This window comes from Panthera onca, chromosome B1 (assembly GCF_046562875.1).
Source record: "Panthera onca isolate mPanOnc1 chromosome B1, mPanOnc1 haplotype 2, whole genome shotgun sequence".
Classification (NCBI taxonomy): domain Eukaryota; kingdom Metazoa; phylum Chordata; class Mammalia; order Carnivora; family Felidae; genus Panthera; species Panthera onca.
Window position 1 is genome coordinate 11371728 of NC_138342.1, and position 134352 is coordinate 11506079.

General features: G+C 43.5%; 1 protein-coding gene and 2 long non-coding RNA genes across 7 annotated transcripts; 1 reads left to right on the plus strand and 2 right to left on the minus strand.

The window, feature by feature from the left end:
• Positions 1-6838: 6838 nt before the first annotated feature.
• On the minus strand, positions 6839-8294 carry LOC132693355 (uncharacterized). Its single transcript, XR_009616754.3, has 3 exons — positions 8097-8294; positions 7248-7477; positions 6839-7056 (listed from the first exon to the last, which is right to left on the minus strand). It is a non-coding gene; the product is annotated as an uncharacterized LOC132693355 (long non-coding RNA).
• A 1467-nt stretch (positions 8295-9761) lies between these two features.
• Positions 9762-120726, plus strand: C1QTNF7 (C1q and TNF related 7). Of its 5 annotated transcripts, none has more exons than XM_060655409.3 (3): positions 9762-9928; positions 110627-110872; positions 116849-120726. In XM_060655409.3, the coding sequence occupies exons 2-3, from the start codon at positions 110635-110637 to the stop codon at positions 117478-117480; spliced, it is 870 nt and encodes a 289-aa protein (XP_060511392.3). In that variant the 5' UTR covers positions 9762-9928; positions 110627-110634; the 3' UTR covers positions 117481-120726. The 5 variants fall into 5 exon arrangements, with proteins under 5 accessions (XP_060511392.3, XP_060511388.3, XP_060511389.3 ...); XM_060655405.3 differs by lacking the exon at positions 9762-9928 and adding an exon at positions 9971-10254; XM_060655406.3 differs by lacking the exon at positions 9762-9928 and adding an exon at positions 43392-43671.
• LOC132692694 (uncharacterized) lies at positions 14681-19139 on the minus strand. The gene is made up of 2 exons (XR_009616524.3): positions 18900-19139; positions 14681-16111 (listed from the first exon to the last, which is right to left on the minus strand). It is a non-coding gene; the product is annotated as an uncharacterized LOC132692694 (long non-coding RNA).
• Positions 120727-134352: the final 13626 nt, after the last annotated feature.

The window sequence follows — 134352 nt, forward strand, 5'->3', positions numbered from 1 at the left end:
AAAATAAAAGTTGAGCCAGACATTCTGTCCATCCCTAAAACCAAAGCCAAGCAAAAGTGTTTTCTTGACTCTGTTCCCATTTTCCTCTTTCATTCTGGCAATAAACCACCATCAGAATGTAACGATTTCAGTTTTACATAGTCTGTCTCTTTCCTGTTCATAATATGATTCACAACATGATAACGTCCAGTCCCAAGCATTATATCTGGTAGCACTTCATGACAGGTTAGAAATAGATGGAAGCATGCATTCATACCTTAAATTTGTTCCATAACTCTGACCACATTTTCACCATGTAACCTTTCATATAGTTTTACCCTTATGTAGTTTCATTTGGCAAATTTTTAGCATGGATATAAATACAAGGTATCGCAAAAGGCACCATGGATAATGGAAAGTTACAAAGAAGTTTAAGACATAGTCCCAGCCTTCAAGAAACTTATACTTTAGTATGAAGAGGGGGTGGGGCACTTACATAAAGAACTATAAGATAAAACAGAAAGTGGTAAGTACTCTGTGCATGAGACAAATGGTTGTAGCTTGGAAGCATTGAGTGTCCTTGTAGGCAGGGCTTTGCTGTTCCCAGAGAACTATGTATGCAAGAATTACTAGCCAAGTGGGGAAGAAAGTGATGCTTAATAGCTTTGCGAGTGCCCCTTTGTACCACTCCCTGGTCAGGGAGAAGAAAAGCTGAACTTTTCTGATGTTTAGTGCTGAAGCACAAGGTTTATAATTTCAATTCAAACTGAGATTTGCTGCTCCACATCTCCCACCCCTATATTCACAAAGCCAACACTGAACCCACTTACTTAATCATGGAAGCAGTGGTGGACCCACCTGGTGGGGCACTGACTTGCCCACTACCACACAGAAACAAGAAATTGAAAACACACACCTCACTTAAGCACAGGAAATGAAAGGTAGACAAGAGAACTGGCTCTGCTCAGCCCTGAGAACATCAGTTATTCCCCAGTCTACCACAGAATCAGAAAAAAGCTCAGCTAGAAAAGCGTCAAGCTGTCATGGCTGTGTCTCCATCCACTAATGAACTGTGGCCAGCCTTGGACCCAGCAGATTATAACTCTGTCTTCATTAGAGGGAGGTTACACCAGGAAAGGAAGATTGCAGAAAGGGAAGATGGTAGTATTATCTTTGTGTCTCCTGTGGGCTGAAGACGAGAGATGTAAGCAGGGAGATAAACATATCCTCCCTTTCCCCACAAGTTCATTACTTTAGAACAGCCTCTTTCTGAATGTGCTTTGCCCAATATTTGTATCATAATGTCCACTACCAATAACATTCTTTGAATCAAGTGTTTCTTTGAAAAATATGGAATATTTTAGCTGTTAGTCGAAGATTGATTGCACTCATGATGCAGCTTTTTCACATCTTGTGTCCATGACTTTGGTAGACTCTCTCACACTGACTCTGGGCTTGAGCCCAGACTTGCTCTGGCCAATAGGTTCATAGCAAACTTGATGCACACACAAATTTGAAAAAATAGTTGCCTATTTGCACTTCTTCTTTTGGACTCTTACAACTTCCTTACAACTACATAGCCACACTATCCTTTTGGAGAAAAAGACCCACAAAGCAGAGTCAGTTGCCCAGCCAAGGCCATCTTGGATCAGCCAACAGCCAGAAGACCAAAAGACATATGGGTCAGTGCCCACCAAAACCAGAAGAAATGCCTACTAGCAAAGCACAGCCAAGATCAGTGGAACTGCCCAGTCAACCTACAGATTCATGAAGAATAATAAATTGTTGCTGTTTTAAGCATTTAAAAAAATTGGAATAGCTAAATGATATGCCCTAAATGAGATTGCTCTGGAATGAATTGTGTCACTCCAGAATTCATCTGCTGAAGCCCTAACCTACACTGTGATGGTATTTGGGGGTGGGGCCTTTGGGAAATAAATTGGTTTAGATGAGGTCATGAGGGTGAGGCCCCTATGACAGGATTAGTGCCCTTATAAGAAGAAGAAGAAGAGACACCAGAGTTCTCTCTTCCCACTCCGTGTGAGGACACAGTGAGAAGGCAGCCATCTAAAACAGGAGGAAGAGAGCTCTCACCAGAACCTGACCACACTGGCACCCTGATCTCAGACCTCCAGGCTCCAGAACTCTGAGAAAATAAATGTGCTGTGTAAGCTACCAGTTTACAGTATTTTGTTATGGCAGCCCAAGCAGACTAGGACAGCTTTTGGTACCGAGAAGCAGGGTGCCACTGTACCAAACACTTGAACATCTGAAAGCAACTTTGGAATTGAGAAATATGAATTTGGAATATTGTCCAAATTGGAAATATAGACATTAATAGCAATTCTGGCAAGTCTCAGACAGATGAGGGACATGTTATTGGGAACTGAAGGAAAGGTAATCCTTGTTTAAAATCTTAAAATCAGCAGAGAACTTGGTTGAACTATATTCCTAGTGTTTTGAAGGAGGCAGAAGCTGTGAGCAACAAAACCGGATGTTTGGCTGAGATTTCTAAGCAAAATGCTGGAGAAGTGGCTTCCACGCTCCTGCTGCTTGGAGTGAAATGCCAAAAGAGATAAATTAATTGAAGAAAGAACTGTTACGCAAAAATGAACTATAAATTGAGGGTTTAGAAAATTCTCGGCTTATGCATATCGTAAAAGTAAGAAACTTGTTCTGAAAAGTACACGGAGGGGGTAGCTGAACAAGCATTTGATAGAGAGATCATGGGTGGAGCTCACTCACTTAGTCAGACATCTCAACAGAAGCCAAGAATAGAGATGGGATTTTATCAACAGAGACACTGCCTCTTTGACTACAGGAGAATAAAAAAGGTGGGAGAAAATAAAGGAAGGCTGTCATTTTTTTTTTTTTTGGATTTTACAGGATGGAACCATATCGTTCTTTGGCAGTAAACATGTACTATCTTTCCAGAAAAGGGAAGAAGGAACCCTCAAAGCAATTCAGAAATCATCAAGGCTACCACTGTCACTACAGACCCAGAATACACAGGCTCAGAGGCAAGATGGCCTCCACCACAGTTTCAAAGAGTGAGACCACCACCCAATACAGCCTCATGGGTGTGGGCACCCTGCTAAACTGTGGGGTGATACTACTACCCTCAGGCAGTCTGGAGGCAGGGCATCAAACCAAAGTGGCTTCTTCACAAAACTTAAGATCGAATGCAAATTGCCTTGCAATTGCCTTGCTAAGTTTTGGACTTGCCCGAGGCCTATTCTCCCTTTTTTCTTTCCTATCTCTCCTTTTATAATAATGTCTATCCTATGCCTGTTCAACTATTGCACTTTGGAAGCACATAACTTCTCTGGTTTCACATGTTCACAGCTGAAGAGGGATTTGCCTCAGGATGAATCCTGCCTAGAGTCTCACCCACATCTGACTGAGATGATATTTATATGAGAATTTGGACTTTAGAGTTGATACTAGAACAAGTTAAGACTTTGGGATGGAATTAATGTATTCTGAATACAAGTACAACATGAATTTTGGAGTACCCGGGGCAGAATGTTATGTATTGAATTGCGTTCCCTCCAAATTCATATGTTGAAATCCTAACACTCAAGTGATGGCACTTGGAGATGCGTCTTTGGGACATAGTTAGGTTTAGATGTCACAAGGGTCGGGCCCTCGTGATGAGATTTGTACCCTATGGAAAGAAGGAAAAGACACCAGAACTCTATCTCCCTGCCATGGGAGGACACAGTAAGAAGGTGCCCTCAAGAAGACAGAAAGAGAGCTCTCACCAGAACCGAACCCTGACGGCACTCTGATGTCAGATCTCCAGCCTCCAGAACCATGAGAAAATAAATTTTGATTGTTTGGAGCGCCCAGTTTATGGCATTTTGTTATGGCAGCCTGAGCAGACTAAGAGATTCCTATATGTAACTAGTATCATCCAAACTTATTTTACTGTCATGTTTCTTCCCATGGAACATTCCAGAATATGAATCTACAGACAACACTCCAGGGAAACACTGGGATAAATAAATTGTAATAATATAAGTGCATCAGGATGCCAGATTTCAGACATAATAAAGAAACAATCAGTATTTTATGATGGAATTTTGGGGGAAAGTAGCAGAGAGAGTCAAAGCAGTATTTAAAATCCTGACAACCTGACAGGATTGTGGTTTTAATGACAGAATTAGGTAACTCAGGAAGAGTGAGTTTGAGGGAAAATAGTTTTCTTTTGAGATATTAAACCTGAAGAGAATGTGCTATCTCCAAGAAGTAAGATCCAGCAGGCATGAGAAAAACAAGAATGGTGTCAGGGGAGAGGTCCTATTAGTTCTATAGATTCCAAAGAGAGGGTGACCAATGCATGAAAGAAAGATCCCACAGAGGAAAGAGAGTCAAAGGCTCAGTGTTGTGCCTCAAAGCGCTGGGACACAGGTGGGGCATACATACAGAGGCCAAGAGTAGGAAAATGACTTTTCAAGGCCAGCTCAGAGTTCAGGCTATAACTCTAACTGTTGAATTCTTGGTAAGCTTACCACAGGGCTCACGAGTCGTTTAGCAATGAATTGGACATTGGTTCCCTGAAGGGCAACCAATCAAGATGGCACCCTAATTGAAGTCATGTTACGTGAAGAACAGTTAGAAAGAGCCAGAATCATCGAACTTGGGATGAGGAAAATGGGCCTGTGGGAGATGAGAATGGCTGAAAGTAGCCTTTGGAGATTGTAACAGCTTTTACGTGTGGAAAACTGAGCAGGAATATTTGCTGTTGCTCAGAGAATAACCTGGGGAAGTTGTGGCCCCTTTCCCTGGGAACAGACAAGCAGAAATGGAGTGGCCTCTGCCGCGGCTGTGAAGGAGGCTCGTGAACAGAGAGAGAGAGTTAGATTGTCCCCAGTCGGCTATCCTCTGATCTACAGATAGTCTCCTTTTCTCATTTTGATGAGTGGCAATAAGCTGATCTTCTACTTTATATCACCAAGAAGGTAAAAAGGGACTTTCAGATTTGCTCACCATGACTGGAATCCATGAGAGGTGAGTTCTCGAGAAACTCACAGAAGCGGCTCTATCCCGTCTCCGTCTCTCACAGCTAATAGTGACAAGCACACAGTAGGCATCTGTGTATCCTCTAACCCTCTGGAGCAGGGCAAGGGCCCCCCGAATGGCTTCACCTCGAAGTTATGACTAGATGATTCCCTACCACTCTCGATAAAGAACATTTCACTTAACTCTCCCATCTCTAAACTTCAGCAACATCTTCCAAGAGGAAGATGAAAATTTCCAACGAGATTCATTTCTCCTTTGGCCTCTTTCTCGATGTCTTCACGTATTTGATAGAAGTCAGCAAAGGCTTTATTATAAGATCCAGATGAAGCCACCTGGGTTTTAGGATATAATTGGAAACTTGGCTGCTGCGTGCATGCAAAGGAGAAGAAATAAAATCAACCATAAGAGCACAGACCCTAATATATGAAAAATGTTCAAACTTCATAATTACATTCAGATAGAGGACTGCAGGTTTTCCAAGAATAACAACTGGTGCCTCTAAGAGTTTAGAGTGTCTTTCACAAGTAATCTGTATTCATCTCGAATGTAATGGACGCGAAGGAAAATATATGGTGCATGAATCTTCTCTGCATTTGGTGTGGAGATTGTGTTTGAACCAGCATTTAACAGCTCAGGTACTGGAAGAACCAGACAACCTACATTCAAATCCCAGCTTGGCTACTTACTGACTGTGTGACCTTGTGCTAGTCACTTAACCTCTCTGTGCTCATGTGTAAATTGAGGATAATGTTAGTATCTATTTTATAGGATTGTTGAAAGGATTAAATGAGCTCATACACTTAGAGAGCACATGAACCAGTGTCTCGTGCATAGTTAATGCTCGACAAATGTTTGCAATTTTGCCACTATTGTTTAAAACGGTAGAAAAGAAAAGGGTCTGACCCTTTTACAAGCGTGCGTGGAATGAAAAAAGCCACATTTCTAGTGGGAAGGGCTCAAAATACTTGAGTTAGAAACAAAATGTATGGGGGTGCCTGGGTGGCTCAGTCGGTTAAGCGGCCAACTTCGGCCCGGGTCATGAATTTGCTTTCGTGAGTTCGAGCCCCGCACCGGGCTCTGTGCTGACAGCTCAGAGCCTGCAGCCTGCTTCGGATTCTGTGTCTCCCTCTCTCTCTGCTCCTCCCCTGCTCATGCTCTGTCTGTCTGTCTCTCTCTCTCAAAAATAAATAAAGATTAAAAAAAGTTTAAAAAAAAAAACAACAAAATGTATGAACTAGGACTTTCTGTACCTACATTTAGAGCAGTTCAAAGCCAACAACACATGGCCTGAGTAGAGGGCAGCTTTTAGGGATATTAGCTTTCAACTAGCTTTAATAAGCTGTTTAGCCCATTTTGACTGAGGGGCAGCCTGGAACAATGTCAGGATGAAGGCCTTGTTCTGTACACACAGTAAAATAAATGTTTGGGTAAGTGGAGTTTACACTAGTTAAATGCTAAAAAGAGTATTTAACTTGTAACTTGGAGTTTATAACTTCCTTTATCCCTTGCTTTGAAGGTTGCTCGTGAAATCTGACAGTGACTTAGTGGACAATTTTCTTAATAAATGCAAGCATTTTTAAAGATGGGGAATAAATGTTGTTTTCAGCATCTATTTCTGTCACTAATCTTTCTACGGTTTCCAATTTACTTAGCCCGATGGCACACAATTTTCAAACCTTCACTTTACCGTGTTCCCAACTGACATTTAGCTAGATTAGTTTTGCAAGAGAGAGGAAGCGGGGATTTACGTTTAATATAAAAATACCCATCATTTGTCGAGCACTTTTTATAGTGTCAGGCCCTGCTCTGCATTTTTTGCATATATTGCCTCATTTAATCTTCTAAGAATCTTTCAAGGCAGCTATCTGTGTTAGAGTATTTGACATTAGCCGACTCTGACAAGCCCCCAAACTCAGTGGGGAGACGCAGCATAGGTTTATACATTTTCCCACAATGTCTGATGCCGTCATGTGGTTCCCCCAGGCAGCATCTTCTAAGGGATGCCTCAGGGTTTGGGTGCCCTCTACTCTGCAGCTCCAGCACTTTCGCTTCCTGCCAAATGGAGAGAGAAGAGGGAAAAATGTGCCCTAGGCACACCACCGCTAACTACCTGAGCCCCAAATGAACCCTCCCTTAGCCATGCTCACGTCCCATTGGCCAGAAATCAGTCACATGGTCCACCCAACCTCAGAGGCGGCTAGGAAGCGGGAGGAATACTTGACATCACTAAATTTTAAACCTACCTGCCATAATTTACCCTTCTGGTCACTAAATACCTATTTTCTCCCCTCTTTCCTTATATATGAGGAAGAGAACGCAAACACAGAATCCGTGACTCTTCGGATTCCATCTGGTCATTGCATCCAGCTCAAAGTGCAGACTTCCGAGTTATGTGAGGTGCTTGTCAAAAGTCCGGATCTGCCATTTCTCGATCCAGTGGTCTATAAATTCAAAGGAAAGGGATCTCTATCACCTAAAAAGACAAATTAAAAGGAAAGTGATCTCTATCACCCAAAAAGACAGGTTTCCTCCATCAGGCTCGCCCTCTCTCTCTCTCTCTCTCTGTCTCTCTCTCTCTCTCTCTCTCTCTCACACACACACACACACACACGTGCACACACGCACACACACTCTACAAATGGAGTAACAGTGATGATAGAACTACAACAAAAAATGTCCCTTCAGAGAGATACCCAACAACCATTGATGCCACATCTCGCCAGGCAGACATAGGAAGAGGTTCAGGCTATGGGCCTAGCTCCCTTTTCTGGGGAGAGCTCCCTTGTCCGTTTTTCTCTGTGGCCATCAGTTCCCCCTTCTGGGAGTCTCCCCTTGCTACCCGCGAGCTGTGTATTGGGGAGCCAGCCCTCCGTACAGCCAATAGTTCACCTGCTGGAGGGAGCGGTTGTTTTTTTCAGTCTTGAAAGATACTCTGAGTACCAGCTTATAGTTATTTCAGCGACAGAAAGTCCTCAAAAAAAATTCGTAGGTTCCTAAAAACCATGAAGTTTAGGTACTGTGTCTCTATTCCCTTTTATTTCTGCGTAGAGTTTAGCCATTTCCTTCCGGGGCTCATCTCATTCTCAAAATACCTTGCAAAATGCAGTCAATAGCAGCCAACACACACGGCGGATGCTTTCCCCCCAGCCTCGCGTCCTAGAGCTGCGGGGTGACTCGCACAGATGGCTGTGCGCGTTATCACAGATGTCGGTTTCACCACACGTGTCTGTTGTGGCAAAACCTGGCACTTTACTTGTCCAGCCTCCGGTATCCATTTCCTTGCCACTCAGCTCCTGACGACCCGGCCAGTGACACCGAGGGTAGGTTTTTATTACGGCAGCACCCTAAGTCCATTACCAATTTTGGTATTGATCAGGGAGACAACACTAGCCGCTGTGGTCAATCGCAGTGACTCACAATAGGTCCTGCTGAGTGACCCATACGTAGTGAGGTGCTTAGTTAACGGTCGTTGAGTAAATGCAGCATTATGTGTCTCTATACAATTAGGTTATTTAGCATATTTGTATTTAATCTTTCACAATTAAGCAAACAAATTCCTAAGGAAATTAAGTGCATATTCAAGGTCACAAAACTGGAAAATCATAGATCAAGGTCCGGGGCACTACCTGTACTCGTGCCTATAGACGTCTCTTCAGTAGTAGCCAGAGCGAAAATAGACTCGACCTTTTTCTCTGCTTTCATAGGAAAGAAAATCTGAAACCTGACCGCTTCCCTGCAGTTGTAGATCCTTTCTGTCTTTGCGCTATTTCAGTCAGAGGTATTATCCTCTGTCTATGGCATAACAGTTCCTTTAGGTGAGTCAAAAAACACAGTGGAAAATAATCTATAGTTTTAAAATAACGAATGAGGTTTTTGTCCTGTAATTTGTTCATGTAAGTTTACATACTTAATAGCATACTTAATAGACTGCACCTGTGTCCGTATCTCTATTCTCCACCAAATGGTTTACTTATTTAACTAATGTTTTCTATATTCATCGAGGAGATTTTACTATACCATAACCATTCATTAAGTCTGGCAAGGGCACACATTGTCCTGTTTACTCTCTGCATAAGCTTTGACATATCCCTCCCCAGTGCAAACCCAAATTGTCAAAACTGTCGAATGATGTGAACCCAAATGATACTTTATTCATGCAGCATGTATTTATTGAGGACTTATTATCTCTCGGGAACTGAGCGAGACCTGCTTTAAGATATACTATAAATATTTTTTAAATCATCATTTTCAGCTGGCCACACTTTAAGTTGACTATAATTTGAAATCACAAATGCTCAGGGTGTGTGTGTGTGTGTGTGTGTGTGTGTGCGCGCGCGCACGGGCGCGTGGGTGTTTCATGGCAGGTGGGGAAGGGTGGTGGCACGAGTTAAATCGGTAACACTGTATGCCACAAGACTTATATCCCGCTGCATGGACACACTCTGCAAAGTAAATATCCCTCCTGGAGTTTATGATTCACATTCAGGATGCAGGTTAAAATAAGCCTGATGTGAATGACGTCATTTTAGGTATGTTCTCCCTTTTATGAAAACATCACATACACTAATTTTACATTTTCAAGCAGACAAATTAGGGAAGAATTGCGTGGAAATAATTGTGTTAGCAAACGTGACGTCTAAACCTAATTTCACCAGGAGTAACCGTTCTATAAGTTGAGACAGAAACTTCCTTATGTACTTTTATGCATCCAGTGAAGTGATGCCATTTGGTCTCAAGGCACCGCTTGAAAAGGCAAAGCAGCTTCAAGCACGACAGCGAGAAGAGCTACGGATAAAAGAGAGAAACAGAACTGCTCAGATACCTGAAACCTTTGCCTCTCGTTTGCCTCAGTCTGGAGCTTGGGGAAGAAATTCACCCACTCCCACTCCTGCCTAACGAGCGTATATATTAAGCTCTTTGAAATGTGAGTATTATGGGAAGGATCGCAGTTGCTTTAAATTATAGACGTTGGCAAGTGGCGGGGAGGAGCAGGAGGTTGTTTAAACTGAGAAAGACAGTTGCAAAACTTCATGCAACAGCATGAGCTCCAAGCTTCAAACACATTCTCGTGCTCAGAAGAGCACTTTATTTTTCACCGAGTTACTTTTTGTATTGTTTCGAAGCGGCTTCGAATAATATACACATATTCCTGCTTTCAATTTTTTAATGGTTTCTAAATTCATGGGACAACCAAAGCAAGAAAGCCTCATGTCTTGGGGGAAATGTTGATAGCGGCAACGCCTAGAAAAGGTAAGCTCCTATTTTCATTGCACTTTTTCTCTTTTTCCCTCCTGTTTGGCCTTTGTCAAAAATATATACTGGAAGAACTTAAGACAGCTACTTGTAAAGAAGGGGGGAACTTGTAGAAAGTACGTCAACAAATGATAAATCAGAGGTTGGAAAACCTCAGCGATCATGCCTTCTCCTGCCTTCTATTCCGCTTGACCCAAACCTCTGTGAAATAGCTTTGACTATTTGAAAAAATGTCATTTCTCTCAGAAAATGTGCGCAGGTCCTCCGAATTTCCAGCCTGATGCACCCCACATTCACTAGTGGGGTGATGGGCTCATTTATTGCCCGGGTCAGAGGATCCGTGTTTTCTTGTCCGGTTGTATGTAAGTCAACTTCCGGAGCTGTGATCTTTCTATTAACTCAGAAACCATTCCCAGGGAAGATTTTAATATCTTTCCAAAAATTCTCTTAAGTGTGGTTACTATGACTTCTTATAAACTTGTTTTGCAGAATATGGTTTTAAAAGTTAAATAAATCACTTGGCTTTTCCTTTGTAACGACGCGAGAGGATGTTACAGCTATTATGTCCTGGGAGAAAAAAAGTCCAGTTCCAAGTTTGTGCATTCCGGTTGTCGTTGACTGACAATGCTAGTGTTTGGGTAGGGTGGCTGTGCCTTCTCGACTGTGCCTCAGATACAGGTAGGGAGCAGAGAGACTCAGATATTCCTCGGTTTTCTATTGCATTGGTCCTACGGGAAGTATGCTGTGGTTTGAGGTAGAAAGGTGCAAAAATGTGTGGTGTGTTATTCCTATTTCCCTGGGAAAGTCTCTGTTATCAGATTTCCCATCTTTCTGAGGCAGAATTCCAGGTGCAAAGAACTAGCTATCCACAGAGATCTAACTCCAAATTCTTCCAGCAGGCTGTGATTTGAACAGAGCTGTGCGTTCGTTCCTCACACACACATATGTACTCACAGGCAGAGGTTACAGAGCCCCGTGGGTTGGACCGAGCTGGAGGGGTCTGGGGCCTCTAGGCAAGCTCGGTCTACGCAACCCACTGGTACAGAAGCAGGACGGACATCCCCTCAGGCCTGGGTGAGAAGGCGAGGCTCTGCCCCGGGAAGCGTGCTTGGGTTGGGAAGGGTTCTACCTGCTTTGCCGGACCAGCTGCTGCCCTGTTTCTGGGATATTTTTTTTTTTTTTACTTCTGTGTCAAATTCTGATTATGTAAAGTGGATTATGGTGGCCTCCCTTACCTTTCGTGGTCTCAGTGAAAAGAAAGAGGTTAAGATCAAAAGAAAGACATTGTGAGCAGAGAGACGGCAGCTAGATCATTGCAAGGTGGTCAAGGGAAACTGCCAGCTCCTTTCTCCATCCCAGCTGTCAGTGGAGGGAGGGATCCGTGCCTGCCACCCTGCTGTCCTTCTCCCCGTGTCTTCCCGGCTCTCTCTTCCTCCTTCCATTTCTGTCCACACCGGCCATGCAATCTCAAGAGAGGGAGCAGCGGGTTGGACAAACAAGATTATTACCATCTCCTCCTCTCCACCAGTCCCAGGCCAGTTGGGGAAGCCCCCACCCTATTTGGAGGGGGGGGTCTCCAGGACCCCACCCCATGACCTCATCACAGGCAGCCGGGGAGCTGGGATGGCCAGCAGTTGCATGGCGCCTGAGTGCACCCTGGGGAAGGGTGCGGCCCAGAAATGCACAGTGTGGCATGACGTGGCTGCTGGGGAGTGGGGCGCGGACTTCCTATCATGGGCTCTCGTGGAGGCTGGCGGCATTTCTGGAAGCCAGGCCCGCCAGGCCCCACCTCTGGGCCTGAGAAGGCCCAAAGAAGACAAAAACAAAAAGACAATTAGCGTTGCTAATGAAGCCCCAGGCCAGCTGACTCATCTGAGGCACAGCCACTGGGGGGCTTTGTAATGAAACCTGGACAACACCCTGGAAAGGACAGGTCAGGGTTGTCCCCAGAAGGACACTGATGAGAGGCCGAGGTGACCTAATCGTGCTCCTCACCTCGGAGACGCTGGGGAGAGGCAACATCTGCGAGGCACAGAGGGAGGACGGTGTTAACCAGTGAACTGCCAAGCAGCTCAGGAACCATGCTGTCCGAACCCGGGAAGGTTTGGAGCCAGACTCAGCCCAGGTTGGCAGCTACAATCACACCCCCAAGTCTGAAGAGCCCCAGGCTGAGGAATCAACCCCCCAGAGCAGCTGGGAAGATCATGATTCACTAAGCTCTGAGTGTCCACTCTGTGCCAGAAACTTTACCAAGGCGCTTTGAACATGGCCCTAGACAGACAGACCACACTTGGAGAACACAGAAGGGCTTTGCACATCAACCCGCTGACATCAAAGAAAGCTCCTCATAGAGTTGCATTGGAACTAGACCTTGGAGGAGGAGTAAAAGATCAGGAGACAAGGGGGGCAAGCATGCAGGCAGAGGTCAGTGAGCAAAGGTGCAGAAGTGCAAAGTTCGTGGCTCCTCCTGTGAACCAAGTAGCTTGGGAAGGCGAGGCTCTGTTTCCCAAAGTTCATCCCAAGGAACGACACTTTGATGGGACGTTCATAAGAGGATTTCGTGGTCAGGCAAATCCAAGGATGTGGAAAGCCGTGCACCACAGTGGACCAGAACTCGGGTGCTGGGGTGACAAAGGTCTGATTCAAATCCCAGCCCTAACTCTTAACTGCCGTGAGAACTCGGACCATTCGAGCATCAGTTTCTTCATCTGTTAAGTGAGGATCATAATTACATCCATTCTTAAAGGGGCTAAGGCATTTGGAAGATTAAGTTAAAGAATTCAAAGGAATTCTCCTCATATAGGAGCTCAGTGAATGTTAGCTACTCTTGTTAGCTGTTAAGAGCTGGTTTCTTTACTGCAGGACTTCACATACATTTCAGTTTCCTACTGCCCCCTCTGTCTTTCCCTGAGCGGGTCATTAGAATCTAATGTTTTCCATAAGAGACTCTTAAGGACTGAGAATAAACTGAGGGTTGATGGGGGGTGGGAGGGAGGGGAAGTGGCTGATGGGCATGGGGGAGGGCACCTGTTGGGATGAGCACTGGGTGTTGTATGGAAACCAATTTGACAATAAATTTCATATTAAAAAATAAATAAATAAATAAATCAAGTAAAAAAAAAAGAATCTAATGTTTTCATTGGAACTTAAAACCATGTCCCCCCACCCCCACCCCGCAAGGCTTATTGCACAAAACATGGAATACGGAATGCCTGCTGGAAAATGGCGAGGCTGAGTTGATCCAGTTGGTCGAGGCCACCGGGCCTTCAAGAGCATGCATTTCCCGAGATTACTCTACCGGCCTCTTCACACACTGTCTTCCATATTTGTGTGAAACAAAAGCCCCACAACTGGGATTCTCATATCTAAAGAAGTCAACTTTTTTTTTTTTAATATGGTCACCTTTTAGAGGGAAGAGAAAAGGGACAGCCAAGAAAATTGTTGTCATACCCAAATGTTACACCTAAAAGGTCAGCTTTTGCCTGTGGTTTGAGGGTGTACCTCACAGGGGGCAACGCACAGGACACAAGCTAACCAAAACATGATCCCACCTTCAAGGAGTTACCGATCCCATGGGGACAATAACACGTGGGTTCCAATATCGAAAATGCAAAAGTATGGGGCGCCTGGGTGGCTCAGTCAGTTAAGCAGCTGACTTTGGCTCCGGTCATGATCTCACAGTTCGTGAGTTTGAGTCCCTAGTCGGGCTCTCTACTGACAGCTCAAAGCCTGGAGCCAGCTTCGGATTCTGTGTGTGTCTCTCTCTCTGCCCCTCTCCCATTCACCTCTGTCTTTCTCTCTCTCTCGAAAATAAATAAACATAAAAAATTTTGTAAACGCAAAACTGGATTTACAAGAAGGACTATGGGAGCTCAAAGGGAGTGGGAGCTCACAGCAAAGGAGCCTTCAGCTCCCTGGAATAATCAAAGTAATGTGTAACATTCTTTGATGTTTACCATGTACAAGTGACTAGGCCTAGTACTGCACAGTATGACCGGCCCATGTGCCCTTCGTAAGGCTTCACGGTGGGTGTGGGCTTGTGCATCTCACAGATGAGAAAACGGAGCCGTAGAGAAATTCGGTAGCCTGCCTGAGATGTCCTAGGAAGTAAGGGGCAGAATACACTCTCAAACTCAGCCCCATCGAGGGCTCTGTATCCCTCACCCAGCGAAGACTCCTCAGAGGAGCTGCTATGTAATTTGGCCTTGAAGGATGCATAGGGATTGGTAGGAGGGGTATTCCAGGCAGCAAGAATATTAGTAAAAGCATGAAACAGGAAAGCATGGGGAGTAGCAGGAAAGCCACCTTAGCAGAATAAAGTGTATAAATAGAGAGCTGGGGGAGATGAGCTCAAAAAAAGAAAAGAAAAGAAGGGCAAGACTTTGTTGGAACGAGATCATAGAAAGCCTCGAACGCCAAACCACAAAGTTTAGATTTTTTTAATGGAATAATCATTAGAAGTTTGTAAACAAGAAAGTAACTCCCTGGCAGTTCATTCGGATGATGATTTAAGACGATTAATCAGGGTCCAGAAGGCGCAGAGACTAAATCTCCAGTTAGGAAGCGGAGATTTGTCCAGACAAGAGATAAGAGCAGCAGGGGGGTCACACGGCAGTTAAAGGGCGGAGATGCTCCTTGGGCCCAGTCCCCTTAAACTGTTTACACCACGGCCTTGACCATCCTAGTGGACTTTCTGAATAGCAGCCTCAAGGACTTCTTAAATCCGGATTCAAGCCTGTAAAATGTGAGGGAGTGGACGATGGACGGGACGAGAGGAGCTGATTGACCTCCGAGGGCCTTCTGATATCTCAAACTCGATGGAGGTAGCCTGCCAAGCACTTTTATGAAAACCACTAACTGTATAGTTCCCTATTCAATCACCTTTCCGGACTGCTCTTTCATATCAAGCCGGCACATTTCCAAGAGAACTTGAGGGTGTGCAAAAGTTCGGTGAGTTCACAGCCGTGGCAATTACATAGTAGTGGTGTTGGCACGCAGTGATTGGGGGAGGGTGTATTTCAACGTATCCCTGTGGGAGGAACATTTATCCATCATCCTGGCCGTGTGCCTTCTGCAACATTCAGCTGCCTACCTCCGGTGACCGCGGGGTCCTGCATTTCATACAACGTCAGGACCTCTCGGGGCTCCAAATGGTAGTTACTCCTATAGGTGTCGTGTGACCTCCTCCAGCTCCCAAAGAGGTGGTCAGCTTCCAGACAGTAGGAATTAATTCATCTTTGACTATCTGCTGCCTTACGGCCATGGCAGGTCTGACTCAGTTTACAAACGCAGGTCTCCAAAAAGTGTCACATTTCCTTATTTTCTGATTTTCTTATTTTCAACTTATTATTTCAACTTATTATTTCAACTTATTTTCAACTTACTTTCTTATTTTCAACTTGAACCTGATCCCGAGTCCATGCCAGCAGGAACTTCAGTTTCTAAAGTTATCTGGCTCCTGTCCCCACAACTTCTAATACCAGGGTGGGCTTCCTTCACAGCAGTCATGCCCACTCTTATAAATTGCCTGTCTCTTAGATGTCTGTGGATTCTGCTTTCCAACTGGGGATCACAATCCAGTCCAGGGACCTGGTGTCTGAGCAATCCTGGGCCACCCAGAGCGAGCGTTTCCACTTTTCACAAATGTACCCATCCACGGGCTACCAGTCTCCAGGTCAGGGTGAGGATCTCATCTCAAAGGTGCCCCAACTCCCCCTCTCCCAGCATATTCTCTTGGATTTGGACTTTCAGAAAATAAAGGAGCAGGCATTGTTGTCAAGAAATTTCCACCTCCTGCTCTGCACAATCTTGAAACAAGGACACACAAAGGACCAGGCCACATTCTTGGAGTAAGCTGGGGGTGGAGAACACAAATAAAGTTATTTTGTCACTCACCCTATAGGTGTTTAACAATCATCAGTGAAATGCACGCCCCAGTAACTGACGAAGTGGTTCCTTCAAAGTTTGTCACCAGAGGAGGTATTATTATGATCCGCTTAAGAGAGCCTTTTTGTGAAGCACCTACCATGTGCCAATGCTTTACATATACTGTGTCCATATCTCCATTTTTCAGATGAGGAGAAGTGAGCAGCTTACCTAAGATCCCACAAGCACATGGAGGTAGAGCAGGTATTTAAACTCAATTTGTGCCCGTCTCCAAAACCCATACCCTGTCCACTCAGCCACATGGACTCCTGGAAAGGATTCCTATTTTCTGTCTGGCAGTCTAGAGGCCTGCTCTGGACAGGTGCCTTTTCTCACTAAAATTTGTTTTAAATGAAGATTATTTTTTCACCATCAACATAGTATGACTCCGCTCACTATAGTAATAATCCCATAGAACGATTTACTGCCCCAGCTCGTCATACACCTGTAGGCAGTGTGGAGTCAGACGTACTCCTGTCGGAAAGACGAGACCAGGGTAAGGTGGCTCGTCCAGGACCACAAAGGCAGAAGAAGGGTTAAACCCATGTTCGTCCGTCTCTACCTCCAAGTCAAGGAGAGGGAATTAGTCCTAATTAATGAAGGGCTAATTATAAAATAGCATTAAATATTTGCAGTTTAACAGACTTTTCATCTGCCAATAGCCATAGTTTATGCAGCCTCAGAACACATCCTACAGATGTAACCTAATGATATTTGAGAGCCATCAGTAAGACACCAGTTGGTGGCCTTGCCAATCGCTAACATCCTCAAAGCAGCTCATCCTCTGAAGGTGGCAAATAATTTTTTTCAGTTTTTTTTTTGCACCATTAATCTTATTTTTTTTTTAAGAAAAGACTCTTGATGAAGTGATTTTTATCCCATTTCACTCTAAAATCTAATTGGACATCACTGGAATCCTTGTCAAGGGATCCCTTGAACTTATTACCACCCTTTTATGTCAGGTGAATTTCTATCAGTTTCTCGGATCATTAGCATCTCCTCTTTTCCTTCACAACAGAGACCATATCCGTCAGGATGGTCTTGGAGAGCCTTTGAAAATTTGTCTTTGGACCACCCTCCTTGTGCACATTCATCCCACCTGCCCCCCATATACCCAGGTTTACCAAATACTACAGACTGGTGGCTTAAACAGCAGGAATTTTTGTCTCACAGAGGCTGGAAGTCTGAGATCAAGGTATCAGTAGGTTTGGTTTTTTCTGAGACCTCTCTGCTTGACTTGCAGAGGGCTGCTTTCTCCCTGTGTCCTCACCTGGTCTTTGTGCGGCCCTGGTATCTCTTTGTGTGCCTAAATTTGCTCCTCTTAGGAGGATACCAGTCGAATTAGATTAGGACCCCCTTCCCGGGCCTCCTTTTACCCTTATCACAGCCTTCATGGCCTTACCTCCGAATACAGTCACATTCTGAGGTACTTCACCATGGAATTTCGGAGAGCCTCCGTTGAACCCAGAGCAACCCAATGCCTGCACAGTGAAGTCCACAGTTTATTGGGCACCCCTTTTCTCTATGTGTCATCTAGGTCTAAAGAATCTAGTCCAGGGGCACCTGGGTGGCTCAGTCGGTTGAGCATCTGACTTCGGCTCAGGTCATGGTCTCGCGGTCTGTGAGTTCGAGCCCCGTGTAGGGCTCTGTGCTGACAGCTCAGAGCCTGCAGCCTGCTTCAGATTCTGTGTCTCCCTCGCTTTCTGCCCCTCCCCCACTCACACTCTGTCTGTCTCTCTCTCTCTCACAAATAAATAAAGAATCTAGTCCATTCCCTTGCCTTTGTGTGAATTACGCTGAATCCTATAAAATTGCTGACCTTCAACCCTTCCATACCTACCAAAGTGGCACTTTTATATGATTCCAATATAATCTGGAAACTTAACAAAAACTTTCATTTCTTGATGATGGTTTTATGTGCCAGGCCCTTAAAATATCACACCAACTGTTGCTCGTGCCCCTGTTTGTCCCTGAGGCTGAGACAGAATGATATTCAGACTTTGAGAATTTATTCACAATACAGATCTCACCTCCAGCTTCAATGCCACTGGTAACAAAAAGCTCACACTTAATAAGGCCGCCCTTTCCAGCAAAACACCATTGGTCAGCAGGAAGTTCTTCTTTATTCTGCCTAGAATCTGGCCCTTATTAACGTCTCTCCATTAGTCTTTGTTCTGCATTTTAGCAGTAGCAAGGAAACGTCCAGCTCTTTCTCTAGCATTTTAAATACTCAGAGGTGTCCCTCTGTGCCTTCCCACCCTCTCCCGGGTCTCCCTGCACTTACAGGGAGGGCTTTCCCCCTGGACACCATGGGGTTCACAGAGGATACCCGTGACCCTCTGGAAACAGACCTCCAGACCTGAACACCAGATTCCAGATAAGTTTGGAATCTTGGGCTAACTCCATGTCAACTTCCTGGGATGGAAGGTGACTACTTGCAGTCCTGCACTGAGAAAGGATCTGAACTCACTCTAGGGTTAGCAGGAAAGACTGTAGAAAGAAATCAGTGAATTCTAAGGGAGAATCAGGGGCTTTCTAGAGTTGGTCCAACTACTACTCTGCATATTGCCTGACGGCCCCAATTGCAGGGAGACTAATTTACGCTCTCTGATTTAAACACTCTGTTTTCCTCAATGCTAAATTTTGCATCAGCTTTGCTAGTGAACCCATCTCATAAAAAGACCATCTAAAACGCTCAGATTATTTTTCACACTTACTTGTCGCAAGGGCTATTTTGACCCGTGTTATGGTCTTGCTTCTCTTCATGGTTAACTAGAAAAAAAAAATGAAGAATCAGGAACTATGATCTCTGTGTGCCATTTTTAGCCCTAACCCTTCCCGGTTGTGCATGTTATTTGAACTCTGAGTCTCTGTTCATCGTGGAAGATGGGAATAATATATTCCTATCCCACCGGACTCACTGGAAATATTCTAGTGAGATGTTAGAAAAGGTACACATGCTGGAAGGCAATGCAAATTTTTGTTACTGTTAGGCACCTGGTATTTCTGGCCAGTCATTCAATGTTTCCCTCGTCCTCCTTGTCTTACGGAACTCCTTCTCACCAAACTGACAACTAATATGGAATTAAAACAAAAGTCCAAGCAAGAGAAACTAATTCACACCCCCAACTCAGTAAATAGACTTGTATGTGAATGAAAGGTGTCAAGGGAAAGGACTTCAGCCAAGACGAAAGCGTTGCCATGACGCTGTCAAAACAGAGTGACAAATAAAATCCAGATTGGCTCTCTTGGGCTTGATGTGACGGGTCGAGGCCTCGGGTGTGTGGCTTGTGATGGTTTGTGCTCACCATTGGCTCACCTGGTTCTACCACTGTGGCTCTAACACTTTTGCCTGAGAAAGAGACTACACCCGCTTCTCAGTGTTCTCAGCAATACCTTAGCAGAGCTCGAATCAATACATTAAGCCAAGGGCTACAACTACCTATTGGACCTCACGGGAAGTGTGCATGACTGAATAAGCGTGTGGCAGAGACCCTGGCGACCTAGGACATCATGCTCCCCCTGAAGTGGGCAGACACCCTCCACTCTAGTGGGCTGTGTCTGTGGGACTACGTGGCCTCACGGTGTCAGATCTTCAGATTTTTCAAAAAAAATCCATACATTTGGATTTATATGTGAGATGTTCCTTTTTGAGAAACACTTGCCGGGGGTGCCTGGGTGGCTCGGTCAGTTAAGCATCAGACTTCAGCTCAGATCGTGATCTCACAGTTCGTGAGTTCGAGCCCCACGTCCGGCTCTGAGCTGACAGCTCAGAGCCTGGAGCCTGCCTCCGATTCTGTGTCTGCCTCTCTCTCTGCCCTCCCCTGATCACACTCTCTCTCTCTCACTCTCTTTCTCTCAAAAATAAACATTTAAAAAACAAACACACACTTGCTAGGTTTTTGACCCTTAGAAATGGCAATTTCATATGGTGCAACTCACTATAATCTAGAGACAGAAACAAAGTTCCCATTTTCTTGTTGTGTGGGAAATCTCAAGAGCCTTCGCTATTCCAAGAAATTTCCTAAATAAACATGTACACAGACATGCGCAACACTAACGGCAATACTTAAACGAGGGCACCTGCTGCCCAGAAGGTTCTCGTGTGGTAGGGCTTTCTGGAATCCTTTCCGCATCCCTAATAAGGCTGATACTGCTTACCATTTCTTACAAATGAGACCAAAGCCTCCCCATCGGTTAGCGGTGACACATCCGTACATGAGCATATAATCCCCTGGCCAACAAAGCTTGGACCCTTGTGTCTTTTGGATCAGAGGAGGAAGTGTAAAACACAGGTCACCCCAGAAGTGGGCAGGTTGAGGTGAATGCTAATTCTCCTGGACTGTTGTGGTAACCGCCAATCTCCTACCCCTTGTATTTGTGCACTTGGGCCACTGTAACAGAATGATGCCACAGGCTGGGGATTGGACAACAGAAATCTCTCTTCTCATAGTTCTGGAGGCTGGAAGTCCAAGAGCCAGGTCCCAGCAGGGCTGGTTTCTAGCAAAAACCCTCTTTCTGCCTCACAGACACCAGCTTTCATGCTGCGTCCTCACATGACAGAGAGAGAGAGAGAGATCTGTGTCTCCCCCTCTTATAAGGACACCAGTCCTATTGGGTTAGGCGCCCATCCCCATAACCTTGTTTACCTTAATTACCTCCCTAAAGGTCTTGTCTCCAGGTACAGTCACATTGAAGGTTAGGGCTTCAACATACGAATGGCGGCAGACATCATTAAGGCCCTAACATCCCAAACCCTTTCCATGGACACTTCTCCTCTTCTGCCATTTTGTTCATTGCCAGCCCACACCCTCTGACCCCCACCGGCCTGCCTGCCTCACCCGGCCAGCTCCCTTTCCATCGCAAACTTCTTTCAGACCACACTATCTCTCTTTTCTCCCTTTCCCAACCTCCTTCCCCATCCCTGTTCTCTGCCTATTTCTCCCTTCTTCTGCTTTTCTTGCCATCTTTTGCTGCCTTCTTGCCTTCTCTTTCTGCTTTTCTTGCCTTCTCTTTCGCTGCGGCCATCACCTTCTCCAAAATCCCATTCTCACCCCATTTTCTCCTCGCCCTCTTCACACATCCCCTTCAAGCCTACATTCCATGTTTGTGTGTGCGCCCTCCATAACCAGGGTGCCTCGCCCAGTGCCTGCTAAACAACAGAAACCCCATAAATGTCAGTGTACCCCCCCCCACACACAGGATTTGAGGCACGTTCAAAGAGAAGGGCGAATGAAGCGGTTTACGTGGAAATAGAAAATCAAAGCCATGAGAGGAAGGAGGGACAAAATGTGTGAACAACAAGGACTGATCTGGAGACTGTGATTGAGAGTGAAATTTCACTTCCTGGCAGCCGAACCCAATCTTTCCAGACTTCGAGCGACTCGTGCGTTCTCTGGTGTGCTCAGGGTGCGGACTGCAGAAATGGGGGCCACCTCCCTTTCCGTTGCCCTGAGCCCGTCAGGCCTTGGAACAACTGTCTTTCCCCACATGTCAGCTCACTTCTCAGGACTGGCTCTCCACAGCTGTGTTGTGTTAAAATCTCACTCGCATCCTATTTAAATGTTGTCTTGTGCTGTAACACATGAAAATCTTATCCTTAAGGCAATGGGTAGTCGAGGTTGCAGCTATGGTGTTGCTGGAGGGAATGTGCAACCTGTGGTGAATCAGAAAGCTTGCCAAGTGCAGGTTCAAAGGACACCTGGGTGGTTTGGGGAGAAAAGGATCAGAGAAAGCAGTGGGGGGAGAAAGGAGGAGGAAGAAAGAGAAAGGTTTCTCTGAGTCCTTCCAACATTCCCCTGAAACCACTCATTTTCCTCATCTTTCTGATCCTGTGCTCTTTCCTCTCACCGTTACTTTCCCTCTGAGATCCACAGAGAGACCCTGTCTCCACCTCAGGCCGCTCCCTCCCACTGAAAACCTAGTCCTTCATTTCCAACATGTTCTGCGGAACATAGAAAACGAACCATCAGGGGAGCCTGGGTGGCTCAGTCGGTTGAGCGTCCGACTTTGGCTCAGGTCCTGATCTCACATTTTGTGAGTTCGAGCCCCGCGTTGGGCTCTGTGCTGACAGCTCAGAGCCTGGAGACTGCTTCGGATTCTGTGTCTCCCTCTCTCTGCCCTTCCCCACTCATGCTCTCTCTCTCTCTCTCTCTCCCTGTCAAAAATAAATAAACGAAAGAAAGAAAGAAAGAAAGAAAGAAAGAAAGGAAGAAAGAAAGAAAACGAACCATCATCAATGAACTTTCTGTGTTGTTAGCGGCCCGGCCATTCTCCTAAACGGATCAGTGTCTGAGGCTATCACTGCTCTATTAGATTCTGGACACACGTGTCAACAGGGCCATTGTCAAGCTGAAGAGAGGTGGCTTGGGTGACTGGAAGAGGAGTGTGAAAAACAAAGAACACAGAGAAGGATTGTGGGGTCCCACCATGCAGAAGGGCAAACCGGCAGGAGACACAAGACTGATTTCAGGTATTTGAATATCTCCCTCAGGAAGGATGTCTGAAGCAGTTCTTCAAGACTGGGCATCAATTACTTAGGATTCTTAATCCATAGAGGATTTGATCTGAGTTAAAATAGCAGCTCTATCATTTTCTAGGCTTGTGTTCTGGGGCAACTAACTCTTCCCGTGGCCATTTCCCTGCTGTAAAAAATGAGGAAAATAGTATCTTTCTCATCAAAGTTTCTGTGAGGATATAATATGGTGCTCAATCGATCAGAGCTAAGATTAATATTCCTGGTATCTCTGTTGAAATGCAATAGAAGAGAAAACATTAGATATACAGGGTTATTAAGTTGTTTGGATCATAAAGTATAAGATTTTCCTCCCTCCCTTCCTTCCTTCCTTCCTTCCTTCCTCCCTCCCTCTCTCCCTCCCTCCTTTCCTCCTGCCCTCCCTCCCTTTCCTTCCTTCCTTCCTTCCTTCCTCCCTCCCTCTCTCCCTCCCTCCTTTCCTCCTGCCTTCCCTCCCTTTCCTTCCTTCCTTCCTTCCTTCCTTCCTTCCTTCCTCCCTCCCTCTCTCCCTCCCTCCTTTCCTCCTGCCCTCCCTCCCTTTCCTTCCTTCCTTCCTTCCTTCCTTCCTCCCTCCCTCCTTTCCTCCTGCCCTCCCTCCCTTTCCTTCCTTCCTTCCTTCCTTCCTTCCTCCCTCCCTCTCTCCCTCCCTCCTTTCCTCCTGCCCTCCCTCCCTTTCCTTCCTTCCTTCCTTCCTTCCTTCCTTCCTTCCTCCCTCCCTCCTTTCCTCCTGCCTTCCCTCCCTTTCCTTCCTTCCTTCCTTCCTTCCTTCCTTCCTCCCTCCCTCCCTCTCTCCCTCCCTCCTTTCCTCCTGTCCTCCCTCCCTTTCCTTCCTTCCTTCCTTCCTTCCTTCCTTCCTTCCTCCCTCCCTCCCTCTCTCCCTCCCTCCTTTCCTCCTGCCCTCCCTCCCTTTCCTTCCTTCCTTCCTTCCTTCCTTCCTCCCTCCCTCCTTTCCTCCTGCCCTCCCTCCCTTTCCTTCCTTCCTTCCTTCCTTCCTTCCTTCCTCCCTCCCTCTTTCCCTCCCTCCTTTCCTCCTGCCCTCCCTCCCTTTCCTTCCTTCCTTCCTTCCTTCCTTCCTCCCTCCCTCTCTCCCTCCCTCCTTTCCTCCTGCCCTCCCTCCCTTTCCTTCCTTCCTTCCTTCCTCCCTCCCTCTCTCCCTCCCTCCTTTCCTCCTGCCCTCCCTCCCTTTCCTTCCTTCCTTCCTTCCTCCCTCCCTCTCTCCCTCCCTCCTTTCCTCTTGCCCTCCCTCCCTTTCCTTCCTTCCTTCCTTCCTCCCTCCCTCTCTCCCTCCCTCCTTTCCTCCTGCCCTCCCTCCCTTTCCTTCCTTCCTCCCTCCCTCTCTCCCTCCCTCCTTTCCTCCTGCCCTCCCTCCCTTTCCTTCCTTCCTTCCTTCCTTCCTCCCTCTCTCCCTCCCTCCTTTCCTCCTGCCCTCCCTCCCTTTCCTTCCTTCCTTCCTTCCTTCCTTCCTCCCTCCCTCTCTCCCTCCCTCCTTTCCTCCTGCCCTCCCTCCCTTTCCTTCCTTCCTTCCTTCCTTCCTCCCTCCCTCTCTCCCTCCCTCCTTTCCTCCTGCCCTCCTCCTTTTCCTTCCTTCCTTCCTTCCTTTCTTCCTTCCTTCCTCCCTCCCTCCCTCCCTCCTTTCCTCCTGCCCTCCCTCCCTTTCCTTCCTTCCTTCCTTCCTTCCTTCCTTCCTTCCTTCCTTCTTTTCCTTTCTTTCTTTCCTTCCTTCCTTCCTTCCTTCCTTCCTTCCTTTCTTATCTCTTTCAGAGATAGCTCTCTGACTAACCAAGAATTGCAGGTTTCCTTTAGCAACACTATAGCAACAATTCCAGCTATAAATTGCCTTACTCAAAAGACTGCATTGTAAACAGGATTCCAAAGAGACCCTGAAAGAGACTCAGAGGAAGTATCTGGCAAGCAGGGGGGAAAGAGAGCTTTGCAATATTATATAAATAAAGGAAAGGGAGAGGAAAGCTGTGGTTCTCAACCTTACCTGCACCTTAATCATCAACAAGGGAGCTTTGAAAGATCCCGGCGCCCGGACTGGACCCCAAACCATTACATAAGAACCTCTGGGGCTGAGATCCAGTAAGAACCTCTGGGGCTGAGATCCAGACGTAAATAATTCTTAAAGCCCCCCCCCCCCCCTCCAGGGTGATTCTAATGTGCAGCCAAGATTCAGAACCGCTGTGTTAGAGGAAGCGGTGTCCAACAGACGGGGAAGCTGCAGAGTTGACAAGGCTATATGCTGTCCGTGCAGTGTCAGCACACTGGGAACTCTCTAAACTCTGGAGAGACTTTTCAGGAGAACTGCAGAAACAGAAAGCCTGCTGTACATGCAAGGAGGAAGAGCCTATTACAGGGGAGGCTCGGTCCTTCAACACATGTGCTGGAACAGAGAAGGGAAGGTGAGGACCAGAGCTTGAGGAGTTAGCAAAAGCAAAATACTTCCTTTTCGGCACATGGGAGACCCGAACATACTTGAGCCAGAGATGAGCCTACCATATCGTGTGTGCTTGCAATTTAAATTTTGGAACGTAGCGAAAAAATATGTGCACCGATCCGGTCAATTTCATCTGGAGGATTTCAGGTTCGTCGCAGACCAAGTGTGCCCGTCAGCTTTACACCTCACGACTTGTTTTGTTTTAACTGTCACTTGTTACATTTTCTGCTGTGGGTCAAACGTGTCACTGGAGGCTCACAGCCTCCCTGAAGCCTCACAACCCTGTAGAGTGCTGCCATTTTACCGATGAGGAAATGCCTCAGGTGAGGAAATGAGATCCAGAGAGGGTGGGTGGTTTGCCCAGAGTCGGTGGGTGGCAAAACCAGGCTTCAAACCTGGATCTGTAGGACCCCCCAAGTCCCCTGGGTCTTCTCGCCCTGCCGTGGCACCACCGGATAAAACACAGGGTCAATCCTTGGAGAGCTAGCTGCGTGCTTCCATCGAAATCCACACAATGGCAACGACGACCTGAAAGGTAACGTCCCGGCACTGGGGCCTCTGAAAGAAAAGAATTTTTTAAGAGTGAAAAACGTACCAGAGGCTGCAGCACCTATAGGTTGCGGAGGGCCTGGGCGAGAGAGGGGCGGGGACGAGGTCTGTGGCATCATGGACGTGGGTGCCCAGGGAGGCAGTGGGGGAGCAGCCAGAATGGGGATCGCCCACAACTGACACTGATCTGCAAATGCAGCGTCTTGAGCTCAGGTGCGGCGGCATTCAGACAAAAACGGCCACGCTCAACATGGCTCCTCTCTGCCATCTGCCTAATTCCCTGGACGTGCAGTGCTTGCTGGCCTCTGCCTGCCGGATCATGCGACACATGTCGGCTCACTTGGCTGCCTTCGCTTGCGGAAACTAAATCTCCGCATCCCTCGATTACCCCTGAAAACTGACTAGTGTTTATTTGCAAGCAGTACTTTCCTTCAGTACGTCCAGGTGTATGTGGTCCAGAGGGCTGCTTTGATTTCCGGAATATTAGCATAGAGGAGAATGAAATCTAATAACATATATAAAATTAGCTCCAAATAGCTGCGTAATCTGTGTCAAAGAGATGATTTCCACTTGGGCCAGCATCTGTACATATTATTATTAGCTATCCCTTGCGCCCCGACGGAGGACTGAGCAAGACATTGCTTTCCCTTCCAATCAAAAAGCCTGGAAACTGCTGATGCAGTGTCTGCATGAAAGAGCCAGTGACATTTTGTGTTGCCTTTTTAAAAAATGTTTTAATATAACCGTATTTTAAGAGAAACTGGCCAGCAAGTTCATTCCAGGACAAGTTTTGGATTCTTTGCGAATCAAGTTGGGTAAGACCATAACAGAGACTGTTTGGTTTGGACAGAAAAACTGCCAACATGCCCATAAAAGGGAGAACTGGCTGGGCATTTTTCTTTCGGCTCTCATTTTCAGATTTTCTTCAAAAGTGAGTCTAAGAAAAATTTGGGAGAAGCCGTGTGATATACCCATAAAACACAAAACACCTCAAATAGAGCTTGTGTCTCAGACCGAACCAGTTTAGGGATTTTGTGGTGATTGAGAACAACATTCCTGTCTCTGATATCCCTAACTGATTATAGAAGTCATCAGAATAAAGGAAAGATGGGCATTGGCTGAGTGCCCACTGTGTGTCTGATATGTGCCCTATGTCCTAACTGTTAGACAAGCATGATCTCATTCAGTCTTCCCGGTCACCCCCTCAGTTAGTATTATTCCCATTTACCAAGAAGAAAAAGAAGCTGAGTTATGAGCTCCAGAATGAAACTACTATTTGTCCAAAATGTGTTTGAACCAACAAATGTATGAATCTTAGAAGATGAATATATGAGTGTATATATATACACATATATATTCATCTTCTAAGATTCATACATTCATTGGTATATGAATCTCTTAGAAGATTCATATATATATAGTGAATATATATGGTGTATATATATGTATATATGGTGACTTTATATATATATGTGTGTGTATATATATATATATATATATAGAGAGAGAGAGAGAGAGAGAGAGAGTGAATACACACACATATTATATAATGAATCTATAGGTCCTGTATCAATTCTAATCCTTGGAAATAAGAAGTTCATGTTTTGTGTGTCTAAAGCTTCAGTCGAGGTACATCCCAGTATTTGTGGATCTCCTTGAAGAAGCACCACGAGCCCCTCCACCTCCACAGCTGTTTTCTGGAAGGCTGGTTGTGTGCACTTAACCCTCATTAAAACCCACTTTCCAACTGGGGAAAATGAGGCTCAGAAGTCCCAAACTGCAAAGGAGAGGAGGCTGGACAGGGTCTTGAAGGAATGATGGGACCTACGTGTCCAGTGGAAAAACGGCAGAAAAGGCTTGCATATGGAATCCATGGGGAAGGCCAAGGAGCCCTACACAGATCAGAGAAAAAATGTTCTGGAAAGAAAAGTAGTGAGATAAAAGTTGGATAAGATTTGGACGGGATCAAACCAGGAAAAACTCAGTACAGGAGAGTTAATGCTGACTTTGTTCTCAATGAACTGGGGAACCCATCGGAGGCTTTTGAGTGAGGGGGGCATGTGGGATGCAGAATTTTAGGATTAGCCTGGCCCTGGTGTGAAGAGGGACGGAAAGTGGAGAGGCCAGAGGGAGAACTTTCCTCAGAAGGATTCCATGACACTCTCAAGGCCAAGGCTCTGCATGGCATTTGGGCTCTGATGTGTCCTATTCTGGATGAAGAAGACATCCTTATGGACTCCTGTCGAATGGGCTCAACCCTGTGGCCTTTGATATGGCAAAGCCGTCCTGACAGTGCAGGAATTCCAGGAACTCTTCCAGCCCCACCCACGCTAATGGAGGAGGCCCCATACACTCATGTTGACCTTAGAAAGCAGGAAGACAAGATAAGCTTGTCTCCTAAAGAATTTGGGGGGGGGGGGTGGAAATGTGGTTGTCTCCTAAAGAATTTTTCCCAACGCTCTGGAACCCAAATTTAAAGTATGGGCCCCAAAGCAAAAATGTCAGAATGCAAAGAGCTCACTTGAACTTTGTTAATACTTAGAGGACTGTGTCCCAGAGAGACACTGCTTCCTCACTCCACCCCAGCTCAGGTATGCAGGCACGACACCGCTAGATTCTTGCTTTTGTCGGAGCAACGTCCAGAGACTGATGCATTAGGAATATCCAGGTGAGGCCTCGCTTTGGGGCAGGTGATGGGTCCGTGCTGTTTACAGGTTGTAAAAATTCAGGAAGACTGAGTGGGGAAAGGGGCTGGAAAGCTAGGATTGAACATCTAGTCCGCTTTGCCAGAAGACCTTGGGCAAATTCATTCAGCTGCAGAATAGCAATAAACACATGAGGATGAGATTAAGGAATGTAAGTGACGGCATCATAGCAGAAGGAAGGAGCTAACACAGCAGTGAGCCGGGTCCTAAATAAACACCTGTGGGGCCAGGCAGATCGAATGAACGTTGCAACCCTGTGAATACCTGAGAAACTAGAATCTACGGCCCCACCCAAAGAAGGCAGCCCTGGGGACCACTCGATTTACTTTCTGATTTTGAAATAATAGCAGCTGATTCACATCATCAGTTAAACCCCAGACAAAACAGCAGATTGGGGAGCCTAGGTGGCTTAGTCGGTTGAGCGTCTTACTTAGGCTCAGGTCATGATCTCCCAGTTCATGAGTTCAAGCCCCACATTGGGCTCTCGCTGCTGTCAGCCCAGAGACTGCTTAGGATTCTCTGTCCCTCTCTCTCTGCCTCTTGCCTCCCACTCTCAAAATAAATAAAGAAACACTTAAAAAATAATCCATCAGTCTTTTAAAACACATACAGTCGAGGGGTGCCTGGATGGCTCAGTCAGTTAAGCATCCAACTCTTGGTTTCAGTTCAGGTCATGACCTTACGGTTTGTGGGTTCAAGCCCCACATTGGGCTCTTCATGGTCAGTGCAGAGCCTGCTTGGGATTCTCTCTCTCTCCCTCTCTCTGCCCCTCCCTCATTCACCCTGTCTCTGTGTCTCTCAAAATAAATATAAACTTTAAAAAAAAAAGTCAAAATAAAACACATACAGTCAATTATTGCAATTTGCAGTAGTTACGTTCTATGCAAAGTCATTCCAAAGACTGAATTAGCAAGTCCTGAACCCCTGCTCCTGGGGAAAACAGAGGGGTAGGGTCTTGCCAGCTTCCAGTCACAGTGTTTTCAGCAGTAGATCAATATACAACTTTGTTTTACATGTGTTTCTGTTTAAAGGCACTTTATTTAATGCGTATTGTTGGTTCATTAACGTTGAACCCATGGCCAGCAGCACCGTAACTCATGACTGAATGAAGCTTATCTTACTTTCTCCATAAGGCATCTCACAGCCCTCTTGTGCTGAGGAACGTGAGAAGGAACTTTTATGTTTGGGGCCCATTTGAACAGCAAAATCACCACCAAAAAAAAAACAAAACAAAACAAAACAAAACAGAAAAACCTAAAAGTGTCCAAAATGTGGCACTAAACAGACAGCTGAAAGGATACTCGTTTATAGCCTGAGGGACTAAAAGAGGAAGGTAATACATCGCCTTGTTTGACCCCAGCTGGAAACATGCCCACCAAGGCACTCAAATCTTTGCTGCTCTGTGCATATCTGCAAATGACCATGAAAGCATCATTGAGTATTGATTTGCAGTCACCAATAAATTTCAGCAAGTAGGCGAATTTACCAACACAAAGCCTGAGACCGTATCTAAAACTCCATTCATACACATACGATACGTAACATTTACACTTCAAGTTAGCCTATCAGAGCTCTGGTCAATTCCTACCAACTCAGTGTATATCTAAGACCCACAAGAATGTAGCCCAGAGGACATGATGGTTGTCCAAAAACAAAAACAAAAGTTCCATTGTGAAGTCGGATTTTTTTTTTTTTTTTTCTGGAAAGGGCAGAGGCCCAAAATGGAATTATGCCTGAGACAGCTTTCCAAGATACTACAACAGCCTCTTGCACATTTTAGCATTAAATGATAGAAAATCTTCTTCCTATTGAATCAGACTCTCTTTCTGGAATTTTTCTGAATTGATCCTAGTTCTGTCATTGGGAACTGCTCAGAATAAGGCCAGTCCTCCTTCCACGCGGTGGTCTCTCAAATATTTGAAGACTCTACCAGTTCCGTCTTCCAAGACAGCGATTTCCCATGTTAGACACCCTCATCCTTCATAATTTCCTCATTTCCGCTGTCTTTGTGATTTTCTTGCTCTAATCTGTCAGCAATAAACTGCTATCACCCACTTACTTAGGCGCTAGAATAAAATGAGTAGCCTCGAATTCTGCCTAAAGGACAGTTAACTTCAACAACCTTACTGGGGGGTAATTTGGCAATGTATACCGAATTCCTTAAAATAAGCATATCCTTCTATGTCTTAAAATTCATTCTAAGGAAATACTGAGATTTATTCATGAGGATGTTTATTACAGGTGATTTACAATCCCACCATGTGGAAACAATCTAAACACCCAAGAATAAAACAACATTAAAGAAATTAGGGTACATCCATATAGCCACTAAATACTACGTAGCCATGAAGGAGACACTGAGCAAATCTACATAGACTCACACAGGTATTTATATAATCGTAATAGTAAAAAAGATTATAAAAGAGTGGGCACGGTTTGATTACATTTTTATTAAAGCATTCATCTACATTCCCAGGGGTAAAGAAAAACACTCCCTAGAGGTTAACACAGGCTCTTGAAGGTTTAATTTCAAGTGTTTCCCTCCTTCCTTATCTATTTTTTCTACAATAAGCTACGACATTCATAATAAAGGAAAGCAGCTCTGATTAGTGTATAAAAAGATTAAAATTAAAACAACTCTGGTGTTCCCTATTGCTTTCAGGAAAAAGTCCGACCACCCTGGCTTGCGACACGGGGCCTTTTATGATCTCAACTCTTGGGGTTCATCCCCTAACAAGCCGCACACACAACATATTCCACTTTGGCCAATATGAACCATCTAAAATTCACCCAATTTGTTAAAACTCTTTTCCACCTTACATCTTCTGTTCGAGACATCCTCTAGGTTTCAAAACTGGTTTGGGGAGATTGTCCAAAATTATACTACTCATGAATGGCAAAACCAGTCCAGGCTGCCTGCCTCTGGAACCCATGGTGTCTCCCCATGATCCAAATGAAAAACTGGGACAAGTCAAGGTGATATTTTTCTATCTCTGTGCCATATTTAACGTCAGCATAGGCAAACACTTACACCGTTTATGACCTTATCTGAGGGAGAGGAAAAAGCCATGAAATCTAGTTCTTTCCATTGTCATATAGACAGAAAGTCAAAATGATTCCAGAAATGTGTTTTTACCTTCTGAGAAGAATGATCCAGGGTATTTGGAGCAATATTTTAGCCAGACATTAAAGCCCAGTTTGCAAACATATGCCCTATGTAGTCAGATTTCACTAATATGGTCTACTTTGACTTCTTTGTCTGTTTCATTATAAGAATTTAATATTGAGTTTCAAAATCCAAATGGCATAAATAAATTCCAGATGTCTTCCCAAATCCCTAAATCTCGCACTAGAATGAGGAGAGACACAGCTACATATGAGTAGGTGGCTCCATTTTAATTCACTGAAAAAATGAAGAGAGCAGTTGGTCAGAGTTTCTTTCATGAAAAAACACATGAACTCTTTTGAGTTTCTTGAGGAGCTGAGCCTTCAAGATTTACAGCCCAGCTGTTTGACATATGTTCTGCCTTATTTCTCCCCCTCGACGGGTGAAACAGCATCATCGTAACCTAGGGCTCCAGGACCGGGCTGTCTCAATTCCAATCCAACTGGGTGACTTTGAGCGACTCATTTAACCACTGTATTCCTAAGTGTACTCGTCTGCAAAATGGGGATAACCACGGTACCTACCTTGTAGGCTTGTTGTGAAGACGAGTGAGTTTATAATCGGGCATGTTTAGCACAGCGCCAGCCATACAGCAAAACGTTGGCACTCACTGTCCCCTAACAGGTGTGTGTATGAGAAGCTGAGTGACGTCTTCAGTGGCTAGAAAATTCCTTTCTCTTCTTCCCGTCTTGACAAATAGGGCTAAGTCTCCTGAACCTCGGGTTAGGAAGACTCCCATCTTTTCCTATGTGAGTGACCACCAAGCAAACTTCAGATCCCAGACCCCTCCCTGAAGCCTGGCCTCGGGCCCACACGTGCACTACCTGAGTCCACGTTCCCGATCTCAGTGCCCAGGTCATACCATCCCACCAATTTTGCATCCGGGCAACTTAATCACAAAAACGTAAAAGCTCTGACCTCAGAGGATTTGTGGAGGGAAATTCACGCACGTCTCCAGTGAATTAAAGGTCATATGTGTAAAACACCGAAGGATCATAATTAGTGCTCCAAAATGCTAGTTTTCTTCCCTCATTTTCCCTCCGCCATTAATGATTGGTACTGATGTGTGCAAGAAACAATCACACCCATAAAAGACCTTCACCGCTAACCTTCAAGAGACTGTTTACAGTCCGTATATCCCTCGGCATCTCCGTTTCCACACTTGCCATATCTTTTCACCTCTCAATAGCGACGAAAGCCTGTGTGACATTTTGATGTTTACAGGTCCCATACGTACGTCACCTCACTTACTCCTCCTATCAACTCTCTAAGTAGGTTGTATTATTACTGTTGTTGCTATTGCTGCTGCTGCTGTTGTCATAATTCTGCATGCTAGGGAACGAAAGCCTCAGCAAACGGAAAGACTTGCCCCAAATTATGCAACTGATCAGTGACTCCATAAGGATTTGAACCTGGATTCTCTGCCCTACCATTCTGCGCTTTTTTCCTACCAAACTCCACTGCTAGAGTTACAGGATTCAAGAGTGAAAACCTCATTAATTCTGTGCTATATCTCTTCCACTGGATGTCCTTTATTTAGGGGACGCTTTTGATTTTTCTGTTTTCTCTGATGTTGCTACGGCTTGGCAAGCTCGATCTCGGCAGTCTCGTGGCTAGGTCAGAGTTGTTTCTGCAGGCTATCATGGCTGTGTGCTAGATGGTTGGTTTAAAAAAACAAAAAGACATGTTTAATTGGTGTTTTCTTTCGGGCAGCACTGTGTTATACTGTGGCCAAACAATGCCTCATCTAGAAAGAAAAAATGAACGATTCCAGAAAGTTTGTTCAGAAAGAAGCCAAATCTTTTGCAACAACGAGGCATTATACACAAATCTGAAAGTATTTCAGATTGAGAAGATGATGGAAATGTGGTGTAGAGCTGTATCAGTTAGGGAATGTGCTTGACGTCATGCAACAGAAACCCAGCTTCTGTGACCCGGCCCAACGGGGGTTATGTCTCTCATCTACAATGAAGTTAGTTTGGAGCTACGCAGTCAAGGGTTCGTATGATGGCTTCAATGTCATCAGACCCAGGTTCCTTTCTGCTCTTATGTTCTGATATGTGACTGTGTTTGCCATGATCACAAGATGTCTATATTAATGTCATGACTGCATTCTTGGTGAATGGCAAAATACAAAGAACAAGAACTGAACAGGTGACACCTGTCTTTCTCCTTCAAGAGGTTTTCCCAGCAACCTCTTCCATCAATCTCTGCTCACATATTCTGGCCCCGACTGGGGGTGCCACATGGCCTTCCCTAGCCACAGAGAGTCTGGGAAGGGGGGCATTACGTGGTCACATTGCCTCCTCAAACAAAAAATCTGTTAGTACAAACAAAGGGCAAGATCGACATTGGGAAGCAACTAACAGAGACTTTCAAGACAACTACCATTCACTGAGGGCCTGCAGTGTGTCAGGCACAAACTAAGACAAAGCTAAGAAAGAAATAACCCTAGGCGAGCCTGGGTGGCTCAGCCAGTTAAGCGTCCGACCTCAGGTCAGGTCATGATCTCACAGATCGTGAGTTCGAGCCCCATTTCAGGCTCTGTGCTGACAGCTCAGAGCCTGGAGCCTGCTTTGGATTCTGTGCCTCCCTCTCTCTGCCCTTCCCCTGCTCACACTCTCTATCTCTCTCTCAAAAATAAAGAAACATTAAAAAAAATTTAAAAAGAAAGAAAGAAAGAACACTATCCTTGGGGTACCTGGATGTCTCAGTCGGTTAAGCATCCAACTTCGACTCACATCATGACCTCATGGTTCGTGGATTCTAGCCCCGCATCGCTGGAGCCTGCTTCAGGTTCTGTGTCTCCCTCTCTCTCTGCCCCTCCCTCTCTCTCTCTCTCTCTCTTTCTCAAAAATGAATAAACATTAAACAATTTTTTAAAAACAAATAACACTATCCTTGCCTTAGACATACAGAAAATGATATCCACAGAGATATAAAGTGTGAAATGAGAGGCACTGTTCTCAGAAGATTGCTATGTGAATTTTTCTCATGTAACAATGCCTGGCACTGAGTAGACACTCAAAAATGGTTTCAAATGTTTCGCTTCTCTCTGTCCTCTCTCTCCGTTGAAATTAGAGATGCAGTGCCAGCTTTCACTTGGAATGCCTTTATATTTGCATTGTCTAATTAATCTTATTATGATCTAACTATGGCTACCGTTCTGGCCTATGCACCCATATACCCCAACCTTTGGCAAACATAGCATTGCTGACTCTATTAGATCACGTCAAATCTTTCCTACTTGATATGTTCTCTCTTTTTGATTGACTCTCCAGAACTGTGATGACACTGTTTTTACTTGTCATTTCATCAGCTAAGGCATAAACAGTCTTTGGCTTGGTGCCTTATCAGTCTCTTCGTGTAGGGACTCAGTGATATCCATTGAATGAATGAATCTAGGCTTCATCAATTACCAGTTGCATGGTCTTGGGCGTGTTTCATAACCTGCCATGAGCGAGAAAAAAAAATCAATGTTTTTTGTCGTTACAAACCACTGAGATTTGGGAGTAGTATTATAGCTGCAATAACTGATTATTAGATTCCTCTACAGGGGGAAGGGAATTCGTGGAAAAGAAATGATCAGTAGATAATACCAACGGGATTTACTACAGAATAGTATCCACACGGTAAGAAGACACATTGTTTTTCTAGCATTCATTACAATCAATGGGCAGTCTTGAATGATAATAATTTCACACATAATAAAGGCTAAAAAAAATGACACACAAACTTCCCCAAATCATACTGAGGTTTTTAGAGCATATATAGATTACCAACGGGGAAAAAAAATGTTTTCTGGGCAAGCACCATTCTGCTGCATCACTGGGCAAGCACATGAGATGCCAGAGATTAAGAAAACACTCTGAATGCTTATCTCACTGACACAGCCGCGTTTTCAGGGTGTTAGGTTTGAGTTACGGGAAACAAATTAAACAATCTCTCTGTACAGAGTAGAACGGGTAAAGGATTTCTCTTTCGTAGAGGCAAAAATTGCATCTCTTGATTGTCAGTGAAAACCAAAGCTGGAGTAAATTTGGAAATCTGACATATGATCGCCTGGAGCTTTATCCCTGCTAAAATGTAAATACACACCAGGGTACAATGGGGTTTTCCATCTCGTTTGGCATTCTCCTGTATTTGACTTCTTTTCATGAAACAGCCAGTGACACAGGGATTTGGGGAGCAATAAGCAGGTGTTTGGCACCATATATAAGTTCATACATAGGGTGTGAGTCACAATTCAGTACTTTTCAAGGCATTTGTCAAATAGCAAAGGATAGCTCTCAAGAGATTGCTTTTTATTTTTCAAGAAGCATGAAGAACTGGAAATGTATTTGTGTACCTTGGAATCAAACCGACCTGGATCTGATTTCCAGGTCTCCTATCTAATAAATGTACAACATTAGGCACACTACTTATCACCACTGAGGTGTTTTTTTTTCCTCATCTGTAAAATGGGGGAAATAATACTTAGTTGAAGCAAGTGATCCTGCCATATTTGCAGTCAATAGAAGTGGAATGTTAGCAGTTTCATACGGGTCTACTGTCTCACGGGACTGAGTTCAGAAAAGAAGACCAAGCCCATATATGTCTGCTAGTCACAACTCCTTTGTTTCATGTGACAGACACCCTACTCAAGATAGCTTAAGAAAAAAGGGAATACATTAGCTTATGTATTTGGTCAGTTTAGGAATGGTGTTGGCTTCATGCATGGCACAATCCAGGGGTTCAGATGATGCTTTGGATCCCTTTATCTCTCTCTCTCTCTCTCTCTCTCTCTCTCCCTTTCTCTCCCTCTCTCCCTCTTCTTCTCTCTCTCCTTCTCTTCCTCTCTCCTTCTTTCTCTCCCATCCCACTTTCTGCTGTGTCTGTTGACTTTGTTATACACAGTGGACAGGATGGCCAGTGATAGTCTTTAGGAGAAGCAAAAGGGACTTCTCTCTCCCAAGGGCTGTCTCTCTTCAGTTACACTCTCACCTCTACCAGTCATTGTTTTCAGATGTTTCAGGTGGCTTGCCATGCTTGACCCAGCCTAGTTAACTTTTTCGCTCCAAGGGAGGTAGTGCTAGCCCAATTAGAACCACATAAGATAAGGAAGGAGTTAACCAAAGAATATTGGGGCACCAGGTAGGCAGGGAAAAAGAGATATCCATTACATTGTGTGCAACACTTAACAGATGCACCGAAACTAGCTAAAGCATTTTCTACACAATATCCAAAGGACATGAGAGGTAATATTTACCCAAAGATAAGGTTTCACCCAAAGACACAGTGACCAACTTTTTTCAATTTGCCCAGGACTTTTCTGGTTTAACACTGTAAGCCTCATCCCCTGGAAAACTCCTTGCCCCCAAGCAAACCATCTTAGTTTGTCTGGACTATCGGGTTTTACACTGAAAGTCCCACATCTGGGGAACCCCCTAAGTCCCAGGCAAACCAAGATAGCTGGTCACCCTGTCCAAACATGGCACTTGTAAGTGTAAATGTTAGCTGCATTTGAACTCTTAGTAAGTGAGCTTATAAGGTGCTGCATCTGTAGAAGAATGATGTAGTATGGTACATCCAAAACAGCAGCTGGTCTTATGGGAAAAATGCTTATCATGCCTGTTTGATCTAGAGTTGTAGGCTCTGCCCCTTTGCTTTTCTTCCCCCTCTGCCTTCTTTGTTTTCCTTTCATTGTGTCTTTCTTTCTCCCTTTTTTTCTACCCCCCACCCCCCCCCCCCGCCTTTCTTTCCTTCCTTCTTGCCTTCCTACTGACCTTCCTTCCTTCCCTCTCTTATTTTCCTCTTTCTCTTTTACTTTCTTTTCTGGTGACATATTGACCTTTCAAATTGCATATGGCTTAGATTATGTTTCAAATCTTCAAAGGAGCTCTTATGCGTTGTTTGACTGAGATAAACTGACCACCGTACATTCATTTATCCCAGATAATGCCCCAAATAAGTGGAAAGATCATTGCTGATTAAGATGAGCAGCATATGGGTGATTACTAGGAGTTTGCTGAGAAAGCACAGTCACGATGTTGAGCATGAAAAATGAAATAATTAGGATGGGGAGCAGAAAAGACAGTGATGGTTGTGAAATGAGGAAGTGGGAGACTGGAAGAATTTGAGATTGAGTTCCTTCAAGGGACATTTTGGTTTAAGTGTTTACGTAGAGGTTACATCTACTACCAATGGAAATTGCTAAGATTTGGGAGCTCTTTCTTCCTTTGAATCAATATTATCATTAATTAAGCAATGTAAACCAGGAAATCCTTCCTGGTTACAAACTATGCTTTGAAGCCAGAGTGTTTTCAATCAAAATCTTAGAATAAAATTGGAAAGAAAGCAATTTCTCATCTTCAAAGGAGAGCTATCCGTGGGGAAAACAGTCTTCTGAATTATACTTCAGAGAATGATGAGACTTTTGTTGCCCTTATTGAAGTGCTGTAGTTCTAAAGAAATAACTACACTTTGGAGACAAATCCAAATGCTCCTTTATAGCAAGGTTCCACCCACAAGTCAAGGTCATTGACTTAGGACTTCCACGAAATGTGGGTTTTTCACATATTAGTACTCACATTATTTTCATAATTTTTGTCATTGCATGGTACCACCTGTGCCATTTATTTACCTAACATCTTGCTGCAAATATATTTTTTAATTAGATAGACTAAGCCAATGCACCCAATGCAGCCAATGCAGCTTATTAGGGCTCATTAATACCCTTTGTGGGAAGAATAGTATTGTCACTCAGAAGAAACGCAGTATACTATGGATGCATTGAGTAAAGGCTGGGAGACTCACCACCTGGTTCTCAGCTTGGTTCTACCTTCTGGTAGCCTTGAAACTTGGGATTAATTTCAATTTTCTACTCATATAGTTGTAAGGATTAATTGGTTGTAAAAATTGAGGAACAATGTTAGCACATAACAAATGTTAGCTAAGATTCTCTTCTTAGTCCATTAGTGAAGAGAGAGATTTGCATAGTCCTGTAGTGCAGAAGAGACACTTTTGGGAGGAAATGTGTCATAGCTAGGAAGGGACAAAGGACACATCATCATCTTTGTTTCTAAACTGGTTTCCCCCAGACCAGGTTTTTATCACTTGTGGCTTGAATAATCAAGAAGGGAAAACAAGATTTTGTGAATCTGTCCACACAAGTTGAGCCTATTAAGGGCTCAAGTGAGAAAAAAAGCCCAGAGTTAGGGAGAGGATAGGATGCCCTTCCTCTAAAGAAAAACCAACATCATTTTGCTGTTAACAAGGATTTTAGCTGATTTTTTTTAACATTCTATCCTCTGATTATTTTTAGTGTTTAGGTTATTTTTCATGTGTTTATTTTTTGTCTGGCAACCATATTGAATGTATATTCTTTCTAATAGGCTTTTAAAATTTGCATGCATTGTTTGGGTGTGCAACTGTGGTATCTTTCAATAATGATACTAATGCTTCTTCTAATCCAATTCCTGTACCTCTTATTTTTTGTTTCTTGTCTTATCACATATAAATTATTTTACCACTATTTAGGAATGATTAAACTAGTATTGCATCCTTGGATACACTATGGTAAGGATGATCTTGAGAATGTAACAACTAAAGCCCAAGAAATAGCTAAAAATATGTTGCAATAATTTGAATGTATTGTGACAATGCCATGGACAAAGACAATGGGTAAAAGAGCATACAGGAAAAAAAAATCACTGAGTCATATGTTAATTGAATAAATGAATGAACATAATGGAATGTAAGAATCAAAGCCTGACTGTAAGGCTTCAAGTGTGTAATGACACCAGAAGATTAGCATTCATATCAGTCAGGAATCAGAAAAATAAAAATCACTCTAGGTAGGGATTGAACATGAGAAATCAAAGCCTTAAACAACCATCAAAAGAACTGTAGAGAATCTACACATAAGATTAAATTGCACTGAACTTTACAACATACAAATGAACCCATGCAAACCTGGTGAAATCTGAATATGTTCTACAATCTACTTAATAGTGTTGTACTGATGCCAACTTCTAGTTTTGATATATTACAGTGATAAAAGATGTCATTATTGAGGGGAGCTAGTTTTTGTTTTATTTGGTTTTTATGCAACTTTTTTTTTTTTGCAACCTCCTAAGAGTATGCCATTATTTCTAAATTTAAAAAAAAGCTGTGGAACCAATATTTGAAGAAGAGACCATGATGTTTTTCTGGAAACTCAGAAGTGCAGGGTTGCTGGAAAACCACACTAGATTATGTGATTCCGGGATCTCACCCAGAAGCTCCTACAAACTTTGCATCATTTGAGTGTCCTCACTCTGACTGCGACTGCCACCGAAGGGTGTCCCCTCATTCATTTCTGCCTTTGACATCCCTGTGGTGCCCTCATTGGCTGGTTCTAAGCAGGGAAACTGACTGAAAAAGTTTTGAGGAAATTTAGTTTCAGGTGTTGGGTCCCTGAAATATAAGAGAGAGTAGAAAGATCCAGGGATAATGCTGAGTTAAAAACCTGTATCCCAGCTCACTGACGTTTAATAAATACTAGAAATTTATAATCTAGTCTTTGAAAGGGGGATTTGAAGAAGGAAATTAGTCAAATTTTTCAGTTTGTGAATGAAGAAAATTCATAAATAATTTCATTTCCCAGCATAGTTTCTCGGTCTCTCTGCCAAGCTATCTTCATCCAAAAGAATTTCTAATAAGCAAATTTTTATAACATTTTTACAGTTTATAAAACAATTTCACATGGACTCTGTCATTGGCCCACCAAACACAGATGAGAAACAGATAATAATGAAAACACTTAATACCTATCTGGAACTTTCACTAATGTTATCACATTTCCTTGCAACACACTGACAAAAGCGTCTTCCTTGTAATTCTCTAACACAGCACGTTGTCTTTCCATATCTTTGCACATGTGGCTTCTGTCGCTGAGAATGTCTTTCCTGGTACAAACTCCTGCTTGGCAAGTCCTATACCGCCTCATGCCTTGTTGCATCGGGATCTCTCTTTCGTCTCTTTCCTGAAAGAGACCAAGACTAGAGGAGTATGAATAGGCAGCCCCCACCGTGGAGAGGGCCAGGCTGTGCTGCCCTTACAGGAATCCGAGGGTTGACCAGAAGGCTGGCAGGTGTGACCCAAAGTCCGTTCCTCAGCTATTGTTTCTTATTCCAAGAACCTCACTCTTGATGAGCCAAATCTAGTTTCCTTGTGGAAAACAGCAAGGAGAAAAATTAATTTGGTGATAACAGAGGGCTTAACATTACTGGTCTAATGGTTGGAGATATTTCAGTGAACCAGACATCCCTGCCCACAGTGAAACCTACAAACCAGTGAGGAAGACAAGCATTATGCAATTATCTTAAAAATATACAACTCCTCAACTACTATAGCTATGAAGTAACATTTGTAAAGGTGTACAAAAAGGAAACAATAATGAAGGGGAAGGATAGGAGAGTATAAGGGAGAGCTAGAGCAGGCACAGGGCAAGTCAAAGAAAGCTTCCCTGAGGTAAGGACACTGGTTGAGTTCAAACTGATGAGAAGGATTTATCAACACAGAGGAGTCTGGGAGGAAAGCAGGAAGAGAAAAAGAACGTTCTGGGCAGACTCCCGACAGCTGTCACCCTAAATTCAGTGGGGAGTCCCTAAAGAAAACCACAGAGTTCCCCTTCACCCCCTCCCCTTCTCACCGGGTAACACCTCCCTGACGTGAGGCAGCTGAGCTCAGTGTTAGCAGGAAAGAAACATAGAGCTTGATGGCTCAGAGCCCAGGAGAAAAGAGGGGATGGAGGTAGATTGTGTCATGAAAAGAACACGGTGCTGGTCATCACAATTTACATGTGGACACTGCCACTTACTAGATTTGTGACCTTGGAAAAGTCACTACCAGCCTCTGAAAATTGTTATGAGGATTCAATGAGAAAAGAAACAAGTGGGGCCTTATACCCAGTGAGTGCTCCGTAATGTTAGCTTAATGTTCTCACTTTCTCCAGGTCTGCTCTGGACTCAACTGTGTCCCTTCAAAGTTCGTAGGTTGAAGCCCTGACATATAGGGTAATGAGACTATATCTGCAGATAAGAGTCTTTAGGAGGTAGTTAAGGTTAAATAAGCTATAGGGTTGGAGCCCTGCTCCACATGGACCGTGGCCTTATAAGAAGAGGGAGAGAGGAAGAGAGGGAGAGAGGGAGAGAGGGAGAGAGGGAGAGATGGAGGGAGGGAGGGAGGGAGAGCCTTCCCACTCTCCATCATGTGGGGATACAGTGAGAGGCAGCTGTCCACAAGCCAGGGAAAGGGCTCTCACCAGAACCCGACCATGCTGACACCTCATCTCAGACTTCCAGCCTCCAAAACCATGAGAAAGTTAATTTCTGTTGCTTAAGCCCCCTGTCTATGGTGGTTCGTTATGGCGGCCCAAAAACTGCTCTTAGAGATGATGGAGTGCAAATCTTAACTGCAATGACATTCGAAGAATGAATTTATGAAAGGGCAAAGGAAGGGAATGGGATAACTAAACAGGACTGGGGGTTTGAGCATTTTCATCAGTGAGGCTGGTCTCGATCCATTTGCTGTCTGGCCATGAATACTTGGATGTACAAGTACATCCTGTGTCCAGGATGCACACAGCCTCGCATGTGTCAAAACTCTACAGATGGTTTTCTGTGTGGTTGAGGAAAACATTTTCTCCTTCTTTTCATTCTTACTGTTGCATGAGAGATGGAAGGACACATAAACTCTAAGAAAGAAGGAAGATCAGTAGTGGCCAGACCGGGGATACAAGCGCCAAGAGATGGCATAATAAGGGAAGAAAGGCAAAGTATACTCCTTAAAAGGAGAAGGGAACAAGTCCAAGAACCCAGGATAGAGGACGTGGCACCATCCCATCAACAGAGCTTTCTGTGTGAGATGCTATTCGGGATGCTGGAAAATACTTCCTCACAATTTCAAAGCCTGCAAGTGTTGATAAGCACGACCTCCATGCAGAATGCATTTGATCTTCCCACCGCAAAATGAGGCAAGCCCGGCAGGACAGGGATTATGTCTCCAGGGAGGAAATTGTGGTTTGTAATGCTTCAATGAAGTTCCCTTGGCTGATGAGTGTTAGAGGAAGTAGCCAAGCCTTGATTTTCTGATTCCAGACCCAGTGTCCTTTCTGTGGCAAATGTCCAAACATGCTCTACCTTTGCATCTGATCTTGATCTGGTTTTCCAAGGTCAAAAGTTTTCTCCGTGTCCTGTCTTCTTCCTTGACCCAAGGAAATTCTCTGCCCCAAGTCAGATGGCTTGTTGGATGGCTTCTTCCAGAACAGAAAATAACCCTGAATGGACTATGAGAACAGAAAAGGACAAGAGAAGCATGTAGATTGGGCCCTACTGACAAAATCCCATCGTGGGGTATAATTGGTCTCCGCCTTGATGAAGTTCTCCCTCAGCGATCCCGATACTGTGAGACCACACAAACACAACCGTTATTCTGACTCCCACTTTGCAGCCCTGAGAACTGAGATTTATGACACGCCTTCTAAAGATCAAGAGCCAGATGCCAAATCTTTGTCTCGACCTCCCTATAGGGGACGGAGCTCTGGTGTGACAGTCAGGAGGCTCTTGGGATCCAGTCCTTCCACTCATACCCCGTGCGCTCCTGGTCAAGGCTTGTAAACCCTGGGTTTCATTTCCTTCCACTGTGAAATGAAGGGACCGGAGGGCACGGTCTCTGAGAACGTTCTCTGAAGTGGCTGGTAAGAAAGCAATCACAAATATTGAAACAAAATATGGTCCAGATTCTTCATGCTGGTTCCCAGATATGATTCAGGGAGGGAGCCAACAGATAGAGGAGGCTACTTATTTTTGCTGGTGAGGTCAACAGATACTTCTTTCGAGCTCGATCAAACAGGAGGTCTGTGCAGGCCACAGCGTCATTGCACGTCATGGGGCTTGCGTGCTCCCTCTCTCCCAGCCACTGCTCGAAGCCCGGGAGAACGCTTTTGAAACCAATCAGGAAATTACTTATCAATCTGCAGCCCCGCAGAGCTATCAGGCTCCTCGCTGCCAAAGAGAAGGGGATTTCGAGTTAAAGCTCCACATCTGCGTGCACTAGAATTCAAAGACTCCAGCTGTTGGAAGGTCTTGCGAGCAACGTAAGTAAACAGCCCTCTCTCCCGATCGAAGTGAACTTCTTCAGGCTTTTCTTCTCCCACAGATGAGTCTTTTGGCTCGCGCTGGTGTTGAGCTGTTCTCTCTCTGTCCATCTATGAGGTTTGGGGGTGTTTACTGACTGGGGCTTACTCAATGAACCGTCTCCTCTGGGGGTTGCTTCTGCTGAACAGAGGAGAGAAAGCGAAAGTCGTCAGAATCGGCTTGGCTTGGGAAGGGTTAGTTCTGAAAAGAGCCTTTGACTTGGCAGTTACGCTCCTTAGTGGCTATAGATCCATAGTCAAGAGGAGCAAGAGGCTGACACTTGCGGGAGCCTCACCCAGAAACACGGAATTGTCATCGAGTGCCTACATCTGTCATCCGTGCCTACATAATTCAAATTGAAGGGCTTTCCTTCATTCTGATACACCGCAGGAGTTTGCTCAAGGAAAGGGAAACATACAAGCTAATAGTGTCTGGTGGAGATTTCCCTGTAGTAGTATAAACCTTGTGCTAGATGTCGTTTGGGTTGAGGGTGCTGATTTATTTACTGTTTATTTTATTAAACAAATGTGCTCGACATTTTACATTGCTGTGGGGAGGATAAGCCGTTCGTTGCAATACACGAGCGCGAACTGTGTTGGTAAAACCATGGGCTTGCGTTAAGAGTAATTATGAGACGGGATTGCCTAGTGTCGTACATAACACACTGTACTAGAGCATATTTCTTTCAAAGCTTTTTTGAAATGTTTATTTTTGAGAGAGGGAGAGAGTGCTGGGGAGGGGCAGAGAGAGAGGAGGACAGAGGATCCAAAGTGGGCTCTGCACTGACAGCAGAAAGCCTGATGCAGGGCTCAAACTCATGAACCGTGAGATCGTGAGATCACTATTAGGAGATCATGACCTGAGCCGAAGTTAGACGCTTAACCGACTGAGCCACCCAGGCGCCCCTCTTTTAAAGATTTTTTAAATCAGATTGTGGTTAAGGACTGGGAAGTAATTGCTAGAGGACAGCTCATGTAAAGGAAATAGCTCTGTTTTGATCAACATTCGCTCTCTGACACCCTGCAGCTTCCCCAGGACCTTGTCCTTTTCCAGGGTCTCTCATCAAGAACCCTACGGCTGCAGGGAACTCGCGTCCCAAGGTCTCGGACTCTGTCCCCCCATCAGACTACACATCTCTCAATATGTCTTGATTCCTACTTTGCATAATAAAGCCTGGCATCCGCATCTTGGTTCTCCTACTCCCTGGAAAGCTCTCCTAAGCACAAGAACAACTGGCCTTAACTCTCCTCGATATCTGACTCGCTTTCTTTCCCTTTGAATACCTTTGCTTCACAGTTTGATGTCCTGTAAGGACGAGACCGGCTTGTTCCTCATATGCTAATTAACTCCTCTGTGCCTTGATGGCAGTGCGTGCGTAAGGCATGTCAGAGGGCCAGGAGGCTCTGGATGGAAAGGGATGTATAACAGCCTATTTCCTGTGTAGACACCCCCCGGAGCAACTTTTAGTCTGAGGTGATCTCTAACCTTTCACTTTTACTTAGTACATATTACGTGCTTGATGTGCTAAAAGCAATAAAAACAAAAGCTGAGACGATGCTCCCCTTCTAGAACGAATGTGTTTGTAGTCTGTGGAGCCCAAGCCAGCTTTTGTTTTCATGGCAATAATTAAATAAATCTGGGCACTAGCTGTTGGACATGTGGGGTGCAATGGATCATAAAATGGAGGGATACGTGTTTGGAATGTGAAAGGAAATTATCCAAATATTGGGAAACATTTACTGGGCATTCGCCATGCATTTGGCCCTCTGCTCACCGTGTCGCGTGATGTCTTTGGAGCAGGCAACTCGCTGGTTAGGAGTAGCGGCTCTGCAACCACAGCACCCGGGGACACGTCCCAGAGTGGCCTCTGCGTGGTCACTTCACTCCTCTGTGCCTCAGTTTCCTGAGTATGAAATATGGGTAAAAACCTTGGGAGCTCATGGGAGGGTTGAGAGTTAATGTAAGCAAAGCGTTATTTGGGTTTCTCTGTAGGAGAAACTGAGGCTAAGGCTAGCTAAGTAACTCGCCCATGGCGGTCATGGCCGGCAGGGTTGGAATTTGGAGGTAAATGATCTGGCTGCATCGTAGTGGAGAAAGTCCACGTTTAGAACCAGCATCTGCTTTCCTTGCTTCCCTCATGCTGTTGGGTTCTTTGGGGTGTCTCCTTGCCAGGCCCTCACAATGCCTCCTGGGGACATGTGACTGACCACTGCCCGCGAAGATTTCAGACCAGGAAACAAGCTCAAGATGCGAGACAACTCGCCCCTAGGTCACGCACTGAGAAATTACCAGAGCTAGGAGCTAAGCACAGTCTTTCAAATCCCCACTCCCACTTTCAAATCCCCTCTCCCACTCTTTTCGGGACCCCACACTCTTGATGAGGCCAAGTCCATACTGCCCCCTGCAGGGGAGAGTGAGTTAGTGGAAGAAGCCAGTGCTGCATGCGTATCAGTGAAGGCCTCGTGGGTAACTGGCCCGCGGGCCTCATTAATTAAGGGCCCCTTGGTCAGTAACTCTCCAGAGGATTTGGATGTGCATCAGAGTCAGACAATCACATTCCTCAGCCTGTTTTGTAATCTGGGAAAGAATGCATATTGCCATATCCACCTGAAGAAGGTGAAAACTTGTGCTAAGTACAAGAGATTGGGCCTTTTCCCCATTCAAATTTTTTGGATTACCCTGTGGTCAGAATCAACCTTATTCCAGAGTTAGTTACTGTCTTGTTTATATCCCGGTGCTTTCTTCAACTTCTGGCATGCGTCACCTGCTTCCAAGCCCTGTGACCACCTGAACTTGTTGTCATCAACACTTTTGGTTGCATCAGCAGAGGGGCGGTTTTCCTTCCTTTGTAGGCCTTTTATTATAAATCCGTACAGCTCCGTGGAATTCATCACCACTTAGTACAAAGTGAGCTGCTGTCTGTATAGCATGAGAAATTTGCTCAATAAACTTAACACAGAGAAATCAGCGACTTGGAGCATTTACTGTGCTGAATAAAATACAATGAGATCGATTTCTCCGAAGACTACTTCAGCACAGATAAATGCAAGCCAAACGTGTTCTCAAAACATGTGCTAGGATCTTTAGCTGTCTCGGAAAGAGGTCACAGAGGGCGTGGTGGAACAGGAACCACTGATGCTGGGAATAATTTCTGGTGGTGGCAAATGTCAGAATTGGAAGGGAAACGGCCGTGGTTTTGAACTCTGGCTTGATCACCTTCTAACTGCAAGACTCCAAGTATGTCACTTACCTCTCAGGTGTATGTAACAGACATAACCAAGCCCGCATGGCACCTAGCATAATAGGTGCCCGACCAACAGGGGTGTTCCTTTTCTCCTTAGCTCTGGTCCATTCAGTCTCCAGATATTTACTGAGCACCTACAATGTGCTATGCACTATTCTAGATATACCTGTGAAGCGAGAGCCAAAGTCTCTACCTTCCTACCTCTAGAGGGGGCAAAAATAGAATCATAAACCAGAATGTAACTTCAGAGACTGGAAAATGCTATGGAGAGAAAATAAAGTACAGTAATGAGATAGTGTGACTAGCAGTAAATCCATGGAGCTTCTTTTAGGCCTGAAAATTTGTTTTGTCATTTCCTTTCCTCATCGTAACATCATATGCCGTGAGTAATTGCATGAAAAGAAGGAGAGAAAAATCTCTGAACCAAACTATACTACATTCATTCTTTCATTCCATCTTCTGCACTTTTTTTCAAACTGCTCTTTGTCATCAATGATAAATGAGTAGGTCTTAAGTGAATGAAGATTAATTAATTATTCTTCTTAAAAAGTTCAAATCATCACAATTCCTAGGGATTACATTGTTGGAGAGGAGAAGAACCACCGCATGGCAGATTTTAGGGATGATTTGTGCCGCTTCACCATGACTTCATGTGTGGCTGCGAGTCTGAAATTGTACATATGTTAGTGCAGCCAACATGCAGAGCTGCCAGACGTCGGCCGATCCAACGTTCTATTAGCCAAGAGTCATGTGTATGGCTTTGAAAAACAATCCATGGTCTGAAATGTTTCCTTTCTTAAAATGGTGCAGCAAACCTCACTTGGGTCTGAGACAGCGTCTCTCCATAGCGAAGGTCACAGTGTAGATAACTTGTACCGGAGGAGTCTTTGTCTTTCAATCAGCCAACTATTTGTGGCCAGAGTATACTTGGCCGTAACAATCTGGATGATTGTCTCATTACTCCATTATGCCTTTATCACCATCGTGTAAACCCCAATTAAGGGTCCACAACTTAGAACGAAAATCTTGTGTTCATGGCAACACAAACCGTGAAGGCCAAGGTTTCCGATTTTCAAATATAGCACTGATATTTTTTTTTTTTTGCTTAATTTATAGAAATGTGATCTCTCCAAATTGCAAACACATTTTTAGCAATTGTTTTGGGAAAACCGGGTCCAAAGTTAAAATCCAAGGACTGAAAACTAAGAGTGAAGAAGAAGGGACTAGGACATTGACAAGTTAATTAACTGGTCATGGAGAGTGTTGTGGGGCAATTCTCCAGTCATGGAGAGTGTTGTGGGGATGCTTCTCAGGACTCCAAAGCAATCTCACCCAGAGAATGGTGGTGAGCTGCTGTCCAGAGGCAAGAGTAGGAGAAAGAGGCTACTGTTACACGTGCACTTTTATGACAGATACCATTCTCAGCTTTTTATGTATATTAGCTCCTCATCAAGACCCTAGTGTGGCTACTATTTGCTTATTCTACAGATGGGGGGCTGAAGCTTGGTGCAGTTAAGTAACAAGAAAGTTCAGCACCCGCTAGGAAATGGCAGGACAACCTTAATCCAGGACTGCCCAGCCGCACACCCCACTCTACCGCCCTGCTGGAGAGAGATAAAGTGTTCTCCCATCCCATGCGATACACATTCTATGTAAGTAAAGGAAGGATGTACTGCACGTTTTTAAATGTTGAAATGGCCTTCTGAGGGAAGAGGCTGAGGAATCGTCTCTTCTTTGGAGGTCTATTAAACCCAGATTGCTTATCATACACGTCTGGTAGGACTTCAGTGTGGTCCTTTCCCAAGGTGAAAAGAAAGACAAAATGATTGCTCAAGGTCCTTTCTAGTTTTCCTGACCAAAGGCCAACTCTACACCCATGCAAGGCAAAATGGTGGTGACATGTCAAGCCTGGTCACCCCGCTCTCCCTGCCCGACTCCATGCCGAGTGCTTTGGCTGAAGTGATGTCCAGGCTTCCTGGAAAAACCACAGTCAGTCAGATCACAGGCTCTGCTGGCCATTTTCCCACAACCAGGGAGGAGACCCAACTCTGTTCCAGTTCATGCCCAACCAAAGGAACACCATTCCAGGGAGTCTATTATCTAATTTGGTGGTTGTACTTCCAGTGTTTCGGAAATGCAAATTGGGACCAAACCGGCATAAAAATGGAACACGGTTAGAAAATAAGAATGTCTTCTAAAATTCTGGTTACCAAGTGCATCAGTTTGGATTGCATGTATCTGTGAGCATCAGAAAATCTGGTCCTTTCACATGTAAGGGGTTTATTTTTCTCACATAACAAGAAGCCGAAAGGTAGATGATCCAAGGACGATGTGGCTATTTAAAGGTGCCATCAGGAAGCCACATTCCTTCTGTCTCCCTGCTTCACTAGTGTTGGTTAGCACATGGTTTTCATCCTCATGGTGGCAAGACAGCTGCTGTACCGCTAGGTATTGAGTTCATATTCTGGGCAGGAAGGGAAAAACCTTCTTGTCAAACTTTGCCCCTTTAATTGGAAAAGGAAACCCTCTTCCAGGACTTCCCATGTACTTGTGCACCCCTCACAGCAAGACGATCTGGAAATTTGTGTATTGTTTGTGTATTCTGTCTTTCATGTAGAAAAAGTCAGGGGGAAACGGATTGGGGTGGGTTTTGCAAGAGTCAAACCTATAGTATTTGTCAAAATATTCCACAAATTCCTGTTTATGAAAGCAATAAATTTGGAATTTGATACATAAATAAGAACTATATTACATAAACATTTGCTAGTTGCATATATTTTGATACTTAGTTGTGAACATAAAAGTATTTTTAAAACAAGGGGCAGGTAGGGACAGGATAAGGGGGCAGGTAGGGACAGGATTCTATCCAAAGTACCACAGAGGAGGAGGAAGAAATGGGTTTGGGTGTCAGATCAAGGTCTGCATTCTGCCTCATACCTAACTAGGTGTGGGATATCTGCAGGCCGTCATTTATTTATATTTAAACTGAGCTGACAGCTCAGAGCCTGGAGTCTGCTTCAGGTTCTATGTCTCCCTCTCTCTCTGCCCCTCCCCCACTCATGTTCTGTCTCTCTCTGTCTCTCTGTCTGTCTCTCTCTCTCTCTTTCTGTCTCTCAAAAATTAAAAAAAAAGACAAAACGTCTAGAAATGATAGTTTTCTCTTGCTTTGCACCTTTTATTCAGCAAGCGCGTAAACCTTCATGAGCTGACAGTTGAAAAATCAACTCTTTGATTGCAAGAAATGAGGACAAATCCACCGAATGGTGTGTAGCCTTGTTCTATCAGTACACGCCAAGATTCTTTCATTTTGGGTTTCATCACATTATCTTAGCAAACCAGACAAAAATGTCCAAGTGATTGTGTTTTCTAAACTGCATCATACACTTCAAAGTGCCATCTGCTTGTAACTTGTTACAAAACAGAGTCAACAGAGCCATTTGTTGACATCTGAAAAAGTGACCAGTGTTTGTTATCAAGGGACATCATTCCTAGAATTTGTGCAATTTGTTCTGTGGTGTTGGGATGTGAAGGAAAGCCTGCACAGAAACTCTCAGCTGTTTCAATACACTTTCCTCATTTTAATCCACGGACCCAGGTCTTAAATCGTGTTGCTTTCCGTTTTAATTATCTCTCCATGTCACTCCAAACTTTGCAGTCAAAGGTGGAGATTTAAGGCTTATCACCTCACAGTCGTCATTGCAAAATTAAAAAGAGGAAATGAAACAAACCAAAAAATGTCCACAGCTTTGCCAAGTCTAAATCTATCCATCAGCCAAAATCTCATTTCTGCACTACGATCAGGTTAAAAAAAAAAAAAAAAATGATAGAAAGCAATTCAAAGTCATTGGCTCCTGTTCACACATGAGCGGACCATTTAAAGTGACCTTTAGCAAGCCATTTATTGTCTCTGTCCTTACCCAGAAAAGTTAATGAACATACCTGTCCCTCCCATCCCAGTCGTTTGCTATGAAGACCACTGAGCTAATGCATTAGCAGTGGCACTCAAAATAAAATGATGCACTCAAGCCCGTTTTGGTGTTTTCTGTCCCTCGCAGCACCGTTTGCAGCACACCATCGTGCATGAACTGCATGACCTTCTCGGTCTCTCCTCTGATTTCTCACCATATTTTTGCAGCCACGCTCTCTTAACAAAAGGCCACTACTCCTCTGTCATTCTCTCTTCCATACCTAAGTCTGAATTTAGCCAATTCAACCCTTTTTCCTGACCCGAAGGAAGCCAAATTCATTTCATGCTCCTTGAATGTATACTTATTTATTGGACCGAAAGTGATCCAAACAGGCAAAAATCCCTGCCCTTCTTGAGATTGCATTTCCGTCCTCTGGCCTCACCAGCCTAGATATACTGATAAGGACACCTCAGAGTCAACCATCCAATGTCATGCTCTCTCCTCTCGCTGAGATCCTTCCAAGTTGTTTCTACGCTGTGCTCACATGTGCTCATGAATTTCTGTGCAGCAGTCACCATAAATCATGGTCCAAATCATAGTCCTCTATGCAAATCACAGTCTTTAATGGGGTCCATCTTGAGAATGGCAACATTCAAATGATAGATGCAATCTCTTGTTTTCCCAAAGTTGATGATCCTCATGCAGCCAGAGTGTTGCTAAGTTCTGGGCAGAGATGGAGAGAAAGCCTCTTTCCCATAGTGAGTCACCTGGCTCCAAAATAGTTTTGCTTGTACCCAAAGACTCAAGTTTTTACTGGAAATGTCTTCCTGAAAAGTTTCCCTGGAAACATTTCTTTCAACATCTGACATTAACAACTCTCTCCATAAAGCCTTAAAACTAGTCACTGGGCAGGGAAGAGAAACAACTTATACTCTCTACTGTCTGTATCTATCCCCCACCATTCAGATACCCGTGCATACACATCCCCACACCTCTCACCCTTAATGGCCAATATCTAACTTCTAGTTGGCCTTAGGTAGAATACTTTAAAAACCAATGAAATCTAAGCAGTCTAACTAAACAGTTGCCCGTTCAAATGAGTATAGTTTGGAAATAGTTATTCCCAACTGCTATGAAGCACAGAATGGCCAGGCACGCCTGAATGCCTTCAGATAGTGGCTTGTGAAGCACCCTTGGAAAAAGCTGATTTGCTTTCTTCACTCTTTATTGGTCCTGTAGGTTGCCTTTAACCTACCAGATCTACTTTCCTTGGAAGAACATAGAAGTAGAGTGGTTAGAAATAGAGCTAAGTTCAAATTATTTCAGGGTGAGAAAGACGAACGTTTGTACAGACTGAGAGCAGTCGGCCAGTGGTGAAGTCGAAGATACCGGAAAATGACAGAAGGTTACTGAGCCAGGTAATCTAGGAGAGACAAGAGGTAGGTTGAAACAGTCCCCAGGGGGAGGGCTTGGTTTTGAATAAGCATGGGTCCTGCCTCACACCAGTGTCCATTAAGACCGGCAGGAAGCTGGCTGGCTCAGTCAGGTAAGCGTCCGACTTCAGCCCAAGCCATGATCTCACGGTTCATGAGTTCGAGCCCCGCGTCAGGTTCTATGCTGACAGCTCAGAGACTGGAGCCTGCTTCAGATTCTGTGTCTCCCTCTTTCTCTGCCCCTCCCCCACTTGCACTCTGTCTCTCTCTCTCTCTCACACAAATAAATACACACACACACACACACACAAAAAAAAGACCAGCGGGAAGCAAATGAGAATGGATGAGAATGTGGATAAATTAGGTATGGTAGAAACATTGAGAGGATCCAGATCATGCTCTCTGTTTTTTGCTAGGATGTTGGAAATAAGATCATTGCTTAAGATAAAGACAGCAAACTGATTAAATGTGTACTGCAAGTACCCAGCCCAGTTCTTGTCATGGGGAAGCACTAGAAACAAATTATATTTACTTCTTTCCCCCTTGACAGGTTGAAATCTATAGCAAATGTTTATCTCCAAAAGACATCATATAAAAATAGCCACCATGACACCAGTCATATATTTTGCATTTTAACTGAAACACATGAGCCTTCCTGAAACTTTTATTTTAAACTCTGAACTATAATGACCTCTCTACACTCATCTCAGCTTTGAAAATAACTTGGCTCAAGTGCAGACTGTCAGAGAAGGCCTCTGACCACACATATTCTCTTTCTGTGACCCATGAGCCTGGAGAATGTTCTGGAACCTTGCCAGCAAAGAGGTGTGTGGAGGAAGAAAGCTGAACTCTTGGAGCTTTTGATTTCAGTGCTGTAAAAATGGTTCCAGACATGACAAATGAGAGGGAGATAATCTAAAACATGGACCATTTTCATGTTTGCCCTTTGAAGATTTTAATAAGCATCAGCTTTCTTGGGGCAAATCGGGTTCTCAGCTTCCAAATGTTTCAGATTTAGACTGTCTTCCTTTGATTACTTGAAATCCTAAGGGTCAGTTTGGGGAGGTTTCATGCTCAGACTCGAGGGCAGCTGGCAGACAGACACACAGGTAGTGGCCTCTCAGAGGAGAAGATGTTCTTCTTCCCCTCGATACCACCCTCGCCGGCAACGGGGTGGGGAGGAGCATGGATGTGGATGGACCAGGTCCAGATTTAGCCAGGTTTCAAGGTTCCCAAGGGAAGAACTCTCTTACGAGAACAAGGGCTAGGAGTTTGAGATTTCTAGAACACTGGTTTTCTCAATCTCTCTCTCTCTCTCTTTCTCTCCTCTCTTGTAAGTAAGTACTGGTTTCTTTGGCTTGTCCATTAAGAATCCTTGTTACCTACAAGACTGGTAGAGTCATAGGGAGCCAGGATTAAGTATCCACAGAGTGTCTGGAACTATTCTAGACACTCAGGGCAGGGCTGCTATCAAAACAAATGAACTCTCTCCTCTAGGTCTTACAGGCCACTTGAGGAGTATACAGACAAAGACAACAAAAGATGTGAAAACAATGAAGAGGGAAGTGGCTAAGAGAGAGATGTGCTGCTTTAGAAAGGTGGGTCAGGCAATAGCCAAAGTAGGGAAAGAGCCCAAATGTCCATTAACAGATGAATGGATAAAGAAGATGTGGGGTGTGTGTGTGTGTGTGTGTGTGTGTGTGTGTGTATGTGTGTGTGTAATGGAATATTACTCAGTGATCAAGAATGAAATCTTGCCATTTGCAACAATGTGCATGGAAGTATAATGTACCATGCTAAGCGAAATTAGTCAGAGAAAGACAAATATCATACGACTTCACTCATGTAGAATTTAAGATACAAAACAGATGAATATAAGGGAAAGGAAGCAAAAAAAATGGAGGGGGGGACATAAGAGACTCTTAAATATAGAGACAAACTGAGGGTTGCTGGAGGCATTGTAGGTAGGAGGATGCGCTAAATGGGAGAGGTTCATTAAGGAAGACACTTGTTGGGATGAACACTGGGGGTTAGGTGTCAGGGACGAATCACTGGAATCTATTCCTGAAATCATTATTGCACTATATGCTAATGGCTTGGATGTAAATTAAAAATAAATAATAAATAAATAAATAAAATGAACCTGCAGAAAGAAAGAAAGAAAGAAAGAAAGAAAGAAAGAAAGAAAGAAAGGTGGGTCGGGAAAGGCTGGGGCCACAGAAAGCCAACATTTGAGCAGAGACTGGAAGGTAGCAGAATGAGTCATGCCAGCATCTGGGTGAAGATCATTGTGGGCTGAGGAGTAACAAGTTGGAGGGAAGGTATGATTGATGGTGCTTGGTTCCTTCCAGACATAGGAGGATGCCAGGTAGCTGGAATGAAGTGCATGAGGAGGGATGTGAGGTCAGAAGGGAATGAGGATCGAGCCCATCTAAGACCTCGCAAGGGCCTTGAGATTTACCTCCAGGGATGCAGGAAGCTATGGCAGGGCTTTGAGCACAAGAGTGACCGACAGGCTCTGATTTAAGTTCTAAGACCAATCTAAGGCTGCTGCTTGGAAAATGGACCGTTGGGTAGATCGTAGCATCCCTGCTCCAGCTCTCAGCAGCCTCGCCAGGCTTATTGGTGTTTCAACAATAGCAGGCTCACTTGATAAAGAATTCACAGACCAAAATAAAATGGACGTGCATGAAAAGTCTGACAACGGTCCACCTCACAGCTTCTATTTTACGTTGCCTTGTTCTGTTTGAGGGTAGACCAACCCCATCAAAACACGGTAAAACAATGCAATTAATTTGATTAAGGACATTTCTATTTGTGACATTTTACTTTCCCAGCCAGAAAGCTCAAATGCCAGACTGCTTTGTTCAAAACTAGACCCAAAAGCCAAATAAAAACTGTCTGTTGCCTTTGTTTTCCCTGGACCTGTCTTCCGTGGCAATCAGAGTGATATCTCCCAGAACGCAAGAAGGATGTTTGCATCCCAGCCCCGCTCACCAGGGTCCTGGGGGTCCTACTTGAGCACGTGTGACCAAAGCTCTAGCTGTAACCAGATGTTCCTTTGATGGGCCTTATCTCTTGTGCACAGGACTTTTTAGGGGGCCGGGAGTGGGGGACCGGGCTGATACAGAAACTAGCTAATTGAAGACTTAGATATGAGGAGACATGGATCCCAATCAAATACTGTTTATCATCATTCGTGGCCTTTATTTCATTGTCTCATCAATAAATTCATGTCCCTAATATGCAGCAGCTGCTGTTCCAGATGCTCAGGGCTCAGCGACAAAAGGACAAACAAGAATACCTGCCTTCGTGGAGCTTACATTTCATGGGGGTAGATAGGTGATACCGAAATAAATCAAAAGCATAGTATGTTCTAGAATAATACACGCAATGGGCTTTAAAAAGAACACACAAAGAAGAGGGTATGGAATGGCTGGATTTGTAGTTTTGAGAAGAGCGGTCGGAGAGGCCTCGGTGGGAAAATGAAATGTGAGTATAGCCCTGAAGTGGTGATACAGCAAGATGATGACAGATACAGATACAGATGATACAGATACAGATACAGGTGTAGTTATAGGTATAAATAGACGCAGGTGTAGGTGTAGATATCATACATGTGTACATACACAGATACACAAACACATGTAGATGTACATTACCTACACATATACAGACACCTAGGTGTTGAGGATATAGAAACAGGTATAGATATGGACAAACCTCTGAGGGAAAGTTTTCTGGGTGGGAAGAACAGTGCGTGCAAATATTTTACCTTGCGTTGTTCTGTCTGGGGGCAGACTCACCCCGTCAATGCATAGTGGCAGGAATATGTTGAGGAGCAGCTCAGAGACAGTGTGGCTGGAGCAAAGGAGAGAAAGGTAGACTATAAGGTCACACGGTGGGGAGGGGCAGGCCATCAAAGGCTTGTGACTTATTCTAAGCCTTTACTTTTTAGTCTGACTAAGAAGGGAAGCCATGAGAGGGGTTGCACGGGAGTGCTCTGCCTGTTGAGCGCCTTCTCCAAGGGCGGGAGCAAAAGACCGGGTGGAAATGGTTGCAATGACTCAGGCAGGAGATAATGGTGAAAAAGGGACAAGAGTGACAGCGGTGGAGACGGTGAGGAAGGGTGAGATGCTTGAGACAGCGCTCAAGGAGAAGCACAATGAGTTGTCTCTAATGTCGGATTCATGGAAAAGAGGAGCATCAAGGGGAATCCAAGGTATTTGGTCCGAGGATCAAAAAAAAGAAAAAAATTGTTACTGATTGGAGCTCGAGGCTGGCGATATTGGGTTCATGTTTCTCTGAGACACCATGTGTAGATGTCTAGTCGGTGAGTCTGGAGTTCAGGAGGAAGGTCTGAGCTGCAAGTAGATGTTTCAAGCCATGTGATTGGATTGGATAACTAAGGGGAAGAGGATCAGTACAGATAAAGAAGGGATCCGAGGATTGAGCCTGGGCTTCCAACATTTACAGATTAGGAAGAGGATAGGAATCCAGGAAAGGAGGCAGTGAAAAGGAAAAGGAATAAGAGGAGAACCAAGAGACAGTGGTTTCTCGTGGACACGCGAAGGGAAGAAGTAGGAGTGATAGTTCAGGTACTGAGAGGACTAGGAAGTGACCGCCACCGTAGACTCGTGGGAGTGGTTGATGGCTTTGAACAGGTTGCTTGCACTGGAGCAGTGGGAAGGAAGATGGAAGCCGGTGGGGCAGGTCTGAGAGACAGTGTTGGGGGCTGGGGATGAAACTCCAGGGAGGGAGTAGAGAGACTTCATTCAAGGACTTTGCTATAAAAGGGAGCAGCAAGGTGCATAGGGGCACTTGTACCCCAATATTTATAGCAGCACTCTCAACAATAGCCAAATTATGGAAAGAGCCTAAATGTCCATCAACTGATGAATGGATACAGAAATTGTGGTTTATATACACAATGGAATACTACACGGCAATGAGAAAGAATGAAATGTGGCCCTTTGTAGCAACGTGGATGGAACTGGAGAGTGTTATGCTAAGTGAAATAAGTCATACAGAGAAAGACAGATACCATATGTTTTCACTCTTATGTGGATCCTGAGAAACTTAACAGAAGTCCATGGGGGAGGGGAAGAAAAAAAAAAGAGGTTAGAGAGGGAGAGAGCCAAAGCATAAGAGACTGTTAAAAACTGAGAACAAGCTGAGGGTCGATGGGGGGTAGGAGGGAAGGGAGGGTGGGTGAGGAGTATTGAGGAGGGCACCTTTTGGGATGAGCACTGGGTGTTGTATGGAAGCCAATGTGACAATAAATTTCATATTAAAAAATAAATAAATAAAAGGGAGCAGCGAAATGAGGCACTGTCTTGAGAGAGAAGCCTTTGGAAAAGGTAACATATTAGTGCTGTATATAGTATATGTAGCAATACAGATCAGTACCCAAACATAATTTACTTTATATGCATTGTTCCTATACATTATTTCATTACTATATATGTATATGCAGCTACATATATAACTTCCACATTTACATATATAATATGTATATATGTAATCTCTAGATATACATTATTACACAACTAGAGAGAGAGAGAGTGAGTGATAGATAGAAGGGAAGAAATGACCTTCAGAGTGTGCAGGACACAGAAGAGACTTGCTGGGGTGATGTCATTGAGAAGACAAGAGGGGGAAGGGAGAATGGATGAGATCCAAGGCACAGGAGGTAGGTTGACCTGGGATAGAGGCACAAACAACAATAAGGGAGTGGCAGAGCATACCCACTTGATACAATACAAAAGGGGGTATCAGTGTGGTGGTGGGAACTTCTAGGTCTTCTCCTCTATTTTCTGAATAAAATGGGAAATAAGGTCATTCATTGAGGATAACCACAGAGGAAGAGGTGTCAAAGATTTAAAAAGAGAAGACAGGTATGAAATAGTTATAAAGGAGAGTGGGATGGTTAATGAAATGAGAAAATTGAGTATCACTGATGGGCAGCATTAATCAAGGACGCTTCTGAGGTGAGCAATCACATTTGGAGACGCAGGGCAGTCAGCCTGGTGGTGCGTTTTTCTCTAGTGCTTCTAGCCAAAGTGGTGGTTTAGCTAAATAAGGTTCAATAAGGCAAAAGAGAGGCCAAGGAGTCAAAGGTTTATTGCTGAGAGTAATTGTCATAGAATCTAAACAGGGTAAGGAAGGAGGTGAGGACTTGAATAGGGTAAAGAATAAAAATGGCAGCATCCAAGTAAAATTAAGCAGTGGTTGAATTGGGGATACTGACTGGAGTCCCAGAAAAGAAGCGTCAGTAGGAGAATGGGAAGCATGAAGCTTGGTTTATGAAGATTCCGCAGTTATAGGTAGTTACAAGCTCTCCGTACCAGCATGTGAGTAAGAGGCTGAGATTGGGTGGGAGACGAGACCACTGGAAGGAAAGAAGTCAAGGAACTATTAACCAGAGTATGTGGCAGGTTTTCTAAGGAAACACTGAAATCACCTAGAATCAGGACAATGGTGTCGAAGAGAGTGACGGACAGAGGCCAGGAACTGAGACCTCCCAGATATGATGGCAGTGAAGTGAATTAGGAGATGATGTCAACCCGGAAGACTGGTGAACGTCATGGACTGATGACGTGAGACTCAACCCTGAAGGGATAGAAGGATGCAGGGAGATGAACCATCTAGAAATGGCAAGGAGGAACAGGTAGGTCCTATGCACATCAAGATCCAGCAGAATGACAACTGAGGGGTAAAGAACAGCCACTGCCTGAGTGTGCTACAGGGACAGAGATGTCACTCAGGGGACAGCCAAGCTGCAGTCAGAACAAGGAGATGCGATAACATTCAGAAAGGAGGGTGAGGATACAGAGCACTTCACTGATGAGCAACCTTGCATTCTGAGAGGCACCAGGGAAGGGAAGGAAGGGGTGGGAGATGGGTCAGGAAGGGGTATATGGTGATGAGAACCCACAAGATGGGTGATGGCCTGGGGGTCCAGAAGGACATGAACTGGGATAAAGGGGGTGATAAGACTCCCCTGTGTCTCAAGGTAGAGAGTGGTGATCAGTCTGTAAGTGGCAGGGAGGACCAAGGTGGGGTCTACAGGAACCATGACAGGTTTATGGAGCTTTGAAGATGGGAGAGTGAGGAGCCTTGTCTGAAGCACCCAGAAAGCTCTGGTGTGTTTTCCTTGCTCCCCGTAGAGATTTTCATGAACTCTCTTGTGGAGCCCGGGTGCATTGTTAATCCCGGATTCTAAAAAGTGAGAAGGTGGGAGGCCAGAAATGAGGTTGAGGTGGTCAGCGGGGACAGGTTATGGAGCACTGTGCACCATTTTAAAGACTTGGGCCTTTATCCAGCAGACCAGGGTTCTTAATCTTTGTGATGTGAAAGGAGCTCCTTGGAACTCTAAAGACTGTGGTCTTGCCTCCACTCCTACATAGCCTTGCACACCCACTCTGCCTACCATTTCAGGGAGTTAAAGATTTGTCACTTGTGTATGTCAGTGTTCAACCAGAGAACCAGAACCAGGAGGAGATAATATATAAAAATCGATGTATGGGAAGCAACTGGATTATGCAATTGTGAAGATTATCTGGAGAGTCTAAAATCTGTAGGGGAGACCTCTAGTTAGGACACATAGGACTTTTAGGCACGAGCAGATGCTGTAGTGTGTAGGTAGAATGTCTTCTTTATCAGGGAAGCCTCAAAGACCTTTTAATTAACTAAAGCATGCCCACCAGATTACTTAGAAAAATCTCCTTTACTTAAAGTCAGCTGGTAATGGATTTTAATCACCTCTACAAGATACTTTCACACCAAAACCCAGATGAATGTTTAATGAAGAACCGGGGACTGAAGCCTAGCCAAGTTGATGCATAGAACTGACCATGACTTTAGTGTATTCCCTAAAATCTACACATCCATGGCTGGGGGCTCCTTTTGTGAGCAATCAGGAATCTGTGAAGCAAGAGGAAGAAGGTGGTCCACCTTGCAGTTCAGAAAGATCAGATCTCTGTGCTTAAGTGGTAAAAATTCTTAGTAAAGAATTTGAGTAAACAGTACTAAAAATAAAATATGACTTTCTCCAGTGCAAATCCATGTGAACTACAGTTGGTCTCAGTGGGAAATCAAGCAAGTTGGAAACAACCCCAAAGAAAAGTTATTTCAAATTTCCCTGGATATCTCATGAAAGGGAGTAAATGAGTCCAGTATGCAAGGATTTTTAAGTAATCGTTGAAAATTCTTAATAACTACCCCATCCTCCACTGAATTTGTGCTTAATGAATCAATAAATATTTATGGGAACCTAATCAGTGCCCAGCATTCCAATGAAAAAGGAAAAAAATAATTAGTCACAGTCCCCCTTTCCCCCTGCCAAGAAGTGGTCTACTTGGGGGCGGGGGGGGGGGGGGGGGGCGGGTCTGTCAGTTAATACCCTTTCAACTGAAACTGACAGAACACCCAACTCAAGACACCTCGAAGCAAGAAATAGGGAGGGGATTTCTTAATGCATAGAACTAAAATCTGGAGTAGATTTTCTGGCTTCAGGTTCTGTTAGATCAAGTTACTCTAAGGAGATGCCCTGAACTCTGCCCACATCTCTTGGTTCTGCTTTTCCCCAAGTTGACTTCACGGGTGATCAAGTCTCTCCTTGCCATGGTAGATGGGGTCACCAACAGCTATAGGCCTCTATCCTTGGAGCTCAGCAATCCCAGCAGAACAGTCCCAACATTGAATGGATGGATGAATGGTTGTGACCAGACTAACATCACACCCTGGAGAGGCTGGAGCATTGGGTAGGAAGACCTCATGTGAGCCACAAGTTCTGAGGTGAGGAGTGGAAAAAAAAAAAAAAAGTCCTCAGATGAAAATCAAGAGTCTATTCCAGAAGATACAAGAGATGTTAGATAAACAACCAAGTCAAGGGCCTCTACAGGAACATCATCACAACTCAAGATCCAGAAACCAGTGCAAGTCAGAACAGAGCTGAGAACTCCGACGGGCTCGCTGTCCTAACCACGAGGCTGTTTCCTTATCTCTAAAAGGCAGCTAATAACAATGCACGTACTGTGTGAGACAAATACAAGCGTTATTAAAAGCCAAATGAGATATGTGCAAATACACCTCATAAATAATAAACATCATACATTTAAAAAGACATGATGAGAGCTTGACTGCAGAGGTGAGGCTTGGTTTGTGCTGAAAAGGGGAAGCAGGAAGAAAGAGAACAAGCAGAAAGAAGTACCACTCTTGGGGCAAAGTTACTCACAGGTAAAGAGATTTGTTCTGTTTTGCTGACGTATAGTTAGTCGACGTAGTTAACACAGTCTTAGTTTGTATTCAGAAGTCCCATCTGCGAGAATGATGTAAAATAATAGTAGTGAGAGATACGGACTTGTTCCTTACTGGCTGTGTGACTTTGGAAAAGTTTTTTAACCTCTCACTGTTTCCTCATTTGTAAAATGGCATAATAACAGTACCTACCTCCTAGGATAATTGTGAGGATTACATGTGTTAATATTGGTAAAGTGTTGGGTGTAGACTAAGTGTTCTACAAATATTAACTCTTGTTACTGGTCCTCAGAACCACCTGGATTGCTAGGGTATTCGTATCCCCATTTTTCTAAGTTAAAAAACTGATGCATAAAGGGCGCCTGCGTGGCTCAGTCGGTTGAGCATCAGACTTCGGCTCAGGTCATGATCTCGCGGTCTGTGAGTTCGAGCCCCGCATCGGGATCTGTGCTGACAGCTCGGAGCCTGGAGCCTGCTTTGGATTCTGTGTCTCCCTCTCTCTCTGCCCCTCCCCTGCTCATGCTCTGTTTCTCTCTCTGTCAAAAGTAAACATTTTAAAAAATTAAAAAAAAAAAAAAACTGATGCATAAAACAATTCAGTAGATAAGGTAAGATCTGAACCCAGGTCTGACTGACTCTGAATTTCGTGCTCTTCCTATTGCAACAAAGACTTCATAAATCTAGGCAGGCAGAGAGGGAGGTAAGGAGACAGAGGAGGGAGGGAGAGAAAAGCATTCATGAGTATCCAGATCCTTAACCTGAATTTACTCTAACAACAGTTAACCAAATATTCTAGAATATTCCTTTAGCTTTGGATTGAGTAATATTAATTTTTTTTACTTTTTTAACATTTATTTATTATTGAGAGACAGAGAGAGACAGAGCATGAGCAGGGGAGGGGCAGAGAGAGAGGTGGAGACACAGAATCCGAAGCAGGCACCAGGCTTTGAGCTGTCAGCACAGAGCCCGAAGTGGGGCTTGAACCCACAGACTGTGAGATCATGACCTGAACCAAAGTCGGATGCTTAACCGACTGAGCCACCCAGGCGCCCCAGGATTGGGTGATATTAATTTAAATGGTTCTGTTAGAGTTTTGGCCAGCGCAAAAAGTGACAATTTGAGGAATGTGCCTCAGACACCAAGCTGAATGTAAGTGCACCTCTATCGAAATTCCCCAGCTCTCCATTCCTCCGGACTTGGAGAAACCCGACTACATGTCCTGCCAGGGGGCTGAGATGGCACATTCATCCACCTCGTGGTCCACACCTGTGCCCATCTATAACGCTCTCCCACACAGCGGCAGAGTGGACACAGCCATCATCACAGCCCCGCCGTACAGACAAGGAGAGACTGGCAGAGACATTTGCGAAGCAAACCTCAATCCAAGGGCTCTGCTCCTTCAGCTCTGTACCTGGCATCTTTCCAGGGAAAGCGGCCCCAGCCCCAAGGCCTTGGCCCTGCTCCCCCTGCACAGCCCCGAGGCACAGCCTGGTCCATCCACGGCCTCTCCGGGAAACCCAGTCTCAGCCCTTCCTCAGATGACAGTGTTGATTGATGCCAGAAGGTTCCCAGGAGCCTGCAGGCAGAGCACAGGGTTTACGGAAAGAGGCTTTAGAGCCAGAAATTCCCTGGGGGTCCTCTTTGCTCTCCGTGGGCTTATTTCCTTCCCCCATCACCTAACAGTAAACAGCATAATTACCATCTAAAAAGAGCACCAACAGGTTTTGCAAGAGGGATTTGAGTGATAGGTAAGTGTAGGAGCAAGAATAATCAGGAAAAGAGGTGCATGCCTAAACCTGGGAGTTTGGTATCCTCCCCTCCTCCCCCAAGAAGGAAGTAATCCTGACAATTGCAATAGAAGCCCAGAGAGAGACTGTGAGTTTGCCTGGAAAACACAGTCCCCTGACTGAAAAACATCCGACACTCATCCCTCAGGGTGGTCTGCACAACCCTTCCTTGCGGTCAGAACCTAGGGTGCCTGGGCTGCGGGAGCTTAGAGAGCAGGCAGGAGCAGACCCTCCAGGGAGGCAAAAACACATTCTAGGACAGTGGCTCCCAGCCCTGGTCTTTCTCAGAACTGCCTAAGAGCAGGTTAGATTCCCTGGAAATTTTGGGTTTCAAAGCCACCACTCCAGGGGCACCTGGGTGTCTCAGTCACTTAAGCATCCGACTTCAGCTTAGGTCATGACCTCGCGGTCTGTGAGTTCAAGGCCCGAGTCGGGCCCTACGCTGACAGCTCAGAGCCTGGAGCCTGCTTCAGAATCTGTGACTCCCTCTCGCTCTGCCCCTCCTCTCCCCTGCTCATTCTCTCTCTCTGTCTCTTAAAATATAAATAAATGTTTTTTAAAAATTTAAAAAAAACAAAAGCCACCACTCCAGTTAACTTCCTTGCTGTGTGATTTGGGCCAAGAGAGTTTACCTCCCGGAGCCTGTTTCCCTCCTCTTCCAGATGGTGGCTGTGAACAGCCAGGCAATGTGAGAGCACTGGCAACCCTCAGGGCTGTTCACAGTAAACACACACCTGTTGAGGACCTGCTCCGTCCTAAACATGGGGGACACAGTGAATGAACAACACAGAAACTCAGTATGCACTTGGACCTTCCAAACAATAAACCAAAACCACTCACTATCTCAAAGAATGACACAGCACTCAGGGAGAAAATAGAGCAAGGGTGGGGGCACAGGGCCACAGTGGGGAGAGTTATATAGTGGGTAAGAAAAGGTCAGATGTGTGATGTTTGAGCAGGGCCCTGAAGGAGGTGAGGGCACGAGCCTAAGAAAGTCTAAAATATAAGCATTCCAGGCAGACAAACAGTCCTGTGCAAAGGCCCCAGAGTCAGAATATGTTTGGAATATTTGAGGAACAGTGAGGTACGTAAGACAGTGTGGCTGAGGAAGAGGTAATGACAGGAACTGAGATCAGAGAGAAACCCAAGGATAGATAGCAGAGGGCCTCACCAGTGGCTGTAGTGAGCTCTCTAGAAATAGCAGTTAAGTCAGGACAAAATTAAAGACAGTCTAGATGTACATCAAGAGGAAAAGGCCTAAGTAAGTCATAGTCTACTCATACTACAGAACTCTGGCCGGAGGTGGGCATTCACCAAATATTGTTGAGTGAGGAAGCATGTTGCAGAAAAGAGATCTATTTGCATCTCATTTTTGAAAGAAATTTACCTCGATATGTGTACCTGTCCACGCAGAATAAAACAAGTGTGGAAAATGTGCACACAAATCGTTAGTAGGCATCTTTGAGGGTCAGGATTGAAAGGAGATTTATGGAGAGGGACCCTCACATTTACCTTCATATCCTTCCATATCATGTTCATTTTTTTTGCAACAAATATATTTATTTTGTAATTTTCAAAAAATACGCAATATGTATCTGATCCAAATGGAATTGGCATCGACCCTTCATATTTCAGGGCTCACAGGTGAGATAGTGAGGAGTCTTATAGGTCGTGAGCCAAAAGCCTTAGCTCTGGCACTTTCTTACCCAAGGAACCAGACATCTGTCCCCAAGGGGATTCTAATTACTAACAACAATTTGAACACTTCATTTGTTTCCCAAAAGGATTTGAGCAGGACTACCTCAAAATGCACCTGTGGGATTTTAACCCAGGGAGGTGACTGATAACACGGAGAGGCTGAGACAGTGCAGGATCTTTATTACTTCCATTTCCTGAGAGGAGAGGTGTACCGGGACACCCCAGACCACAGGGGGAATCACCTAGCTTGGTTATAAGACAGAGCGAGAGAAAGAAAACCCTACACCTGAATCTAGGTTGTGCTTTCTACAAGAAAAGTAAGGCAGGTCAGGGTACACAAGATTGGCTAGTTTGAATAATTCTGGCAGGCTCTGGGGCATAGGAACTCTCCCCAGCTGCCAGAAAGCTAGCCCTGGGGTGATTTAGGGCAGGAGAAATATAGGCTTGGTATGTGAGAGTTTGATAAAGGATTTGTTTTGGGGGTCTGGTCTCTGGATTGGATTTTGCTTATAAAAGTCATGCCCCCCCCCCCAAGTGAGCCTTTTGCCATCTCTAAAAATTGGCTAGCCCTAGAAGGAAGCAGTCTCTTCCCGGGCAGTGAGGCCATAAGTGTCAGAGCATCGTGAATATCAAATTTAAGACAGCTAGTGAATTTATTACTTGGTCCTGTTATGAATTAATGTCAAATAGATTCACAATCTAAGAAAACACAGAACAATGACCCACTGAAAAGAGGCCAGTGTCCTGGAACATAACTCAAGACATTCTCTGCCAGGAGGCATAGCTGGCTGTGGGTTGAGGGGGCCAAGGTAGGGGGAGGCAGGGCCAAGACTGGGGAATCAAGAGCAGGGCTAATAATTTAAATGACACTGAAAAGAGCAGCAGAAAATCCTAGAGCCTCCAATGTGCCGAGCAAATACACAGCACTCTTAATATATTACCTCTCATAACCCTTTGAAACAGGTGTGACTATCACATTTTACAGACAAGAAAACCAAGGCTCAGAGAGGCTAAGCGTCTCCCCCAAAGTCATCTGGCCAGTAAGTGGTGGAGGTGGGGTTTCCTCCTCAGTCCATATGATTCCAGATTTAAAGCCTGATTCCTCATGAATTTGGGCTTAAACCTGGGTAGATGCTGACCTTTAAGGAGATGAACTCTGGTGAGTCAGGAGGAAGGAGGAAGCAATGGCGGCTGTCAACACTAGTGTTCCCCAGTCAGGGCGCGGCCGCAGGACAATTCCAAGAAGAGCTGCCAAGCAAGAAATTTAGCATAACCGAAACTTTCACAAGGATCCCAGGGCAGATGTCATTCCGAGCGCAGCCAGACGGCAGGAAAGGGTGCGGACGACCGCTTGAGGGCACCTGGCTGTGAAGACGCGGCCACCTGTCCCGCGTCCTGGGCCCCCTTAGTCCAGATCCCCACAGAGGTGGCCTGAGCCAGTGCCAGTCAGGTTTGGCAATAAGACTGGACAGAGGGGCCAACTGTGGATGGGAGGGGAGCAGTGCCTCTAAGTGGGAGGGCCAGGGGGCAGACAGTGACTGGCACAGAGGACCATGCATGCAGCAAGGCAGGAGAGGTCCCATCCAAGGTCAAGTGAATCAACACAGGTGCAACTGACGCTTCTGCGAGCTTCCCATGTTGTGATCTGGGAAGAGTTGAGCACATCTCTCTCTTTTTTTTAATGTGTATTAATTTTATTTTTGAGAGAGAGAGAGAGCGCACAGGCCAAAGTGGGGGAAGGGCAGAAAGAGAGGGGCACAGAAGCAGGTTCCAGGCTCCAAGCTGTCAGCACAGAACCCTGTGCAGGGCTGGAACTCACAACCCGTGAGATCACGACCCAAGCTGAAGTCAGACGCTTAATCTACTGAGCCACCCGGGCATCCCTGAGCAGATCTCTTATACTGAATCTGTATTTACAGAGCGCCAACCATGTGTGTGACACGGGGAATCATACTTGGTTTTCCCAAAAGTGAACCCTAAGACAAAGACTTGGGGGCAGTTTGGTTTTTTTTGTGCATAAAGCAAAAAAGTGGAAGAAGGAAGAAAAGCGACAGTAAAGCAAAAAGGAGGGGTATTATCGAAAGGATCAGCGCTGGAGGCAGCTGCAACTCCGTCCCTCTGGGGATCCCGAGGAGCTGTGTAAAACACACTTCACCTTCATCTCATCAAAGATAGGGAAGCTGAGCTTTTATCCACCAACCCACGTCCCTCACGGGTTGAGGGTCACCCCTGGGGCTTTCCATCTCCAGCACTTCCAGGCAGGTCACAGGCTCCAGTAGCCCCAGAGAAATCCCCCAGACTGGGAAGCAAAGGGCCAGGAGAGGCAGCTGTCCGCGTGGATGGGGACTTCCCACCGCAGATGCATGCAAGCAGGCTCAGAGGTGAGTCGAGGCCACGGAGCAGGATCACAACAGTTTCTGATCCCGCAGAGCCCTCACAGACTCTGTACTTCCCTCCTGAACTGTGTGCCGTAACAGCCACCCCAGCTCGGCAACCATCCAGGCCTATGCTCAGGAATCCTCCTTCTGATTGGGAACCCCCGAACCAAGCTCCCGAGCTGAAGGCAGACATTCCTTTCCCCAAACGTCCTTTGTGAGCCTCCCTCCCTAGGCGACGATCGGCTTCTTCTGGCAGCTGAGTATCACTAGCAGATCCATAGACAGTGGTTAAGCTCACGCGCTTGGGCTTGAAGACAGTAAGTCATGGCCCTTATCTTCAAGGGGCTCGCGGTTCAAAGCCCAAGATCATCGCAAAATCTTCTAGGCTGTAAACGCTCCCGAGTCTTTAAGGCTTCACTTAGAAACGTGCTTTCTGAGAAATGAAAACAAGCAATGTTCTTTGGAATCAGCCTCACTCTAGCTCCTAAATTAAACAGACGACACCTAATATCCCACCTAAGACTGCCCCACCCACAGCCAGGGAAATCCCCCTCCTGGTGCTGATAACTACTGAGTTCTACTTCCAAGAATCCCCAAACCATCCAAACGCTTTTGAAGGTGCCAGACACACAGTGGGGTAACCACCCCACCCCAGCTCCTACCCCTATGCAGAACACATCCTCAACCAACACAGGAGCTCTTCTACGAATCTGGTCTTTATTGCTTTTTTCCTCCACCTTGGCTACTGTCAGTAATCTACGTATTCATTCGTTAATTCACCCACTCAGCCAACAATTTCTTGGGTACCAGTCATGGGTCAGATGCTATATTCTGTTCCAGCAATGCCAATAAAAATGAGGCATGGCCATAGGTAACAAGGAGATTAATAGACCATAAAGAGGATAACTATTTTACACTTCCATACCCAGCTGAAAACTTAGAGCACTTGGGGTACCCAAGAGTTCTAATGAATCCCAGCTAGAATCCATTTCCCAAAACCTACCAGCAAAGCCAGTGATATTAGACTTGTGCTCAACATCCAGTACCGGTCTGCCGTCAGGGGCCCAGCTCTTTCATTTGACGTCTAAATATCTTGATCAGATCCAAGCCTGTCCTCCGATACTGACCCACACAGCTCTGGGCTTCTAACACTTGCCCAGGCTCAGGTTTCCTCTGAGCGGTCACCCCCTCCTCAGACTTCAGGGCTGAGCTCAGGCACCCTTTTCTCCAAAGGCCTTCCATGACCATCCATCCTGAGGTAGCTGTCTGCTTCCAGTGCCCATCTCCTGAGGCGCTGGAGGCGATGGTTAAACACGTGCACCTGAGGTCACACTGCCTTCAGTGTCTGCTCAAACTCTGCTGCTCGGTGACGTGGGCCTATTCCTTCGTACCTCTGTGCCTCAGTTTCCTTGTCTCTAGAGTGGGGATAGTGATGCGGCTATATCTAGAGCTGATGCACAGATTTCATGAGACGGCCCATGTACGGCCGTAGCCTTGTGCCTGAGCACATGGTGAGCACTCGGTGCTAGCTACTGTAATCTCAGAATACACGCAACATCTGATTTTAGTTGTTACCTTAATTTGACTGTCACCTCCTGATGTATGTCTCGCGTAACAGCAAGCAACTGTGTATGCGTTAAGTACATGAATAAACGCACCGATAGGCCACTTGCAAAATTAGCAAAGTACTTTCGAGTAAGAGGTACTGAGTGCCCACTGGGGACCAGGCACTGCTCCAGGGGTTTTCCCACATATGAGCTCATCAGCTCTCCCAGTATTCCTGTGGGATTAAAAAATCCACTGCTATTATAGCATTTTTGCCGATGAGAAAATAAGCTCAGAAATTGGATGCCATTTCTCTGGGGCCGTGCCATTAAAGAATGACCAGGCCGGGATGTAAGCCTGGATGGTCTGGTTCTGGAGAAGAGACGTACTATAGAACTAATGTGCAGGCAACAGACAAAACCAGAGCCAAGATATCTTCAATTGTCTCTTGGTCCCAGTGGTAATTCAGAGATGCAAGGTTTTATTTTTCGGAAATATCTAGGGTTGTACATACATCTTTTAATTACAGAGAGAACAAATAACTTGATCGAAAAAAAAAGAGAGAGAAACATTTACAGATTATAAATTGCAAAAAGACCTGAAGGCAGCAGCTCCCGTGGTTCTCTGGCTCTTTAGGGGATACACGGTCAATATAACCAATCAGAAATCAACCCGGTTTGTTCAGAGGTAGTAATTGAGGCTGTTAACAGCAATATGTCTGGGCAAAAGAAGGTGTAGAAAAGGAAGCAAAGAGAAACAAAGCCAAACAAGGTTAGGTTCCACTGTTGCATTTCCCCGTGAAGGCAAGCAATCTGAAACCTTCTGCAATAAGAGGCCTTAACTTCGCAGATTCTACAAAATTTCCCCTCCAACGTACAAGGAAGTCATCGAAGCTAGCCAGTGCCCTGGACGGGTGATGGATGGTCTGCTCTGATGTACACCTTGCAGCCTGCCCTCCCCACCTCCTCAATGCCCAGGCTCCCTAATGGTTGATACAGAAACTGTTGGCTTTTCTTGTCCTGTATTGGTCAAAGACCATGCGGGAGAAACAAAAAAATCCCAAACTTCAGTGACTTAAAACAGCAAAAGCTTCTGTATTCTCTATTGTTATTTTTGCCCCCTACTGTTGCTGCTACAACATGGTTATTGCCACATGCTCGACATGAGATAACCAGGTAGGCACTTAGAGAACTCACTAACCTTACGTCTTCCTATACCACTATCATGGCACAGAGCTTCACAGTCCATCATGGAAAGGGAAGAAAGAAGGTAGGTGGTTCATGTTACTTCCACTCGCATTTTGCTGTTCAAGCAATTCATCTGGCCACGACTAGCTTTGAGGGGTGATGAAGGGTACATCTCAAAAGAGGATAGAACTAGAAATTCTGGTGGGCATCAGTGCTGTGCACCTCACACAGGGTAAGTCAGAATAGCCCTACAAATATCTACCTTCACATTGCTGATAGCTAGAGGGAAGGGAGTGGCAAATAAATGAGGAGGAAGCAGGAAGGCCCTCCATGTTTATTGTCTAGGATGCCTCTGGTTGGGAGAGCCTGCTTGGAATCAAATGGGATGAATTGGACTGGGTGGGACAACTCTGGAGTCACAACGTTCCCTGCTTCCTAAGCCACACTGATCCCCTGGTGACCAGTCTGAGGGACACATTTCACTGAAGCACTTTGAATAGGAAGGCAGAGACCACAAAGTAATTTGGTTAACCACACCCCCCGGCCCCCTCCACACTGTGTTGTTGATCAACATTTGCATGCACCTACTCATGTTTGAGTGATACCAAGAAAGACACCAGGCAGCAAGGACCCCAGTATGAGTATTGCAAGAGGGGGAAAATAGGAAGAAAAAACTAAATGCTGAAGGCAGATTTAAAAAATACAAAGCATAAATGATCTATGCCAGAGAACAGAAACATTAGTTCTCTTCAGTATTAAATGACTCTCAACATAGTTTTTCAAAGAAAAAAAAAAGTTCAAAGAAGGACTAGAAGTCATCAAAAAAGAAATAATAAGAAAACAAGTTGCAAAGTGACCAAGCAGGACTCAGGAAATAAATGGAAGCTAAAAATAAAGCAATTATAGAGATGAAAGTCAACTTAGAAGAAACCGAAAATAGATAAATACCGTGGAAAGCACAGGCCACGCTTAAGAAATCACATGAAATGAAATAGAAAGGAACAGAGATCAAAATGATTGCAGACAAGACCATTCAAATTGAAGAAAAGCCAGGCTCTCATCCTCAAACTGGTATTCTGAACAGAAAAAAAGCAAGGGAACATAAAAAAAAAAACAAAAAACAAAACTTAAAGACAATTCAGAAAAGCTTCTTGAAGTAAAATAAAGCTAGGCATCTCTAGATTTAAAGGACATACCGTATCCCAGGAAAAATAAGCAAAATTAGAAGCATCAGGACAGTAGTGTGAGATACTGAAATTTAGGGGACGTGCAAGAGAACAGAATCACGTGATTCCTTCCAACAGCCACTGCCAACATGCAACAGGGAAACATCAACAAGTTCGAAGGGACAAAAGGGGGACCCGAGAGTTTTCTACTCAGCCAAACAGTACCGTTACTATAAAAGAAACCAACGTTCCCAAACATGCAAGAATTCAAGGACTACAGTAACAAAGCATTTCCTAAAAAAATATTTGATGATGGGGGCATCCGGGTGGCTCAGTCGGTTAAGCATCTGAGTTTACTTCAGGTCACGATCCCATGGTTCGTAAGTTCGAGCCCAGCATCGAGCTCTGTGCTGACAGCTGGAAGCCTGGAACCTACTTTGGATTCTGTGTCTCCCTCTCTCTTTGCCCCTCCCCCGCTCATGCTCTATCTCTCTCAAAAATAAAAAATAAACGTTAAAAAAAATTTTTTTTAAATATTTAATGATGAAATCCAGCATCCAAAGGCCCGAATCAAAATTAAACACCCAGCAATGGAGAAGCCACCCTAAAGCACAACAGTGAGCTCCAGATGGATTTAAATACAGAACCACAGCTAAGCAACCCTAGGAGTGAGCTGACAGAACAGAACACAAATGTTGCAATTCCAGGCAATCCAAAAATAATAATGTAACTAACAAAAATCAGGGAGGCCAGGGGCGGAAAGGAAAAGGAAGTGCATAAAATCCCCTTTTCATGGCACAAAGTAATGACCTATCATGTAAAGTTGATAGAAACTTTCAGTTTTTAGAAAGTGAAATCATGCCAAACTCTTCATACCTTTTTTTAATAATTGTCTCTTAACCTTAGAAATGTCTTTTAGGAGTTAATATCTCCTGTTATGAACAAATATTTATGGGGAGTTCAACAATTCCTTCAGTTTGATTCGACTTTATTTTCCTCCTGGTAAATTCCAGTGGACTCAGGTTTAATCTTTTTTTATAAAAATAGCATGCGTAGTATGAATCTACTTTTGTAAAACTGTATCTACCAAGGCTTCTGGCTAAATATGTGCCTAGAGAGAAGTTCGGGACAATGTTTGATAATGTTGGCAAAATGGTTTCTAAGAGGTGTAAGTCTTGCTTCACTCTTTTTTTCTTCGTCTTTCTCTAAATCTTAGATTTGTGTGTGTGTGTGTGTGTGTGTGTGTGTGTGTGTGTGTGTGTTTTAAGTTTACGTATATATTTTTGAGAAAGAGGGAGAGTGGGAGAGAGAATCCCAAGTAGGCTCTGCCCTCTCAACGCACAGCCCGACACAGAGCTCGAGCCCCTGAACCATGAGATCGTGACCTGAGCCGAAACCAAGAGTCGGACGCTTAACCGACTGAGTCACCTGGGTGCCCCGGAAATTCTTAGATTATTTGTAATAAGCAGCCACACGTCCACAAACAGTACCACTGTTTCAGGCAAGTAAGTGGCCCTGCCACCTCCCTGGACGGTCGCTGAGCACCGTGCTTCCCCCCTGCCCCCCCAGACCCTGCACAAGCCCAGCCAAGCCGGGTGCTCTCTCTGCCCAGGGAGAATGTGTCTGGCCTGCGTAGCTCTTCTGTCCCCACCGTCATAGGCAATGCATGTAGCCTGTGCTTCTCATTCAGACACCGAGTGTTGGTCTCATCCTGTCCTATCCTCTTACCCTAGTGCTGTGCTGGTTTCCTAGATCGCATAACAAGTGACCACAGACGTGGTGCTTAAAGCAACAGAAATGGATTCTCTCTCTGTTCTGGAGGCCGGAAGTGATTTGGTTCCTCTTGGAGACCCTGAGGTAGAATCCCTTCTATGCTTCTGTCCCACCTGCTGGTGGCTGCCCCGACCTCCGGGCTCTGTGGCTGGCACACGCATCGCGGCAGCCTCTGCCTTCACATCAGCTTCGCTGTGTCTTCTCCCCTAGTCTCCTCTTCTAAGGACATGTTGGATTTCGGGCCCACCCTAATCCAGACAATCTCATCCCCTCAAAATCCTTAACTTAATTTCATCTGCAAAAAAATATATATTTTTTCCAAATAAAGTCACCCTCACAGATTTTGGGTGAACCTGTCTTTGGGGGGTCAGCATTCAATCTTCTGTTAATGCTTTCCGACTGGTGTTAAAACCAAAACTGTGTGTTTCCTCCCCCGGGTGGTTCAGGGAAGCCGCCAGCGGCCCTCTAGACAGGGCCCAAGGATCCCTAAAAATCACAGGTTTTAGAACCAGGTAAATATCCAAGAACAAGTTCTTTTTGTCCATTTACTGAGCTTTAGGACTTTGGGGAAATGACTTGACTTTTCTGGGTCTTGATTTTCATCAGGAAAATCATGTGTAGTCTGCAAAGCCTGGTGAAGATTAATTTTGGATTAGAGATCATTTTTTATAAAATGTTTCATAATATGCCTAGAGTAGAGTAGACGCTTATCATGCTCCTGTTATAAATTAATGGTATTTTAAAAGGATTATGGCAGGGAGACCACACCCCTCAGTAATTTCATCAGGGAACAGGAATGTCTCAAACTCAGAGGCGTTTGCATGCATCAGTGACCAGCATCACTGAAATAGCGTGCTTCCTGATCTCAGATGTGCACTTAGGACTTTAAAATGGCAGTCAGATGGGGCGCCTGGGTGGCTCAGTCGGTTAAGCGTCCGGTCACGATCTCGCAGTCTGTGAGTTCCAGCCCCGCGTCGGGCTCTGTGCTGACTGCTCAGAGCCTGGAGCCTGTTTCAGATTCTGTGTCTCCCTCTCTCTCTGACCCTCCCCCGTTCATGCTCTGTCTCTCTCTGTCTCAAAAATAAATAAACGTTAAAAAAAAAAATTAAAATGGCAGTCAGAACCAGACTGGCTGGAGTAAGGGTGTCGTGTGACCCTTAATGAGGACTAAATAGTCTGAGAGAGAAAGAAAGCCTCCAGCATGGCTCCTCTCTCAGGTAAAGGATGTCTGCACAGCACAGTAGAAAGCGTCTTTACATCACGTCGCAATTTAATAGCACGTCTGTAACGTCGAGATCATGAGCTCGAATCCACAAGCACAAGTTTCCCAAGTTAGGTTTGGCGATTGTTTCAATTTTAACACACCATGACTTATTCAAAACTTTAACGATTTGCGTAAGATTCTGTGGAATTACTAATGCAGTTGGTTTTACTTTGCCAAGGTGATAAATGTATCAGTTAGGAAGGCTTTGGCTACAATCAACAGGATACCTAAGGAACAGCAGCTTCAACTGGTGGGGGAGTTTCCTCTTTCCCATAAACAAAAAAGTCAGGGGGTTGCTGGCATTCGTGGTTCAGCCGCTCATTCAAGCCGTCAGAGACCCAGGCTGTTTCTCTCTTCCCACCTTGTCCTCCTTAACGTGTTAGCTTTCCTTCTCATGCTTGTCGTCAAATGAGAACGAGATGGCTCTGTGCTTGAGACATCACCTCTGTTCTAGTCACAGGCAGAGGAGGAGGTGGGGATGTGCCAATTGTGTCGTCTCGTGGGGAAAGCAGAAGCCTTTCCAGAATTCTCCAGGCAGTGTTTTCTTATACCTGATTGGCTAGAATTGTGTCACATGCTTCCCAAGGCTACCTGCAAAGGAGGCTGGGAGGGAGCCCTATATTGGCACCTGACAAAAATCAGAATTCTGGTAGCAAAGATAGAGGGGGTTGCATTTTGGATGTACCTTATTTGATAATTTTTAAAAAGTATTTCCATTTAAGGTATCTGTTTGCAGGTCAGAAAATGAGAAAATGTAATTGTGTAATGCTCTGAAATATTTCTTAAAAAGCTATAAATAAAATCGACTAAATAAAAAGATAGAGGGGGAATGGATATCGATTTTTTTTTAATTATAATTACTGAAGTAGAGTTGACATGCCTAGTTACATTAGTTTCAGGTGCACAGCATAGTGATCCCACAATTCCTGGATATTGATTTAATAACAGAATCTGCCACAAGGAGAAACCTGGAAGGCTCAGGCAATGAAAACTCAGAAAACCATGTTCCTTCCTCCTGGCCAATATCTGTTCAGGAGTTATCACTCTCCCTCCTGAGCGTTTATCATCTGGATAAAAATTGTGGTTTAGGATAAAATTTGAGCCGAGTGATCTTTCTAAAATGAAAACCAGGGGCACCCGGGTGGCTCAGTCAGTTAAGTGTCTGACTCTTTTTTTTTTTGTTAATTTTTTTTTTTAACATTTATTTATTTTTGAGACAGAGAGAGACAAAGCGTGAACGGGGGAGGGTCAGAGAGAGGGAGACACAGAATCTGAAACAGGTTCCAGGCTCTGAGCTGTCAGCACAGAGCCCGACATGGGGCTCGAACTCACAGACTGCGAGATCGTGACCTGAGCTGAAGTCGGCCGCTTAACCGACTGAGCCACCCAGGCGCCCCAAGTGTCTGACTCTTAATTTCAGCTCAGGTCATGATCTCATGGTTTGTGAGTTCGAGCCCCACGTAGGGCTCTGCACTGATGATGCAGAGCCTGCTTGGGATTCTCTCTCTCTCTCTCTCTCTCTCTCTCTCTCTCGCTCTCTGCCCCTCCCTCACTCAGCCTCTCTCTCAAAATAAATAAATAAACTTAAAAAAATAAAATTCTAAAGAAAAAAAAAAAGAAAACCAGATCATGCTCCTCTCCCACTGCCTTCAAATAAACTGAACATCAAATAAAATTTAACCTCCTCCCCATGGCCTCTAAGACCAGCAGTGTAGCCCCTGTCCTGCCCCTCAGGGCTTGTCTCCCAAGCCCTCACCCTCTGTGTCTCCTGCTGTCCTGGGAACAGCCCGATTGTTCCTGCGCTGGCCTCCTTAGCGTGGCTACTCCTCTACAAGGGGCTGCTGGTCCCCTGCCCCAGTCACAGGCCACACCTTTGCCCCATCCAGATCTCTGCCCATGAGTGGTTTCCCCAGAGAAACTTCCTCTGAGCCCCTCCCGGAGACTCCCCATCCTCCTACCTGCTTTCTTGTCCTCCTACCGGGCATGGCTATTTGAAACCACCCCTGCCTGTGTTCCCTGGCCTGAGGTCTGCCTATCCCTCTCCAATGCCGCTCCCCGAGGGCACGGCCACTTTCTGTCTCATTTGCCATTTTTCCCAGCTGCTGGATCAACACTTGGCACATCGGAAGGTCTCAGTCGGTCTCTCTTGAATGAGCGAGGATATGGACCAGAGTTAAGAACACAAACATCAAATATCCAAGCACAACAAGCAATGGCAAAGCAAGTTTGGGGTAACGGGCTGAGAGTAGAAATGCACGGAGGGCTACAGGGCTATATACTGGAGAGGAGGGAAGGAAGAGAGCATACGCTCACTGCCCTCAAAGGAGCACACGGTCTCCCCCAGGAACCCACGCATGCCCAGACAGTGCACCCACGTGCACGGACAGTACCCACAGATGCCCAGATGGTAATCACGCGTGCCCAGACCGTACCCACACGTGCACAGCAGGGCACACGCGTGCACAGACAGTACAGGGGAATCTGCAAAGGGAAGTAAGAGAAAAAGAGGGTGTGGGCCCTGTATGACAGCTGCCAGCTTCAGGCTTCCAAATTGGAGAATGGTGCACACAGATTTTGCTAGAGGGATGTGTATAATTGCAATGTTATTGGCAAAAGCAGAAATTGAAACCACTAAGCCATTCAACAATAGGGAATTAGTTAAGACAGTTTCAATACATCCATATAATACAGTTTAAAAATTACAATCCAGAATTAGATTTTATAATATGGAAATGTGAGTACATATAGAGTAAATGACAATATGATTCCAAAGAAAGTAATGTATAGAATGGTTTTAGAAAGAAGAGAGGAAGAGAATGTGTATCTTTCCAGATGCAGATCCCAAAATGATAACAAGGTTATTTCTGGGTGGTCTGATGATTACAGCTGATTTCTATTTTCTTCCTTTTGTTTATCCATATAGCCTAATTTTTCTATGATTAACATGTACTAATTATGTAATCTTTTTCCACTTTGGAACAACTGAATTAGGAATCATGTTTTAAATCCCATCTCAACAGTACGATCAAAACATTAGATATCAGATGGGTTTTTTTTTTCTTGAGCAGGAGAATAGGCTGCTGTTAAATATTATTCCAGGCACACAGAAATGTTTAAGAGGTTCAGCGGGGCATGGGGACAAGCCCCTGGATGGCCGCACCAATGGTACACCATGAGGAGGCATAGGTGTCTTTTAACTTGACAGCCAGTGACACCATATGAACCCAGGGAAGGGCCACCACCGGTAGAATGCCTCTTATGGTTGTGCCTCACCAAACTCACTTTAACTTCAGAACGTGCAAACTAGGCATTACTCTGCCATTTTACAGATGAGGATCCTGAAGTTCAAGAAGGCTCAGTGAACCGTCCAATATCCTCCGGAGAGCAAAAGTTAGACCCACTTGGCCTGTCCCCAAAGACCGTGTTTGTTTCCTTACATCACAGTCAATCCTCATACGTACTGTCAGCCTCAAGTCATACAAGTGGAAGACAACTAGCCAGCAGTTAACCCGGTGGACAGCAAACGTTTCTTTCTGTTGTCATTCTGGAACCATTGATTTGAATAAAATTTTAATCAGAGGCAGATCAGATAGGACACTAAATGCAACATGGGGTCTTGGATTGGATCCTGGAAAAGACAAAGAGCATTATGGGAAAAGCTGGCGAAATCTAAACAGTCTGGAGTTTAATCCTAAAAAGATAGATAGATAGATAGATAGATAGATAGATAGATAGATATTAGATAGATAAATAGATAGATAGAGGTCAGATTGATTGATAGATGTTAGATAGATAGATGATAGATAGATAGATAGATAGATAGATAGATAGATAGATGTCAGATAGATAGATACATGTCAGATAGATGTTAGATAGAAGATAGATAGATAGATAGATGTATGATAGGTAGATAGATAGATAGATAGATAGATAGATAGATGTCAGATAGATAGATACATGTCAGATAGATGTTAGATAGAAGATAGATAGATAGATAGATAGATAGATAGATAGATAGATGTCAGATAGATAGATAGATGATAGATAGATAGATAGATAGATAGATAGATAGATAGATAGATAAGAGAGAGTTGCTCTTACTGAATAATGAGCTGTGGCAGGTAGGGGAGGGCTAGCCTACTGAGATAGAAACCTGCCTACTCAGTCCTCTACCTCAGCCCCAAAGAATGCTCTAGGTTTCCCGGGGGAGACTTTGGATACCCTTGAGCTGGTCCAATCAGCTTACCTTATAGATGAAGAAATTAAAGGCTGACAATCATAATAACTTGACAAGACCTTTCAGCTCGACATGGCAGAGCAGACTAGACCCAAAGTTATAGACTAAACGTTGTAGCCCCACTAAAATCCACCTGTTGAAGCTTTTACCTGCCAATATGAAGGTATTAGAGGTGGGTCTTTTGGAGGTAAGAAGGTTGAGATGAGGTCATGAGAGTGAGGCTCCCATGATGGGACTAGTGTCATTATAAGGAGAGGAAGAGAGATCGGAGCTCTCTCCCCATCACGTGAAGTTGTGACAAGAAGTGGCCGTCTGTAAGCCAGGAAGAGGTTCTCACCAGGAACTGAACTGGCCTGCACCTCGGTCTTGGACTTTCCTGCCTCCAGAATGTGAAAAATAAAAGTCTGTAAAACCAAGAAAAGTTGAACCTGTTTTCTCAAACACCTATATTCCCGCGAGGCTGTATGAACTGAAATAGTTGACATATGCAGCGTGAATTTGCTATTTTTTATTGAATTGTATAACTGTATCACTGGAGCAGTGGTCCTCAGCCCCAGACCCTGCATCCAAATTATCTGGGATGCTTGTTAAAAGTCCAGCCTCCAGGGCAAACTTAGGAGATTCTAGATCATCAAAACTTGAGAATGGGTCCCCAAGACCTATGTTTATTAGTGTTCTCCCTTTACGATGGTCTTCTCAAGGAAGACAAACTGGGGAATGACAGGTGGATATAGAAGACTTATTTTCACTGTATATGCTTTTTATTATATGGACTTTTCAAACACTGTGGTGTCCTGCCTATTTAAAACTAAACTACACTTAACAACTCCCCGTGCACAGCCATGGTAGGGAGTGATTAATCTAGGGAGAGACACTGTCGGGTCCCTGAAAAACAGAGCATTATACCAAATCAGCTGGAGGGTCTCTGGGCAGCCTCGTAAGCTAGCATCCTGTCTAAGGTAATGAACTGTGGCACCCGACAGCCCAAAGTCTGAACCTGCTTCTGCCCCAACCAATTAGTGTTCACTTTTCTGAGCATCTTTTCTGTTAAGTCCCTACAATCGAACCTACTTCACAGACGCGTGAGGATGAATGGAGACGATAAACTTAAAGCACCCAGCACAGAGCCTGGCACATAGCAGGCCTCTGTAAATGATAGATTTTCTTTCTTTTCTCCAGAGCCCCTGAGCTGGAATGGAGGTTACTGATCTAATCAGAACTGAATTGTTTTGGAGAGAAAAACTTTTCTTTGTTTCCTGAAACCCAATCAGCCGACTTAGAGCAAGAAAGCTGATGTGTTAGAATGGTCTCCGCATGCCCTGCTAAGTGCTAATAGCCAAGATTTCTCACCACGGGGTTCCTGCAATCAGCCCTAATCTAGGAAATGAGAACCCCTTGTGCATTTTCATTTGACTTGAAAATGTGTGCATTCATGATTTTCTTGCACATCTTCCACGCTGTCGTGAAGCTCTGGTTTATTGCTTTATGGTTTTTTAGCTAATTTTTTTCCTTAAATATGTAAATAGCTATATTACTAAATGTTTGGAAAATAGGAGAAAAAAGTTCACAATTCCATTGTGTGAACACAAGAGATGTTGGCGTTTTGTTATATTTTCTGCTAGGCTATTGATGTGTGAGTTAGAATCATCATAAGCATTTTATTACACCAAACACCATTTTGTCTCAATTTTTCTCCTATCAGTACATTGCAAATATTTTCCCTATAATGACAAGGTCATTATAGCCACACTTTCAACTAGCTACAAAATATTCCACTGAGTGACTAGACCACAATATATTTAACAGTCCCCCTATTGTCTAACATTTCCATTTATTCCATTTTTTTGCCGTTTTTAATAATGCTGCAATGAGAATTTTTGTATGTAGATATTTCTACTGAATTAAAAACGATTTCCTTAAGCTAAATTCACACAAGTGGTAAGTCTTCTGTTTTTCAAATATGAAATCACTTAGAGAACAGTATTATCCTAACTGGATAAACTCAGAAAAATAACGATTTCATGTGAACAAACTCCTTCTCTGGTCTTCAGAATTATCAGGGGAGTGACTTTTTTGCATAGCAGAAACAAGCAGCCCGTGATCTACCAGAGACAAACAGAAATGCAAAAAGTTCACAGGGCCACATTTTATTTGGCTGTTACAGCTGCAACATGAATTTTGAATTTCAAGCAGGAGACAAGACAGAGCTTTGAGGAGCATAAGTGCTGTCACCCCATTTGAATCTCACTGTCCGCATGTGAGCAGAAAGGGAAAGAAACTGCCCTTGGCCTCACTGAAAAAAAAAAAAAAAAGGCCGTGGAAATGAACACATACACTAACTAAAACAATCCTTGGACACTGCTCAACAGCTATCTGGTGAGCTGCTACCAACACCTGGATGCCAGCGCTCTAATCATTCTCCACTATTCCGGAAAAACAGGAATTCATTTCAGTAAGAACTTGCTTCTATTAATAACAACTTCTATTTATTGAGCACTTACCACGGGCCAATGTACTAATTATATGCATAATGTATGTTAGCTTTCATCCCATTTTATAGAAGGCACACTGAGGCACAGAGACTGGAGTTTTCTCAAGATCACAGTTAGATGGTGGAGTGGGCTGCAAGCCTAGGTATGCTGGCTTTAGAAATCATTATGTTGAGCAGCCCCAGAGACCCCTACTCTCATGTTGCCTGGGGCTCAGGCAGGGTCTCCCGGTTTCACCTGTATTTGTTTCCTAGTGCTACTCAGATGACCACAAATTTGGTGGTTTTAATCAGCATAGTTCTTACCCTACAGCTCTGGAGATGAGAAGTCTGAAAGGGTTCACAGGGGGGTGCCATGGTGGCTCAGTCTGTTAAGCATCTGACTTTGGCTCAGGTCATGATCTCGTAGTTCATGGGTTCAAGCCCCACGTCAGGCTCTGTGCTGAGAGCTCAGAGCCTGGAGCCTGCTTCGGATTCTGTGTCTTCCTCTGTCTCCCTGCCCCACCCCCACTCGTTCTCTCTTGCTCTCTCTCTCTCTCTCTCTCTCTCTCAAAAATAACTAAATTTTTTTTAATTTTAATTAAAAATTAAATAAAAGGGTTCACAGGGCTGTGTTCCTCTCAGAGGCTCTAGGGGAGAAGCGGTTCCCTTGCCTTTTCTTTTCTAGAGGCTATGTTCCTTGTTGATTTCCCCACCTTCAGAGCCATCAGATGGCAGCTCCTTCTCTCACTGTTTCCCTCCAGTTCCATCCTTACATCACCTTCCCTCTATAACACCGACCCTCCTGCTTCCCTCTAGTAAGGACCCTTGGTTTGTCGTCAGGGGTTGCACCCGGATAATGCAGGATGCTCTCCCTCTCGCAAGACTCATAACTTCATCATATCTGCGAGGCCCCTTTGCCAAGTAACGTAGCATATTAACAGGTGCTGGGGGTTAGGATGTGGATATCTTTGGTGGCCATTACTCAGTTTACCACACCTGAGAAGCGACTAAAGCTAAAAGACAGCTCGGAAAACCACAAGTGTACCTGCAGAGCTATTTTCTTGGAGACGATACAAGAAGGAAAAGCTGCCAGGCTTAGAATCCCAGGGATCCTGGCAGAACCGGCCATCAAGATGGAGACAGCATTAAAAGAATGTGTGTCAACCCTTCTGTTTCTGAGCAGCTGATATGATCCACATCCTTCACTTAATCCATTTCATCATCATAACACAACTGACAGGGAGTTTCTTTGTCCCCAACACAGAGCTGAGGGGCTCAGATTAGTTATGTAACCATCCCGACGTCACACAGCTAGCAACACTGGTGGGCACCAGGCTTATGGTTGGGACCCAGGTGACTGTGACGCCAAAGCCCAGGTGTACCCACCCTGCCCAGGCAACTGGTGACAACACTGATCAAAACGAACCACACCAGCCATGTGCACAGAACCCCTCCACTACCACCCCCTGAATAGCATTCAGCACTGATTTCCTTATTCATTTGCTTGTCCACATGTTTGTTATCTATCTCTCCTCATAGGTAAGAATCCTGCCTGTTGCTGACTAGGGTCACCCCGGCTCTGAGAACAGGCCAGGCACATAGTAGACACTAAATAACTGTTTATGTAACAAACGAATAACACTTCTTTGACCTGGAGATAACCAATGTGAGCAAACTCAACCACTTACAACGAGGATGAGATACTGAAAAGTAACAAACACCCCAAAAAGTCTTTGGAACAGCCAAAGCAAACATCTCTGAAGTCCAAGTTAATGCACTATCTCTTTAGAAAACCCCTTGAGACCCAATCCGAAGCCCGTGTTCTCTTTCTGGAAAATGATTTCTAACTAATTTGTTGAGCTCTTTATTACTCTGCTTCCTGCTAAAAGGGATATGCTTCAGTGACTGTTAAAATTAAAAAGGAAGATGGTCCATCTAAAGTATATGATCCGAGGGGGCAAGGTAACCACACATTAATATTATAGAGTTCAAGAGCTACATCAGTGAAGTTACAACCTCTGCTGGTGGAGACAAGGATTCAGAGGAACAGATTCGTGACATTTCCCAAAATGACCAGTTGCAAAGCCCCAACCCCAACACCGCTATGCCCCTCTGTCAGCCCCTCTGTCTAAATATACATAACTAGACGGAACAACCTAGACAGAGAGAGATCATGTTCTTTCATGCAGACAGGACCCTGACATTATGGTCATACGCACTTAATCATTTTTAAATTTTGATCCTGCGTGTAAATATAATACCATTACTTTTTTGATTCACACTTTGGCCTCAAATATACCTCCTTCATGGCAACGGTTCACCTCTTAACTAGTTCTCTCTCTTCCTCAGAGTGCTATAAGCTTCTTTGTGGCAGATAATTGGCTAAATAATCTTTGAATCTCTAACCTTGGTGATTGGCACCTGCATGTTGGATGAATGAGTCTTTTATCATAAAAATATTTCATGATCATTAAGAATTTCAGAAAATAGAGAAGGGTGGAGAACAACCAACATAGTCCATGATTGTGAAAAAGCAGGAAACATTTTGTGATATTTTTCTGTTTCTTTTTTAATGTAGACTGGTTTTTCTTTATTTATATTTTTCTCTTTACAAAATCCTATACATGCTTTTCTAAGCTGGGACTTTTTCACTGAACATTACAACATAAGCATTGCCCAGTGCCATCTCAAAGTTCTGAAGCTTGATGAAAGATATAGAATGCTCTAACACATCTCTTGAGGGCACTAATTTTATGCCATTGGGCACATTATCAACTTCAACTCTGGTGTAATACAAAGAGAATTCATCCCATGTCACAGCTACTATAATTCAGGCTTCATTTCCCCAACTCAACCAGAAACTCCTTTTGTTACCTTTTACCATCTGTGACCTAAATGGAGGTGCACCCATTTCTTCCCAGCTTGGTAAGCATCAACAGCCATCTGAATCTATCCCTAAAACCATCCAGCAGGAGCCTTTTGGCAAAACCCGGTGTAGGGCACTCTCGTTCTAGTCCCGTTCTATTGGGATTTTTTCTATTAAAAATAAATGTTTTCATGAACTCACAAATGTGTTAGTCATAACCATCACAGAGTTCCAGTTGATGATTAAAAAACAAACTAGGTTTGGGAAAAAATTCAAGATGCCTTCCATACTCCAAATTTGTTCCCAGTCAACAGAGAACAGGGGCCAATGCCTTGAAACCAACATATTTTTATGAAACAAACATCATAAAACATGAGTGAGCATACCCTTACATCACTCAGACCACTAAGATTAATAGACACGCTGAAAGCATTTGCTTCACACTTGCTCAACTGAACAAATACATCTTCTCACAAAACCAATCCAAAATCTTGGCCATTCCCAGATGTCTAAAATCCAAGACGCTTTGCTCTCAAATTCCTCAATGAGAAAGTGTAGAAGAAGAGAATTTGGGACTTTAATCAAATGTTTAAATCTAGCACCAGGAAGAGAAGGAACTAAAATTGTACATTGAAGAAGGAAGGGAAAGGAAAAGGAAGGGAAGGGAAAGGAAGGGAAGGGAAGGGAAGGGAAGGGAAGGGAAGGGAAGGGAAAGAAAGGAAACAAAAGGAAAGGAAAGGAAAGGAAAGGAAAGGAAAGGAAAGGAAAGAAGAAATGAGGGAGGGAGGGAGAGGGAAAATAGAGGAGGAAAAGAAAACACACTGAGATAAATATCCACAAATAATCTCTTACGTTATCAATGTTTTATTTCTATGAGAGAAAAGACATTTCTTCTATCTGTACATGATCCTGTCCATTGGGTGGGTAGACTCAGTTTGTTTTGTTTTGATGTAGCATTCATTTGTTCACTTTTTAAAACCAGAAGGGATATGCTTATTGGCTCTCATGGAAATGTGGAAACCACAACAGGAATGAAAGTTGAAACTAGAAATCACTCATAACCCCTCCACAAAGCAATAAAGCCACATTAGCATTTTGGTATTGAGGCTTCTCATCTTCGTGATACGTATGTTATTTTTTTTAACTTTTTTTTTAACGTTTATTTATTTTTGAGACAGAGAGAGACGGAGCATGAACGGGGGAGGGGCAGAGAGAGAGGGAGACACAGAATCAGAAGCAGGCTCCAGGCTCTGAGCCATCAGCCCAGAGCCCGACGCGGGGCTCGAACTCACGGACCGCGAGATCGTGACCTGGGCCAAAGTCGGACGTCTAACCGACTGAGCCACCCAGGCGCCCCCATATGTTATTTTTTTAAGCCAAAATGAATGTTCCAACACTGGAAACACTATTTGGCAGCCTATTTTTCCCCTTAATTAACATATAATAAATATTTGCCTTTGTCATTAAATGTTCCTGTAGAACATACATTTTAGTGGCTGAAAAATCGTCCTTTTGTTGATGTCCCATTGACTTAACTAATCCATAACTGTAGAAGAAATAATTTATAACCAAAAAAGACCATCATTATACATATAGCTTTGCCTACATTCTTAAAATTTTCTTCAAATTAAACCATAAAAGTGTCGAGACAAAGGGTGGCGTAATTTTCAGACTCTTCGTATGTATTTGTCAATATGAATTTTGCAGCCCTAAAAGGTTGTACCACTTTGTATTTGTACAGCCTAAGAACATGCCTGCCCCCGAGCTGGTTTGAATTCTGTGCATCTTTGCCAAACCATTTGGCCATTAAAAACTATTTTGTTTTGCTACCATTTGTTTATTTATTAAACAAGTGCTTATCCAGCAACTTCTATGTACAGGCTCTGTTCTTGGGTGGGAGGCATTGCAATGAACACAGGCTCTGGCACAGACAGGGCTGGAATCCCAGCTGTCTTGTTCCCTCTGTGACCTTGGGCAGGTTCCTCACCTGAGCCTCCATTTTCTCAGCTACAAAATGGAGGCAAACACAACCCATCCAAGTAGTGATTCTAGAAGTTAGACACATGGACATGTGCACAGTGGTGCAGCCCAGGCGGAGTCCTGGGGCCTCTCAGTAAGTATTAATGCTTGGACTCCATTGCCCTGCAAGCCTGTGCAGCTACTCTGTTGATGCACCCACTCTTCCCATGACATTTGATGGAGCCTCCACTGGGAAGCTCCAGCCCTCCACTCACTATGCTTTTGTGTCTCAGACAACTTCTCCATCTGAGGGAAGAGAGACTAATTATGGGAAGCTGATACTTGTAGTTTGTCAGATCTCACATTGACATCGCATTCATTTTAAGATGGGAACTGTGGCCACACACACGGCATCTGAATCTAATGACCTTGAAGTCTCTCCTTTTATGTTTAAAGTCAGAGGCTTTAGTGGATGGAGAATTAGGCTGAAACTTGGCCAACTCCGCCTTCATGCTGAGCTACGGCACTCTGATTTGCCTTAGCTCCCCTTCTCTATATGGAAGCATTCCACCATTAATACAAATAATGCTAGGGTTTTACATTTCAGATCTTTTATAAGGAAATAAAAAACGTATTTATCTTTACAGAAAATAAAAAGTTGTAGGTTTAGCTAAGGCTCCATTCTGACCCTTTCCTTACTCTTCAGTTAACCACTAGCCTGGAGCTAGTACATTGCATTACTATGCATTATTTTTTATGGAGGTGAAACTTAACACGGTATAAAATTCACCATCTTAAAGTAAACAATTCGTGGCATTCAGCGCATTACACTAGCACAGCCACCAGCTCTAGCAAGCTCAAAACGTTTTCTTCTTGCCAAAAGAAAGCCCCTGTAACCGTTAAGCAGTCACTTTCCATTTCTTACGCCCCCACCTCCAACCCTTGGCAACTACCAATCTGTTCCTGTCACTACAGACTTACCTATTCTAGATCTTTCATACAAAGGGACACATATAAAATGTGGCTTTTTGTGTCTGGTTTCCCTCACTTAGAATAATGTTGTCAAGGTTCTTCCATGTTGTGACACGTACCCATACTTCATTCCTTTTTCGTAGCTCAACAATATTCCGTTGTATGTCTACACTGTCTAAGTCGGGTTGAGTTCCATGTACACCTACTTTCTGCCTGCTGCATTGGGCCAGCATTTCTTACTTGGTGATGATCCGAGCAAGAGCCCCGCTTCCCTAACGTGTAAGCCTGGTGGAGGGTGTGGGCAGGAAGGCCGCTGGGTGATCTTGCGCATGGTCTTTGGCACCAAAAAACGTGGATTCAAGCCACGCTTTAACGCATCATAGTTACGTGAGTGTGATAAAGGCAACCAGCCCTTCATGCCTTTGTTTCCTCTTCTATAAAATGGGGATGAAATATTAACCACTTCATTTGGGGTTGCTGAGTGTAGCACACGAAACAGTGCACAGTGACTCTGTGCGGTGCCTGGCACACAGGGAAGTGACCAATTCAACACATTTTCAAGTCATTTATCAAGTACCTGCCATGTGGCAGGTACCGTTCTAAGTGGTAGGAGTGCAACAGTGGACACAACAATGAACAATAGGTAACTCGCCATCCAGAGAAAGCAGACAAGATAAAGTGAAAACCATCACCAGTGTGATAACAGGCTGGGGTGCTATAGGCCAGAGAGAGGGTGCTCCAGAGCTAGCTAGTGTTGACAAGGTCAGAGGGGCTCCCACAGGACACGATGTCTGATCCATCAAGACTTAAACAAAAGTACGTTTAAAATCTCTCCCTTCCTCTCTGTATCCCCTGCCCCCACGGTGCCCAACTGGCTGCATCAGTCTCCCGGTTGGTCATTCATCTCCCCTCCCTAGCCCTCTCTCATCCACTGTCCACACCACAGCCAGAGAATCATTATAAGAATAAGAAAGATGACAGTTTCCCCCACTCGGGGGTTCCTATGATACAATCTAAACTCTTCAAGCCCTGAAGTCATTTGATCTCATCTATTTCTCTGACTGCCTCTGTTATAGGCCACTTTGCCCTTTTTAAGCCCCAACCCACTCTCCTTTCATTGCTAGAATTCCCAACGCCCTCTCCTGCCTCAGAACCTTCACGTAGGCTTTTCTCCCTTCCTGGAGGACTCCATTCCTGTCTTCACCAAGCTAAGTCATCCTCAGGAATCTCTTTAAATGTCCCGTCCTTAGTGTGGTCTTCCTTGACCCCTAGAACTAAAGTAGTCTCTGAAGCTCTCGAGACCTGGCCAGATCAGGGGCAACTCTGGTGTCCTGATAGAGCTGTCCTCTCAGGGGGACAACAAGATGACTTCAACCCAGGCATTGTGTCTCATCACCTATATCCCATCTGCCAAGGTCGGCTGAGCACCCACTATGCACCCAGCATGGCTCTAGTTCTGTGAAATTACAAATGACCAGGGCTTAACCCCTGGCAGGAACTGTGTAGGGAATTTGGGACCACCCAGCCCAGAGACGGTACAATTGTCAATACCACTGAAGAACAAGGTTCAATGTCCTCTCCACAAAACATACTGCTATGATCAAGCATCAGTAGAGGTCAGCTTTGCTGGCCTTTAAAGTTACTTCCAAATCAAAGATTCTGTGACCCTGTCTGTGTTCCAGGGACTGAGGATGCCTAACTGTTGGGGAGTTCACATTCCCCTAGATTTTGTTTTCATACAGGAATAGGGTAGTGTAAATTCACACAACCTTTTGGAAAGCAGTTTGGCAGCATGTACCAAGAGAGACATAAAACATCCAAATCTTTTGACCCAGTAATTCCATTTCTGGGAATCTATCCCAAGGAAATAATCCTAAATAGGGGTAAAGGCTTATGCACAAAACTTTTCAATGTAATCTCATTTATAACAGGAAAAAATGGAAATAGCTTAATTGTCCAATCACAAGGGGAAAGAGATTAAATAAATTATGGTACAACTACTTGATGAATATTGTTTGGCCATTAATGGTTCCAAAGAATAACAGAGGAGAAATGCTTATTATATAATATTAGGTTAAAGAAAAAGTAAGCTGGTGATCTAGCAAGCCCACTTCTGGGTATATATCCAAAGGAAAAGAAAACAGGATGTAGAAGAGATATCTGCACTACACTATTTATTGCTATATTATTCACCATAACCATGATATGGAAACTGCCTAAGTGCCCAATACCAGTTGAATGGATAAAGATGTGGTATATATCATAGAATATTATTCAGCCATGAGAAAGAAGGAAATCCTGTCATTTGTGACAACATTATAGTAAGTGAGATAAGTCAGGCAGAGAAAAACAAATACTATATGTTATCACTTATATGTAGGTTCTTAAAAAGCTAACTATGGCTACAATGGCAATCATATTATAATACAAACATATTTCAAATCAACGTGTTTTACACCTCAAATTTGCACAATGTTGGGTGCCAGATATATTTCAATTACAAAGAAAGAAAGAAAAAGCAAGCAGCAACAGTGACAGATAATATTACACATCTCTGCACAAAAGATCTATGCACATGCACGCACACACACACAGAACAAAAGATAACAGAATAATAAACTAAAATGGTAACAGTGGTTATTTGAAAAATAGAACTGAAGTTTCATTACTTTTATTTTTCCACCTTTTCCTCTTCTACAAGTTTTTTTTAAGTTTTTAAGTTTTTATTTTATTTATTTATTTATTTATTTATTTATTTATTTATTTATTTATTTTTGAGAGAGAAAGAGACAGAGTGCAAATGGGGGAGGGGGTAGAGAGAGAGAGAGAGGGAGACACAGAATCCGAAGCAGGCTCCAAGCTCTGAGCTGTCAGCACAGAGCCCGATGCAGGGCCCGAACTCACTGTGAGACCGTGACCTGAGCCAAACTCGGACGCTTAACCGACTGAGCCACCCAGGAGCCCCTACAAGTTTTCTTTAATGAGCACATATGTAAAATAAAATATGAGTAATTCTGCATGACAGTTACACTCAGCATCCAGGACATAGAAAATAAATTCTGAGGTTAAATAGAGTATATGTATTTTGATGAAAACTTTCCAAATTATGAATAGGAAAACCTATTAGAAGGAAATCATACACACACACAAACACACACTCACACGGCCAAACAAAAAATGAAAAAACGAAGCCTGTCACCGGTTCTATTACAAACATGATCCGTCGTTGGATGGTTTTCTTACCTATTTCCTTGCTCAAGGGTGCTGTCTACCATAGCCCTTCATTCTTGCTTTCCTCAATCCTTCTTGACATGGCAGTCCAAGAGACCTTTTCTTCTTTAAATATTTATTTTTGAGGGAGGGGAGGCGGTAGTAGAGAGAGGGAGGGGCAGAGAGAGGGAGACAGAGAATCTCAAGCAGGCTCCATGCTGGCAGCGCAGAACCCGTCACAGGGCTTGAACTGGTGAACTATGAGATCATGACCTGAGCCGAAGTCTGACGCTTAACTGACTTAGGCACCCAGGCGCCCCTAAGAGACCTTTGTAAATTGTATGTATGGTCCTGTCACTCCCGATCCTACTCTTCACTAGATCCACAATGGCCTTTCCATTCCTGTGATCAGCCTCTGCTCCCTCTCCACCTGTATTTCTCACCGGTGTCTTTTCACACTCTTCTGCTCCCCGCCAACTTTCTCCTAGTTTCTCCAAGGTATCCTGTCCTGTCCCAATGCCAGGCTTTTCCTCAAGCTGTTAGCTCTGCTTGGAAAGCTTACTCTACCCCAGCTCATACCTATTTTTCCAGATACCTGACATCAGCTTTCGAGTCTTAAGAAATTGCTTAGAAGTTATTTCTTTGGGCAGTTTTTCTAACCACATACATGAGGTTATTCCAAAAACACAGATCTAGAGCCCAGAAGGGGTGCCACCAAAGAAATGCATTTCCCAGCACCAGCAAGAAGGTAAATTCTAAATATTTTAAAAGAACATTTAAAAATATTTTTAAAAAAAATTTTAAAAAAAGAAGGAAGATCTCTGACTTAAAATTGCTTCTCCTTTCATCAACAGAAACCAACATTTCTTGCGTAGCACGAATGCCCGTCAATGAGATGCATTACTTCATTAATCTTAACAAGCATCCCTGGTTTGAGCAGTTTTCGATTTTTAATTTATGGAAGAGAAAAGTAAGGTTTAGACAGGCGATGCAAATTGCCCAAGGGCACATGGTGGGGCAAAGAAGACTTTAACTTTCAAAGCCAGTGGTCTTACTCTGCCTGCTGCCACAAAGAAATGTCAGTGGGAAGAGAGAAGATGGGGAGAGTCCTGCTAATTTAGACTGTGGTAACATTCCATTTATTTTGTCTTTCCTTTGCCAAAACCACTCTCCTCAGCTTTCTTCCCAAGCACACTATGAGTCACTATTGGATTTCCATCCACTGGGATGGAGTCAGTGAGAATGTTGTTTTGGCTGGCAGGGTCTGTGTGTGCAAGTGTTACCACCTGCTGCTAAATCTTTGTCTCTGTTGGGTCTATTGTCACTCTGGACTCTGAGACTGGCTCATGTCCACTGGTCTCCTCCAAGAATGCCCCAAATGTTTTCAGCAAGAAGAAAAGCAGAGAACAAGGGTCTTCCTTATCTGGGTAGACATTTAGTAACACCCGGGAGTTGGAATACAACTGAGATGCCCCAAAAGAAGCGAGTTTAGGGGTTTTCAATAAATGTGAGCTATCGTATTATTATCACCACCATCATCACTCTTTTTCTGCCTAGATAATGTCACACAGAGACTCTCAACGGCCTCAGGATAGAGAGGCTTCATCAGCAAATGGCCATGTTGCCTCTGGCCTCCCTGCAACCAACATGGGCCTTTGGATGCTTTTCAGGTGCAAACAAAGTGGACACAGAGAACAGAGGACAGATAGTTCATCAAAGAACACAGCCCAAGCTGCAAGAGTCAGAGCAGTGGGGCTAATGCCAGCAATATTAACAAATGTCCATTGTTTGGGTTCACTTTTGTAGCACGCAAGAGCTTGGACGTGAAGGCACAAAACTGCAAGGCCAGAGAGAGCAGGTCAGAGACTGTTGCAAGAGTCAGGGGAGAGACAGGGAACAGGAGAGCTACTCACATGGCTGTTGAAACATACTGGTCAGTGGTTACCTCCAGAAGCCAATCAGCATTGAATACTCTGACATCTAATTAGCATTAGTCATTAACCCATCAGTATATGCTGCACCTCTACATTCTAGCCCTTGGCTGCGTGGGGGTAGCGCAGAGATGAGTAAGACAGGGCTCTTGCCCCATATGAGCACATTATAAGGTGTGTATTCTTATACCTGAGTCTGTATCAGTCATAACTCATGTACAGAAGCCTGAATTCCCCTCGGAGATTGCAAACCCGTTAAAAGGAGGCATTGGCTTCTCACATTTACTGGGGTCCCTCTTCCCTTCCAGAACTCCAGAAAAATTGAGAAATAAAGCAAAAGATGATGGGCATCCACATTGTGGAAATTAGTGAAGATTAACCAGATGAGAGCAAGGAAAGACTATGTACTCTGAACTTGCTATAGCAAGGGAGTCGGCCACCATCACTTGCTTTTTGGCAGAGATTCAAAGAAAGGCAGAGGGGCAGGAAAGCTTTCTAGTAGAAAAAAATGGGAGGCTTCAGGCATTGCCTGACTGGAGGCTGTCAGTGTAGGGAACAGGAGGGTTTTGGAGTCCAGCTCTGCCCCTTACCAGCAAGGCTAGTGAGCCATGGCTATCGCCACGGCTGCAAAGACAATCTTCCCCTAACCTCGGTCCCCTTGTCCACCATAAGGAAGTCCAAGCAGCTACCTCACTGGCTCGTGGTAAAGAATAAACAAGAAGTAAATGTAAAGTGCTTAGGACAGTGCCTCACCACGATAAACACTTGATGAATGGTAACTATTTTTTTATTTTTCATCATTCAAAGATGCGGCATCTCAGAAACAACCTTAAGTGTCCATCGATGGACGAATGGATAGAGAAAATGTGGTATGTATATACAATGAAAAATTATCCAGCCATAAAAAAGAAGGAAATCCTGCCCTTTGCCACAACATGGATGGGCATGATGTCAAGTGAAATAAGTCAGACGGAGAGAGACAAGTGCCGTATGATCTCACTTACATGTGGAATCTAAAATCAAAAACAAAACCTGGGGCACCCAGTGGCTCAGTTGGTGGAGCTGGACTTCGGCTCAGGTCATGATCTTGCTGTTGGTGAGTTCGAGCCCTACATCAGGCTCTGTGCTGTCAGCCTATCCGCGCAGAGCCCGCTTTGGATCTTCTGTCCCCTTTTGCTGCCCCTCCCTCACTTCTGCTCTTCCAAAATTAAATAAATATTAAAAAAAAAAAAAAAAACTCCTACTATAGACATCAGATTGGTGGTTTCCCAGGCTGGGAGTAGGGTTGGGTGGGTGGCATGGGTGTAGGAGGCTGAGGGGTGCAAACTTTCACTTATAAAATAAATAAGTCCCAGGGGTGTCACGTACAGCATGGTGACTAGAGCGCACACTGTCTCGCAGACCTGAAAGTTGCGAAGAGAATAAATCTTTTAGTTCTCAGCACGCGAAAAAAATCATTTGTAACTAAGGGTGGTAAGGGATGCCAACTAGACTGCGTGACCACTTCACAATATGTACATCTACTGAATCACTACGCTGTGCACCTGAAACTAACATAATGTCATACGTGGACCATATCTCGATGTTGTTTTTAAAAAGAACACACACACACACACACACACACAAAGATACAGCGTCTCTCACATGCTTGATAGGTCTCAAGAAAGTGTGCAAATTGAAGTCCGCCTAGCCCAGAGGCATAGAGGTAGTGAAGCAAACACACTGAGATGGGCTGTCCACCTGGAGGTCATGCCCAAGTTCCCCCCTGGCCCCTCTGGTCCGACTGCCCCACGGTGGGGATGGAAGCCACTGTGCCCAGCCTTGCAGAGACCTGCTCCAGGGCAGACGCACCCCATTCTACGCCGGTCGGTTGACTCTTAAGTCTCCAAAGCAACTCATCACCCCGTTGGCCTTCACATTCCAACGTTCTTAGATTACCTTTTAAAAACAGCGCCGGCTCTCTAGTGTCTCTTCAACAATCTCAGGACGGTTTGACAGGTTGTGTTAGTGACAGCCGAACACTGGAGCACCCAGCACCAGCACCACTCATCCTGGACGTGCTGTGTGTGGTCTTCCGTCCCAGGGTTCCCCACCCCCCAACCATCATAGGGTCAGGCCTTCCATGAACCCACCTCTTCTTGGAATTTTTGTAACAAGTCATGGGAGAGCTTCCCGTGCACTTTGAAAACTTCGCTGAAGAAGCTTGACAGCCCCATAAAATTATATTTCAGAACTTCAGGGCACAATATGGCAGTCTGTGAGTAAAGTGCTTTCCAGACATTTTTGACTTATCTAAAGTATGCTCGTTTTTTGCTTAAAGAGGCCTCAAGGGATGATGGAGCTGCAGGGTGTCAATCGCTCTGTCACTTATTATCCAAGATGATAAAAATTGCTAGGTTTTCTGAACTAGTTATGGAATAAATGATATGATGGGTGGAGTTTGCTTCACAACACACAAAATGCAGGGAATGGGGGAGAGGGGGAAGGGACCTTAAGTGAACGGGGGCACGGGGGACACAATATTATTCCCCTTGCGTAACTTGCTGCCAGATGCTGGGTGCAGGGGACCTCATTGTATATGAAATTTTCTGCAATTTTTAAACATTTTCTTATGATTTACAATACAAGAAGTGATATTTTGAACATAAGGGGGGATCAAGTATTATAGCCTGGGATAGTACTGTTTGTTAATTCTCAATTTATCCACAATGACAGATATTTATATATATAAAGAATTTTGCAGTGTCTTCTCCATGTGAAGTCAGGAATGAGGGCTTGATGACAGGCCATGCTGTGTGAGGAGTGACTCCTGGAAGTGATACAGGAATGCAAGTTCTAACATCGTGTGTTATTGTGACCTTTGGGCAAGTCACTTCTCCCTGCATCTGTTTTCTGGTCTATAAAATGGGAAAATCAGGCTGTTGCCCTCTGGGGGTTCTTCCTTCCCTGATGGCATGAAATTCTTGCTGGAATGTGAGCTCCGTGCACATCAGGATCCTGTCTTCCTCTTTCAACTCCTATCCCCCCGGGGCCAGGGACACCACCTGGCACACAGAAGGAGTCAATAACATTTGTTCGTTCAATGAGTGAGTGAACTGCCTTATTTTTAAACATGCAAACTACTTTTCTCACAAGAGCACACTTCTTTCCCTACAGCGAAAGCAGACTGAGTTCATAAATCACACTGAACTGGCAGCTGGGTGGCTCAGTCGGTTGAGCATCTGACTTGATTTCGGCTCAGGCCATGATCTTACAGTTTGTGAGTTCAAGCCCTGCATCAGGCTCTGCGCTGACAATGTGGAGCCTGCTTGGGATTCTCTCTCTCTCTCTCTCTCTCTCTCTTTCTCTAAATAAATAAATAAATAAATAAGTTTTAAAAAAAGAAAAGAAAGAAAGAAACTACACTGAGTCTTTATGGCTTGTTGAACTCACCTTGAAAAGCCCAGAAAGTGCCAATAGGCATCTCCTTAATGTATACCATCCCCATTGTTCTAACCTATCAGGGCTAAAGGAAAGTTGACAGCCTGACCCAGAAAACCTTGCCCATAGTCCTTCAAGGGTTCCTACCACTCCCCAGGACAAAGCCCAGAACCTTCCATGGGCAGCAGAGCCATCCCCCTTCTAGGCTCATGCTCTCCTTTGTTCTTTCTCAATGGCCTTCTTCTACCCCAGGACCTTTGCACATGGCAACCCCTGCACATGGAAGTGTTTTCTCACCCCTCTTCCTGGCTATTGTCTGCTCCTGTTTCATATTTCAGGTCAGATGCCCTCCCTGATCCGTACTCTCGGGTTTGTCTCCTGCTAAACACACCCGTAACACCCTTCACCTTTCCTTCAGAATGGTTTCCAGAGTTTACTGAACTTATCAAATTACCTCATCTGTCCTTAATATGATATAATTCCAAAACAACTTCATACTTCTCCCATCACTTCTTCCAATCAAATGTGTTTGGATCTTTCTTCCCCGTCCTTTCATGTCACTGCAGGCAAATTCATTAACTTTCTGGTCACTTTCAGTTACATGACCCAGTTTCATTATTTAATTGTGACTCATTTTCAGATATTAAAAAGACCAATCTAAAGAATAACTTTCATCTCACATCCAAAATACAGTTTGTTCCCTTTCTGTGCCTTCAGTTCAGGATATACTACGGGTTTTCCGCTTTTCCTCCATCTCCTACCCCTACTTCTGCTTCACACATGCCTAGAATCAGACCACAGGGTAAGAGAATTAGAAAAACATGACAAAAGTATTTTGAGATATCGCCTCATGCCAGTCAGTCTGCCTAAAATGAACAAATAGGAAACTATAGATGCTGGCAGGGATGTGGAGAAATGGGAACGCTGTTGCACTGTTGGTGGGAATGCAAACTGGTGCAGCCGTTCTGTAAAACAGTGTGGAGGTTCCTCAAAAAATTAAAAATAGATCTCCCCCATGACCCAGCAATAGCACTGCTAAGAATTTACCCAAGGGATACAGGAGTGCTGATGCATAGGGGCACTTGTACTTCAATGTTTATAGCAGCACTTTCAACAATAGCCAAACTATGGAAAGAGCCTAAATGTCCATCAGCTGATGAATGGATAAAGAAATTGTGGTTTATATTCACAAAATGAGAAATGAGAAATGAGAAAGAATGAGAAAGAATGAAGTATGGCCTTTTGTAGCAACATGGATGGAACTGGAGAGTGTTATGCTAAGTGAAATAAGTCATATAGAGAAAGACAGATACCATATGTTTTCACTCTTATGTGGATCCTGAGAAACTTAACAGAAGACCATGGGGAGGGGAAGGGAAAAAAAAGTTAGAGAAGCAGGGAGCCAAAGCATAAGAGACTCTTAAAAACTGAGAACAAACTGAGGGTTGATGGGGGGTGGGAGGGAGGAGAGGGTGGGTGATGGGTATTGAGCAGGGCACTTGTTGGGATGAGCACTGGGTGTTGTGTAGAAACCAATTTGACAATAAATTTCATATTTAAAAAAAAACAAAGTATTTTTACTCAATACGTGCTATTTGCATGGTTCTCTCCTCGCACACATGGCTGTACCCCAAGTCTTCAAATGCCAGCTCTCTCTAGTTGAACATATTCCCAGGGCCGGTAGAAGCTTTCTGAAAGACCTCCATAGTACAGAGTTCCCTGAATGGATGAATCACTCCTTGGTTGGTATTTTGCATTGCCCTGCGCCAGCCTCAGGTTCTGTATGTAGCTGCTGGCTTCTTACTGGCTTCCTCACCCTAGGAGGACTCTATCCTGGCTTAAGGTCCCATCTAATGGCCAACCCCACCTGCATCCTCAGCACCATCTGCCTCTTGAGAAGGCAAGGAGAGGCTCTTTGCCTCTCCAATGGCTACCCCTCTACTGGCTCTCTTCTCTGATGGCCTTCTGCCTTTACAGAACTAGAATTCTCTGGTTTCTATGATCACATAAGACATCAAGCTCCAGGGGTGGGCCAAGCTCCCCCACAACTTGTTTATCACATGTCTCTGATCCCACGAAAGCTGCAAAGCTTTCAGTTTCACAGTTTAGCTAAACATCCAACTGGAGAATAAACAGCTTCTTTCTTGCAGGCACCTTTCACATTATCAGTGATCCTTTGGGATCCTCGCCACTTGGTTGGAAAGTTGGTGTCACTCTTCTCTTACCTCCCTTATCGGAATGGAGGGGAGAGCTCCTCAGCACTTCCTTATCAGCTATTATCTCCCTACCTTGAAGCCTCTCTTCAACCATTAATCATTTTTGAACTTCTAGTTTTCTCTTATGTGTACTGAAAGTGGATGCTGGTCCAGCTATTTTTGGCAAGTCTTAAGTGGATGTGTGGGAACCGATTGCCCATTTATTCCCTACTTTGGGTCCTCATCTGAAACTCCAAGATGATAAGTCATCTTGTTAAACATAGTTCTGTGAGTATTTGATGAATGTCTGTCTTTTCCAGTAGACTTTTCCTCGATAAGGGCTCTGTGTTTACTCTCCCTTGAATACCAAGACCAAGCATTCAATGTCTAGCATATAGTAACAGCTCAATAAATATGTGATGAGGTAATCAGGGGCACCTGGGTGGCTCAGTCGGTTGAGCGTCCGACCTCAGCTCAGGTCATGATCTCGCTGTTTGTGAGTTTGAGCTCTGTGTTGGGCTCTGTGCTGACAGCTCAGAGCCTGGAGCCTGCTTCGGATTCTGTGCCTCCCTCTCTCTCTGCCCCTCCCTCACTCATTCTGTGTCTCTCTTTCTGCCTCTCAAAAATAAACATTTAAAAAAAAAATTTAAATAAATATGTGATGAGGTAATGAATAGAAAAACAATATGAAAGAGGGAGAAGACCAGATTTGTATCATTAAAACACCCTGGTTTAGAAGAACTAACAGACAGAGCATCATTCGAACAATAGAAGATCAGGCAAAGATTCCCAAAACCTGGCTATCCATCAGAATTACTCATGGAGCTGTTGAAAAATATAGATGCTTAGATCTGATCTGCTGGTATGCTGATTCAATAGATCTCATTGAGAATCCATGAGCTAAGATGCATAAGAGAGATCTAAATAATGTGCCAGGAGAGCTCCTGGGAAGGAGAAGCTGTACCTGATGGGGAGAATCAGGGAAACTTTCTGGACAAAGCAATGCATAAGGATGAAAAATGTGAGCAGGTGAAGAAAGAGGCATGGGGAAGACATGGTTATCAGGAACTTGTAAGCCAGAGAAGATGAAGTAAGCAAGGCACTGTGACTAGAAAGAGATTAGATTCTGGACAGAATCTAGTGCTTTGGGGAGGAGGAGTCAGATGGGCATTCCACCTGACTGAAAGCTCTTTGGATGCAGAAACCTGACCTAAAGTTAGCAACACCCAGGGAGGTATATGGTGTAATGTGGTTGGGTGAGCCAACTGTGGATTAGACTGCCTACATTCTTCATCTATAAAAGGAGGAGGATGAAATTATTCACCTCAAGAGGTTATCATGAAGATTAAAAGAAGTATTGATGTAATGTCTTAGTCTGTAAGTGCTCGTTATATATCAGCTAGAACTTTTTTTTAATAATTCTAGTACCTAACAAAATAGCCAGTTCTGCAAATATCTTCCCAACGTTGCATTTAGTCAAGGTCAGGTTGGTGGCTTGAAATAAGCCATGATGGGAAGTTTGTTTTGCTGTTGTTGTTGTTGTTGTTGTTGTTGTTGTTGTTGTTGTTTTAAATCATTAATCATCAAGGAAATGCAAATCAAAACCATAATGAGATACCACCTTGTACCTGTCAGAATGGCTAACATCAAAAAGACAGGAAGTAACCAGTGTTGGCAAGGATTTGGAGAAAAAGGAACGCTCGTTCGTTGTTGGTAAAAATGTGAATTGGTTCAGCCACTGTGGAAAACAGTATGGAGGTTCTTAAAAAAATTAAAAATATCACATGATCCCATCATTCCACCACTGGGTATCTAACCAAAGAATATGAAAATGCTAATTCAGAAAAATATATGCACCCTCACCGTGGGAGTGTTTATACACCGAGGAAATTGGCAAAACTACAAACTTGAACCCTTTCTTTGAGATCTGAACCAACGCATTGTTAGATGCTCTGTGGATATTGATTGGATTGATCTAGATTGAACAGACTTCAGTTGAAAAGTGAGTCAAGGATACAGGAAAACAAAAGCACAAGCTGAGAGGAAAAACTTCTCTGTATAGGCAAGACAGAGGAAGACCTTGGCCTTGGAATGACTGACAGGAAAAAACAGAATATGATTTTTTTACTCTAAGCTAATGAAATAAGCTTCAGCATATTATTTTACCCATCACTTTCACCATTGTCTCTAAAATAAGCATCAGAAAAGCTGAGTGAAATAGTCACTAACAAGCTGTAGCCCCATCAGAGCTCTGAATGCTCTAGGAGAAAATTTCAAAGGCTAGTTCTCTCTGGAAAGAAGATGTCCGAGAAGATACAGTTAATAAGGAGTTATCTGAGATGAAAAATAATTTTAAAAATCTAATATTGCAAAACAGAAAAATGCATGATACCTCAATAATACAAGAAACTTTATCATCAAATATTAAAGAGAAATTAAGGAAGTTGCAAATGACACAGGAAAGAGAATATAAATGCCCAAAAATTGTATCAACACTTGGCCAAGGGAAGGCAGTAACACAAAAATACATCTGTCTGTTTTGGAAGTCAACAAACCACTTCTAAGTTCTTTAATAGAGATTGTGCTATTTCATAGAATGAGTGAGAAAAGTCCTTTAAGAAGTCATTACTTTATATAAATAAATTAACACATCAAACGGCTAAAACACCTGAAATTAAGCTTGTAAGGACTGATATTCTAGTTCAGCCTCTTACAACACTTCAGTGTCAGAAGTGGGGAGATTCCTTCAAGTCAGATAGTCAAGGCCATCTTACACATAAAAGTGTTATGGTGTGACATTATATTGGTACTGAGCTAATGGAAGCATTTAGCCCCAGGGACCTGCTTTGCCTGTTCAAGTTCAATACGGTCATGTGGTTTTTCAATACGGTCATACGGTTTTATTTCAATGAATTGCTAGGATCCCATTTACTTTTATTAGCACATGGACTACTCAAGACCTAAATACTCCCCTCCATGAACAACCCAAGAATTCTAGGGGCTTGCTTGCTTCAAAAGTGGTCATCCCAACTTCCAACCTACTTCCAAGGAAGATGTACAAAACAAAACCTTTAATTGTCCGCCCCATCCCCCCACCGTTGATTTAGCTGTCACCAATTCGTGACATTGTTGAACCCTAGTCACGCACGTTCCAGCAGATGCTTGTCCATTTGTGGGAGATACTGTTGCTGACCCCAATAGTACCCCCTTCCTAAGTTTCAGTGTAATGATCCTTTTAATTCACCACTATGTGTTTAACCACTATCCCCCAAATGATATCTGCTCTGACAGAATGACTGAAAGCAGACCAATTCGCAGCCTCATTCATACACTGTACCAAAGCCGCCACCCCAAAATCCTTTAGACCTTTTGGCCCAGATTCCCACTTACCTCCTGGTCAATTCCATTCTGTAATCCACCGTGTCCTTTCTTGGGGTGTCCTTTCTGGATGACAGGATTTGGACCAGGCCAACCCTGTAGTCCATGACTAACTTCCCTGAAGTTGCATCATGGAGAGGAATTGGACCCTTGGTTCTTTCCTTCCAGAAGACCATGGATGCTTTAAGCAAGTAATCTCAACACCTCTCCAGCCAAAAATTCCTAAGAGGAAAAAGCCTTCATCGAGCTACTATCAAGTACCTCCTTCTATGCACAGCACTAAAAGAGTCACTTGAGTGACTTCTCTCAGTAACTGTCTCCTTAACTGTACTTGTATCTCTACCCATATGTATAGAAGTGGCATTTTTTACAAATTCCATCTCATCAGCCACAACACATTGTTAGGGGATATTAAGAACTGTGAGAAAGCTTAGAAATAATGAAGGATGCCATTTTATTTTGAGGAAGAGAAGACAAACCCAGGGACTCCATCTGATTAAGACCATACTCGATAAAATGATGGTAATCAGGGAAGGAAGGGGATAAAATCTGATGGTGTTAAGGGTACTAACTTGTAACGAGTGGTTAATAAACCTTAGAGCTCTAAGGCACAATTTGATGAATATAGATAATATTATTGTACTATAATTATATAATTTGATAACAACCACATTACAATATTTAAGTATACCAAAGAACACCATACACCTTAAACTTACACAATGCTGTATGTAAAATTGACCAATTTTTAAAAACCCTACTCTAACTAGGCAGAAAATAACTGTCTCACTTCTGTGCCCAAGGCATGGTTTTTACTACCCTATGATAGCATTCATATTTTGGACAGCCAACAAATCCAAAAGACCATTTTCCTCCAGATGGGAGGGTGGACAGCTAGGGTAAAATGAAGATCATCAAGATGGGGATCCCATCCATCTTCTTGGTCAAACTTAGCATCAGTGTTCACTTCGATAACTTTGAAAATACTTCTCCCAATTAACGTTCTCAATGGCTTGAGAGGAATGGTGGGGAAAGCAGGATAAAAACAAGATTTTTCAGACACTGAATTTCCATAAATGACATCATGAATTATATATTGCTGTTGCTAAGGAGATGTAAGAAGTATGTATCAGAAGGAAACAAAGAAACTGATTACACCAAAGATGAGCAGTCACAGGCTTTGGAGAACCATTCTGCTTTTTGAGTTGTTATGATCAATTCTCTATAGTAACAAAGACATATCAGTCTTCTAAAAATACCCAATCATTTATCCATTCAGCAGAAAACAAAGAAAAGATCAGTGCAGTACTCATAGCCCTCTTCCATTTCAGAGCACATAGGATGCGGGGCCCTTTTCCTGCCATGTTGACCAAGAATATTTACCACCTCTCCCTGTTTAGTCCACGAGACACCACCCAATTTCCAGAATTTGAAGATTCTACCTTGAAAATTCTCAACTAGGAAATGACTCTCTTCTCTAAGTTAACAACTAATTTCCAGTCAGTGAGTAATTTTTTTCCTGAAACTTCCACTCAGTGGAAAACAAATTAAGAGGGAAAAACTTAAGTAAACAAATCTGCAAAAAGAGGCCACGACATACAGAGGTGGAGACACCTCTAAACTCACCAGTCAAAGAAAGCAGGAGCTTCAGGTTTATCTCAAACAAAACCGTAATTTTGACCAGCCCCTGATTGAGCCTCACCCCATGAATGACTTCCAGGACCTCTGGCTTTTTGGGACTAAAGGAGAAAATTATTTTTAGCACAACTATTTGGAAACCTCTGAGAACTTGGATCTCTTTTTCTGTCTGGTACCAAAGCAAGTTTTTCGCTGAAGCTCTCATGAAAGATCCTCAGTCTCTTGTGGATTTAGAATCCTGGAGCAAGCCACCAACCCAGAGAAAGGTATGGTGTTTCTTTTTTTTTTTTTTTTTTTAGAACTTTGGCAAATGTAGATGCAGTGGCCCATTTCATGATGGTAGCTTTGGAGTTTATTAAACAGACAGCTCTGTAAGAAAAATCCATGAAACTGAAGACCTGAGTTCAAATCTCTGGTCTGACAGTAGTTTTGTGGCCATAGACAAGTTACCTGACTTCTTGAGACATCAGTTCCCTGTCCAATCGACCACAGGGGGTCCTTTGGAAAGATGATACGGACTTAACGTTGCTCTGTAGGCTACAAAATCTTTGCCAGCTCTCAGAATATTTTACTCTTATGCCGTCATAGCACTTTACATAAAGCAGTCGAAGCTTTATCAGTCATGAGCTGTTGATATAACTAAATGTTGAGGAATACATGCTTTCTTCATTCAGCCTTCACTGAGCCTCTCCAGTCTTGGTCCTAAATGTTAGCGATACAGAGTTTATATTTCGGTGGAGAAAAAGCAAGGAGATAGACAGTCCTAACACAGCGTAGTTGTGAGGTGCTGCACGCCGCGTAGTGACAGGAGAAGGGAAGGTTTTCCATGGCTAACCGGAGAGGCACTTGTGAGGAGGAAAACTGGAGCCCCAAAGACAAAGATGAGGAACCAACCAGAAGCTTCTGGTATATGAACACCTAAGTTCTCTACCCTGTCTTGCTCACTCCTAGGGTCACTCCTAGGGCAGCTAGGGAAGGATAAAACCTACTATTGTGAAATGTCTTCCTCTGGGGGCCAAGGATATGTCACGTTTTGGCCACGCCTGGTTACCTATCTTTTCCCTAATGATTTCCAGGCAAAATACATTCTCAAGTCAAACTAGTAATCGAGTCAGCCCTTTGTCATGAAGTGATGTGACAGTTTCCCTCCCATGATGTGGGGGAAAACTCGAGTGTTTGGAGACAGGAAGAGCTCAGTTCAAATCCTGCCTGTGCCATTTTTATGGCTGTGTGGACCTGGGCCCTCAGAGTCTCAATTATCTTGTTTGTAAAATCGAGATAATATCACCTACTGTATACGAGTGGTTTAGGGATGAAGTAAATGCTGTTTTAAAACACCCAGCACAGGGGGCCTGGGTGGCTCGGTTGATCAAGTGTCTGACTCTTGATTTTGGCTCGAGTCATGATCTCACAGTTCATGAGCTCAAGCCCCACGTCAGGCTTTGCACTAATGGCATGGAGCCTGCTTGGGATTCTCTCTCTCCTTTCTCTCTGCCCCTCTCCTCTTCATGCTCTCTTTCTCTCTCTCTCTCTCAAAATTAAAAAAAAAAAAAAAAAAAAACATAAATAAATAAATAAATAAATAAATAAAGCACAGTAATAAAAATGCTAGTATGTTCCCTGCATTCCAACTCATCTGGGTTTTTTTTTTTCACTTAGTGTTTTTTCTGTTATGGCAAAATATACGTAACATAAAACTTACAATTTTTAAGTATACAGCTCTGTGGCAGCAAGGATACTTACACTGTTGTACAACCATCACACCATCATCTATCTCCAGAACTTTTTGAGACTTTGAACTCATTAAATATTAACCCCCACCCCACTCTCCAGCTGCTGGCAAGCACCATTTGACCTTCCATGTCTCCAATTTTGACTATTCCAGATACATCATGTAGGTAAAATCATGCAATGTTTGTCCTTTTGTGACTGGCTTATTTCACTTAACATAAAGTTTTCAAGATTCCTCCATGTTGTTGAATGGGTCAAAATTCCCTTTTAATGGTCGAATAAGATTCCATTGTATGTAGGTACTATACTGTGTCTATCCATTCATCCGCTAATTCACCTTTTTGCTGTTATGAATAATGCTATGATGAGAATGGGTGTGCAAATATCTGAGTCTCTGCTTTCAGTGCCTTTACGTATATACCCAGAAGTGGAATTGCTGGATCATATGATAATTCTAGGTTAAGTTTTTTGAGGAATTAACTTACCGTTTTGCACAGCTGTTGCGCCATTTTACATTCTACCAAGTATGTTTTTTCCAGGTTTACTGAGATATAATTGACATATAACATTGTGTAAGTTTAAGGTATGCAATGTAAAAGTTTGATACATATATGTATTGTGAAATGATTATGGCAATAAGTTAGTTAACACATCCATCACCATACATAATTATTATTTTTCGTGTGCACTAAGAACACGCAGTAACATCTCTTCTCTTAGCGACTTTCAAGCATGCAAGAGACTATTATTAATTGCAGACACCATGCTGCACATTAGATCCCCAAAACTTATTCAGCTTGTAACAAAGTTTGTATTTTTTGACCACCATCTCCCCATTTTCCCCACCCTCCAGCCCTGGGCAACCACCATTCCACTCTCTGTTTCTATGAGTTCAGTGTTTTAGATTCCACATATAAGTTAGATCGTACAGTGTTTGTCTTTCTCTGACTTCTTTCACCTAGTATATTGCTTTCAAAGTTCATCCGTTATGTCACAAGTGACAGGATTTCCTTCTCTTTATGGCTGAATAATATTTCATTGTATATATACCACATTTTCTTTATCATTCATTTGCCAGTGGATATTTAGGTTGCTTCCATGTCTGGATTATTGTGAATAATGCTGCAATGAACGTGGGAATATAGATAGCTCTTTGATATCCTATTTTCTTTTCTTTTGGATATATACGCAGGCGTGGGAGACCACTGCCAAGGATCTTTTTCTCTGTGTTCTCTTCTAGAGGTTTTCCAGTTTCAAGTCTTATATTTAAATCTTTAATCCATTTTTAGTTGATTTTTTGAGTGGTATAAACTAGTGATCCAATTTCATTCTTCTGCATACAAATATACAGCTGCCCAACACCATTTTATTGAAGAGACTATTCTTTCCCCAGAAAGTATTCTTGGCTTCCTTTTCAAATATTAGTTGACTGTATATACATGGGTTTTTTTAATAAGTAAAAACATGCTATTTACAAAGAGATCTCAACCAGTGGACACATTTTCTAAAAGTTCAATTTTTGCAGTGATTTATTCAGTATTTCTCCAAGTACTTTCATGATGAGTTTAGCAAGAACAAAGGGTTCTATCACTAAAAATCTTAGAAAACACTACATGCTACATTCCTGCCTTACACATTCAAAACACATTTTTGACATAAAGAGTGTGAAATCTATAGTACCATAAAGTAAATATAAGTTTCAAAAACTGAAAACCTGTTACTTTATAATCCCTACAGAAAAATAGGATACATTAGCATCCCAAGACAGATCTGCACAAGATTAACAATATTTCCAGAGCTTTGATTTTCTCACTCCAAAGGAGTGTGATGTGGGAAAAAATACATTTTAGCACATATTCTACATAAATTTGCATATTCAATGTAATTCTTCAAAATACTTTGTATGAGGCATGACTGCAAATGTGGATGAGGTTTCTTTTTGTAGTTTTGAAAATGATCTAAAATTGGAGTATAGTATACATTGAGTTGTGTACTTTAAATTGGTCCAATTTATGGTGTGTAAATTAAATCTCAATAAATCTGTTAAAACATATTATAATGTTTATAAAACCATGACCCACATAGTGCAGTCCCAGCCAAAATAACCAAATCCACTGCAACCCAGTGGGACAGTGGGCAAAGGATAGATTATTCAATATAAGGTGCTGAAAATATACAGCTGGATCCCTACCTCACACTTTTTATCAGAAACATTCTAATGGGTCAAAGATTAAATGTGAACAAATGAAACAACAAAGAAACTGAAAGTGGGAGAATTTTTTTTTTTTTTTAGTATCATGGAGTGAGGAAGGCCTTTTAAATGGAATAAATTGAACTTCAAAAATGTTTTTATAATAAAAATTTTTTAAAATTCATGAACAAAATACAAAGGCAAACTGGGGGAAGCTATTGTCTGCTCATATCATAAACTATGTACACACACACACACACACACACACACACACACACACAAAGCGACTTATTGTACTGTTGCTTATACAAGAATGAAAAAATCCCAAATATCCATCAGTAGGAGATAGGTTAAATGTAACACAACCATATAGTGGATATTCTATAGTCACTAAAAAAAGGATGAGGCAACTCTACCTACTGATAACAGAAAATCTCTTAGGTACCTGAAAAAGCAAGATACAGAAAGTTGCATATTTTTTGCCAAAGTGGAGAAGAAGACACACAAGAAACTAGCAACAATGATTGCCTCTAGAGAGGAGGACTGCATGTCTGGAAGACTGGGAGGAAGGGAGAGATTTACTTCTCATTGCATACCCTTTTTTAATTTTATAAATGTGCATGTTCTATCTGTACCAAAAAAAAGATAATTATTTAAAATATTTCTAAATACTTAGACTATGCAAAATTGAAACAACTGAAGTCTTTTGTTTGTGTTTTTAAACACTGTGAGAGGGACCCACAGACCCCTTGAATATTTAAGTTCTTTTTTCTCTTTCCCTTATAATATTCTCATATTCCATTCTCCCATGTTTTTCATTTAGTTTTTCATAAAACACATACCTCACCCTGCCAAAAAAAACCCAAAAAAACAAACAAAAAAAAACTTCTCTGTCCACAGCGTGAGTTTTTTATGCCAAACACTGTTCTAGATGGTTGTAGAAATCAATGACTAAGACAAAGATCCCTGCTGTATGCCCTCATCCCTTACGTTCCATCAGATGGAGATATACCATATTTTTAAATCATAATAAAGGTAATAATAATCTAGTGAGTTAGAAGATGGTGGGTACAAAGAATAGAAAACAATAGAGCAGAAGGAGGGGGTGGGGGTATGAGATGGCAGATGGCAATGTTAAATACAGTGTAAGAATTGGCTTCAGGGAGAGGTTGGCATTTGAGCAAAGACTCAAAGAGGGAGATGAGTGAGTGAGACATGTAGACAACTTGGGAAAGAGAAAGACAGAGGGAAGAGACAGCATGAAGGCCCTAAGGCAGAACATTCCTGGTGTCTTTGGGAGACACCAAGGCATCCTGAGAGACTAGAGCTGAAGAGAGGGAGAGAGAGTAGCAGAGGATGAAGTTAGGGAAGTAAGGAGGGTGGGTGCCCAATCCAGTAGACCCTTGAACCATGTACCATGAGACTTTTGGCTTTTAAGTAAAGTGAGGAAACATGGCAGGGTGATGCCACTGTAGTTTTCTATTATAACCCACACTCCTTTGTCATCCTAATAAACTGAGTCCCGAGACTCAAGTGGCCAGTTACCACCACTCTGTCATTATGTGTCAGGCAGCACAACACATTGTTCCTCGATTCTGATGAGGACTCTTAATGGATAATCATTTTGAGAGCCTTTCAAAACTTCTAATTGGGGATGCTTCCGGCATTTAGACTACCATACAGACAATATTCTAATGCATTTGTCAATGAAAGGCAAACCATTTGTTCAATGAATGCATCTATTTCTTTTTTTTTTTTTTTTTTTTTTTTGGCTCTTTCATTATTTTCTTTTTTTTTTCAATATATGAAATTTATTGTAAAATTGGTTTCCATACAACATGAATGCATCTGTTTCAATTGTATTAAGTTTTTACCTCCTTTGAGCACCTTTTTGCCTGGCTATTAGAAATATTAATATCCTTTCTTCCAAGCACATGTTTAGAATTTCTGCTTTTTCTATTCACCATAACCTGGAGCCTTACCCCAAGCTTCTTTGTAGACTGATCCGACTATTGGCGTGTTTGTGTTTTCAGCTTCTCCATCGTAATGTCTGAGAAGCCACTTCCCACAGCGCCTTCTCTCCAAGTAATTTCAAGTTCATCTTAGAATCAAGTCCTGGTCTCAGCTATAGGTTGCCATCCCATGTCTCTTTAAACATTTAAACATTTAAACTTTTATGAGTATCTCCTATGAACATGTTCTATTCTTTCAAATTCTTTCTCAAAGCCTCCTCTCATCCATTTTTTACACACAAAAAAGCTAGCAATTTCATCATCACAGTTTTGTTTTAACTGTGGCAGAGGTATGGATAGAATGTTCTTTCATTTTCTATCATCTGGGACACCTTTGAAAAGGCTGGTATCTTTATCAGATCCACCGGGCTTTTCAGAAAGTGCCTTCATCCCAGTTGAGCAATGGAATCAGTAATGTTGAATTTGTGCTCTATTATAAGCAGACAGTGCACAGCAAAAATGTTCTCCTGGATGTGGGGGAGGGAGAACGGTGGGGAGAGACACTGGTGACGTGGAGATTTGGTGAAGGATACAGGGCCTATATCTGGGTAAGTTGCTTCAGTTTCTCACTAATAAGATTTCTAGGAATAGACTTATTTTGAATCACATGTGCACGCTGTGTTTTTCTCAATTTGTCATTCCTATGCTCTGGCAAATTTCTAGGTCTAATTCCAAGATGTTGCAATTTCCCCATGGGTATCATAAAACTGGTACAGCGCGCCTGGTTAATTTTCTGATGTGGCTGTAAGAAAGCAAGGAAGCCCCATCCGATTGCTTTTTTTACATTTCATGATTATTTCCTTTGGGCGGGTACATGCCAGGCATATACGTCAAGCGATGTTGAGATTTCTTATTAAAGCACAGGTCCAACTACCCCAAAACTATTCGTTTGCACTGCCCTAAAACCACGTGCATACATTCTCCCATCCAAGAAGCTGCTAATCCTAGGGACCATTTAGCCTAGAAAGTCAGGTGTCCCAGCCCATATGGCCCACCGCTCAGTTTATATGCCAAACGTCATGCTAATAAACGATCCGTCATTCTCAGGATCCTGTTTGTGGAGGGAAAAACCAAGTCCTATTAGACCACAACTAAAGAGACCTGTTGTCTGCCTCCCTAGGCACATGTGACACCATGCATGGTTTAATTTCACTCAGCTCTTTAATTGAGCCCTGGTGCTAACAGCTTAATGGTTCACTAGGGCATTGTATTCTGCAGATTTTAAATTAAAGTTTGAGCCCCCCCCCCTCCTTAGGACATACACAGTACTCCAATTAACACTAATTGGTTTTACACATGATTATCAAGTGAAAAACATGGTTTTCCTGAAAATGCCACTTCTTTTCTCCCGCTTAAAAAAAACCCACAAATTCTAAGAAAATGACCATGGATGCATGCCAAGACTAGATATAAGGATGCCTAGCATAGTGTTTATATTGGCAGAAAACTGGAAGGAAATATCTACAATGGAGAATTGTGTACACAAAGAATAGTACAGAAAATGCAACATTTTTTTAATGTTAAGAATAATTTTTGACATGGGAGGATGTTCATGATGTATTGTAAAGGGAAAAAAAAGTTGGAGACATACAGGAGGGGCATAATATCATTTTCCTCCACAGCATAGACAGAAAGACCGGAAGGATGTCTGTATCAAAATGTAAAGAATAATTATCTCTAGTGGTGGGAATATTGTTGATGTTTACCTTATCCGTTTGCATTTCTAATTTTCTAAAAATAATGCATTATTTCTGCAAGAAGAAACCATCATTTTTCAAAGTCCATCATCGAGCCAACAGGAAAAAAAAATGCAACAAGTGGCTTTATTTTGAATTTTTTTTAACCCTTCATCTCCACCAACCCTTGTGTGGGACACTGAGAACCCTCCATCAGTAATGTGTTAATAGTTTCCAATGGAATTACGAGAGGTAACTGAGGTTTTATACATGCTTGGAGAGGCGAGCGCTGAAGTACGCGGTTGCCAATGCCCGCCCTCATGTTCATTTGTGCCAAAACTACCACCTGAGAGGGTGGATTTATGTCCCTGTGTTTCTTTTCCAGAGCCAAAGATGTTTATCTTGCTCTATGTTACAAGTTTTGCCATTTGTGCCAGTGGACAGCCTCGGGGTAATCAGTTCAAAGGAGAGAGCTACTCCCCAAGATATATCTGTAGCATCCCTGGCTTACCTGGACCTCCGGGACCCCCTGGAGCGAATGGTTCCCCGGGGCCCCATGGTCGGATCGGCCTTCCAGGACGAGATGGTAGAGACGGCAGGAAAGGAGAGAAAGGTGAAAAGGGGGCTGCAGGTAATGAACGATGAAGTGCCATGAAACACCCCTCGTTCACCCACCCACCCTCCCCCGCCTTAAACCGCTTCCTTTCTCTGTTGCCTTTTCTAATGGGAATTGCTCCTGAAATCCCTTCTCTATTTCACCTTCCTCAATCATAACAATGTGTTGAGCCCTTACTGTGCTTTAGATACCGCTCTGAACTCTTTACCTACACCTTATTTGATGGCAATGACAACTCTTTTGGTTATCCCATTTTACAGATGAGAACACAGAGCAATAACATGGTTAAATTAATTACTGAAGACGGAAGTTCACTGCTAGTGACCGGCAGAGCTGGACTCAAACACTGATGCCCGTGGCCACGGGGCTGTTATAGCTAGCAGGCAATGGCTGGATGTGCGAGGGCATGGATGGATAGACAGACAGATGGACAAGGAAGAGAAATGGACAGACGAAGCAGAGGCAGGAATTAGGAGCCAAAAGCACAGATGCCATCCTGACCTGTACTAAATATCCTGAGCAAAGCTGCATAAAGGACTTCTAGGTTTTATTTTTCACAGATGAAATGGCAATAGCAATGTTTAGCCCACCTTTCGTAGCTCATCTCTTTCCCTCCTGTCTTGTCCCAGCTAGAAAAGTACATTCGTATCACCCTTAACAGCAACACAATTGCTCCCTACTACTTCAGGAATGTTTACTTTTTTCCCCCCCCACAAATAAATTGGCCCAGGAAGATTGCCAGACTCTGCAATCCTTCAGAGTAAACCGAATTGAAATTCTAGAGAAGCTGGGTTAACTCTAAAAGAGGAAGCGATGTGGCATCAATCTTTAAAAACAAGTTTCCGAGTGTAAAGGCTAAGACAAAAGACAGGAAGAGAAAAGTCAATTAGTCTAAGAAACATGTCTCTATCTAGTCATTGCCCCTGATTTACTGGTGTTACGTGAAATAGCAGCATAATATACATGCAAGTTACTGGATAATAATTCATTTCTGAATTTGTCCTGCAGAAAATACTTGGAAAATCAGTAGCTACCGAATGTGTGAATATTGTTCAATATTAGATTAAAAACCTTTAGGTAAAGGTTCAACATCAGATAAAGAACCTTTAATTTGGAGCTTACATCTTAATCTATGGTGACACCTATGACTACAACTTACCGCTGTGTCATGATCACGAAGAGCCTTGAAATCCTGTAATAATAACAGGACCGTCGCTACATACGACCAACCCTTTTAGTTTCTTTACTGTGTCTGGAAGCAATAATGTAGTGCTTCCACAAGCATGTATTGGAGTCAGTCTGATTGAGGCTTAGATCTCGGCTCCTTCAATTACTAACCTAGTATCCTTGGACCAATAACCGCTTGAAGCCTCAGTTTCCTCATTTGTAGTAAGGGTGATTGTGACAGTTAATAATACAATAATACACGGAAAACACTCAGTAGGGTAACTGCCATCTGGTAAACACTCAGTAAATGTTAGTTCTTATTACATATCACACAGTGATCTGCAAACATGAGTCATAGCTAACTTGCTGAATATCCAAACTCATGTAATAAACTCGAAATGGGCGCTCAGTTTCATTAAGTAGTTCTGATATCATTTAAAAATACACATGTGGAGAGGTGCCTGGCTGGCTCACTTGGTGGAGCGTGAGACTCTTGATCTCAGGGTTGTGAGTTTGAGCCCCACATTGGGTGTAAAGATTACTTAAAAAATAAAATCTTTAAAAATATAAGTATGTAGAGGGGCGCCTGGGTGGCTCAGTCAGTTGGGCATCCGACTTCGGCTCAGGTCATGATATCATGGTTCGTGAGTTCGAGCCCCGCGTCGGGCTCGGTGCTGGCCACTCAGAGCCTGGAGTCCGCTTCCGATTCTGTGTCTCCTTCTCTCTCTGCCCCTCCCCCACTTGTGCTCTGTCTCTCAAAAATAAATAAATGTAAAAAAACATTTTTTAAATATAAAAGTATGTGGATATGCATTCAGATTAAATTGAATTGTTCATAATTATTACAAGGTTAACCATATGAGGTCAGCTACACCTCCGTATTCATGGGGACACCCAAGCATTGTCCTTCAACAAGCTTCTTGTGTACCTGTTGTTATCCAGTATTATTCCAGACCAGTGTTTTTCAACCTCTATCCTAATGATATTTCAGGCCAAATAATTATTTACTGTGGGATGGATATCCTATGCATTAGAGGACATTTAGCAGCATCCGACTAGCTGCCAGTGGCACCCCCACCAACTATGACAACAAAAATGTCTCCAGACATTGCCAACTATTCCTTGGTGGGCAGTGTAAAATTGTCCCTGGTTGATATTACTGTTCTAGACAAAAAGAACACAAACATGAATAAGACATTGCCTTGATAAACATTTGGGTGTGGAAGGCCAATATAGAAACATATAATTACAATATTCATCATCATCATCATCATCATCATCATTATCATAGCCATTTATTAAGAACTTACTACATCGGGAATTTTACATTTAATACTTAATGTTTATCATAAGCCTATTAGAAAACATTATAATCAGCAATAATTGTGTTACAATGGAAAAATTGAGATTTGGAAATAAAATGACTTTGCGAACCTGAGATTATTTAAATCCAATATGCACACATACACACATAAGGATTTAGAACATCTAAGAAAGGTAGGAATGCCTTTGTGATCAATGAAGAAAAACACACCTTATTTACAAACAACAGTAACAGAGCCCTGGTGTTTTGGGGATAAGCTGTTAATGCATCTGAAACTGGGCACAACATGGCTAGTAGTCTTTGATTCTTCTTTCCCCTTTAATGACACCACGAATGTCTTCTCCTTCATGTGCCCTTGGTAAACATCCCCACCACATCCATCCCAACCAAGCACAAGCAGAATCAAGCATATTTTTGCTCAACTTCTCTACCTTAAATTACAAATACAGAGCTTATCATACTGAATTAGAAACTTTCTATTAAAAATATGTCTCCTTCACTGGTCTGTCATAATTACTGTTGTAGCAGAATAGTACCATTTAATTTAATCTGAATGCACATCCATATAAATATCTTCAGATAGCACTGGAATCACCTCATGAAACCAATCACTCTAGTTTCTTATATGGCTTTGGATATTCATGAACTTAGCTATGACCCATATTTGCAGATCACAGTGTAATATGTAGTAACAGCTAACTTGAGGGTGAAATAGGTGTCATTCATATCAATGTCCCACTCAGTCCCTAGCATAGTGCCTAGCATGTAGTAGATGATCAATCAATATTACACAGTTTAGATGTATGTATGCATGCACACACAAACCCTGGGATGGATGGATGGATGGATGGATGGATGGATGGATGGGAGAAAAAAATAACACTGAAGAAGAAATCTTTGTAAGCCTATTTCATGGAGAACTAAGAAATCCTTTCTCTCCAAGTGTTAGTACCTAAACATAGACTAACCAGTACTCCATAATTCTCCCTCTACATAATCATATGTCTAACTAAATAGGAAGAGGGAGACTGATTTATCCCTTCTTTCCATTATTCATTAATTGGCCATTAGCACAGGTGAAAACCCTTCATGCAAATAGGAAGAATTACTTCAAGTTACTACAGCTCATCTCTGATTATCTAATTCAATAACTATAGAAACCCAAACACTGAGATGGTAAAGATCTTTCCATGGCTAGCATTGTAAAATTGCATTCGTGGTTTTGTCTCAAAGAATTTTCAATAGGATGAGGCCTTACTAGGATGTTGGCCTAGTCCAACACCTTCATTTCAAGGACTGAGAAACAAGTCAGAGAGATGAAGCCCCTTCTTCAAATTCACATAATGAATCCATGGATGAGCTAAAGTTTGCCGGTCTGCTGAGCCACTGTTGACTGCTTTTCTCACTAGGTTTGGAGTGGATTTAAATCCAGTTCTTCATATTGAAGCATTTGAAACACAGACAAGTGACTTGCCCAAAGTCATAGAGACAGGAGGATTGGAGTACATAATGAAATTTAATAGTCAAAATTGTTGCTGATGCCAAAAAGTTTTTCTATTATACATCCAAGGTCACTCATGACCTTCATCCATGAAGACAGCAAAAGTTAAGCTCCTATTGAAGATAAAAATAACAATTTAGAATTTGTGGTCCTTGATTCAAAAGTAAATTTAACATAAAATTGTATTCATATTTTATTTCTACCAGAAAGAAGCAAACATTGAAAGATCACACTATTATGGCCTTATTTCAAGAAATCAATACCAGAGTATATTCTGGCCGGGACCAGGGGAATTTCAACTTCACAACAAAAGCCATCCAGAGCTTTAGGACAGTTCTGTGATCAGTAACGATACTGATCCCAGTCACCAAAAAAAGGGGTTTCGTTCATTATTAAAATCTTTGGTGCATCATAAATTGTTAAACAACCTCTTTCCAAAACTATTAAAACAAAATACTGGATGTTTTAAGAGTAAAGCATTCATTCTAAAATTTTCATTATCCAGAACATTTCGTGCCTAAATTTGCCAAACTGAAAATTAATTAAACTCATATACTGGTGTGCATGTAATTTTCAAATAAAAGGTACCAAAGCACTATCAAGATAAAAATGTTCAACTTAATAAAGTTCCTGAAAGCAAATACATAGTTAAGAGTGAAAGTACACAGTATATCCATAATATATTTTCCCTGACTACAAAAGTCCTTCATGAATTTCCTATAATTTGGATATTTTTGAGGGTGTATCATTATACAAGCACTATCTATGGAACGGATTTGACCATAAAAATTAAAGGACATTTTTATGCTATTAAGTCACTGTTATTATATATATGGTTTAAAAATTAAATAGATGTTGCTTATCCCTTTCAACCGACAATCACAAGTTCTCTGCATTTAGCCTTTGGTTGATCTGTAGATGTAAAGATTTGGACAAACAGAAAATATTTCACTGTGGTGATTTTGAATTTGTTGAAATCCTTTCACAGATATTATGTCTTTTCTATATATAAGGAGACCCAGAGAAATTAAGGGACTTGCCTAAAATGATACAACCATTTAGCTGCAGAGCCAAACAGAATTTAGGATTCTTGATTCCAGCCCCAAAGGTAAGAGGCACTTTGATGGAGGGGAAGCATCATTACACTAAGACTTGGATTCCAGTCCTAGCTTGCTACAGAAGCCAGTTTCTCCACCTCTCTGGGATTCGATTTTCTCCTCCAAAAAAGAGCTACTGCATAGCGGTGGCATCACTATTTTTCAGTTATTGTAGCATATTGAACCCTCACTATGTGGCAGGTGCTCTTTATACTCGAGCTGCTGCCCTGGGGAGATGCTCAGGCTCCAGAGTCAGGCAGGCATGAGTTCAGATCACAGATCCATCACGTACTAGCTTTGTTCCCTTGAGCAAACCAACTTCTCTGTAGCTCAGTCTCCCCATCTGCAATGGAAGTAATAATTCCTAACTCATAAAGTTGTTGCAAGTCCTAAAGAAGCCAATGCCTGTCAATAAAATGCTGTCCCTGGTACATAGTAAATGTTGAATACATATGAGCTCATCTAATTTTGATTAATTATTTTATTATTAAAACTAATAGAAGTAGGGCGGGACATGAGACTAAATAACCTCTAAGGATTCATCTGGCTCTGTCTGCTCCCATGACCCCACTCTGGAAAATATCATTACGCTCAATTGAATTTCTCCTGTGGTGACAAATACTGTATGTGACTGATTTAGTTGCAGATGATCCATCACCAAAATAGCACTTAAATGATTTTTCATATACTCAGGAAAATTCACCTGAAATTCTGATGAAAATCTTCTATTTGTATTTTAATGCATCAGTGATTGTTTTTAAGAGATGCATCAGTATTTAGTAGTGTCCCATTGAAAGTTGGCTGGAGAGACGAATTTAGGGTGTGCTGGCACTGTGTGGACATGCTGTTTGTGACTGTATATCTAGAGGAACTATTAAATAAACTGTAAACTCTTTTTAAAGGTTTGAGAGGTAAGACTGGACCACTGGGCCTTGCTGGAGAGAAGGGGGACCAAGGAGAGACTGGGAAGAAAGGACCCATTGGACCAGAGGGAGAAAAAGGAGAAGTAGGTCCAGCTGGGCCTCCTGGAGCAAAGGGGGACAGAGGAGAGCAAGGGGATCCAGGGTTGCCTGGAGTTTGCAGATGTGGAAGCATCGTGCTCAAATCTGCCTTTTCTGTTGGCATCACAACCAGCTACCCAGAAGAAAGGCTACCGATTATATTTAACAAGGTCCTCTTCAATGAGGGAGAGCACTACAATCCTGCAACAGGCAAGTTCATCTGTGCCTTCCCAGGGATCTATTACTTTTCTTATGATATCACATTGGCGAATAAGCATCTGGCAATCGGGCTGGTGCACAACGGGCAGTACCGGATAAAGACCTTTGACGCCAACACTGGGAACCATGATGTGGCTTCGGGGTCCACGGTCATCTATCTGCAGCCAGAAGATGAAGTCTGGCTGGAGATCTTCTTCACCGACCAGAACGGCCTCTTCTCAGACCCGGGTTGGGCAGACAGCTTGTTCTCCGGATTTCTCCTGTATGTTGACACAGATTATCTAGATTCCATATCAGAAGACGATGAGCTGTGATCAGGACTGCCGTCCTGAATGTTCCAAGATTTTTGTGGCAGACACTTTGACTTAATCTGGGGCCTTGGAAGGTGGAGGAAGCAGCAATGAGATCCAAAGAGACTCCCACTCAGATTCCAAAGCATTTACAGAAAATTCTAGCAGAATCTATTAAAACAAGATGAACCACCAAATGGTTGAAACCACACCAAGATGAATTATATGAAACAATAACCCCAGATAAGAATCCTCCTGAAAGCAATGTTCATAAATATTTAAGCAAATTAAAGACAATGTTAACAAATTTTCTGTTAAACTCCCTGAGTGATAAAATCAGCTGGCAATGATATTGTCTCATTAAATCTTCATAAAATTACACTTTTGCTTGTTATTTAAGAGAATCATCACACCCCAGAGTCTTTAACAGTTCTCAAAAGTCAAAAACTAAAGGTAAGAGATACTAAGTGATTGCAAGTAAGCGAAAGTGATAACTTTCCTTTTTTTGTTGTTATGCGTTCCTTCGTGCTCGTATCTGTATTCACTCAACAGCTCTTAAATACGCCTGTGTGAGCCAGACACTGAGGTGCTAGGTCAGATCTGATCATGAGTTTGGACAAAAGCTGTGCCTTCATACGGCTGGTGTGTGAGGAACATGCTGTCACAATTCAGGGAGATGAGCACCTGACCAACAGACTGACTCCAAGCTGGACATACATGGGAGCCGCTCTTCCTGGGAACGGGGGCCAGAGAAGGTTTCACACGTGGAAAAACACTAACCATGCTAAGTTGTGTGTGTTTAAGGAAGTGGGAGGGATACAAAGGAAACAAGGAATTCTGCAGCTGCATTTACCCCATCCCATCCTCGAAACACCACTGGTATTCACAATCAGAAAAGGGTGGAAAGCCCAGAGATAAAGGGGACCTGGGAAGGGTAATGGAAATGAAGAGAAACAAGTTACTGAGATCAGCCAAGAGGTCATTCTCCTAAATTTGTTTAGCTTGATGGTTTCCAAGACAATTATTATTCCTCTTAGCTTGCACACGAATGAGGACACTACCTTATATTGGTGGGAAGCATTATTTCTCATGGATTTCCGAGGTATTGAATCCAAATAAAAGTGAAGCGTATGTGCACTGATTTATAGTGAAATGGTGGCAGTGAACAGGAGGAGGAGGGAAAGAGACCAGACGTCTGAGAAGATAACTGTCGCTTCCAAGCTTCATGGTCCCTGCAGTCCCGCTGTCCCTGGGGGACATGATTCCACATGATTTTTCATGATTTCTACTGACAGTGATAGGATTCCCTTACTTTCTTTTTGGTGGCTTCTTTTTTTAATGTTTATTTATTTATTTTTGAGAGAGAGCAAGGGGGGAGGGGCAGAGAGAGAGGGAGAGAGAGAATCCCAAGCAGACTCTGTGCTGATAGCACAGAGTCTGACATGGGATTCAAACCCACAAACCATGAGATCTTGACCTGAGCCAAAATCAAGAGCCAACGCTTAACTGACTGAGTCACCCAGGCTTTTTGGTGGCTTCTAATTTTTCTTCCATGCTTTCTCTCTTTGCTCACTCACTTAGTAAACGTTTGTAATGCCTCCTATGTGTGAGTCACCGAACTGGGTTCTGTGAAGGTAGAGGAAAACCAAGGTAAATATGTCACAGCCCCCTGCCACTACATGTCTAAGGATACAAGAAAGGAAATGACATGTGTACACATACACAAAATACCAAGAATTCTAGAAACGAACGGGCTAAAATATGCTAAGTTCTAAACTGGACATAGAGACCAATGGTCTGGAAGAAAAACTGAGGGGGGCAGGTGTAAAATTGAGCGGTGAGAGAGGAGGCTTGGGGAAAATCTCCTCCACCCTCTGGTCCTTCAGTGGTAGGTGGGACTTGGAATAGCCAAAGTGGGGACAGCGGTGACAATGGGGACAAAGCATGAAAGTGAGAACAGAGACCCAGAAGAGCCTCAAATGCCAATGTGATGATTGGGGACTTCATTTATGAGGAACCCTGGAGCCCCTGTGTGCCCCAGAGCCGGGCGCTGCCCTTATCAGCAAGGACATTTGCCATGATCAAGCAGCTGTAAACAAGAAAATGCTCGTTTCTGTCATCTCCAGACCTATCTCCCATCATCCTCTTCCGCCTGCCTTGCTCTGCCCACTTGTTGGTCTCCATCTGAGTCAGGACACAGGTCTGGAAGGCTAAGGGCAATGAAAGTATACAAAGAAGAGAAAGCAAAGGTCGTTTGAGATAGTCACCTGCCTCTAGATAACAGCTTAACCTGGAAGGCCAGGCTACAGAGGGTAAACACAGCCAAGAGCAGAAGCTGATCTGGGGATCATGAAACTATGGGCCCTTTGAAGACAGTGGGATGTGCTGGAAAAACTGGCGATGGACGAGTTATTGCAGACAGTCGTGAGCTACAAGGTTGTTGTGTAATTGAGAACTTTTTCTGATCGTGATCCATTAATGCATTCATTTTTTTTCTGGACGTTGTTTACTTATCTTTTAAATGTTTCTTTCATTACAAAGCCTATTTTGAGTAGCTTTCTTAAACGCATGTTTCTTCAGCTGGTTCTAGGCCCAGAGATGAACTTTATTTTGAAATATCTGGTGGGATGGTGATGGGGATCAGAGAGCTTAAGTAGGAAGCAAAAGGGTATTTTGGTTTTAAAAGGAAAAACTCCTTAAGCAAACATGGCTGTCTTTTATTCCGTTAAAAAAAAAAAAAAAAAAAAAAAAACGACAGATACAACATATCCACATTTGTGGGTATTTGTGTAAAGAAAATAGAAGACAGATTTTGGTTTAAAAACTTCTGATTTTTTAGATTCCAATCATTCTTCGTAAGGGCTGACTTGTGATGAATTTGTGTTAAGAGAGATTTATTGACTATATAACATCTTGTTTCAGAAGGATTTAGAGTCACTTGCAAAGATGGATACAACACAGAATGCATTAGTCAGAATCAGGTGAGAGGAAAGGAGCAAAACAAACAAACAAAAAAAACGAAAACAGCAACAACAAGTGAGACCTACACAAACGTGCATAGTGAGCTTGAGTGTGCCTGTGTAACACGCTTTCGGGACACGTGTGTTTCTTTGTACCTGTGCCTGCTAAAGGGCATTCCCAGGTCACTTATCATTGTGAATGATGTTGTTTGTGGTGAAAAACGAAAGATTCTATAAACTCTAAATATACTTCTTCCCTGCCACTCTGTGAAAAAAAAGATCATGGACATAAAAATATTTCGGAAACTGACTAACGTGTTGTTTGATACCTTCTTCCCTCTTGCCTTCTGTACCTCCATTTCCAGCCAGTGACATCCATACCCACCCTGTCACCAGTGTCACACCGAAGGACATTCCAGATGTCATTCTTCCCCTCCCCACTGAATTTTTTCAGTATGAAATTCTTGATGGTTCTAACTCTTACATGTACATTTCTGAATCCTTGCATCTTTCCATCTCCAAAGCCAAGGTTTCCTTCATATGCTATCATGACTTCCCTAGACTAGTAAAAAAAACCTTCCTAACTGACCCTTTGCCTCCAGCCGCAACCCTTCAATCCATTCTCCACAAATACAAATATGGTCACGTCAATCCACAGCTTACAGACCAACAATGGCCCTCCAATCCCCGCAGTATGAAAGGGGCCTTGAACTTTTGGAGGCTTTGCTATCTGGTACACATTCCGTACCACTTTTCTGACATTCATACATAATTTCCTTCTGAAGGACCATCCTTTACATGCTAAGTCTTTGAGCTTCTAAATGGAATTGACTCCTGCACCATGTTAAATCACTGGTCTGATCAATCAGAGCATAGCATTCCACTCACCAAAATAAGTGGCCCTGGTGACTCAATCAGAGACTATGAGACTTTTCTGGGACTTCTTTCCTGTTGGACTTGAGTCTGTGAGCCTCTATGAGCCATCTTACCATTACAGAGTATAATACCATTTGAGACAGAATCACCCACAGATGAAGTCGAGTTGGAGATAAAAGGAGTCACCATTGAAATACTAGGAATGCCTATAGCCCATCTTCCTTTGGACTTTTCAGTTATGGTAGCCATTAAATGCCATTTTTACCAAGCACTTTTGAGGTGGGTACTTAATCACTTGCAAAAGGTATCTTACCTAATATTAATACAAACACCCTTTAGCAAGGCACATTAGACCCTTTGGGATTCAGCCTCTGCTTGCTTTTATGGTCACATCGCCAAAAGTCACCACATGCAACCTATAATCCAAGCAAATACAAGATACCTGCCGTTCTAGGACACCTTGTTCTTATGTGCCTCAGGGCCTTTATACACACTGTTTCATTTGCTCATAATGCCATTGCTGTCCTTGTCTGCCTGCTTAGCTCACCTTTCAAGACTCAGCTAGAAAAGTTGCTTCCTTTTCTCTAGTATGCCTCTTCCCCTATGCCCAAGGGGAATCATCGTGGACCTCACACATCTTCCTTATGATCTGGGAACTAGTGCAGAGCTACGATAGCCACAGTGAACGTTTAGCACTATTCAAATGCTTTACATATATCAGCTCACTTGCTCCTCACAGCAGTTATTCTCTCATTTTACAGATGAGGAAACTGAGAGGCAGAAAAGATAAGAAATGTGTTAAGTAAATAGCGTCACAGTAGACCCAGGCAGTGGAGCACCAGAATCCACTCTTAATCACCATGCTGGGTCCTTCTTCTATTACACACTCATTCCGCAATCATGCCATCATTGCACTGCCCATATTTTTCTACATTTGGCTATCTCTCCTATTCATCTTTATACTCAAGGACGGCACACAATGCTGGCCTTAATATGTACTCGATTAAAAAAATGTGATGGACTGATCAGTGCCAAGTTCTTTTTAGCCTCAATTTCTACATAGATCATTGCACTGGGGGAGGAGTGACCTGTTCCTCCCCCTCTCTCATTGATGCTTGTAAACATCACCTTCCTCCTATTTCAGCTGGAAGCTAAGCCCATCATAGTCAAGACTGGCTCCCCCATGATCAAAATATGCAGTGTGGCTAGAGCAGACAGCTCTGCAAACTCTAGGGAGACAAAGCTATTCTAACTTCCCTTGTTCTGCACAAGGAGCAAAGATGGACCCCGGGACAGGTGCCGAGTCAGTGGGTCTGGTTTAGTTCTCCCAAGGAGAACTCAGGCAATCTTTTACAACACCATGTTCATTGTTATGCTTACAAAAGTCAGGCAGCCTGAACTCCTCTCGGTTTTCCTCACAAGACAGTCCTCATAGTAAGCGCACACACACACACACACACACACACATACACACACACACACACACACACACACACACACACACACACACACAGATTAATCCTCACAGAAGCCAGGAACAAGCAAGCAAGACTACACTTTGCACACACCTCATGTGCCCCTCAATACAGTTTGTACTCAAGCCTGAGACATGCCAGATACATTGGGTAACTGACGAGTCCTTTGGAGAAAAACATTTAGCCCACACACAATTTTCAATGAGGAGTGTTTCAGTGCTATACCAGGGTTTCCAGAGATACACTGATAGTTCCTTCTCCTTTCGTTCTACAACAGGATTTCTAGCCTTAGCAATAGTGACATCTAGAACCAGATCATTCTTTGTTCCACAGGTCTTTCTTGTGCATAGTAGGGCACGTAGCAGCATCCTCGGCCTCTACCCAGTAGGTGCCAATAGCACGCCCTCCAGTCACGGCAACCAATGGTTTCTACAGACACTACCAGATGCTCCCTAAGTGGCAAAACTGTCCCCAGCTGCGAACCACTTCTGTACAATCTGGTCACGGTGACAGATTCTCCTCGGTCCCCACAATCCACCTGTTTGCCAACAGCCATTTTCCAGTTGATCCTTTCTTTTTACAGACACAAAACCACATGGCCAGTTGTCAAGTAAGATATTTTTTTCCTTTCCAAGGGATCTACCAGTTGAAGACTACCCTGTCCTCAAAGGCACACAAAAAGCAGCAAGAAACTATGCCCTCATCCCAGTTCCATCTTGCTGTGACCAGAATATTTCTTTTGTGTTTTGTCTAAGATACAAAAATCACAAAGTCTCCAATTTCCGGGAATGTATCCCAAGAAAATAATTAATAATGAGTGCAAGGGTCTAATTACAGAGAAAGCCTTACAGCAAAGTTTATAACACAGAAAACCGGGAAATAGCCTAAGTGATAATAGAATATTAATACATCGATCCAACAGAATATATAGAGTGCAATTAAAAGTGATGAGAATGGAATTTCATCAGCACCAGATTCATGAAATATAAACAGAACGAAGAGATTACTGACAAGTATTTCAGTGCTTATCCTACTTTTAAAATGTTTTTGTATATATGCATAGAAAAACTGGATAAAAATAGGTAATTAATGGGGATTTTTTAATTTCTATCCTTTGATCTTTATTTTTCCCTTTTATAATAAACATGTTTTACTTATTTTACATAAAACATTTTAAAACTACTTTTTTCATTAATTTATTTTGAGAAATAGAGAGTGAGTGGGGGAGGGGGCAGAGAGAGAGAGAGAGAGAGAGAGAGAGAGAGAATCCCAAGCAGGCTTCACGCTGTCATTGCAGAGCCCAACATGGGGCTCAGTCTCACGAACCGTGAGGTCATGACCCAAGCCAAAACCAAGAGCTGGATGTTTAACTGACTGAACCACCCAGGCGCCCTACATTTTTATGTAATTTCTAAGATAGGGTAGTTGCACACTATTATGCTCCCAAAGGATTGCAGAGAAAAGTCTAAGGAGAGAGAGAAAAATAAATAAATAACCCTAAAACTATAGGTGAAGTGTGAAACAAATTCACCCTTTAAGTTTTCTGGTTGCATACCTGGATGTCTATTCCAGAGGATTCTTTAAAGCAGGAATAAAACTAAATAATCCTAGTTTATATATTTTTTTAAATGATCCCACCCTAACTTGAACAGGAAAGGAAATGAGTCTTGAATTGACATCATTTTATTGAGTTTTTATTAGTCCGGAACTGTAAACCCAATGGATTAGCCACAGCATGAAGTCATTCCAAATCAATGCGTCTGTCGGATGGCAAAGGCATTTATGAGCAGCAAGATGAAGAAGACCAAGCCCATGGCTTCACTCCGGTGCCATCATGGAGGTGGCAGAACGTATTGACATTTTTATCGCCTTGCCCAATCTAGTCAAAATTCCAAGAAATGATCTCAAAGCACTGGAAGTAGAAAAAATCATAAACTCTACGGGGTTGCATGGATGCCCTTACATTACAAAAGTGCTATTTTTTACAAGATTGTTTGTGAGATGCTTCCTTGGCTAAAATAAGCAACAGGAAGAAGCAGTCTCTGTAATCTATCCCTACCACAGCTTCAGATAACATTCCTGGCACTGCACCGCATCCCTGTTGTTACTGAAATGACTCCAGAACAATGAAAGGGAGTTGCAAGGATTTTCTACAGAAAACACCCAGGTCTCACTATATTCACGACGAAAAATCAAAGCACAGTTGCCTGAGGTGTTCCAGGTGGTCAGCCTATTGGCAAAAAATAATTAGATAGTTGATAGGTGAGATGGTCAGGATCCAGAATACATATTCATCACTATACCAAGATACATAAACACACATACACAAAGTCCTTACCCACTTGACTCCCCCTAGGCATAAGATTAAATTTAAGATGTCCAATCAAATTTGAATTTCAGGTAACCCAACAAATCATTATAGAGTGCAAAGATGTCCCCAATATTTAACTGAGTGCCTTGTATTTTTATTTGCTAAGTCTGGCAACTCTATTCCCCTAGAATTCACCTGCAAAGGCATAATGTGAATCCAAATGACCTTCAGAAGAGCTCTGTACATAGTTTTTGATAATACGAAGAAGCAGCTTTTCTTATGAGGAGGGATTCTTAGCTTCTCAAAAGGGCCTCAAAACTAAATGTGACTGAATCAGAAAGACACAAGAAGAGCTAGGTGGAAAGTCAGAAGATGTAAGTTCTAGCCCTAGCAATAATGGTAAGCAGCCTTGTGTGACTTCTACCTAAATCCAGTAAGTGTATTTCCACATTAGATCCACGGTGCACAATATGTGGCTGCCTTTCTTTCTCTGAACTCATGCAGACATTGCTAATCGATCTCAGCATTCCTTCCCACTGTGCACATGGGCAGCCTCAGGACCCTCCTCAACCAAATCTTCCAGCAGCCATCATTCATCATCCACTGACTAGAGTCTACCCTTGAGGTGAAATTGCTCGTCTTTCTGAACTAAGTGAGGCTTAGGTTTCCCTTCCGGCTCTAATGAAAGTTGAGAATTCTCTGCAATTCCAATTCAACGCTAAAAAGCAAGACCCTACCTAGTTTCACGCCCTCAATTAAAAGCAAAACATGACAATTGTTGTTTTTGAAGTAGAATTCTTTCAAGTTCAGAGTGGGAGTAATGGACACAGGAGTCCTGCTTTGATTGGACCTTATGGGAGCTGGATGGCTCCAACGGTCCTTCAGAAGCTCAGTGGAGGACATGGCAGGTCCTGACTCCCACCTTCAGTAATGCCTTTGACGCCTCTTCACGTTTTCATATCTTTCTGCACACCACGGGCTTTTCATACTGCTCACTGGCTTCCTCTCCCTCTATATATCTTTTCTACCTCGTGAGTTCTGCCTTCTCACAATTCCAACCTCTCCTAGCCTCTTGTAGTATCATGCTAGTTCATGACATTTTTTTTTTTGTTTCAGCTCCAATAGCTCAATCTGCCTGATTCTCTCTTATTTGCCCCAGACTGCGGGTCTCAAGGCTCAAGGCTTAGCTGGTTCCTGTCTGCCAAGGGGCCAGTCTAGAGATTGGCTGCTAGCTCAGTCAGCACCCATTGTTCCTGTCAGCTAGGACTGTAAATACCTGTTATAAAACATGGTTGCCTGGGTGAAAGTTCATCAGCAGGGGATGTTGGGGGGTCAGGGGGTTTGTTCCGTTATTTTTTTTCCAAAAGGCAGTGATGGGTACCAAGATGTCTAGTTCATAATTTTACAGGGTCTTTTCAAGGACCAAATATGATACTGTATGTGAAAAGTGACTGTTTTAGCTGGTTTCCCCCCAAAGCAGAACCTGAGGCAAAAATTGGAGTGTAAGTAGCTCATTTCAGAGGTGCAGGAAACACCGACAGGAAGGTGGGGACACAGAAGCAAGTGATGTGTGTGTTACTAAGCCAACTGCCACAGTAGTTGTCTGAAGCTTATCTCAAGGGGACGCTGGGGGAAATGGGATAAAACACACATCCCAGAGTGAGCTCATCCTAAAAGTGAAGAAGCTCGAGCATTTAAAGACCAACTCCCAAGAGTTGTTGGTTGAGGACTACTCCCCAGCACTTGGGGCATGCACTTCAGCAGAGTGACTTTCCAGGGTTCTGGAAAAGGGCTTCCAGCACAGACATGCAGGTAAGACATTCAGAAATCTACCAGAGCATCCTGAATCTGCTAAAGTCCAAGGAATATGGGAGAGGCATGGACATCCATTTGCTATAGCACTTTGTCAACTCTCAAATAAATGTCAACTCTATGAGGGCAGGGATATAGTGCCTGGCACATAGCAGATGCTCAAATTTGTGGGATAAATGAGTAAATGGATGAATAAATGAATGGTAGAAAGTTCTATAGAAATGAATGGGGTTTTTTAATGCTTAGTTATATTGGAGAGAGCGAGAGAGAGAGAGAGTCTCTGTGTGTGCATGAGCGGGAGAGGCAGAGAGCGACTGCGACAGAATCAGAGCAGGCTCCAGGCTCTGAGCTGTCAGCACAGAGCCTGACACAGGGCTCGAACCCATGGGCCGTGAGATCATGACCTAAGCCAAAGTCTGACGCTCAACCGACTGAGCCACCCAGGCACCCCAAATGGAGTTACCAAAGTCCGACGTTCAACCACTGAGCTACCCAGGCATCCCAAGTGGAATTATTATTACTGGGGTAATGTCACAGATCTTTCGTATTTGTTTTTTTCTTTATGCCAGTGAAGTGGAGATATAATGGGGAAAGACAAAGAGGAGCAGTTAGTGGGACAAAGGACCACTAGCTAGGACCAAACAAAGCCTGGGTTTTAATAACAACTTTTTTTGTACCACCACCATGACTTGAACAAAGCAGAAGAAACATTTTTCTCTGACATACTCCTCAACTGTACCTTAAGGACTTCTACTATTTGTCCTTGTACTCATGTTAGTTTGCTTTCAGCTTTATGAAACGACGATGAATGGAAGAGGACTATATTTGTCTTCTTTCCTTACTCCTATGTCCCCAAGAACAACCCTGAGCCCTGCTCTTGCTTAAACCCCACAACAGCCACTTCACAAACAAGACAGCCATAATACGCATTGTGAGGAGACAATACAAACCCACCTCCATTGATAGGACTTGAAACCAGCTTCTGTTCAATCCTGCTTTTCTGTGACAGAGCTGAACCAACCAAGAGACACTCTCAAAAGCCACAAAAGAACCAAAACACTGGTTTTCCTACCAATAGCATAAAACCAAAGAGTACAATTTGGATATGAGGCTGAAACAAACTTTCCAATGGTTGCCTCTAGGTCGAGACATTGGGGACCATTTGCTCTGAAGATCAGAAACTTATCCATTCAGCTTCAGTGAGGACCAAGGTCTACCTTGCTCCAAGTCAAGTTCATAGAACCCCAGATGGGCCACACCTGCAAGTGGCCCTTTGCACACAGTCTGCTTCCAGGAGTCCCACAAAGGCCAGTGAGTTCTAGACTCTTGCCATCTCCACTCAGCGAAACTACCCCTCTTCCCTCCCTCCATGGGAAGGAGTCATTGAAAGATAGAGATAAGTCGCTGGCAGTTCTAAGCCAATAAGTGAGTAGAAGTTCCTATTTTTCAGGGTGGCAGAAACTCAGGAAGAGGAAAACAATGATGCCTCCCCATGCCACATCTAAGAGAGAAGAGCTGATCTGAAAACCTATTTCCCTTTCAATTCTCAGTGACCAAACAGGACCAAGCCCACCATTGGACAAGCTGAGGGGCCTGCTCTGCAGAAGAATCACTTTCAATTATTCTTTCATTCTATCACACAAATATCAATGCCTTTGGGTCTGTGGAGAAACCACGCTTCAGTAACTAGAGCTGTACTTTCTGTTCATCTCAACTCTCACTCTGAGATTGTTAGTAAACTCAGCGGTGAGTACTTAGCAAAAGGAGTCAAGACCGCGGCTCCAATATGTCAAAAGGAAAACTGCTTCTTTGGGGATATTTCTTCCTTCTCAAAGCAAGGTAAGAAAATAGTAATTTTGCTTCTCCTTCGAGGTTTACTTTGATGGCTGAATGGAATGAGGCCAGTTTGCTTTTTAAGGTACTGACCTCTAGTGGCCAGAAATGATAACTACGCTGCTAGAGAACAAACTAAGATTTTACAAAGCCAACTGTGAGCATGGAGGGGCTTTGAAGATCATCTTTCTCTGCGCACTTCATGTTATGGAAGAGGAAACAGAGATCCACAAGAGATGAAGAACTTGTCAGTGGTCACTAAGATTGAACTGAAGCCAACGTCTGTCTCATTCTGTTCATCTCTTCCCACTGCTTCGCACACCTTTCAAAGCTACTCTTCCACATGTGCTGCACTTAACAAATAGAGTGACAGTGACAAGACTTCAGTTCCAGACACTCCTCTGTGACTGACCGCAAACCTGGCTGGATGCCTGTGTATGGAGCCTTCAACCCCCCCACAAGATGGCAAACACCTAGAAGGTAAGGATTTTTCCGTAATCATTTTTGAATGTCCAGCCCGTTTCACTACACCTGCCACATGGCAAATACGTAATAAATGTCGGATGGATGGATGGATGGATGGATGGACAGGTGGAAAGACGCATGTTAACTTGAAATTGTGAATCAATTAATACCATAAGCTACTGTCCTTTTATCCTATTAGCAAATGGCAGACCCAAAGTTTGAGGCCAAAAGTTCAGTCTGACGCTAAAAGCCACCGTCTCAACCACTTGCCCCAAGAACCCCTGCCACTAATCATGATGGCCTTCCTGAATTTCACATAAGCAGCCTTACTGGCTCTTGAGTCAAGACAGTGGATTCAAGATGAGATGGTGTTTTTCAGACTCTCAGTCATACGTTTTTGTCCTCAAATAATGACCCAGGGAAAACTTCCTTTCATGTGTTAGTTTGTTCCTAAGGTCGTTCAGCATATATTTATTGAGTGTCTCCTGTGTCCCGAGAATTTCCTTGACTAATGAGATCCCAGTAGGAAAGAGAAGCACTATGCTAGTGGTAAGATTTGGGAGGACAAAGAAAGACGGAAGGCTTGTAAATGATAGCAAATCCTTCTCCAGTGTCAGTGGAGATGTGAGTTAGGAGACGGGACTGAAGAATTCTAGCCTATAGCAGTACCTCAAAGAATGGGTAAGTAAACCTCAGGATCCTTCTGTACAATAACTCAGTCAGTAGTGAAGGGTAGGATATTCATACAGTAAGTGGCAAACCCAAGACTCCCTCCCCCAACTGTTGTTCCTAAAATTTACTCGCCTTTTGAGGATTCTAGGATTCTCCACTGTTACCATCCTTCGGGCTCCTACAATTCTTCTTCCTTTCCCTACCCTTCTGTCCCAAGCATGGATATAAACCCTTTCTGTAATTTCCCACAGCATAGATGAGACTATGTTGGAACATATAAAAGATTTTAATAGTCTCCCTGTCGCGACCGGCGCGACAAACACCGAGGTCAGGGTCCTGAGGGTAGGGGAATGCAAGAAAAAAGAGAGAAGAGAAAGTTTGGGAACAGGAGGCTCCCCTGGGCTGATGGCCCAAGTGACGGCTTTATTGTTGCTGTACACAATCTTTTATAACCAGACTCTTATGGGTTAGGGCATTCTAAGAATAAACAGGTTTCACATAATCGCTGCCCACCAAAACATTTAGTTCTGTGTTTCTTGTGCATTTTCTAGACGGGTCACAAGACCTTGTTGATAAGATTGCTAGCAAAACACAATTCCCATGTTTGTTTCTATCTGACTCAGGGTAGAAAAAGGGAGGTAGCATTACTGCCAACACCTGCAGACCACAGGCTTCAGGAATTAACTTTCTCAGCCTTGACAAGGCTTTCATATGCCCTTGAGAGTGGGGGAATGGGAGGGGGAACCACCGGGTTGGCTTGAGTCAACAGGGAACATTGCTCGACCTGGTCTCAGCCTAGCGCCGGGGCCTGGCCTCCCACATGAATGGGAGGGGGAACCACCGGGTTGGCTTGAGTCAACAGGGAACATTGCTCGACCCGGTCTCAGCCTGGCACCGGGGCCCGGCCCCCCACATCTCCCCAAAAGAGAGAGGAGTTATAGCAGAGTTACTGAAAGCTGGCAACTAGATATGATGGCACTTGGGACCCTGAGGCCACCCTCATGAGGCTGGCCAGGCTCCCATTGGATTGCTCCACTGTCCAGCCCTGATGGGCAGCATATGGCAGTGTCCATCTTTCCCAGCTGCCTTGTAAAATTCCTCAAGTATGTCAAAGCTCCTTAGAGGCCAAGCCCAAGAGAGCGGAATGGTGCCCAGTGACAAGTGTTCTTTTGCCCTGAGCTCCAAATTCCATCCTTCTAATAGTGAGAACACAGGCAGCTACCAATTTACAGATGGCTCTTACTCCAGAAATCTATTTGCTAGACAGTTATTTGGAATCTGCCATGCATTTCCCACAGCATCAACAGTGATCAAAATCAGAGGCAAGTACAAGAAAATTCTATTTATACCCTGGTCCATTTAAGGATGTTAGAAACAAAGCTTCCCAGTTTGACAGAAGTGAGGAAGTGAGTTTAGATGCTCCTGGATACCCACTATATCAGTGTATCATCTGCACCAGCGCAAGAACTCAAATCCTCCCCCTGTCCCCGGCCCTCAAGAAATCTGCACCAAAGGGCAGAGCACAGTTGTCTATACAGAGAGCTATGGCTGCAGACAGCAAAAACATGAAAATTCTTGACCTAGAATCAATACAAATGTCATTCCTAAATTAAGTCTAGCAAACTGTCTACGCTTCCTAAGTATATTTAGTATTTGGTGCATTTGAAGGAAATACATTGCAATTTGTGGCATCACAGGACATGAGAAAATAATAGATGGATGGGTGCCCAGAGAATATTTTTATTGAGATATTGTCAGCAGTTCCTCTGTCTAGTGAGCCCAGAAGGTGTCCTTGGATAAGATCTCGTTGCAGTGAAGGGTCTTCTAAGCAACTCTTCTGGATTTTGCAAATGTAAGACACCACCCCCTGGGAAATGGGGGTACAACGGAATTTTCTACTACCTGAAGGACTCTTCCCTTTCTCAATGCCCCTTGTAGTCCTTGAACAAATTTGCAAAGCGGCAAGGAACTCCACGGGGACAAAAGGGATTTAGGCACTCGACTCTTTCCTGCTGAATTTCAACAGCATGAAAACCTCTCTGATCAACATGGATGGTCCTAATTGAGTTGATCGGTTAGAAGGGATACTTGGCACCCTGGAGGGCAATTCAACAAGAAGAAAAGGGGTTTGGGGAGTGGAGACAGTGGTTCAAATCAGAACTCAGGTGACTGGGGGGAGGGGAGGAAGGAGTGCATGTAATTGCTGGTTTAGGCTTGTGACTGAGGTCTTAAACCTCAGATGCTGGGAACAGTGGAAAGTTAATTGATATAACCATATTGGAGAAACCAGGGTCCTATTGGCATTTGGGGCCAATGTTTTTATGGAGAAGGGGGCTGTCCTGTGCTTTGAAAGATGCTTAGCAAGATCCCTGGCCTCTGCCCACTAGATGCTGGAGGCAGGTTCCCTATATTGTGACAACCAAACATGTCCCCAAACTTTGCCAAATGTCCCCTAGAAGGACAAATTCAACAGTGGTTGAAAAGCAATGGTATAAACTAAAAAGTAAAACCATGAACTCTTTTTTAAATTTTTTTTTAATGTTTTTATTTATTTTTGAGACAGAGACAGAATATGAATGGGGGAGGGTCAGAGAGAGAGGGAGACACAGAATCTGAAACAGGACCAGACTCTGAGCTGTCGGCACACAGCCTGACGCGGGGCTCGAACTCACAGACTGTGAGATCATGACCGGAGCTGAAGTCGGATGCCTAACCGACTGAGCCACCCAGGCGCCCCATAAAACCATGAACTCTTAAATGTGAGGAATCTGGTATGACTATTTGGACTAGTGGACACATCAATGCATCTGAGGGCAAAAGCGTTCAGCCCTCTTGGAGCCATTTACTGCAATAACGAGCTGGACTCCTCTATTCTCTCTCCTTTGGCATTTGGATACAGGACTACCCCTTGAATGGAGTAAGCCATTGTTCAAGATTTATGAACACTTCTAAGTGAAAATGAGGCTTCCAGGGGAGGCACTGGTCTTTGAGCAACTAGTTGGAAAATGAAAGCATTGTGATAATATTTATACCCTAAGCTGGTGAAGCAGGTTGTAGCAGTGAGATGCTTTTAAAGGAAGTAGCTGAAGAGAAGAGAATATAAAAATTGTAACAAAATAACCTTTTCAACAAGAAAAACATCAGAATATGAGAATTCACAATTCCTACTAAGAGTAGCAGTTTCCTCTGATATGTAAGAGAGTATCCAATTATTTCAAATTATGACATGAGTCTCCAGATAAAATGAATCTTCTAGCATTTTATTCTTGATAGCTTAAACAGCTCTCTTAGGAAGGGAGAATGTTTTGAAAAGAAGCAAATGAGAAGAAAACCGTTGCAATTCGAAACAGGCTGAAAATCATAGCCCTGGAGGAAGAAAATTAAATGCTTTAATATCTACAAAATAAAAATAAGCTACAGAACCAATATATCTGAGTCAATAAGTGTTTCTCTCCACTTACTATAGAAACAAGAGGTTCAGATTTGCTGGAGTTTAAGCCATATTTCAAGGGGAGATGTATATAATTCAGTGAATTGGAAAATATAGATCAAATGTTGAAGAGCGTGGTTTTGTATAATTTATGATTCAAAGGTGATTCTTCAGCTTCCAAGTTGAGCTTTGTTTTAGCAATGTGTTTTCCCTTGTGACAGATTTTTTTTTTCCTGGAGAAAGTATCAACTACAATCAAAAATATTATAAAATTCCCAGAACCGAGTAAGAATGACTCATTCATCTAAAGGCTGAACTTGTGTTCCACCTGTTCAGGTCTGAAAAGCACAGTTTAACCCTTACTGACCTAAATAATGGGCCATGGCAGCTCTCCTCCAGAAAGAATATAGCATGATAGTCTCATCTCAGGTCCTATGACTTTTCCATTTTGATTTCAGTGTCCTAATCTCCCAAAGAGGGTTCCAATGCACCATGCTTTAGTGGTATACCCTTTCAGGCATTGAATACATTTGCTTATTATTTGTGTTTTAGGTATATAAGTAAAAATTATACGCCTCAGAGTCCTAAGTAAAAAAAATAATGACCATATTTCATTTGTTCATTCATTCATTTCTTCATCTATTTAAAGATGTGGCTGCTACAATTACTTGTGCTGCATAACAAATGACCCCAACTGCAGTGGCTTAAAACAATCATTTTATTATGCACGTGGATTCTGAAGGTCAGCACTTTGAACAGAGCACAGGTGATTGATTCATTGATCTCTAATCTGCTGCCTCCACTGAAAAAAAGCCGAACCCTAGAGGTGACTTGATGTCTAGGGGTTGGAAACATCCAAAGGCTTGTGACACACATGTCTGGGGCCTTGGCCAGGCTGATGCAAAGACTAAAACTTCCAAATAGAGTGTGTACCTTTCCATGTGGCCTGGCTCCCTCACACTGTGGTGGCTTCAGGGTAGTCAAACTTATATGGCAGCTCAAGGCCAGAAGCATGAAAGGTCTAGCAAGCAACATAGAAACCTCATTGTTTCTGTGACTCAG

Coding starts and splice junctions, on each gene's coding strand:
- C1QTNF7 (XM_060655405.3), top strand. CDS start 10,227: ATGTTGATAGCGGCAACGCCTAGAAAAG. Junction 10,255..110,626: donor AGCGGCAACGCCTAGAAAAG/GTAAGCTCCTAT, acceptor TTTCTTTTCCAG/AGCCAAAGATGTTTATCTTG. Junction 110,873..116,848: donor AGGTGAAAAGGGGGCTGCAG/GTAATGAACGAT, acceptor CTCTTTTTAAAG/GTTTGAGAGGTAAGACTGGA.